We start from the raw sequence: 144179 nt of genomic DNA, 5'->3' as shown, positions 1-144179 counted from the left end.
GGTTTATTAAAAAATAAATTTAAAAATTTAAAAATGAAGTTAAAGTAACTTTTCAGATCAATGAAAGCTGACAAAATTCATTGCAAGTAAATGTGCACTATAAGAAAACTCTCTAGGCAGAAGAAAAATTATGAAAATGTGGATCTGTGCAAAGGAATGAAGAGTACCTGGAATGAGAAATCTTTGAGAAAGAAACATTAAATTTATTCCTCATATTTTAATCTCTTTAAAAGATAATTGTTTGTAGCAAAGCAGACAAGTAGAGAAAACTCACAATGCTAAAAGTTGCCTCTTTGAAAATATTAAAACAACTGATAAACCTGGCAAGAATAAGAATGAAAACTCAAATTATTAATATGAGAAATAAAAGAGGGGCTATCGACAGATTTTATGGATATAAAATCCATGAAAGAAAATCTTATGTGAATTAATGCCTGCATGAAATGGAAAAATTCCTTTAACTGACTCAAAAAATAGAAAATTTGAATAGCACTATAGCTATTAAATAAAATGAATTTATGATTTATAAATTTTAGGCAAAGAAAGTTTCAGAGCCAGATGACTTCACTGGTGAATTCTACCAAATATTTAATGGAAGAAATAATACCAATCCTACACATAGTTTTTCAGAGGATTAAGGACAAGGGAACATTTTCAATTCATTTTGTGTTATGTATTTTTATTTTTTATGTTTTTGAGTCAGAGTCTCACTCTGTCACCCAGGCTGCAGTGCAGTAGCATGATCACATCTCACTGTAGTCTTGACCTCCTGGGCTCATTTTCCTCTCACTTCAGCCTCCCAAGTAGCTGGGACTACAGGCATTTGCCACCACACCCAGCAAATTTTCTCTATTTTTTTGTTGAGATGGGATCACCCTATCTTGCCCAGGCTGGTCTCAAACACTTGGGCTCCAGGGTTCCTCCCACCCTGGCCTCCCAAAGTGCTGGGGTTACAGGTGTGAGCCACCAGGCCTGGCTGCAACTCATTTTATGATGCCAGCATTACCCTAAAAGCAAAATTAGGCAGAAATTACAAGAAAAAAAAAAAACCCTGCTGGTCAATATCCCTCATAACTCTAGACAAAAGAATGATTTTTTAAACTGGCAAATTAAGTCCAGTAATATATAAAAGGATGATACACTGTGATTAAGTGGAGTTTATCCCAGTAATCCAGAATAGATTTAACAACAACAATAACAAAAATCAAGGAATGCAACTCACTATACTAACAGAATAAAGGAGGAAAACAATATGATTATTTCAATAGATTCAGAAAAAAACAAAATTCAACACACACTCATGATTAAAACTCTCAGCAAGCTATGAATAGAAGGGACTTTTTCAATCTGTTAAAGAACATCTGTGAAAAACTACAGCTAATATGATAATGGTCAAAGAGTGAACATTTTCCCTTTAAGATCAGGAACAAAGCAAGGCTGTCTGCTCTCACTGCTTCTATTCAACATTATACTGAAGGTCCTAGATATTTTAATACACCAATAAGAAGAAATAAAAGGCAAAAAGATTGGAAAGAAGTAAAATTCTCTTTACTCATAGAAGATACGATAGTTAATGTAGGAAATCCTAAGGAATCTATAAAAAAGCTATTAGAACCACAAACTGAAGTTAGCAAGTCACGAAATATAAGTTTTGTTTTGTTTTGTTTTTTGAGACAGAGTCTGGTTCTCTTGCCCAGGCTGGATTGCAGTGGTGCGATCTCGGCTCACTGCACGCTCCGCCTCCCAGGTTCATGCCATTCTTCTGCCTCAGCCTCCCGAGTAGCTGGGATACAATATAAGATTTTTAATGTCAAAAAATAAGTTGTAGGCCGGGCATGGTGGCCCACGTCTGTAATCCTAGCACGTTGGGAGGCCGAGGCAGGCAGATTGCCTGAGCTCAGGAGTTCAAAACCAGCCTGGGCAACACGGTGAAACCCCAACTCTACTAAAAATATTTTTTAAAAAAATTAGCCGGGCATGGCAACTTGCACCTGTAGTCCCAGTTACTCGGGAGGCTGAGGCAGAAGAATCGCTTGAACCTGGGAGGCAGAGGTTGCGGTGAGCCGAGATCGCACCACTGCACTCCAGCCTGGGCGACGGAGCGAGATTCCGTCTCCAAAAAACAAAACGAAACAAAACAAAATCAGTTGTATTTCTTTATAATAGCAAAATTTGGAAATCAAAATTAGAAAACTCTGTCTCTCTCTTTTTTTTTTGAAACAAGTCTCGCTCTGTCACCCAGGCTGGAGTGCAGTGACACGATCTCGGCTCACTGTAATCTCTGCCTCCCAGGCTCAAGTGATCCTCCTGCCTCAGCCCCCGAGTAGCTAGGGCTACAGGTTCTCGCCAACATGCCAGACTAATTTTTGTACTTTTAGTAGAGACAGGGTTTTGCCATGTTGTCCAGGCTGCTCTCGAACTCCTGGGCTCAAGTGATTCTCCCACCTCGGCCTCCCAAAGTGCTGAGATTATAGGCAAGAACCACTGCACCCAGGCTCTTTTTTGTTTTTTATTTTCTTTCTTTTTTTTTTGAGATAGGATCTCACTATGTTGCCCAGGCTGGAGTGCAGTGGCACAGTCATAACTCACTGCAGCCTCAACCTCCCAAACTCAAGTGACCTTCCCACCTCAGCCTCCCAAGTAGTTGGGACCACAAGTGCATCCCACCATGCCCGGCTAATTTATTTTTTGTAGCGGTGGAGTTTCCCTATGTTGTCCAGGCTGGTCTATGTTGTTCTGGGCTCAACTGATTCTCCCACTTTGGCCTCCCAAAGTTCTGAAATTACAGGTGTGAGCTGCTGGCACAGGCCTCTCTCTCTTTCTCTCTCTCCATCTTTTTTTTTTGGAGAGATGGGGTCTGTCTTGTTGCCCAGGCTGGTCTCAAATTCCTGGCCTCAAGAGATCCTCCTGCCTCATCCTCCCAAAGTGCTGGGATTACAGGTGTGAGCTAGTGTGTCTGCCCACAATCTCATTTATAATAGCATCCAAAAAAAAATAAAATACGTAAGACACATTTAACAAAATATGAGCAAGATCTTTGTGGAGGCCAAAGCAACTCCATCTTGGATGCTAATCCACCATGTTGACTTCTGATTAACTCCTATTCTGGGAAGAGCTCTACGATTTCGAGTTTATCTATTGTTCCTTGTGTAAGAGCATGTACTTACTGTAAATCTTGCCCTTGGGTCAAAACAACCTTGATGTTGGAACGGAAAGGCTCCTTTGTCCCCCCTCACAGGGTGTGCAATGGGGGTTTGGCTCACTTCTTCAGTGCCCCGCTGTTCAGACCTCTAGGGGAGCATACAGACGGGCAGGCTATGGGGTTCCAACCCCATGGCAGTGTCTACCGGTGAATGTTCACAGCCAGAGCCCCTGTGGGCGTGTTTTACAGGGTGCTCTTTTAGTTTGCCATCTACAGGCAGCTTGTGTTAACCAGCTCAGTTATACCCTCTACTTTGTCGCAAAGACAGAGGGCTTTCCGTATCCTGGGTTCTTGCCTTGGTGCAGTGGAATAATAGGATCACACGTGAGCTTGGAGAATGAGTGCCAAGTTTTATTGAGTGGAAGTAGCTCTCCACCGATGGGGGAGCAAGAAGGGGGATGGTTTTCCCCTGGAGTTGGGCCGCTGAGCGGTCTGGCTCTTTTCCAAGTGCCTGGGCCAAACTCCACCTCGTCTCGTGGGTCAATGGCCTGCCGGCATGCCAGCCCTCATCCAGCCGCTTGTGTCTTCTTCCACAGATCTGCTCCTCTCCACCTCCAGCAGCTTGTGGGTGTGCCTGCTAGGGTCTCGGGTTTTTATAGCCACAGGATTGGAGGCATGGTGGGCCAAGATGGACTTGGGAAATGCAACATTTCGACTCCAAGGCAGGAGTGCCTGTCCTTAGCTAGGTCCATGGGGGTGGAGCCCTAGTCAGGGACCTTGCCCTACTCTACCCAGAACTTTCCTTCCTCCCTTCCTGCCTTCATCATTTAAAGTACCATGCTCTTCCCTTCCCAGCAATTCCATAACAATGTTATCATACTTCAGTTGTCCCACACATCCTTCTGAGTCACGCTTTTCCTATGGTATGTAAGTCCTGGGTCTTGAGAGTAATGGTGCCAGACACTGTCTTGTCTCCCTACCGCCCAAGACATGGACATGGCTTCTGTTCATAAGTCTTTATTAAATGTTTCTTTCTGAAAAACCGGATACATCAGCCTCTTTCTTTGGCCTCTTAGCTTCCTCTTGTTAGATATAAGTTCTAAATTTCTTTTCAAAGAATCAATATGTCAGTATGTTCAATTCTCTGCCTTCTACTTTTAAACGTAACTTCCTGATAAAGCAACATTTTTCAATTACCTGCTCCACCCTGACTCATTCCGATCACCTGCTCCACCCTGACTCATTCTGTCATAACCATTTTTCCCACCAAACCACTCACCCCGTCACTCTCTTTAAATTAGCCAATTGGAATTAGTTTAACCTGTGCGGTCTAACCCTAGCCAATAGGGGAACAACATAGCCGCAGGGGCCACGTGCGTCAGGGATAAGAAACCCTTCCCCTCCCTTGTCCAAGTGTGTGCTCACCATTCCTCCATCTGTAAGGGCGCACCCTGCTATAGAAGTACCTTGCCTTGCTGTGAATTACAAAGAAAATTTTACATTCGAGTGCAATTTCTTTTGTGGCACTGAAACTTTATTTATAACACTCTGACTTTGGGGATAGGTTTGCATAGACCTGTTCCACTTGGAACAACCTGTTCACTGAAAACTACTAGGTATTTCTGAGAGACAACAAAAACTTAAACAGTGAGATATACAATGTTTATGATTAAAAGACGAAATATTGTTAAGATGTCAATTATTTGAAAATTGCTACATAGATAAAACACAAAGTCAAAATTCCAGTAGATTTTGCCAACTGTATGTAGCATATTGTAGAAATTGGCCGATTTGGAATTTTGACCATTAAGGGGATTTTTTTGTTTTTTGTTTTTATTTTTGTCATCTATCATCTATCTATCTATAATCTGTCTGTCTGTCTATCTATCTATCTATCTATCTATCTATCTATCTATCTATCTATCTATCTATCTCTTTATTTGAGACAGAGTGTCACTCTGTCATCCAGGCTGGAGTGCATTGATGTGATCGCAGCTCACCAGTCTCAACCTCCTGAGCAAAAGCAATCTTCCCATGTCAGCCTCCCTAGTAGCTGGGACTACAGGCTGTGCCAGCATGCTCAGCTAATTTCTTATATATATTTTTTAGAGACTGAGTCTGTTGCCCAGGCTGGCCTCCCAAGGTGCTAGAATTACATGTGTGAGCCACCATCCCTGGCCTATTTTTGTTTCTTTAAATTCAAATATGTTTACCATTTCTTGCATGGTTTCAGAGTTTTCATTTGTAGTTAAGAAAGTCTCTCCCCTCCTAAATTGTAAATATAGTACTCTATTTTCTTGAAATATCTAGAAAAAAAAGTTCAGTCATATTCTATCTACAATTTATATTTGAATATGGTAAATAACTGGTTTAAATTTATTTTCTTCCAGATGGGCAACCAGTTGTGCCATGCCATTTAAAAAATAATCCACCCTCTCTCCAGTTAAACTATCATCTTTTTTATATATTTTTATTATTTTTTTTGAGACAGAGTTTCGCTCTGTCACCCACGCTGGAGTTCAGTGGTGCCATCTCAGCTCACTGCAACCTCCGCCTCCCAGGTTCAAGTGATTCTTCCGCCTCAGGCTCCTGAGTAGCTGGGATTACAGGCGCATACCACCACACCTGGCTAATTTTTGTATTTTTAGTAGAGACAGCGTTTTGCCATGTTGGCCAGGCTCGTCTCGAACTCCTGACCTCAAGTGATCTGCCCACCTCAGGCTCCCAAAGTGCTGGGATTACAGGCGTGAGCCACTGTGCCCAATCTTTTTTATATATTAAATTCATATATAGAGAGGGGGACATTCTCTGTATAGGTTGTTGACTTTTCTTGTGTTTTCCTACTGTAATATCATATTGATTTGATATAGTATTTGTATCAAGTGTTTAAAATATAATAAGGCAAATTCCACTTAATTTTTTTTTTTTTTTTTTGAGATGGAGTCTCACTCTGTTGCCCAGGCTGGAGTGCAGTGGCGCGATCTTAGCTCACTGCAACCTCCGCCTCCCAGGTTCAAGCAATTTTCCTGCCTCAGCCTCCTGAGTAGCTGGGGCTGCAGGCACCCGCCACCACGCTGGCTAATTTTTTTGTATTTTTAGTAGAGACGGGGTTTCACCATGTTAGCCAGGATGGTCTCAGTCTCCTGACCTCATGATCTCCCCACCTTGGCCTCCCAAAGTGCTGGGATTACAGGCATGAGCCACTGTGCCCGGCCCTCATTGTTCTTATTTCTTTTTTTTTTTTTTTTTTTTGAGACGGAGTCTCGCTCTGTCACCCAGGCTGGAGTGCAGTGGCGCGATCTTGGCTCACTGTAAGCTCCGCCTCCCGGGTTCACACCATTCTCCTGCCTCAGCCTCTCCGAGTAGCTGAGACTACAGGCGCCCGCCACCACGCCCGGCTAATTTTTTTGTATTTTTAGTAGAGACGGGGTTTCACCGTGGTCTCGATCTCCTGACCTCGTGATCCGCCCGCCTCGGCCTCCCAAAGTGCTGGGATTACAAGCGTGAGCCACCACGCCCGGCCCAATTGTTCTTATTTCTCATATTTTTTGGCTATTCTGTAGCATTTCACCTTTCATATAAATGTTACAGTTATTTTTATCCTTTTCTAAAATAAACATAACTGGATGACAACTATTAATATATTACTTTTGAAAAGACTGCCATTTTTGTTACGTTTTCTCATCGAAACATATAATTTATCATCCCCTTTCTCAGGTCTAATGTTCTTAAATTGTGGCTGTCAATAAAATTTTCTTTTTCTTTTCATAGTTTTTTTTAAAATTTATTCCGAAGCACTTTATATAGTTTTTCCATTATTATGAATGGAATATTTTTTCTCTAGAATATTTTATTTCTAGGTGCTTATTGCCAGAAAATTGAAAAACCTATTGAATTTAGTATATTGCTTTGATATGTAGCCACCTTACCAATTTATCTTGTTAACTCTACAAGTATTTTACTGGCTGTCTCAGGTTTTCTAGGTATATAATATCATCAGCAGAAAGAAATCATTTAAACTGTTTTTTTAAAATTTTTATGCCAGTTCTTTCATTTTCTCATCTTATTGTATTCATGAAAACTTCTAAGATGGTGTTAAATAAAGACGGTGCCAACATGATTCTATGCCTAGTTTCTGATTTGAACGTAAATTGTTTACTTGGCCTTCCATTCAAAAAACTATTTGCCACTGTAGTTTGCTAAATGGTCTTTGTTATATTTAGGTAGTTTCCTCCTATTTTTATTCACTTAGAATTTTTGTTAGAATGGTGATCTAGTTTGAATATATGTCCCCACCAAATCTCACGCTGAATTATAATCCCCCATGTTGGAGGTGGGGCCTGGGGGGAAATGTTTGGGTCATTGGGGGTGGTTATAATCCCCCATGTTGGAGGTGGGGCCTGGGGAGAAATGTTTGGATCATGGGGGCAGACCCCTCATGGCTTGGTGCTATCCTCGGGGATCGTGAGTTCTTGGGAGATCTGGTTGTTTGAGTGTGTGACACCTCCCCACCCACTCCCTCTCTTGCGCCTGTTTTCACCATGTGACATGCAAGCTCCTGCTTTGCCTTCCGCCATGAGTCAAAGCTTCCTGAAGGCTCCCCAGAAGCAAATGCCCACACTATGTGTCCTGTACAGTCTTCAGAACTGTGAGCCAATTAAACCTGTTTTTTTTATAGATTTCCCAGTCTCAGGATTTCTTTATAGCAGTGCAAGAATGGCTTAATACAGATAGCTAGTAATTTAGTCAAATAAATATTTTGGCATTTGTTGATCTCACCATATATTTTTCTCTCTTTTAATTGTTATAGTAACGGATTATGTTGGTAGATTTCCTGTTGTTCAAACACTATTGCATTCCTGAAACAAATCTTGCTTGAATTTTTTTTTTTTTTAATACCAGACTACAGTTTTTACTTTTATTTAGAAAATGGATTTTCAATTTATTCTGACATCCTAAAATAAATTGGGAAGTGTTACAATCTAAGTAATACCTTAAAAAAAAATTATCTATTCTTTAAAAGTTGTCAAAGGCTCTGGTACCAGATCCTCTTTCAAGTGGTAGATTTTTTTTTATCATCTTCACACTGGGCATGGTGGCTCATGCCTATAATCCCAGTACTTTGGAAGGCCAAGGTGGGAGGATTGCTTGAGCCCAGGAGTTCAAGACCATTATGTGCAATATAGGGAGACCATGTCTCTACAAAAAAATTAAAAGTTATCTAGGGGTGGTGGTGTGCACCTCTAGTCCCAGCTACTCAGGAGGCTGAGGTGGGAGGATGGCTTGAGCCTGGGAGGTCAAGGCTGCAGTAAGCTGTGACCACGTCACTGCACTCCAGCCTGGGTGACAGTGAGACTCTGTCTCCAAAATAATAATTTAGCCAGGCATGGTGGCATGTACCTGTAGTCCCAGCTACCTGGCAGGCTGAGGTGGCAGGATCACCTGAGCCCTGGCTTATAGATGGCCACCTTTTCACTGTGTCCTCACATAGTAGAGAGAGACAGCTCTGGTGTCTCTTCTTTTAATAAATCACCAGCCCTATTGGATTAGGTCTCTGCCCTTATTACCTCATTTAACCTTAATTACCTCCTTTTAGGCCCTGTCTCCAAATATAGTCACGTTAGGGGTTAGGGCTTCAACATACGGATTTTGGGGAAACAAATCAGTTCATAGCATTCCACCCCTAACACCCAACATTCATTCTCTTATTACATGCAGAATATGTTCAGTCCATTCCAACAGCTGCAAAGGTCTTAACTCACTCCAGCATGATTTCTAAAGTCTTAAAGTTCAGTCTCATCTAAACGTCATCTAAATCAGATATAAGTGAGATTTGAGGTATGATTCGTTCTGAGGCAAAATTCCTCTCCCACTGTAAACTTGTGAAACCAGACAAGTTTCCAAAATGCAATGATAGGCCAGGCACAGGATAGACATTCCCATTCCAAAAGACAGAAATTGGAAAGTAAGAATGGTAATAGGTCTCAAACAAGTCCAAAACCTAGCAAGGCAAATTCCATTAGACCTTAAGGCTAAAGAATTATACTCTAAATAAAATGTGGTACATATATACAATGGAAAACTGTGGAACCATGCAACCATAAAAAAGAATGAAATTATGTCCTTTGCAGCAACATGGATACAGCTAGAGGCCATTTTTCTGAGCTAATTAATGCAGAAACAGAAAAACAAATGTTGCATGCTATCACTTATAAATGGAAACTAAATATTGAGTACTCATGGACATAAAGATGGCAACAATACACATGGAAAACTAGACAAGGGAGGATAGGAGGGGACAAGGGTTGAAAAACTAACTGTTGGTTACTATGCTTACTACCTCAGTGATGGAAATAATCATATCCCCAAACTAAGCATCACACAATAAACCCATGTAACCTGCACATGTATCCCCCGAATCTAAAATAAAAGTTGAAATAATAAAAAAAAAGAATAATCCTCTTTTGTTTGATGCTCCATCTTCCAGATCCACTGAAGTGATGGTCCCATCTTCTGGACCCATGGGGTGACAGTGTCACCCCCATGGCTCTGTGGGGTGGTCATACTCCTTGGGGTCTCCCAGGGCCCTGCCCCTATGGCTTTCTGCCAGGGCCCCTTCCACGTGGCTCTCTGTAAGTACCCCACTTTCTGAAACCCAATAGGAAACATCCTTCCCTCCTGGACCTGTGGTGGGAGTGGCAGCCCTGGTGATCACTGAAATCACCTTTGGGTTATTCTCCCATTTTCTTGAAGAAGAGCAAGCATTTGCAGCCAAATGGCGCTATGATCTTGTCCTGTAGAATTCCAAAAATTTGGCAGCCTTTATTTTATCCCATCTCCATTCCCTTCAGTTCCAACTGGCAATGTTTCTGCTAATAGAATCCCATAAACTCTTTATCAAGCCACATCTTTGATGTTCCCTTTAGAACAAAGTTTGATTTTTTTTCAATATGGATGGTTGAGAATTTTTCAAATCTTTTTGTTTCTTTTATTTAAAAATTCCCTTTGTAATTCACCTCTTTCCTCTCGCATTTTACTATAGTACTCAGGAGGAAACAAGCCACATCTTCAAGACTTTACTTAGAAATCTCCTCAGCTAAAGATTCCAGTTTCATTGCTGGCAAGTTTTTCTTCCACAAAACAGTAGAACATAGTTTGGCCAAGTTCTTTGGCACTTCATAACAAGAATCACCTTTCCCCAGTTTCCAATAACATGTTCCTCATTTTCATCTGAGATCTCAACCAGAATGGCCTTTAACACCATATTTCTGCCAATATTCTGCTCATGATTATTTATATTTTATCTGAGAAAATGGAGGCCTTCTCTCCAGCTCTCCTCTTTTCTTCTCTGGAAGAGAATCTCCTTTGATGTTCATATTTCTATTGTGAAGCAGGTTCACTAATAACCAATCCCAAAGGGGGACTCCCACTGCAGAAAGGACAACAAAGATCATCACTATGCCAGCCACTAAGAATAGGATTCTAAACACTTCACCCCACTGCATCCCAGGCTGTGGTGTTACCAATTACCTGAGGCCAATGAGACAGAACACACTAACATGCAACAAGTTACATGAAGCAGATTTATTACTTACGGATAGGCAGAGGAAGACAAAAGAAGCCTAGAATCCATTGTGTTAGGATTGCCAGCATAGTTGACCACTAGCAGGACAAGGGAGTCACTCCGGTCAGTGACAGAGTAAGGTCCAGGATGGCAAATCCAACACTATGTCATAGTGTCCCCAGCTTGGGAAAACCTCACAAAGGTCCCAAGCTTCTAGGCCTCTGCTTCCATGATCCTATAGAAAGAACAAATTGACAGGTTAGTTCCCCTCTCTCCTTTCCTCAGCCTCAGATGTTCTCTGCCTATCAGACAGGGGTTGCACTGAGTTGGTGTAATGACTCAGTCTGTCTGTCCCTGTCCTGAGCCCACTACGTCTGCAGGCATCCATTGATTGACCTTGTTGTTTGACCCAGATCTTTCGGCCTCAGCCATCTAGTCCAGGAAAGTAAGTCACATTCTGTATAAACTTGACATTCCGATGTCACCCACCCCTGTGGGATCCCATAGAAGGGAGGATCCCAGGGAAAGCATTACTTCCCGATAAGAGTTAGAAAACTCTGTCTGGAGTACTATTGTGTGAACCATAAACCACCCCCAAGATGTGCACTTTAAAGGAAAAAAGAAAAATGAATGATCAGGAACACTAAGATTGGAATTTCACAGGTGCAGCCTAATTGGGCTGCTACCTGGTCCACCTCTACCCCAAACAAACTCAGTGTTTGCCAACATATGCTGCATTGCTGTGTTTCTCTTGTGATGGAGTGCAGTGTTTAGTGTCCATACTGCCCTAGTCAAATGGAAGTACCAACCCACTACAAGAGCTCCTTAATGCTCTTTCTTCAGTTGCTTTGTGAGTCAGCTGTTTCATTGTTGAACGGCTCCATTCATTTGCAGATGATGGGGTGCATGTAAAGTCCATCATATCCCACCAGAGTGTATTCATTGTCATATTGCTGGGGGAATGAAGGATGTTCTTTGATCAGAAAGAAGTCCCGTAGGGTATCCAAAAACATGACATAGTTTCTTTTCACGGGCAGCTATCGTAGTCCCAGTATCTACTCGAGTGACATACCTAACTAATGATGTTTTGAATTATGATTTTTCAACTTTACAATGGTGCAAAATAATACATATTCAGTAGAAACTATACTTTCAGTACTCATACAACCATTTTGTTTTTCACTTTCAGTAGAGTATTCAATAAATTTCACAAAATATTCAACATCTTATTATAACATGGTGAAACCCCGTCTCTACTAAAAATACAAAAAATTAGCTGGGCATGGTAGTGGGCATCTGTATTCCCAGCTACTCGGGAGTCCAAGGCAGGAGAATGGTGTGAACCCGGGAGGCAGAGCTCGCAGTGAGCCAAGATCGTGCCATTGCACTCCAGCCTGGGCGACAGAGTGAGACTCCGTCTCAAAATAAGAAATTAAATTAAATTTAAAATAAAATAAAATAAAATAAGCTTTATGTTAGATGATTTTGCCCAACTGCAGGCTAATGTAAGTGCTCTGAGCACATTTAAGGCAGGCCAGGCTAAACTATGATATTCCGTATGTTAGGGTGTGTTAAATGCATTTTCAACTTATGATCTTTTCAACTTACAATGGGTTTATTGGGCCATAACCACATTGTAAGTGGGGGAGCATCTGTATATTTGTCCCTTCCAGGTAGAAGGCTGTTGCCATAGTTCTTGTCCCCTGACAGTGGGTTCTTTAATATCCAGTCATTCAATTGCCATTCTCCTGACCAGATGGCTAGGCTGATAGCAACAGCCCATGAATCAGTGAAAATGTAGCAAGATATGATTGTAGGAGTGGCTTGCATGGCCATCACCACTACACCTAGTGCAGACCATTGGCAGAATGTTCATGTTTAGTCTCAGTGAAAAGATGGCCATACATTGGCCAGATGGTAGCCCCGGCCCAGTGGACCCAATCTGCTTGTTGTTTTGCAGAGTCATCAGTAAACCATGTCATACTGTCAGTAGGCACCCTCTGAGTCTTGGGCTTCAAGTGGCCACAGGAAGAGTCAAAGAACACCTTAAACATTCCTTGGTCCTTTCTGGTAAGCTGGCCATTTGTTCATAGAGCCTACTGGTCCCTTGGGGTTCCAGTTGGTCTCAATCTTGACTGTACCATTTCCATTTGATAATGGAAATTTGTTGAGCTGATCCAATTTTATTTTGGTGGTTTGTGAGCACCCTAGTAAGAATGGGAAGTTCAGGTTGGATTGTCACATGTGGCACCCCTGCCGTAAGTTGCTCAGTCTCCACCAGTGTCCAATAACAAGCAAGACATTGCCTTTCAAAAGATGTATATCTGGTGTCAGTCTCAGGTAACTTACATATCCAAAATCTCACAGGCTGGTATACCTCAGTGGCAGTTTTCTGTTGCCACAGACTCTAATCAACTTGCATGGAGGTTGCAAACATTTGTAATTTCATCGGGTTAGCAGGCTGTAAAGGTTTTCAAGGTAGTGCCTGAGCCATGGCTTGTTAAATGACTTCCAAGGTCTTCTGCTGCAAAGGACCCCATTCAGATTTAAGTTTGCTAGTCACTTTGACTAATGGAACCCAAAAAACACCCAAGTAGGGTACATGCTGTGTCTAGTGGTCAAAGTGGCCTACCAGCCATTGGGCTTCCTTTTTATGAGTGGGTACTGCCAAGGTTAAACATTTTTCCCTGACCATATCTGGGATACTCTTTTTTTTTTTTTTTGTCTTCCTGTCCAAGTGGCCTTGGCATTCAGCATATGACAGTCCATTGTTAATCTTCATACCTGGAAGATATTTTTGACCAGCCAAATTGGGCTGTTACATTGTAACAGGATGGGTTGTAACATTTTTGTCTATAGTAAATTTTGAATTAACTCAATAATATCCTGTTCTCTACTTAGTATGCAGCACTACTTTTGTTGAATAACCCATTGGAACTTAAGTCACTTGAGTGGCAGGCAGGAGTGGATATGCCCCGCTGCCAAGGCTTGAATTCTTAGCCGTCAGGAGGCATAACTCCTTAGGTGGTGGTGATGCTGTGTGTCACAAGCAGCCAAAATGTCAATGCCTATAATGTACTCAGCGGTTGTAACCATGGTCACTAGCACTGGAAATGGCCCAAAGTACCCCACCTGTAAGGAGATAAACTCTACCAGCAGATAAGCACCATGGATTACCACATTCGCCCAAAACTTCTTGATATAATGGGTTTATTTTTTCTGCTTTTATCTTGACAGAAGTATAGGGCCATTGGCCTCCAATGGGCATGTGGAGACCTGGCTCCCATCCCTACTTGTGCCATTTTTTTCAGGAGAGCAAAATGTTCTGTTCTCCTTGAACAATTATCTAAGATAGCCAAGATAATATGTCCTTTCTTGTTTTTTTTTTCCCCATATCTGTCCCTTAGATCATAAGTTTCCCTTCCTGTGAAGGCACACGTTGCACTTGTTTGTTCCCTCTTAGATGCCTCAGGGACCATCTGAGGACTTCATTCTTGTTCCCTGTGTCTCAGGGTCCATCTGAGTACCCAATTCCTGAGCTCTCCAGCTCCAGGAATGAGTGATTACATAAATGCCCAACAGCCGGGGGACTGAGCACATGCTTCCCTGTTTCCACATTTCTTCCTGTTGCTTCAGTCCGTACAGCCAGCTCCCTCACATCTGTGAGGCAAGGGGCAGGAGTTATGTAATCTACATTCCACCTGTTATTCTTTCTTCCTCGTAAATCATCCAGTTGCATGCTTAGGCCCCATATCCCTAGGCTGACGTCTCTATCCAGGGCTGAGTACTAAGGCTTATCACTCTTCCTGTTTCTCCAATAAAGTCATGGTTCTGTCAGACTGGACCCTGCTCACTGCACCAATTTTGTCAAGCAGTCTTACTAATAACCAGTCTCAAGGGAGGACTCCCACTATGTGGAGGACAGCAAAGATCCTCCATTATACCAACCAACAGGAATAGGAGTCTGAATACTTCCACCCACTGCATGCTGGGCTGCAGGATTACCTGAGTCCATAAGACAAAACACACTAACATGCAACAGGTTATATGAAACAGATTTACTACTTACAGATAGGCAGCAAGGGGCAAAAGAAGCCTAGGATCCATCATGAGCTTTCCCCCAAGGCTCAAAAAAATCTGCCTGGGATGGATGGAGTCTCAACGACATGTGCCTCACTTGCACCACAGCTGAAGGACATAGAAAGGTGGCCAACACTGGGTCATATACTTTCAGAGAAAAATACATCACTGGGCAAAGCTTTAAAGGACACCCTGATTCCAGAGGAGAAGGGAATAAAGCTCAGGCTCTCCTGGTCAGTCTCTCCCTAATTCAAGATGTTATATTTACTCAGAGGGATAGAAACAAGGCGTGGGCTGTTTGGGGAAGGTCCTCCCTATCTTAGGATACTGCATTCCCATCACATTCTATCATTATTCTGAGAACTCCAGGTAACAAGAAAAAAAGGGAGAAACTGGGTTGGCCATGGCTATCTAGGAAGCATTGAGCATCTACTAACAGTCTCTTCATGGCAATCCAGGCCTTTTCTATCATGCACCTCAAAGTTTCTCTAGCTTCTATCCATTACCCAGTTTCAAAGCCACTTCCACATTTTTAGATATTTGTACATCAGCACCCCACTTCTGCAACCAAAATCTGTCTTAGTCTGATTGGGCTATCATAACAAAATACTGCAGACTGGGTAGCTTGAACAACAAAAACGTATTTCTCAGAGTTCTGGAGACTGGAAAGTACTAGATCAAAGTGCCAGTTGGTTCAATTCCTGGTGAGGACTCTCATGTAGATGACTGTCTTCTCACTGTGTCCTCACATGGCAGAAAGCAAGAGAGAGAGCTCTGGTGACTCTTCCTTTTCTTTTTTACCTTTGTTCTTTTTTTTTTTTTGAGATGGAGTCTCACTCTGTTGCCAGGCTGGAGTGCAGTGGTGCGATCTGGGCTCACTGCAACCTCTGACTCCCAGGTTCAAGTGATTCTTCTGCCTCAGCCTCCCGAGTAGCTGGGATTACAGGGGTGCACCACTACGCCCAGCTAATTTTTGTAGTTTTAGTAGAGATAGGGTTTCACCATATTAGGCAGGATGGTCTGGATCTCTTGACCTTGTGATCCACCTGCCTCGGCCTTCTAAAGTGTTGGGATTACAGGCGTGAGCCACCGAGTCAAGCCCCCTTTTCTTATAAGGCATCAACCCTATCATATTAGGGTCCCACTCTTAATTCCCTCCTTATAGGCCCTATTTCCAAATATTGGGGATTAGGGCTTCAATATATGAATTTTTAGGGGACACAATTTAGTCCATAGCACTATCTCTTTTATAAAGATTGCAATTTTTTATAGAGTACCAATTTTTGGTAACATAGTTTACTAAAAAATTATTCATTTGCTTAAGGCTTTCAAATTTGTTGCTGTAAAATTGCTGGTAGTAAGACTTCAAAAGATTCATAAAAAATGCGTATTACAAAAAAAAAAACTATGCACAAATTCCAAAATTTGTTTGCACCAAAGCAAACTTGTACTAACTTGTTATAACATGTCTGAACAGGATCTAATTTGAGGCACTAAGAAAGATACAACATCAGGTTGAAAAGAGCCCCAATCAAAGCAACATGAATTCTGCTAAAATTGAAGCAAGAACAAACATCAAATTTATGGGGAAGCTTGAGTGGAAGAATGGTGAAATCATTGATGCTTTCCAAAAAGTATATGAGGATAATGCCCCAAAGAAATCAGCAGTTTACAAATGGATAGCTTCTTTTAAGATGGGAAGAAATGATATTGAAGATGAAGTCTGCGGTGGAAGATCATCCAATTTTTGAGGAAAATACTAATCATGTTTGTGCCCTAACTGAACAGTACTGATGAATAACAGCACAAACAATAGCCATTACCATAGACATCTCAATTGGTTCAGTTTACGCAATTCTGACTGAAAAGTTGAGCAAACTTCCCATTTCATGGGTGCCAAAACTGTCGCACCAGATCAGTTGCAGAAAAGAGCAGAGGTGCAAAAAAGAGCAGAGGTGCAAAAAAGAGCAGAGCTTTCAATGAAAATTTTAAACAAGTGGGATCAAGATTCTGACCCATAAGGTAATGTGCACAACTCTTAATTGTATAGCTTGATGTATCTTCAGGAAGCTAACACATTCATTGAGACAGCCATTTAGCAAATCAAATTATAGAGTATTTCAAAGATCGCAACAGCCTGCCTTGTAGGCCCTACCAATTTTCACTGTACCCAACCACTCTGTGGTAACGACTCTTCTCACTTCTGTTACCATAAAATAACTAAGTCTGTTTTTGAAATTTTTATAGATGTAATAGCACACTATGTTTTATGTCTAATTTCGTTTGCAGAATATTCTATTTATAAGATTTAGTACCATTGTTCCATGTAGTAGCCATTTGATCATTTTCATTTTATGCACTCTCACATTGCGTGACCACCACTAATGGTTTTATGACCACATCTAATTTACCCATTCCAAATTTGATGGAAATGTGAGATATTTTTGTTCATTAATAATTATTTTGCTTTGACTGTTTAATGGGTGAAGAGTTTTCTTTCGTGGTAATGAAATGCTTTTGAAGTAGATGGAAATGGTGATTATACAACATTAAGAATGTGTTGGATATCACTGAATTGCACCCTTTAATAAAAATAGTCAATTATATGTCATGTGATTTTGTCCTGAATAAAAACTATTGTGTTGCTTTGAAAAAAAAAATAGAATTTTTAAAACTAAAAACAGGAATGCAAAAGAGGTAATGAATTTTTTAAAATTTGAGTTTAAAAATGGAAAATTATATGGGATTAAGGTTTAGAAACAGAATTAAGGACTTGAAAAGAAAAGTGAATAATAGTAAAAAAATAAAAAAGGGAATGGAAGATTATTTTGAAACAATGAAAATAATATGTTAGAAAATTCGAAAAATGTGAAATAAAAAAGAAATTATACAAAATTAACATAGAAATAACATATTTGAAATGCTGTTAATAATAACCAACGTTTCTTGAGTGCTTTCTGTGGATGAATTAATGTTTCTATTTCTTCTTGTATATACTATAATTTCTACTCTCTGAATGTTGTTCTTAAGTAACATTTGGCTTATTACCTTTATTGTTTCCTCACTTATAGAACAGGGATAATAATGGTATCTCCTCATATGGCTCTTGTAAGACTCGAATGAGTTAATTCCTATACAGAGCTTAGAACACTGAGCAGCCCAGATTCAAGAGGAGGGAAAATATATTCTATCTCTTAATGGGGGAAGTGGCAAAGTCACATTGCAAAAGAGCAGGTGGGATGGCCATCTTTGGAAACACAATCTGCCACAGCAAGAACATATAAGAAATGTATAGCAGTGGTTACCAGCAGGAGTGGGTGAACAGAGTGTGAGATGGGAAAGAGGAAGATAGAGGAAGAAATATGTAACTTTTTTTATACTTAAAAACATTTTTTTTGAGCTAACCTAAAAAACCTGTTTTAAATAAGCCATTTTTTAAAAGTACAACAAATGCTGATTAAATGGGCACGTTTTTCCTTGAAAAAAAAAAAAAAGATTCCTTCTTCAAGGAATTGTAACTAGAGATGAAACATGGCTCTACCAGTACACTCCTGAAGACAAAGCACAATCAAAGCAGTGGCTACCAAGAGGTGGAAGTGGTCCAGTCAATGCAAAAGTGGACTAGTCAAGAGCAGAGGTCATGGCATCAGTTTTTCGAAATACTCATGGAATTTTGCTTGTTGGCTTTCCGGAGTGCCAAAGAACAATAACATCTGCTTATAACGATAGTGTTTTGAGAAAGTTAGCTAAAGTTTTGGCAGAAAAAACATCTGGAAAAGCTTTACCAAAGTCCTTCTCCACCACAATAATGCTCCTGCTCATTCCTTTCATCAAATAAGGGCAATTTTTGTGAAAGTTTTGATGGGAAATCATTAGGCATCCACCTTACAGTCCTGATGTGGCTCCTTCTTACTTATTTTTGTATCTTTATCTTAAAAAGTCTGTAAAGGACACTCATTTTCCTTAAGTAAATAATGTAAAAAAGACTGCATCAACATGGTTAAATTCCCAGGATCCTCAGAGTTCTTTAGGGATGGACTAAATAGCTGGTATTATTGCTTACAAAACTGTCTTGGACCTGATGGAACTCATGTTGAGAAATAAAGTTTGTAATTTTGATTTTTATCTTTATTCTTTTTGTAGAGACAAGGTTTCTCTTTGTTGCCTAAGCTGATCTCAAACTCCTGGCCTCAAGTGAGCCTCCTGCTTATTTTTATCTTTTAATCCATTTTTTTCCATAAACTTTTTGAAGTCCCCTTGTAGCCTCATAATTATTTTCCTCTTTGCTGAATATGTAGTATGTCTTCTTTTTCATGCCTAATTGTGTCTATATTTGCTGTATCCATTTTACTTTATCAGACTCGAGTTTATTTTGTTTTCAAAGAACCAGCTTATTTAATTATGCACACTTTCTATTCTTTTTGTTTGTTCTCTGTTTCACTGATCTTGGCTACTAGATTATTTTTTAAAATCCTCATGTCTCAGTATACTTTGTTAATTTTTAATTTTTAAGATAAAAATTAGTTCCTTTTTGTTTTTCTTATTTAATAATAAATTTATTTAATGGCAAACATTTCATTCTGGATTCAGCTTTCAAATGTCCTATAAGTTTTGGTATGCAGTCTTCTTTTCACTGCTTCCAAAATAGCTTATAACTTATCTTTGGTTTTCCCCTAATTTTTATTGTGTTATTATCTGAGAAGGTAGTCACTAGTATCTCTGCTTTTTAAAATTTGTTATTTTTTTAAAAAATATTCTTCATGAGAAAATACATGGTACATGTAAATGTTCTAAGGACATACAAAAAAAAGAGAATATTGTCTGTTAGAGTAATATAAGATTCTAAATGTAGCTATTAAAGCAAGGTAATTGTGTAGTTCCCCTAGAATTGATCAGTTCTAAGAGAAATATATTTATGTCTTCCACTAAATACTTCTCTATATTATGCATTTCTAATGTTTTTGCTTTACATAATTTACCAGCATGATGTTTGGTGTATAGAATTTAAAAATTCTACCTTTTTCAGGCCAGGTATGGTGGCTTATGTCTGTAATGCCAACACTTCAGGAGGCCAAGACAGAAGGATTGATTGAGGCCAGGAGTTCAAGACCAACCTGGTCAACATAGCAAGCTTCTGTCTCTACAAAGAAAAAAAAAAAAATTAAAAATTAGCTGGGCATGGTGTCACATGCCTGTAGTCTTAGCTACTTGGGAGGCTGGGGCAGGAGGATCACGGGTTTAAGAGTTCAAGGTTGCAAGAGCTATGATGATGCCAGTGCACACCAGCATGGGTGACAGAGTGAGTCTCTAGAAAAATAAATAAATAAAGTAAAATAAATAAAATAAGTACAATAAAATGATACCGTTTTCATAAATTGTACCTTTTATTTTTTATTTTATTTATTTATTTTTGAGACAGAGTCTCCCTCTGTCATCCAGGCTGGAGTGCATTGGTGCAATCTCGGCTCACTGTAACCTCTACCTCCTGGGTTCAAGCAATTCTCCTGCCTCAAGATCCTGAGTAGCTGGGATTAAAAGCACATGCCACAATGCCTGGCTAATTTTTGGATTTTTAGTAGAGACGGGATTTCACCATGTTGGCCAGGCTGGTCTCGAACTCCCAACCTCAAGTGATCTGCCTGCGTTGGCCTCCCAAAGTGCTGGGATTACAGGTATGAGCCACCGCGCCTGGCCATATTGTGCCTTTTAAAAAGTACATAATGTCAATCTTAATCCTGTTTAGTGCTTTTGATCTTAAATTCCACTTACTCTTATATTATTGGTGTCATTTCTGCTTTCTTGTTTGCATTTGCTTATTTTGCCTATTATCTTGTTAACTTTATCATTTTAATCTTTTGAACAGCTTTTATACTTACTTTTTTTTTTTTTTTTGAGACAGAATCTTGCCTTGTCACCCAGACCAGAGTGCAATGGCACCATCTCGGCTCACTGCAACCTCCGCCTCCTGGATTCAAGTGATTCTCCTGCCTCCCAAGTAGCTGGGATTATAGGTGCCCGTCACCACGCCTGGCTAATTTTTTTTGTATTTTTTAGTAAAGACAGGATTTCGGCAAGTTGGCCAGGCTAGTTTTGAACTCCTGACCTCAGGTGATCTGCCTGCCTTGGCCTCCCAAAGTGCTAGGATTACAGGTGTGAGCCACCGAGTCCGGCCTCAGGTAGTTCTTTATAGCAGTGTGAGAATAGACTAACACATCCAGTATATTCTTATTCATTTACATATAACTATGCACATACATGGCAGGGTGTATTTTTGCTCATTCTGTTTTTTCTCTCTTCTCACTATATTGAGGTGCTTGTACACCTCAAAATAAATTGTTGTCTTTTCCTTAATATCTTTCTCAGATGAGTCATGTGAGTGACCCTCTGAATTACTGCACATTCTCAAAGACCTTTTTTTCCTTTGACAGATTAATTACATCTGTCAACATAAAAACCATGAGATCTATAAATCTGGAAAGGAGAACTTTATTTCTTGAGTAAGGCTGCAACCTGTAGGCTGGGAAGCAGAGCCTCCAGCTAAGACCAAAAGCAGACACTTTGAGGGAGGTAGGGTGGGACAGGAGTTTTATGCTAAATGGGTTGGCTAAATACATATTTAACAGGCTAAAGGAGAAACTACAAATATTCATGAAGGGGGGTTGCGGTCATGCATGGTAAGCAAACATACATGTTACATATGTTTCATGTTCACTTTGGGGTGGAGACAATGTTAAAATGCAGTAAAATTAGGCTCTATACATCAAAATGTGAAACTTAGGACACAGAGGTGCTGTGTGGATAGCCTCTGTAAACCGGCCAGAAACAGCCCACGGTCAGTGGTTATTTATCAGGAAGGAACACTTCGTGAAACTGGCAAGCTGCCATGTCTCAACTGCAAAAGGGAGGGGAGTCTGGCCATAGTGTCAGGTGGTGGTTGAAGCTGAAGTCAGTGGAAGGGTTTTCCATTCTTTGTTTGCCAAGGCTGCTTTCTGTTTAACTCTTAAGAAAAGATCCAGGGCCAGGCGTGGTGGCTTACGCCTATAATCCCAGCACTTTGGAACGCCAAGATGGGTGGATCATGAGGTCAAGAGATAAAGACCATCCTGGCCAACATGGTGAAACCCCGTCTTTACTAAAAATACAAAAAAAAAAAATTAACTGGGCATGGTGGCGCACGTCTGTAGTCCCAGCTACCCAGCTACTTGGGAGGCTGAGGCAGGAGAATCACTTGAACCCGGGAGGCGGAGGTTGCAGTGAGCTGAGATCGCACCACTGTACTCCAGCATGGCGACAAAGTGAGACTCCATCTCAAAAAAAAAAAAAAAGAAAGAAAGAAAAGATCTGGTAACAGTTAATGAACAAAGGGGTATACTGAGGTGTGACTGACTTCCTGTCTTGTCATGGCCTAGAAATTTAATTTTTAGTTTTTCTGGGTTCTCCTTGGTCAAGAGGGGTCCATTCAGTCAGTCAGGGGGCTTAGGATTTACTTCACATAGCATAGCTAGGTAGAGAATCTTGCCTTTTCTCTAAAGATGATATTCCATTGCTTTCAAGTTTCCAACAAAGTACAATGCAAGTCTGATTCTTTTTCTTTTTTGACAACTTTTTCTTTCTAAATGGTAGCAAATAATATTTGCTTTTCAAAGTTCAGGAATGTTACCTGATTTTATATGTATCATTTTTCATCAGTTTAGTCTACCTTGGATTTCTGGGAGCTCTTTTAATTTATAAAATTAGGTATTTAGCCCTCCTGCAATGTTTCTTTTGTGTATCTAGAATGCTATATTTTATATATTAGACCTCTCGACTTTTTCCTCCAGTTGCTTATCTTTTCTCTCCTTATTTCCATATCATTTTTTTTTTGCTGTATGCCTTGGGAGAGTTCTTCTACTTTACCTTCTAGGCCACTACAGTGACCTACTTCTTTTTCAATTTACCTACCAATATATTTAATTGGGGATTAATATTTTTTATATTTCTAGTAATTTTTCTTTATAACACTTGAATTTCATTATGTGGTTTAAAAATATATAAATATAAAATTTCTTCCCTTTTGGTGGAGATTATTATTTTACGACTTTTTCCCGTTGGGCTTGGGTCTGGTTTTTGGAGGACCTGAATTACAAGAAGCAGTTCTCTTTCTCTGTGCTGGCAATGTAGAAAGCAGGCAGGTTGTCATCTTCATTTTGACTCCATAAATAGAGGTTTGGGAACAGTAGATGAAAAAGAGGACTTAGGAGCCATACTTCCTGCGTTCAAATGCCAGCTCTTCTGTTTATTAGTGATGAAGCCTTGGGCAAATTATTCAAATTCTGTATCTCAGTTTCCTTATCTATCCAATGGGGGAGATAAGATTAAAAAAATTTAATTGTATGTAAGAAAATTCTTGAGGGGTTGTCATGACAATTTAAAAAGTCTACCTTTTTGAAGCACTATTTGCCAGCACTGTGTAAAATAGATCTCCAGTCATTGTCAAGCTTCCAGCCTGGCCAAAATGTTAACTGCATCCTCATGAGGGACTTCAAGCCAGAACCACTCAACAAAGCTGCTCCTGAATTCATGACCTACAGAAACTATGTTCATGAGAGATATGGGTCTGCAGTTTTTCTTTCTTACAATTAGGCAATTAACATATTGCCTATTGTTAAAACTTGTTTCTGAAAATGAATGCATACATGGTAGAATACAAATTATTAAAACTGTGAGCATTCTAGCTTCCCTGCTAATGGTTCTCAACCGTGGCTCCACATATGAATCACTGAGAAGCATTTAGAAATCCTCCTACCTTATCTTAGACAAGTTAGATCAAGTCTCTAAAATTGGGGTTTCAAGGAAGTAGGAATTTTCAAAACTCCCCAGGTGATTCCACTTTGAGGCCAACATTGAGAACAACTGCTTTAATACCTGTGCCAAAAAAAAAAAAAAAGAAATCAATGTTTGCCTGTTGATCTACTCGCATATTAGTCATTGCAGAATTTCCCCAGACAGATTTTTTGGCTTTGCAGAATGCAGATCTTAAAGAGAATGAGGACTTCAGAATGTGGCTACATCTCAGATTCAAGGAGATTTGTAAAAGCTGTCAGTGATTTCCCATTGCCGTAAGATAGAGTCCTAAATTTTGACAAGGCAATGCTCATTGGTCTAGTCTCTTTCTGCCTGATGCTCCCACCTCGTCTCACTCCCACTATGGCTCACCAGGGTCCAGACAAAAGAGCCACTTTTCCCTTACTTTAACATGCCAAGCTCTTTCCTGCCTCAGGGCTTTTCTGCTGGTTGTGTCCTGTTCCACCCTTGACCTGGCCGTTGCCCATTATTACATAGACACAATCTACTAAAACTCACACAAAAAGAGATAGTCTGAACAGGGCTTTCTATTGTAAAAATTGAATCAATAATTAATAACCTTCCAAACAGAAATTACTAGGCCTAGATGGTTTCATTAGTGAAGTCTACCAAAGATTTAAGGAACAAAAGATACCAGTTCTTTACAAACTGTTACAGAAAACAGAAGCAGAGGGAACACTTTCTAACTCACTACTTTATAAGGTCAGCATTTCCCTAATGCCTAATTGTAAGAAAGAAAAACTGCAGACCCATATCTCTCATGAACATAGTTTCTGTAGGTCATGAATTCAGGAGCAGCTTTGTTGGGTGGTTCTGGCTTGAAGTCCCTCATGAGGATGCAGTTAACATTTTGGCCAGGCTGGAAGCTTGACAATGACTGGAGATCTATTTTACACAGTGCTGGTTGTTGGCAAGGGACCTCAGTTTCTCCCCATCTGGTCCTCTCTGCTGATTGCTTTAGTGTCCTCATGACATGGTGATTGGCCTTCCCCAAAATGAGCGATCCCAGGGAAAGCAGGTGGAAGCAGCAATGTCTTTTACGGCCTAGCCTCAGAGGTCACACACCGTCATTTCATCTATGTCCTATTGGTAACACAGACCAATATTTAGTCCCCTATTCATTATGGGAGGCGACTAAAAAGGAGGCATCCTGGAGGTTGTGGATGACATCATACAGTAGAATATGTTTCAGCAATGGGGAGCCATAAATTACTTATACATGCCACCATGCACAGAAAGCTTTGATATTATAGTGATAAAAGCCAGACACAACAGAGTACATCCTACATAATTCCATTTGTGTGTTGTTCTAGAACAGGCAAAACTATGGTCTTGCCTCTGAAAAGAGGAGGGATTGATAGGAAATGACACAAGGGAATTTCTGGGATGATGGAAATGTTCTATATCTTGACAAGGGAGTGCTTCACATAGGCATATCATTTGTCAAAGTTGTACAGTTAAAAATATGTGTGTATTTCAATGTAGAAACATTCACCTCAGAAAAATAGGGCCATAAAAAAAATCTAGCTGGGACTGGGAATGAGTGGTGGTCTAGATAAACAAGAACGGCAGCATGTCCATAATGGTTGAAGTTGGGTCATGGAATATATCAAGGTATATTATATTAATCTGTTTGTATGTGTTTAAACATTCCAAATGAAAAGTAAAAAAAACCCAAAACAAAACCTAAACTGTTTTGTGTAATAAGCTTCTTATTCCTTTGTGTAAGAGTGTATCTTCCCTTTTGTTTTACCATGCTAATTAAAAGAGCATTTATACCTTGTGAAGGCTGCATTATTAATTACACACCAACAGGGTCAAGTCACCTTAACAATCTTAATTATAATTGAGAAGCCAAAAGTGGCTTCTCAACCCACTTCTGATAGGTGGGTAGTGAAAAAACCCTCCAAAAGCCCAACCCTCCAAAATGTCATATTACTTATGTAAAAACTGGTGAAATCCATTCAGCTCTTAGGGAAAATGGGACAGCAATCATGGCACAAAGATGGCTCAGAGACCATGTGTCCTCTCAAGTCAGTTGACTTTTCCCCCTTTCTACCAGAGGGAAGCTGAGCAGGAAACACAGTGATCTAGACATTCAGAGAGGATGTCCTACTTTTTTGTAATACCTCCTGTTTCTTCCCTTAAGGGCTCTAGGGGCATTTGGAGGTCGGGGTGGAGGTGAAAATTAAATGAGAGGCAAGGAATTTGTAAATAATTGGCTCACAGGTTAGTTTACCATTCCTGAATCACTCCAGGATCTAATTCTAAATGCAGAAGTACATATACATTCTCACAGATGCCAGTGAACTTTCTGCCAGTACAGAACCAAGAGCCCTCTAAAAGGAATGTGCAGAACATTGTGGTGATATTAGAAAGCACAGAGTATATCCTGGAACTGGTAATAGTCCAGATGGCCTGAATATATGAGGCACGTTAGGAGAATAAACATTGAAAAGGCTAAAGAAGCATAGTGGGCCTTGTGCCTATTAGTATGCCTAATCTCATTAGCAGAAAAATGACCCCAAAAGTTTAAGAATGAGGTTTGGTTAATAAAGCTTGGTGTAAAAAAATTATCCTGCTTACTTTTTGCAAAATGAATTACACAAACACTTTATGCATATCAGATTGGGACTCATCTTTTTTCACAGAATAGTAACAATAATAAATATAAACGGAACAGAAGTACCTTGCAGTTGTATGACACTTTAGTCATGTTGAATAGTATAGTAATGGTAAAACATATTGGCTACTTAATGTCTACTAGAAACCGAACTAGGTACCTCAGGTGACTTAACTCCCTTGACCCTCCCAACTACTTTCATGAAGTACTATTAATAACCCCAATTATCATGGTCTCACGCCTGTAATCCCAGCACTTTGGGAGGCCAAGGTGGGTGGATCACCTGAGGTCAGGAGTTCAAGACCAGCCTGACCAACATGGTGAAACCCTGTCTCTGCTAAAAATACAAAAATTAGCTGGGCATGCTGGCGGGCTCCTATAATCCCAGCTACTCGGGAGGCTGAGGCAGGAGAATTGCTTGAACCTGGGAGGCAGAGGTTGCAGTGAGCCGAGATTGAGCCACTGTACTCCAGCCTGGATGACAGAGTGAGACTCCGTCTCATAAAACAACAACAACAACAAAAAACAGGCTGAACGCGGTGGCTCATGCCTGTAATCCCAGCACTTTGGGAGGCCAAGGTGGGCGGATCACAAGGTCAGGAGATTGAGAGCATCCTGGCCAACACGGTGAAACCCCATCTCTTCTAAAAATACAAAAATTAGCTGGGTGTGGTGGCTTGCACCTGTAATCTCAGCTACTCAGGAGGCTGAGGCAGGAGAATGGCTTGAATCCATGAGGCGGAGATTGCAGTGAGCCAAGATGGCACCACTGCACTCCAGCCTGGCGACAGAGTGAGACTCCATCACCGCCCCGCCCCCCCTGAAAAAAAAACAAAACAATTTATGGATGAGGAAACTGAGACACAGAGAGGTTAAGTAAACAGGTTCACAAAGCTAGAGAGTGGCAGAGCTAGCATTTGAACCCAAGCAGTTGAGCTCCAGAGCCTGTGCTTCATTACTCTGCCACTCAAAGCTGACATGGTGTATTAGTTTTCTGTGGCTGCTGTAACAAATTATCACAAATTTAGTGGCTGAAAACAACACAAATTTATTATCTTAGTGTTGTAGGTCAGAATTCCTAAAATCAAGGTGTTAGCAGCACTGTGATCCTTTCTGGAAGCTATAAGGAAGAACACATTTCTTGGCCTTTTCCAGCTTCTAGAGCCCACCCATGTACCTTGGTTCATAACCTCCTGCCTCAGTCTTCAAAACCAGCAACTCTCTCACTCCTCTGTTGTTGCATCACTTTCTTTGATCATAGTTAGGAAGAGTTCTCTTTTGTATTTACCTATTTTATTTGAATTGTGGTAAAAAACATAAAATTTACAATCTGAACCATTTTTAATTGTACAGTTCAATAGTGTTAAGTATATTCACATTCCTGTGAAATGGATCTCTAGAACTTTTTCACCCCTCAATCTGAAACTTTGTACCCATTAAACATCTGTTTTCCCCTTCCCCTTAATCTCCTGGTAACCACCATTGTACTTTCTGTTTCTATGAATTTTAGATACCTCATATAAGCAGAATCATATAGCATTTATCTTTTTGTGGCTGGCTTATTTCATTAAGCATAATGTCCTCAATGAAGCTTCATCCGTGTTGTAGAATGTGACAGAATTTCCTTCCTTTTTAAGGCTGAATAATATTTCACTATATGTATATAACACATTTTACTTATTCATTCATCCATGGAGGGACATTTGGGTTGCTTCCATCTCTTGAGGGTAGTGAATAGCAATACCATGAGCATGGGATTGAGACCCTGCTATCTCTTTGGGACCCTGCTTTCAATTCTTTTGGATATATATCCAGAAGTGGAATCACTAGATCATATGGTAGTTCTATTTTTAATTTTTTGAGGAACCTCTAAACTGTTTTCTATTGTGGTCACACTGTTCCACATCCCAACACAGTGCACAGATTTCATTTCTCCACATACTTGACCACACTTGTTATTTTGTTTTTTGTTTTTTTTTGAGTTGTCATCCTAATGGGTGTGGGTGACATCTTTCTGTGGTTTTGATTTGCATTTCTCTAATAATTAGTGATGCTGAGTGTCTTTTCATATGCTTATTTGTATATCATCTTTGGAGAAACATCTATTCAAGTTCTGTGCCTGTATTTTAATTGGATTTTTTAATTTTTCAGTTGTTGAGTTGTAGTTCTTTATATTCTAAATATTAGCTCCTTATCAGAGATATGATTTGCAATTATTTTCCCCTTTCTATAGGGTGTCTTTCACTCTGATTGTATTCTTTGATGCACAACAATTTTTAAATTTAATGTAGTCTCATTTGTCTATTTTTGCTTTTCTTGCCTGTGCTTTTGTTGTCATATCCAAAACATCACTGCAAAGTCAAATGTCATGAAGCTTTCTCCTGTGTTTTCTTCTAGGAGTTTTAAAGTTTTAGATTTTATGTTAATGGGTTTTTTCTTTTTTTTTTCAGATGGGGTCTTGCTGTGTCGCCCAGGCTGGAGTGCAGCCGGTGGCACAATCTTGGCTCACTGCAACCTCTGTTCCCAGACTCAAGAGATCCTTCCACCTCAGTCTCCTGAGGAGCTGGGACCACAGGTGCACGCCATCATGTCCAGCTAATTTTTTGTACTTTTTGTAAAGACAGGGTTTTGTAATGTTTCCCAGGCTGGTCTCAAACTCCTGGACTCAAGCAATCCACCCTTCTTGGCCTCCCAAAGTGCTGGGATTACAGGAGTGAGCCACTGCACCCAGCCAAGATCTTATGTTAATGTCTTTAACCCACTTTGAGTTAATTTTTGTATATAGCGTAAGGTAAGGATTCAATTTCATTCTTTTACATGCAGATACCCAGTATTCCAGTATCATTTGTTGAAGAAACTAGCCTTTGGCATTGTCTATTATTGGTAACTTTGTTGAACGTCATTTGCCCATATATAAGATAATTTATTTCTGGGCTCTCTGTTCTATTCCACTGGTCTTTTTGTCTCTTTTTGACAGAACACATCAGTTTGATTACTGTCTCATTGTAATAATTTTTGAAATAAGAAAATATGAGTCATCCAATTTTGTTACTCTTTTTCAAAATTGTTTTAGCCATTTAGGGTCCCTTGAGATTCCATATGAATTTTAGGATGAATTTTTCTATTTTGCAACAAATGTCATTGGAATTTTTTTCCTTTTTTTGAGATAGGATCTTGATGTGTTGCCCCAGCTTGAGTGTAGTGGTGGAATCATGGCTCACTGCAGCCTCAACCTCCCAGCCTCAATAGATCCTCCCAGCTTAGTCTCTTGAGTAGCTGGGGCTACAGGAGCATGCCACCACACCCAGCTAATTTTTGTATTTTTTTGTAGAAATGAGTTTCGCCATGTTGCCCATGTTGGTCTCAAACTCCCGGGCTCAAGTGATCCACCCACTTTGGCCTTCCAAAGAGCTGGGGTTACAGGCATGAGGCACTGTTTCTGGCCCCCACTGGAATTCTGATAGGGATTGTATTGAATCTGCAGATTGCTTTGGGCAGTATGAACATCTTAACAATATTGTCTTCCAATCCATGAACACAAGATGTCTTTTAATTTATTTGTGTCTTCTCTCATTTCTTTCAGCAATGTTTTATAATTTTCAGCATACAGGTGTTTTACCTCCTTGGTTAGGTTTATTCCTAAGTATTTTATTCTTTTTGATGCTATTGTAAATTGCATTTTTCTTAATTTCCTTTTCAGATTGTTTATTGATAGTGTACAGAAATGCAACTAATTTTTGTGTTGATTTTGTATCTTGCAACTTGGTGACTTCATTTATTAATTCTAATAGTTTTTTTTGTGAAATCTTTATAGTTTTCTACATATAAGATCAAGTTAACTGCCAACAGAGGTAGTTTTACTTCTTTCTTTCCAATCTGGATACTTTTATTTCTTTTTCTTGTCTAATGGCTCTGGCTAGAAATTCTAATACTATGTTGAATAGAAGTGGCCAGAGTGGGCATCTTGGCTTTCTTCCTGATTTTAGAGGAAAAGCTTTCAGTCTTTCACCATTGAGTATAATGTTAGCGGTAGACTTTGCATAAATTGCCTTTAATATGTTGAAGTAGTTTACTTCTATCCCTGGTTTGTTGAGTGTTTTATTATAAAAGGGTGTTGAATCTTGTCAAATGTGTTTTCTACATCCATTGAAACGATCCTGTGGCTTTTGCTCTTCATTTTGTAAATGTGGCATACTATACTGACTGATTTTCACCAGCTGAACCATCCTTGCAGTCCAGGAATATATCTTATTTGGTTGTGCTGTATAATCTGTTTTATGTGCTATTGAATTCTGTTTGCTAGTATTTTGTGGAAGATTTTTGCATCACTATTCATCAGGGATATTGGTGTGTAGTTTTCTTTTCTTGTAGTGTCTTTCACTGTGGTATCAGGGTAATGACAGCCTCATAGATTAAGCTTAGAAGTGTTTCCTCCTCTTCAATTTTTTAGAAGTTTGAGGAAAATAAATGTTAATTAGTCTTTAAATGTTTGGTAGAATTCTCCAGTGAAGTCATCTGGTCCTGGACTTTTCTTTGTTGGGAGGTTTTTGATTATTGCCTCAATCTTCTTATTTGTTATTGGTCTGCTCAGATTTTCTATTTCTTCATGATTCAATTTTGGTGGGTTGTATATTTCTAGGAATTCATCCATTCCTTCTAGATTATCCAATTTGTTGCTGTACAATTGTTCATAGTATTCACTTATACTACTCTCTTTTTATCTCTTTGGCATTAATTGTACTGTCTCTTCTTTCATTTATGAATTTAGTTATTTCAGTCTTCTCTCTTTTTTTAAGTTAATCTAGCTAAGGGTTATCAATTTTATTGATCCTTTCAAAAAGCTACTCTTAGTTTTGTTGATTTTTTTCTACTGTTTTTCTGTTCTCTATTTAGTTTCTCTCTGCTCTAATATTTATTATTTTCTTCTGCTAGCTTTGGATTTACTTTGTTCATCTTTTTCTAGTTTCTTAAGATGTAAAGTTAGGTTGTTGATTTGAGATCTTTTTTAATGTACACATTTATAGCTATAAACTTCTCTTAGTACTGCTTTTGTTGCATCTCATAAGTTTTGAAATATTGTTTCCCTTCTAATTTGTCTCAAGGTATTTTCCAATTTTCTTTGTGACTTCTTTGACTTCTTCTTTGGTCAAGAGTAGTATGTTGTTTAATTTCTACATATTTGTAGATTTTTCAGTATTCTTTGTGCTATTGCTTTCCAGTTTAATCCATTGTGATGTCAATTTTCTTGAATTTGTTAAGACTTGTTTTGTGGTCTAACACGTGGTTTATCTGGAGAATGTTTTATGCGCCCTAGAAAAAAATGTATATTCTACTGTTGTTAGGGTGGGGTGCTTTGTATATATCTTTTAGGTCCAACTGATCTATCGTGTTAATTTCTTTATTTCCTTATTGATCTTCTGCTGGTTGTTTTCTCCATTTTTTTTTAAAGTGAGGTATTGAAGTCTCCTACTATTACGTGGCTAATTCCATCTCCAATTCTGTCAAAGTTTACTTCTCATATTTACGTGCTCTGAGGCTTGGTGCATAAATATTAATAATTGTTATATTTTCTTACAGCATTGACTTTTCCATCACTATATAATGTCCTTCTTTTCCTATCCCTTTTGCTGGTACTCCCTTTTTGGTTTTTGTTTTGTTTTGTTTTGAGATGGAGTCTCGCCCTGTTGCCTAGGCTGGGGTGCAGTGGCACGATCTTGGCTCACTGCAACCTCTGCCTCCCGGGTTCAAGCAATTCTCATGCCTCAGCCTCCCAAGTAGCTGGGACTACAGGTACCTGCCACCATGCTTGGCTAATTTTTTTGTATTTTTAGTAAAGACCGGGTTTTGCCATGTTGGCCAGGCTGGTCTCGAATTCCTGACTTTAGGTGATCCGCCCACCTTGTTCTCCCAATGTGCTGGGGTTATAGGCGTGAACCACTGCACCCAGCCTCCTTCTTAGTTTTACAGTAACTTTGGTGCTGTAGCTTCTCAACTGACTTTTAGCATCCCCACAGAGGTATTCTGGTCGGTATACTGCTATTAACTTGGTGACTCTGTGGGAGAAGGAGGGCCTGTAGCTTCTTAGTCCACTATCTTGCTGACTGGTCCTCTGCTTTGAAGGACTCATGATTAGGTTGGGTCCACTTGGATAATCCAGGTTAATCTCCCCACTCAAAAGTTCTTAACCTTAATCATGTCTGCAAGTCCTCTTTGCCACGGAAGGCAAATATTTACCATTTCTGAGGACTGGAACATGGACATTTTTGGGGGACACTTACTGTCTACTATACATGGTTTCTCCAAAGGATTTTCACATATATTAATTCATTTAATATCAACAATGTGGTGGAACAGAAATTACAGTACTTTTCCATACAGGAAGACTAATAGATTTGTTTTTTGCCCCAGGGTTATACTAGTATTAGGGCCTTTACAAATGGATCTCATCATACCTCTCTAGCTTCATTTCACACAACTCCCTCCACCTAATTTCTAGTCACAGTCACCCCTCACACATGTCATGCCCCTTCACAATTCAGTCACCAAGCAGTCAGAGAGGTCTCACTGAACTTTGTCATATCCTCTATTATCATACATATACACTAGTGTATAGTGTTTTGCTACACATTAGCCACACATCATATGTGTACACTGCTAACAAATGGGGTTTCAGGATAGAAATGACTCTGATTGCCTAGTTTTGCTTGAGAAGTGGTATAATAGACAACAGGAAACTGAACTGAGGGTGAGATACACATCTCTCTATGTAGAACTTATAAAAAGAATGGTTTAGACACAAGTCTACAAGATGTTGCAGACTTACAGACTTACAGACTCCTTAGCCAGGTAAAGATCATAAAATGGAATCTGAGAGGAAAAAGCTTTTGTAAGAGTAGGGAAGAGTTTCTTTAGAGGGAGTGGTAGTCAGGCTGTAAATCTCCAACCTGGGGAGGAGTGGGAGATTGCCGTCTTCCAACATCAGGCCTAGTGAGGGGGCATTAAGCGTACCTTTGAAGAGTGTTTCCTTTAGTTGGAGAGAGAGATGACTGGTGCCTGAGTCATGCCTGAGAAAATTAAACGGACTGTTTCCCTGGGGGCTGACTCATGGCCAGAGATTCCAGAAAACACAAAAATGCCTGCCTGTCTGATGGTGAACCAGAAAGGTACTGCTACACTGAGATTGACTAGCACTCTCAGGGACTGTCAAAGCAAGGGATTTTTCCCATGGAGCATGTGGATGACCTGGTGAAACCCTATCATGAGATTGTCTTAAATCTTGGCCAAGATCACTGCTGGAGAGGTGAGACTGCCTAGCAGAAAGAGGGTAGATACCCAGGGGCTGAGAAAGCAACAACGTGATATAGTGTTAGAATAACAACCCCCAATGCATCACACCTCTCTGCCACATTTCCCCTCTGCATCTAATTTTGCTACTGCTTCCATCAAGAGATGGAATATATTTTCTTATACCTTGAGTCTTACTGGCCTTGTGGCTTTTATGATCAATAACTGCAGCAAAAATGACATTGTGAAAACTGAGGAAGAGAACTGGTATGGGTATTTCTTTTGAGAATATGCCCTCGGCATGAGATCAGTGGGTCAAAGTGTATGTGTTCAACTTTAGCAGATACTGCTAAACACTTTTACAAAGTGGTTGTACTAAACATATTCCTTGTAGCAGTACAAGAGTTCTATTTGAACTGCATCTCCTCCAACAATTTAGTATTTTCTATTGTTTTTCACCTTAGCTATTCTGGTAGGTGGGTATCCAGTGTGGTTTTAATTTGCATTTCCCTGATGACTAAAGATGTTAAGCACCTTTTCAGATGTTTATTGGCCATTTGGACATCCTCTTTTACGGAATGACTGTTTAAGTGTTTTGCTCATTTTTCTATTGAGTTGATGGGTCTTTTCTTACTAATTTGCAGGTGTTTGTTTTATACTCTGCATATGAATCCCTTGTTGGACATATATGCTGCAGATATCTTCTACTACTCTGGAAGTAACTTTTTCACTCTTAATAGAGCCTTGCTTTAGAAAAACAAAAACTGGCTGGGCATAGTGGCTCACACTTGTAATCCCAGCACTTTGGGAGGCCCAGGCGGGCGGATCACGAGGTCAGGAGATCGAGACCACGGTGAAACCCCATCTCTACTAAAAATATAAAAAATTAGCCAGGCGTGGTGGCGGGTGCCTGTAATCCCAGCTACTCGGAGAGGCTGAGGCAGGAGAATGGCGTGAACTCGGGAGGCGGAGCTTGCGGTGAGCTGAGATCGCGCCACCGCACTCCAGCACTCCAGCCTGGGTGACAGAGCAAGACTCCGTCTCAAAAAAAGAAAAAACAAAAACTTCAGTCAGAGGGCAATTAGAGGGGTTGCTGAATGGGAATAGTTCAATTATCTCAATTCTCTCAATTCTCCTGTTCCATTAGCACAATTACCTGCTGGATTTTTTTTCTTCTTTTGTAAAACTCAGTGCTGGTTGAATAAGCTATAGCTTTGCTATTACAACACAAATAATAATTCCCTAACTGCTCAGTATTTTCTTCTATCTTTAGTTAATCTGAGTGTCTATCACCCATGCTTTCTTACTTAACCTTTTTGAGCTCAGTTTTGTTATTGGTACAAAAATGAATAATGTACCTACCTCATATGGTTGTTCTGAGAGAGAATTAAGTAAGTTAATGTACGAAAATTGTTTAAAACAGTACCCGGCACAGAGTAAACTACTACTATTATTATTCCAAAATGCTTTTCCTTTGGAAGACTACACAGACGGTGTAGTTTTCTACGTCCTCCTTCAAGATTCATTGCTTATAAATTAAAAACAGGACACCATTTTTTAATCTAAATGGCAAAGATTAAGGAAGCAATAATATTCAGTGCTGCTGAAGCTGCAGTATGCTCATACACTGAGTTATTAGAAACTGCTGAAATCTTTCCAAAGAGCAATTAAGTAATGCTTAACAATAGCCTTTGATGCAATAATTCCACAAGGTAGTCCAAGACTTTTCCATAAACCAGTCATCACTATGCTATTTATTATAACACATATAGAATAAAAAACTAAATGCCTTCAAATAACGAAAGTATGGTGATCTCTAAGCTGGATTGCCCAGCCATTAGAAATATGTTCAAATAATTTTTAATGGAAAGAGAAAATTCTTACACTCTGAAAAAGCTTCTCGGAGGATGTGTTATTGAGCTGGTTTTTGAAGGATCAATAAGGGAGTAGAAAAGAATTCCAGCCATAATGGATGGGTATATAAAGGACAGGAAGCATTCAAGAGTTGGATAAGATTATACTCACCCATATGAGACAGTATATGTATTTTTTAGCTTCAAGTCTGAGCAATGAGGTAAAAAGGTTCCTTAAGGTTCTTTATTCTAGAATTCTATGACAATGTGTTGAGAATCTTGTCATGCAATAAGGTGTTTGCCAAGTATTATTCCAAATGCAAATAGCTAAGCAAGATCAGAAGAATTTGAAAAATCTGCCAAAACCCCAGTCTCATACCAGATTCGCTACATGGGCAAGAAGATATGTGATACTTACATTAATTTCTACAAGAATCTGAAAGTGAAGGTGATACAAACAGGAAGCAGGGAAATACTAGGTAGAAAAGGGTGTGGTCCCTGGTGAGGGCTCCAACCTCAAGCCTGGACCCATGGCCCTAAATGAAAACTGCACATCCCCGTTTTCCCACCCAAATGTTGACTTTTCCAAAACCACCCTGGCCCGCCCCACCCCCTGCCCTGTACCCATAAAACCCCCAAGCTCCACCGGCAGGAGAGCAGAGCGGAGCGGCAGAGGAGGAGAGAAGAGAAGAAGCAGTTGGAGAAAAGCAGCTTGACTTCAGAGGGATGGCTTGATGGCAGGACTTCAGAGAAGAGTTTGGCCAGGCATGGCCAAACTCCAGGGGAAGATTATCTGCTCACTCCATCCCTCTCCAGCTCCCCTTCCCACTGAAAGCCACTTCCATCGCTCAATAAAATTATCCGCATACACCACCCTTCAACTGGTTCGTGTGACCTGATTCTTCCTGGATGCCAGACAAGAACTTGAGTACTAAGAGGAAAGAGTATAAAAGGCTGTGACCCTCACCCTCCACTGAGGTGGTGAACACTTAGCCATCTGCGGACAGCAAACGTTAAAAGAGCACTGATTGTAACACATGCCCTCTGGGGCTCTGGGGGTCACAGACACCCCCTCCCGGAAGGCAGAGCTAAAAGAGCATTGTAACACGCTTGGACGCTGCCACGGGACCTGCTCAAAGCTTGATCCTACCGGAGAGGAGTGACGAGATGGTTCCAGCATTTGTTCGCCCCAGCTCCTGCACCTGCTCACCTGTGTGCTCCCCCTTCTTGAGGGGTTCAGAGCTTTGGGCTGAGTAAACGAGCTACCCCTTCACAAGTCCTGTGAAGAGGTCAAGGGAAATATCCCATCTTAAAGGTATCAAAAAATTCCCTTGAGTATCCACTGTTACTTTTATGTTACACTAAAATTCTATTTTACTCTTTCAGTTCACTGTTAATAAAGTAGTTTATAAAGAGAAGAAATACTATTTGAAATAATGAGGAGGGGGTGGAAGGGAAAGAAGGGTAATTCCCAGAGATTATTTTGTTTACTTTGTTTACTTTTGATTCATAGAAAAAAAAATTTGATTATAGACTTTATAAAAAAGTACTTAAAATTAGTTTTGTATGTGTATTTTTAATAGCATTAAATACATCTGTAATTATCTCAGATAACAAGAATATTTTGGTGTACATCCTTCTAATCTTTCTTCCTAGATTTTTATTTTATTTCTGAGACAGAGTCTCTCTGTTGCCCAGACTGGAGTATAGTGGTGCAATCTCAACTCACTGCAAACTTTGCCTCCTGGGTTCAAGTGATTCTCGTGCCTCAGCCACCAGAGTAGCTGGGACTACAGGCATGTACCACTACACTCGGCTAATTTTTGTATTTTTTAGTAGAGAAGGGGTTTCACCATGTTGGCCAGGCTGGTCTCAAACTCTTGACCTCAAGTGATCTGCCCGCCCTGGCCTTCCAAAGTGCTAGGATTACAGGCATGAACCACCATGCCCGGCCTTCTTCCTAGATTTTTCTAGGATGTAAGCACCTGACTTGAAGCAGCAAGAAGACAATACTAATTATAACAATTTCATTGAGTTTAAAATGTGTTAAAACACACTTAAACAAATTATGTACAAAATATTGCAAATTTATTTATTTTTATTTTTTAAAGATAGGGTCTTACTCTGCTGCCCAGATTGAAGTGCAGGGGTACAATCATAGCTCACTGCTGCCTTCAACTACTGGGCTTAAGCAATCCTCTTGCCTTAGCCTCCCGGGTAGCTGGGACTACAGGTGCACACCACTACACCTGGCTAATTTTTAAATTTTTTTGTAGCGATGGGGGTCTTACTATGTTGACCAGGCTGGTCTCAAACTACTGGCCTCATGCAATCCTCCTGCTTCAACCACCTAAAGTGCTGGAATTATAGGCATGAGCCACTGTGCCTGGCCCATATCCCAAATTTATATCAGTAATTCGCTTGGGGAAGATAGGAGGAGCTCAGAGTTGCTGAGGGGATAGTGGGGGCAAAAGAATACTGGGCGTGGTGGTGTGCGCCCGTAGTCCCAGCTACTCAGGAGGCTGAGGCAGGGGAATCACTTGAATCCAGGAGGCAGAGGTTGCGGTGAGCCAAAGTTGTACCACTGCACCCCAGTCAGGCCACAGAGCGAGATTCCTTCTAAAAAAAAAAAAATTTTTAGCTTTATGTCTAATGTTGTAATTTTTATTTATTTTTATTATTACTTTTTAAATTGAGAGAGTTTGTGTCACCCAGGTTGGAGTGCAGTGGCACAATTATGGCTCCCTGTAGCCTCCAACTCCCATGCTCAAACAATCCTCCCACCTTAGCTTCCTGAGTGGCTGGGACTACAGGTGTACACCACCATATTTGGCGAATTTTTTATTTTTTGTAGAGACGGGGTCTTGCTATGTTGCCCAGGCTGGTCTCAAACTCCTGGCCTTAGGTGATTCTCCCACCTTGGCTTCCCAAAGTGCTGGGATCATAAGCATGAGCTACCACATCTGGCCTAATGTTGTAATTTTTAAAAAGGAATAGTCAGTGTATTATTTAATGTTAATAAAAATTAAAAAATCCAAACTTAAAAAAAGAGTTGCCATATTTATAAAATAAATTTTTGGCTGGGTGTGGTGGCTTGCACCTGTAATCCCACACTTTGGGAGGCTGACGTGAGAAGACCACTTGAGCTCAGGAGTTCAAACCCATTATGGACAACATAGGACATAGTCTGGATTCATCTCTGCAAAAAATTAAACAACAACAACAAAAAGTAGCCGGGTATAGTAGTGCAAGTCTGTAGTTCCAGCTATTTGGGGGCTGAGGCGGGAGGATGACTTGAGCTGAGGAAGTTGAAGCTGCAGTGAGCTATGATCGTGCCACTGCACTCCAGCCTGGGCAATAGGGTAAGACCCTGTCTCAAAAAAATAAAAAATAAATAAAAATAAATCTTGTCTGGATTCACGATTAGATCTACAAAAAAAAAATTTTTTTTTGAAGAGGGTAGTTATGATAAATGGAGAGTTAAGTCTTGTCAGGGAAAATAATTTCAAGCCTCGCCCTGCCACTCCTTCACTTCTTCAATAATTTCCTGACTCATTAGTTTCAAAACCATTAATATTGTTTTGCACGATTGAAAAATGCTGGAAACATTCCAGTTCTCAGAAATTCAGGTAGCCAAACTGATTTTTCATTTTGTATTTTCCTCCAGGAATATGGTGCTGATTATCACCTTCCAGTCATTCTTAAAAGAAACAATGATTAGAGTCAAACAACTTAATTCAATGAATACATATTGAATGCTTAAGTATTTTAAAAATATCAAGAACCACTTGGAGTTATAAAAACAGATACTCCATAAAGGAGATAAATAATTAAGCCACATAATTGTGTTTTCCTTTTTTTTCGAGATGGAGTCTCGCTCTGTCACCCAGGCTGGAGTGCGGTGGCATGCTCTCTGCTCACTGCAACCTCTGCCTCCTGGGTTCAAGTGATTCTCATGCCTCAGCCTCCTGAATAGCTGGGACTACAGGCATGCGCCACCATGCCCGGCTAAGAGATGGGGTTTCACTATGTTGGCCAGGCTGGTCTTGAACTCCTGACCTCGTGATCTGCCCGCCTTGGCCTCCCAAAGTGTTAGGATTACAGGCATGAGCCCCCTCGTCCGGCTGTGTTTTCATTTTTAAAGCACACCACAATTCACCTGAGATCTGGTGGCTAGTATAGATCATTCTCATTGTGATAGCACAGGAAACATTAGATAAAACATCAGGAAGATCAGATGATTGGGCCCTAGTATACCCACTGTGCCTAACAGGCAGCAGCTGTTCATATCACAGGTATGCGGCAAAGTTTAAAACATCATTTCACATGCTTTTTCTCTATACTAGTCCTTTATCTAATTGGGGTGGGGCTGGTATTTCTGCAGGCAGCATCCTATGTGTACAGCAGCTAGAAACAGGAAAGATATATATGAGAAACAGATAACTCAAGTAATGAGAAAAGCTAATAATAGAATGACCTGCTGTATCAATTCTTTGGTTTCTTGGTGGCTCCATTTAATGAGTTTTCAACATGCTACTCCTGGAAGTCTTCTTCAGGAGCTGCCCCAAGCCACATACATCTGCTCTCTTCTATCATGGAACAGTATGATAAGATAAGAAATAGCACACCTTTATGCCGCTAGGTAGGCAGTTTTATTATATTGTTACATAGAGCTCTTTCCATGAAAAGTGTTTTTAACATGAACTGCCCATTCTGCAAAGAGGAAAAATATGCTGAATTAGTTAAATATCCAATTCAAAAGATGTTACAGTAAAATACATGTAAGACTTAACAACAACAACAAAAAGGACAGATACTATTTCTTATCCTCAATTCTCATCTCCAAAAAGCTATGAAAAACTATGTAAGTTTATTTACAAAGTTTGGTGACAAAACCTGACCAAACTTGATCCGAGGCTCTTTATGATCTTTAGTTATACTTAGTGGGGCTGTTCATAAATCACCACAAAAATAGGAGTATATTTGATAATGAGCTGCCATCCCAGACTTTTTTTTAGTAGTTTTGAGTGAAATATTTTATACAGATCCTATTAGTTCTTGAATATCTCAAAAATTTTGATTGCAAAACACAACTAGATCTAAGTTTTCAAATAAAGGATTGCAAAGCAGTATTTCCCCAAACTGTTAATGATACAGTGATTCTACTAAATTCAAAGATAGTCCCAATAAATATTTTTGTCCCCTCGTATGTCATGAGGATAAATCTCCAGGGAAAAAAAAGGGCATGTCAGAACGATGTGCAGGCTGTGTGAAAACTGACACATGATTTTATAAGTGATGTAGCTGTAAGACACTGTGTCATTACCAGAAGTTATTCATCCATAAAAATAACATAGTGTGGTTGCTAATAGTTATCTCCCTAAAACTGAAAAGTCCCATTCTTTTCAAGTGCTTAGATACAGTGCTTTAGGATATTCTTACTATGTAGTTCTAGTGCTTAGAATATTCTTTTTTTTTTTTTTGAGATGGAGTCTCGCTCTGTTGCTCAGGCTGGAGTACAGTGGTGTAATCTTGACTCACTGCAACCTCCACCTCCCAGGTTCCAGCAATTCTCCCGCCTCAGCCTCCTGAGTGGCTGGGAATACAGGCATGCACCACCACGCCTGACTAATTTTTTGTATTTTTAGTAGAGATGGTGTTTCACCATGTTGGCCAGGCTGGTCTCGAACTCCTGACCTCAAGTGATCCGCCCGCCTCGGCCTTCCAAAGTGCTGGGATTACAGGCATGAGCCACTGCGCCCGGCCCAGGATATTCTTATTCAGTGCTTCTCAACTTGGTTAATTATTAGAATCTCCCAGAGAGCTTTCTAAAAATACCCATGCATGGGCCTCATTGTCCAACATTCTGACTGACTTGGTCTAGAAAGGGGCCCTGGCAACAATGTTTTAAAAACTCCTTACATGATGATTCAATGTACAGTCAGAGCTTTAAAAAGTCTCAATATCCAGGCTGTACCTTAGATCAGATAAATCAGAATTTTGCAGTGTGAAACCCAGACATCAGTACTTTTTTAAAAACATGCCCTGGTGGCTGGGCACAGTGGCTCACATCTGTAATAGCTCTTTGGGAGGCTGAGGTGGGCAGATCACTTGAGATCAGAAGTTCGAGACCAGCCTGGCCAATGTGGCGAAACCCTGTCTCTACTAAAAATACAAAAATTAGCCGGGTGTGATGGTGCATGCCTGTGATCCCAGCTACTTGGGAGGCTGAGGCATGAGAATCACGTGAACCCGGGAGGCGGAGCTGACATCATGCCACTGTGCTGGAGTCCAGCCTGGGCCACAGTGTGAGACTCTGTCTCAAAAAACAAACACATAAACAAAAAAAGCAAACATGCCCTGGTGCTTCCAATGCACACCCAAAGTTTAACCCAGTTGTTGCAACCCCCTGATCTGACTGGCTTAAAGATTAAGGGTGTGATTGTTTTTTCTTCTGTCCTGAAGTAAGTCAGTTCTAGAACATCACCATAGTAGGGCCACCAATAAAGAATTCTAAGCATTATCCACTCTGGTGGTGGTGTATTCATAAATCCTTCCCCAATTTCTTTAAAAAAGCAAAAGGGGCAGGAGGAAGAAGGTACAGAAATCACATGAGAAACATTTAAAAATACTTTAGGCCGGGCGCGGTGGCTCACGCTTGTAATCCCAGCACTTTGGGAGGCCGAGGCGGGTGGATCACAAGGTCAGGAGATCGAGACCACGGTGAAATCCCGTCTCTACTAAAAACACAAAAAATTAGCCGGGCGTGGTGGCAGGCGCCTGTAGTCCCAGCTACTCGGAGAGGCTGAGGCAGGAGAATGGCGTGAACTCGGGAGGCGGAGCTTGCAGCGAGCCAAGATCGCGCCACTGCACTCCAGCCTGGGTGAGAGAGCGAGACTCCGTCTCAAAAAACAAAACAAAACAAAACAAAACATACTTTTAGCAAAATACTCTGTACCATGTCAAAACTCCTTTGGCACACAGTAAATCATAGTGAAGAACAAACATAGCAGAATTTGCCTTAGTTGAGGCTACAGTGTAAGAGAGAATACAACTTAGAAGGTAATAATAGAAAATCATAGCATTTTCCAGCAATTGATAGGATAGTAAATTTATAAAGAAATACAATAATTTCCCAGTGACTCTTAACTGTTCAGGATGCCAATGCTAAACCAGGTTGCCATACATAATTCAAAGAAAGCTAGAACACACATTCCGCATATTAAATTGAAGATAATTTTTGTTCAGAGAGCAACTGAAACATATAGTAAGGTATACATTTTTTAGATATAAGACAAAGTTCTTTTGCTTTTAGTTAAAATGATTTTTTTCATAAATTCTAATGGACATATGAAAAAGATATTTACTTTTTTTCATCACTAACCCTGAGGAAGGAAGAACAAATGTGGAGTAGGCCACAAAACTCACTAGGAAGCAATCTCCTCACTTTTCCCAATTGTGAATAGCAATTAATGGGAGAAGTTCAGGATACTACACTTAGTTAGGCTCCCATACACATCAGCTTAAACTATTTAAAATAGACACAACATTTGGGCAACTAGCACAGTGGCATTTCTCTGCTTCAGCTGAGAACTATTTTAAATATCATCACTTTTATTTCCCACACTGGTTTAAACAAACAAAACAAAATTAGACAAAACGTGACATTGATTATGTAAGAACTTTCAGTTCAATATATAGTAATATGTAGGGACAATATAGCTTCATTGCTCAAGACTTCCATTCAGCAGGAAAAAAAATGCATAAGTTCTAGGAATTCTTCTCTTTCACTAGAAAGATGCTAGCTGTTACAAGGGAGTTGATGAGAGGAAAATGTGAAATCCCATTACAATGGAATATAGGAGGAACTGGCATTTCTGCTTTGCCATTACAGTTATCATTCTTAGGATGAAAGTTGGAATTGTCGAACTAGAAATACCATTTGACCCAGCCATCCCATTACTGGGTATATACCCAAAGGACTATAAATCATGCTGCTATAAATACACATGCACACGTATGTTTATTGCGGCACTATTCACAATAGCAAAGAGTTGGAACCAACCCAAATGTCCAACAACGATAGACTGGATTAAGAAAATGTGGCACATATACACCATGGAATACTATGCAGCCATAAAAAATGATGAGTTCGTGTCCTTTGTAGGGACATGGATGAAACTGGAAAACATCATTCTCAGTAAACTATTGCAAGGACAAAAAACCAAACACCGCATGTTCTCACTCATAGGTGGGAATTGAACAATGAGAACTCATGGACACAGGAAGGGGAACATCACACTCCGGGGACTGTTGTGGGGTGGGGGGAGGGGGGAGGGACAGCATTAGGAGATACACCTAATGCTAAATGACGAGTTAATGGGTGCAGGAAATCAACATGACACATGGATACATATGTAACAAACCTGCACATTGTGCACATGTACCCTAAAACCCTAAAGTATAATAAAAAAAAAAAAGAAAAAAAAAAAAAAAAGAAAGTTGGAATTGCAAATTTAGCTGGACTCACCAGTTTCAACCTGTGGAAATGAAATAAAGTTCACCCCCTGGGCCAAAAACCCCAAGCAGCAGTTGGGAGCAAGAGGGCAATAAGAACAGAAGAAAACAGATTCACTGCGTTGTTATCAAGAATGGGTTTCCCTGCTATGTGCTTTGCCTCATTTGTTGGGCTGTTGACCACCATGCCAGTGCTTTCATCCAACCCTGGAATGGAAAAAGCAGCAAGTGAGATAGAAAACCCAAATGACTTGATTTTTTTTCTTTTCTTTTTTTTTTTTTTATTATACTTTAAGTTCTAGGGTACATGTACTTGATTTAAAAAAAAGAATAAAATAGGCTTTTTCCTCCAAAGGAGACAATCTTTGAAAGGTTCTAAGTGACTTGCTAAATGACTTTAATGGATCATTTATATGATGAGAGACATGGGACCCTTGATTACAAATGGCCTCTTTGAATAAATGGGTTCTCAGTAATTTTCTGTCAATACCTCTGGAATTGCTTCAGAAGCGGAAGAGAGAACATGAAAAGCAGAGAGGGCATGAAACTGGCAGGTTGGGCCTGCCTTCCTAGTGGTTCCCCTCCAAGACTGATCTATGAGGTCCTTGGGAGTAGGCATCATGTCTATGGCCACAGTACTGTAAATGCAGGGTTGAGCATGGGGCTGGCACAAATGAGGCAAACGAAGATTTACAAAATCTCCCCTACTGCATGCATTTCTTTTCAACCCACTCAATGCAATCAGAAACTTCCCCAGTTAGAACCCAATTTAGAATAAAACCTACACTCTTTAAAAAACATGTTTACTGTCTGTGTGTGTGTAGAGTTATTGACCCTTTAGTGAGAATTAAGATCGGATAGCTTCGTCCTTAAAATCTAAATGAGACTAACAAAATGGAGAACAAATATTCTGACTGATGGGGAGAGGGGAGGAAGGGCACATAGATTTTCTGAGGCATGAAGAGTGCTGGGAGGACTGTACTGAGAGAACCCTTCTCTAGCCTTCCAACCTCTTCCTGATGTCAGTCAAAGGAGAAACATGGTTGATGAGAGTGTGGAGCAAATACACACCTAACGGAATATGTGAGTACACTGATAGGATGGGAGAGTCCTAGAAACAAAGCACAGAAAATTTTGAGAAAAATATACTCTACCACTCTATCATATATCTTTTTTTTTTTTTTGTTGAAGATGGGGTTTCACCATGTTGGCCAGGCTAGTCTCGAACTCCTGACCTCAAGTGATCCGCCCCCCTTGGCCTCCCAAAGTGCTGGGATTATAGATACGAGCCACCATGCCCAGACATCTACCATATATCTTGAGTGAAGCAAAAAACTCAGGGGCAAGAATAGCAAGCATGATACCACAGTAAGAAAGTAGGTCGTGTGTATAGTCAGATTAGTACAATTACTCCTTAAATGGAATAGGAAAATGAATGGAAGGAATTGTATTAAAATTATCTGATCCCAAATGTCTTGCTTTTCTGGGATTAGGTAATGGCCCACACAAATCGTCTGTTCTCTGCACTATTGTATCTTCCTCACACAGCTTCTAATCATTGCTGTGCGGGACTAATTCTCTTTCAATTAATTTAATACAAAAGAATAAGAAAACCAAAATTGTGAAAGAGACTTTGCCCTATCATTTCTAGTCCCTCAACACCCTGTGTCTTTGGATTTGTTTTCATTGTTGACATTTTTTCTTTCTTTTCCCTATTTCTTTAACACACCAATAAGTTGCAAGAATGAAGGAATGTTCTTACCAGTATACTGCATTGTAGCCCCTAAGTATGAGTCCACAATTGATCCTAGTAATCCAGCTAAACCACCAAATGCAATAATTGGCCACTGGGGGGCAGAAATGTCTAAATCATTCACAAAAATCAGCTGTGTGAGGAAGTATGCAATGCCCACAAAGCTACCACCAAGGAGACTGGAGACAAGGCCCACCACTGTAACTCCTCCATTGGTACCTGAAGAAGAGACATGCAGAAAATCATCTGGTTAATAATCAGCAAATACATAAAGGCAAGGACAGCAAGGTATCTGTCTAATCAAGACTAATTTAAAGAAAGTATTCTCTTTAATGCAATCTAAAGACTGTAGCTATTTAGAAAATAGTATTTTCTCCTCAGTAACTCTTGACATTTTAAGAAATGAAGCAGAATGGTTCAATGAAGCCAGACTGCCTGGTTTCAGCTTGGTTCTCCTTCTCTCTCTCTCTCTCTCTTTTCAGAGACAAGGTTTTGCTCTATCAACCAGGCTAGAGTACAATGGTGTGATCACAGCCTACCGCAGCCTCCAACTCCAGGCTCAAGTGATCTTCCCACCTCAGCCTCTCTAGTAGCTGGGATGACAGGCGTGAGCCACCTTGCCAGGCCCAATTCTGCTACTCTTAAGCCATGTGACTGTAGTTAATTTATCTAACTTCTTTGTGCTTTAGTTTCTTTATAAGATAGAAATAATAAAAGAACCAATTTATATGATTATTAGGAGTACTAAGTGGCAATCTGTGTAAAGCAGTTAGAATAGTGCTCTGTAGTAGTATCTAACATATGCTAGCTGTTATAATGATGATGAAGAAGAGGGGAAAAAAAAGGAGGAGAAGGTGATGATGGGGGATAGGATGGGGTAGAAAGAAAAGAAGTAGACAAAGAGGAAGAGAAGCATCAGAGGGCAAAAAGAAGAAGCAGTATAGGTTGAGTATTCTCTTTACCCGAATTGCTTGGGACCAGAAGTGTTTTGGATTTCAAATTTTTTCAGAGTTTGGAATATTTGCATTATATAGCCTTAACAGTTGAACATCCCAAATCTGAAAATCGTAAATCCGAAATGTTCCAATGAACATTTCCTGTGAGCATCATGTCAGTGTTCAAAAAGTTTAAGATTTTGGAGCATTTTGGATTTTGGATTTTCAGATTTGAGATGCTCAACCTATGTAGTTGTTGATAATGTTGATAATGGAGAATTGAGATATATGTTAAAGCACTGATATCATAACAGGCCCTCAATAAATATTCTATTGTACCCTTTCTTTTCCTTCCCTATTGATATGTTTGCAAATCAATCTTTATGTTCCTGTATTGCTTATCTAGGTCTTGCTAACATTTCCTGCAAATATTATTTATTATTACCAATTTAATAGTTGATAGAAATTTTCCAATTATTATTTAAAGAGACTAAATAAAGTTCTTAAAAGGCTCTAAAATACATTAAATCAAGAGGTTTTTTGGTTTTTTTAAAGACTCTCAAATCAAGACTCACCAACTGTGTCTACCAATAGGTCAAAAAGAAGAAAAAACTCACCAACTGGAACTTTCTCCCAGGTTGTTATCAGTCTTGGAGGACTTTTACTCAGAACTGGGCCAACTTCTGAAGCCCATGTATCTCCAGCAGAGCAGGCCAGTGCAGCCAAGAGAGACAAACACATCCAGGAAGCGGAGTACTGCTTGGAAAAATCGACTGGGATTTCCCCGGGGCCATTTTCTATCATGTATAGCAGGGCCAGTTCTGTGGGTACAGCTCCATTACAGAACACCTGAACCCAATTCCTTTGCCCACCTGGAAACAAACAGATGAAAAGGACAAACAAATGCTTCCTCCTTAGAAGAAAAACCATGCAGTTATAGGTGTTTATGTTTTAAAGTTTAAGAAAAGAAAAACGACGAAAAAATATTTAAAAACAGTAAAAGTGTTATGGTACATTTGCCCAGATTCTATACCATTATTAACAAATCTGGAAAAATTATGATAGACTGTAGTGCTTCTAAAATTCTGCTGTTATTTCCTATTGTTGTGAAATAAATTATAAACTCAATTTGGCTACTAAAGGAATTCTCATATAAAATTGATGTGTTTTGACAGTCTAAACAAATTCTGATTAAAAGCTTACGTTGGCCGGGCACAGTGGCTCATGCTTGTAATCCCAGCACTTTGGGAGGCTGAGGTGGGCGGATCACGAGGTCAGGAGATCGAGACTATCCTGGCTAATACGGTGAAACCCCGTCTCTACTAAAAATACAAAAAAATTAGCCAGGCATGGTTGCAGGCGCCTGTAGTCCCAGCTACTCGGGAGGCTGAGCCGGGAGAATGGCGTGAACCTGGGAGGCGGAGCTTGCAGTGAGCCGAGATTGCGCCACTGCACTCCAGCCTGGGCGACAGAGCGAGACTGCATCTCAAAAAAAAAAAAAAAAAAGCTTATGTTAGGTGTTAGGATTAAATGAAGTTTACTATTTGGAATAATATCAAACATAATTTTACCTTCCTTATATTCTGAATCTAGACGCTTCTTGATTTCTCCCTTCCATTTAGTGAGTTTCGAAGAAGACAAGAAAAACATCAGCAAAGAGGTAAAAAAGCTGAAATTTGCAATGGTTAGGATAAATCCAACCACCAGCCCTGAAAGAAACATATATAAACACAGAATTATATTCAATTCATACATCAATGCTGTGAAAAAAGAATGGTTTTTTTCATTATTTTTATATTATAACCTGAAATGTACATTTCTAACAATTTGCATTTTACCAATTAAGTTCTTAGCAAGCAGTAAACTGAATGCCATTTTGAGTACACATTTTTTACCATATTTTAATCTCCTTTCAAACAATGCCTTATGAATGTAAGATAGTATTTTAGATAATATTTTAAAAATTATCTTAATTTAAAAAAATTAGAAATAGAGATGGGGTCTCACTATATTGCCCAGGCTGGTCTCAAACTCCTGGGCTCAAGCAATCTGCCCAGCATTGGCCTCCTAAAGTTCTGGGATTGCAGGAGTGAGCCACAGCACCTGGCCTTCTTCTTCTATAATAACCCTTTCCATTGCTTAGCTCAAAGTTCAGATATCACAACCAATGAGATAGTTACTCATTGACTCTTCCAGAGATACTCAATTACTGGTATTTAACTTTGGTACCTTTTAATCGAGAGTACAAGAAACAGGGTAACTTGATATAAAGTATTAATAATAATAAAGTGCTTCAGCTCTGGAGTTGAACAGTCTAGAGTTCAAACTTTGGCTCCTTCACTTACCTCTTCAAGATTAGGATAAGTTACCTAACCTCCTTAAGTCTCAATTTTGCATTTGTGAAATGACAATAATCAGAATTCTGACTTCATCGGCTTGCTGTAAAAAGTCAGGGATAATTTTTGTAATATGCTTATTATATTATCCAGGATGTAAGAGGTCCTTAATAAGTGTTACCTAATGTCATGGATACTAATAACAGCAACAGTTCCAGTGGCTAAAGCTCAACAATAATAATGATAAATATTTTAATATTGGTATCCAACCTTTAAGTTTTTTCAACTGATTTTTAAAACATTACAAAAGTTGTATGCAACTACTGAAGGGGTAAGTCAAAACACATGGAAGTATACAAACTGAAAGTCAAAGTGTCTCCCCTCCTCCTCTTCATGAATATTCACTGTTAACAATTTGTTCCACCGTCTCTAAACAAACCCAAAGTAGAAGAGCCCTACACAACCAACACCGAGATGTTATAAATGGCATCTATATCCTTTTTACTTCAACCACCTTAAAATACCACATGAAGCAATCATGTTCATATTGGTGACAGCTTCAGATTGAGGAAATGAACAAGACAAGCTTTGAGGGAATGGTTTCTTTCATGTAGTCTAAAGATAGCTTGGAACTTCTGGCAACTCCCACCTATGTCTACATTTTAGATTAGTAACTGCTATCTCCTGTTCATATCTCTTCCACCTCTCCATCCTGCAGATCTCTAAATATCATTGATAAGGGGTTCATATATATGACAATAGGGTACTCCCAAATAATTTGAAGACTTGAGGACTGTGGTTGCCTTCTGAGCCTAAAACAGGTAAATTCTGTACCTAACAGATAGCATCGGGGGAGTACAATGACACTGTCTATAAATTTCTGACAATGGGAGTAGAGTTATACCCCAAATTCCAACCAGGGTGACCTGGGTAATCTCCAGGAGGCATAAAAGAGAAAGGCAGGACTGGAATTTCATAGTAATTTAATAAACTCAAAGCTCATCTATTGCTTCATACATATTCTATAATAATTTACTTGGCTGGTCCAGAATGTAGAAAGTGAAGGCCAAAAGAACCAGAGGTTGGCGGACTTCTTGAACCATGTCCAAGGGAGGGGAACCTTTGATTTGTGGATTTGCATAACTGTTTCTCAGACTTTGTACTCACCAAAGCAGCCTTCTCATTATAATCTGACTTCTCAAGTGGCCTGACTACAAGAATAGGGCATGCCTGAACAGTGATGTTTGTGTTCTTCTGCCTGGTAGTTCTTCTATCTGATTAATAAAGTGGCATTCTGGCTCATATAGCAATCCTTTATAACAATGAGCAACATTCAACCAGTTTTCTAGGCTCTAATCAACTCTGGGTACACGACAGAGTGAAGTTTCTACTTCAGAAAGACTGAAACCAGACCCAAAGTATAGTGACCAAAAAGAGGTCAGGCCACCCTTGTGAAACCACACAGAGCACCACCAGTGGCCTTTCCTGACAATACCCCCTCTTGCTGTGCCCTTCCACAAACACTTTGCCACAAATCCCCCTCATGTGACCCTCTCCTTATTCTGGCAATGCTCGCTCTCTCTCCAAAAGACCAGAGCCCTCCACTTCAGTGTGCAGCTTAGAGACTGAGTGTGACTGAACTCCTGCCCAATCCTCTCAACACTGAGGTATATGTTTCTGTCATGAATGGTTCTAAATACCCAGATCCTGAGGAAGTTCTGTAACTCTTACTTCTAAATCCTAGACACACTAAAGTCATGATGTAGCGAAGTAAAATTTCTTATAACTGTGTGTATTAGTCTGTTGTCACACTGCTAATAAAGACAAACCTGAAACTGGGTAATTTATAAAGAAAAGAGGTTCAACTGACTCACAGTTCCACATGGCTGGGGAGGCCTCACAATCATGGCCAAAGGCAAATGAGGAGCAAAGTCACATCTTACATAGCGGCAGGCAAGGGGGCTTGTGTAGAGGAACTCCCCTTTACAAAATCATCAGCTCTCATGAGACTTATTCACTATCATGAGAACAGCACGGGAAAGACCTGTCCCATGATTCAATTACCTCCTACCAGGTCCCTCCCTTGACATGTGGGAATTATGGGAGCTACAATTCAAGATGAGATTTGGGTAGAGGCATGGTCAAACTATATCACTGTGAATAGCAGTAGTGGAAGGAAAACAGTAATAATAACTAACATCTATAAAATATTTGTATGCCAAGTACTGTGCTAAGCATTTTACATGGATAACACTTCATGATGATTCATTGCTATACATACCATTATTCCTTCACATTTTATAGACAGGACAAGTACAACACAGAGTTTAAGTGACTTGCAGTCATACTCTAGGATAATATTCCCAACTACTATGATATACTCTAAATCAGCATTAGATTTTTTTTTATCCTTAAGGAAACAAAAAGTTCCAAACAGTAACAAAAGCTGGGTGTGGCAGTGTGTGCCTGTAGTTGCTACTACCCAGGAGGCTGAGGCAGGCAGACTGCTTGAGCCCAGGAATTCAAGGCTGCACTAAGCTACAGTAGCATCACCGCACTACAGCCGGGGTGATAGAGCAAGACCCTGCCTCTAAAAAAAATTTTTTTTGGGGACAAGTTCTCACTCTGTCACCCAGGCTTGAGTGCAGCAGCATGATCTCGGCTCACTGCAGTCTCTGCCTCCTGGGTTCAAGCGATTCTCCTGCTTCAGCCTCCCAAGTACCTGGGATTACAGGCACCTGCCACCATGCCTGGCTAATTTTTGTATTTTTAGTAGAGACGAGGTTTCACCATGTTGCCTAGGCTGGTCTCAAACTCCTGGGCTCAAGTGATCTGCCTGCCTTGGCCTCCCTAAGTGCTGCGATTACAGGTGTGAGCCACCATACCTGGCCATAATTTTTTTTTTTAACTAAAAAAAAAGAAAAGATTAACATTTCATAGAATGAAATGATTAGGAAAAAAGCAAAGGTTTTTAAAAATCAGACTACATCTATTCCTAATCATCTATTATGTATCTAGCACTATTCAAAGAAACATGGGACACAGAAGCATAAGATACTCTTTGTCCTCAAGGAGTTTATAATCTAGCAAATTTCCTTTATGCTCAAGCAGATGAAGTGGCATGTTATAGCACCGGGATAATTTTTAGAAACATGCATATTATATTTTTGCTACCTGACTTTAGAACTATCAGTTACTACTGAAAGTAAGTTAATGACATGCTTCCATCTACTACTACATTTGATCATTTCCAACTCTAAGGGCTGGCAGCAAATGAATTTATTAGATTTGAATCCTATTCAATAAGAATACTTCATTAAGCACTAAGAAGCCTAGAACCAGAAACTTTCTAAGTGGGAATACTTCATTTAATTTTACTCTGCAAGTGTTAAGTTTCAGTTTTCTGCAGTTTTCATTGTTTTCTGCCCAGAACTGTCTCTTCATCCTTCAAACCTCTCTATATACTTCTCTATTAATGCAGATGATAATAATAATCAGCATATATAATGAGGTAGGAGAGAGGTCAGAGGGGGAGAAGTAACGTGAGCAGAGGTATGGAGAAAGAAAGAAATGTTTGTGGCAATGCCAATTTAATAGTCATTCACGTATAAAAATATGGTTGAAAGCACATAATCACTAACAATGAACATTTTTGTATAGTTTACAAAGATGTGTTGCCTCACCATGATACCCTGTTTGAGCTTTACCAATAAGCCCGTAAGATATTACTATTGGAGGTATTTCATAAGAGATTAAGAAAGTGAGTCTCCTAGGAGTTACGCAGCGTGCCCAAGTTTGCACTGATAACAGGTGGCAGTGTTAGGTTTCATATCTTTTAATTCTAATCGACATAGCAGAGGAGTAGATGCCCAAGGGCTACAAGGCAGCCCTTCTAGCAGCAGGAAGGAAACAACAGTAGAGATCATAAAAGTCAGAGAAGCAGGACAATATACAGCACAGAAGCCCAAGGAAGACAGAATTTCAAGAAGGACTTGACCTTTTTTTCTATAAAAATAATAAATTCCAAGGCAAGAATGTCTGAGAGCTTTTTTTTTTTCTTTTTGACACAGGGTCTCACTGTGTTGCCCACGCTGACTGAAGTGGCACGATCAGCCTCCTGTGTAGTTGGGACTACAGGTGTGCACCACCACGCCAGGCTAATTTTTTTTTTTTTTTTTTTTTTTTTTTGTAGAGGCGAAGTCTCATTATATTGTCCAGGCTGGTCTCAAACTCCTGGACTCAAGTGATCCTTCTGCCTTGGCTTCCCAAAGTGCTGGGATTACAGGTGTGAGCCACCGCAACCAGCCCAGAAAGAACTTTTTTTTAGCAAAGCATAACTCCATGTTATTATATTTAAGCAGGGATTGTTCAAATTATGTTATAAATGAGTTAATACTATCAAAGTGCTAACAGCAGTGCCTGGTACATAGAAAGTGTAACATAAGCATTTGTTAAATAGATAAAACATAACCATTCCTAATACTTATTGATTATATGGTAAAATAAAATTCATATAAAAATATCAGTATGTCTAGTTAACTTTAATTCTCAATTACCCCACAAAAGGAAAAGAAATCTCACAATATAACTTAAACAATATTTCTTAATTATGAAGAGAATTGGCATGATTTTGAAGAACTCTGCCTAATAATAATAGTTATAAGCACTGAATAAATGTTGGCTATGTGTCCAGGCAATGAGGTAAGGACTTTAAATTATCGCATTTAATTCTCTCTATGCCCTAAAAATGAAATAAGGGGGAGATCCAGGCCTTGTGGAGCCCAAAGCTTATATAATTTGGGGTTCCCTCTTTAAGAAAACGAGTACAAAAGTTTTGACCTTTGCAAAATTGACAAAACCATAGGACCATGAGAGCCCATTGCTAGAGTTTATTTATTCAATTTTATGTCTCACTTCTTTTCCTATCGTTACTATTTTCTAGTCAAACGAACCTTATTATTCTTACTCTCAAATAAGCCTCTAAAATATCTGGACTTTTGCACTTGTTATTCTGTCAGCCTGGAACATGATTCTGTCAGATCTCATTGCTGGCTTCTTCAGATACCAGTGCAAAATGACCTCCTTAGAGAAAAGCACCTGACACCATTTACAGAAGAATGCACCACATCTTCCAACATACACACTTAACACTTAATTATCTTTTCATTTTTCTCATAAACTTCATCATTACCTGAACAGTTTTATATATTTTATTATCTATCTGCCCTGAAGAATGTAAGTTCCATGAGAACTGACACCATGTTCTTTTTGTTTACAAATATATCCCAAGTTTTTAGAACAGTAGTACATACTAGTAAGTGTTCAATAAAAATTTGCTAAAAGAGGGGTCAGGTATGGTGGCTCACACCTGTAATCCCAGCACTCTGGGAGGCCCAGGCAGGTGATCACTTGAGGCCAGGAGCTTGAGACCAGCCTGGTCAACATGGCGAAACCCTGTATCTAATAAAAATACCAGAAAAAATTAGCCGGGCATGGTGGCACACGTCTGTAGTCTCAACTACTCAGAGGCTGAGGCACAAGAATTGCTTGAATCCAGGAGGAGGAGGTTGCAGTGAGCCCACCATGCCACTGCACTCCAGCCTGGGCAACAGAGCAAGACTGTCTCGGGAAAAAAAAAAAAAATTGCTAAAGAATGAATACATAGCCTGTTCTCAACTCAGTTTTGGAAAATTAATCCAGAACACTAAGTTTGGACTGTTCTGTTTGAGATTACTAACAGGAATTTCCAAAAGTTATTCCCTCCAAATGTTCTATTTTACATCTAGGAGGAGTGCTCCAGTGTTTCTGCTGGTAGAAGACTAATTAATCAAACTAAAGGAGCAGAATAGTCAAGGTTCATCTATCCTATTAATCTACTTTGTATCAATCACAGAGTTTAATTTGTATGTTACACTAAAAGTGTACATCAGTTTCTGAAATTTTGACAATAGGAATGCTGAGCAAGATGTAACTTTATCATTGTCTAAAATATATAACTATGATTTGTAGTCAGTCTCATATATTCAGAATTTAGAAAACATAAATTTAAATTATATAAGCAAGCCCTTATTAGTTACTGTAAACATTCAAAATAAAAACATACCTCCTAGAGCCCCACTGTGATCTAGGCTTTTCTTTTTAAGGCCATTAGAGACGATCAGAACAGGAACAACAACAGAAAACAGCCAACGCCACGGAGAAATAGGCCGTAAGTTACCTGAAAAATTATAAAGGTGGAGCACAAATTGTGTGAAGTCTGCACAGGTTAGTTTTGGCAGTAAACTTCCGTTACTGCTTTTGGACTAAAATACTGTCATAAGTACAAACACCAAGATGAAGTCACCAAAGAAATATATAGTCACGCATCACTTAAAAATAGGTATATGTTCTGAGAAATGCATCCTTAGGTGATTTCACGGTTATGCAAACGTCAGACTGTACTTACATACACCTAGATGGTAGAGCCTACTACACACTTAAGCTATATGCTATAGCCTATTGGTCCTAGGCTACAAACCTGTACAGCATGTTACTGTACTGAATACTACAGGCAATTATAACAATGTATTTGTGTATCTAAACATAGAAAAAGTAGAGTAAAAATATGGTATTATAATCTTATGGGAACACATTGTATGTGTGGTCTGTCATTGACCAAAACAATGTTAGGTGGAGCACAACTGTATTTATGTTGAGACATGCATGCATATTTTCAGAGAAGCAGTCTTACTGGAGAATGGCCAAATAGGTTATGTCCAAGTTTTGAAAACCTTTTACTGCTATTTATGATAATAATGGATATCTAGATATTTAAAATGAATCTCTGGTACATTTTTTTTTAAGGGGGGCACATATTAAATTTCAAGGACTACCTAGAACGAACTCTTTTTGTAACAGGATCTTACTCCTCTCTGCCTTTCAGGGGACACCTCATTCAATGCTTAGAAATTGATTATTCCAGATGCTGCATCCAGCTCACAGATGTTTGGCTAGCAGAATGTTTTCAAGTAATTTTAGTCAATATTTAAAGATTAGGAGATATCATATAAAAATCCAGATTCTTGGCTTCTGTTTTAAAATTGGGAAGTTCTGGCCAACATGGCAGAATTGACTGAAGGTAAAGAGAGGTGCTCTCCTTTAAACAGGCCATAGCTTTCCCCTTTAAAGTTCCCAGCACTCCTGATAGGCTCCCAAACGCCAAAGAGAAGTGATTTCCTTATGGTAAAGAAAACTGTGAACCACTGCTTGTATCTATGTTTCTATCAAAAATAAGAAAATGGGCCAGGCGCGGTGGCTCATGCCTGTAATCCCAGCACTTTGGGAGGCCAAGGCAGGAGGATCCCGAGGTCAGGAGTTCGAGACCAGCCTGGCCAACATGATGAAACCCTGTCTCTACTACAAATACAAAAATTAGCCAGGCATGGTGGCAGGCACCTGTAATCCCAGCTACTTGGGAGGCTGAGGCAGGAGAAACCAGAAGGCAGAGGTTGCAGTGAGCTGAGATCGTGCCACAGTACTCTAGCCTGGGCAAAAAGAGCGAAACTCCGTCTCGGAAAAATAAAGGGGAAATGAAAGACAAAGAGGCCCCAAGCATTGAACAAAAGATGAGAAATATCCTATTTCTGGAAGTGAAAACTATTACCACAGGTCTAATACACAAAAACTTACACAGATTCATTTGCATTAGGTGACTGGCCCCAGAGGGATATTTCAGTTTACAAATCCTGATTTATTCTATTTAGTTCAAGTCATAGTAAATACTGTCACTAACAAGAATCTTCTCTTATACCCCTCCCCTAAAACTATGATGCCCCACTGTGAATCATTATGAATGAACAGCACTGAGAGCTTCTGTACCCTGGAGAACCCTTTCCAACTATTCACATGTCTCTTTGCAAAAAGCCTACAGTCTGAAATGGCAATCCCTTACGATATAACCATTCTCATTCTCCTTTTCATTTTTTCCCTTGTTATAAACTGACCAGTACTTTGTTTTCATAGGAGAAGGAAGTTTGTGTAAATGGAGGCTTATGCTCTAAAGCACCTTTAAAACTCTGAAGATCTGAGTCTAGAGTACCTTATATTTAAGCAATGTAGCTTTAGGCTTTAAAACGAGTCTATTCTTTTGAAGCAACCAAATGGCAGATAAGTCCTTCAGCTCTCCAAATGTAAATAGTATGTCGTCTTTAATTCTTATTATTTTTACAGAACATGTGAAACTGATAAACTACATTACTATTTTTTTTTTTTTTTTTTTTTTGAGACGGATTCTCGCTCTGTGGCCCAGGCTGGAATGCAGTGGCTCGATCTTGGTTCACTGCAACCTCTGCCTCCAGGGTTCAAGTGATTCTCCTGCCTCAATCTCCTGAGTAGCTGGGATTACAGCTTTTTTCTAGTTTTAGTAGAGCTGGGGTTTCACCATGTTGGCCAGGCTGGTCTTGAACTCCCAACCTCAGGTGATTTGCCCGCCTCAGCCTCCCAAAGTGCTGGGATAACAGGCATGAGCCACCGTGCCTGGCCCATTACTAATATTCTTATTCAAAATTGAAAGCATCACTGTAATTGCTTCACAAAGCTATATTCACCTCACTTATCTTTCACCAAGACAGACGGAATAGTTACATAAAATATAAAGACATTTTGAAATAGGTATAACTAGGCCAGAAGTGGTGGCCTGTATTGTCAGCACTTTGGGAGACACAGGTGGGAGGGTCACTTGAGCCTAGGGGTTTGAGACCAGCCTAGCAACACAGAGGGACCCCTATCTTATAAAAAATAAAAATTAAAAAAAAAGAAATAGGTATAACTCGAATTATCACAACAAGCATTTATTAAAGGCACTGTTTATACTATCATGTTAGTAAGTTAAATCAGGCTATGGAAGTTAAGTGAACACAACCATTCACAACCATTCAGAGGATATGAGTTTTGGATTTCACAATGGTATGGTTTTAAATTCCACTGATTAGATTACAGAGAAACAACTTAGAACACTCAGACTTACCATAATAGGTGCTTGCAGTCATTGACATAATCCAGAAAGCTAACGAAATGCAAATGATCAGGCTCAATATAACTATATTAGTTATCATCTTTATATATCTTTTGCATATACTGTCGTTAAGATCTATCATGGAAAATAAGGATATGAGCTCCTGCGGGAGAGAATATTTAGCGTTTCGGAGAGAAAGTCATTTACGATGTGAGCAAAACACTTGTTCAGAGGCAAACATAAATCCCAACATATTCCACCGACCAAACAAGCAAAAAAATCACAAAAATTCAAACTCCTTCCGGAAATTCCTGCTGGCGGAGAGCTCCAATTCACATGGGCGTGGTCAACGCCTCACCGCAAAAGCAAAGCGCAACCCGGCAGACGGTGAGGGCGGCCTCCCGGCTGCCGGCAGCTTCAGCGCCTCACGCCGGAGCTCACGGGGAAAAGAGGAAGCCGAGGCAGCCAATCCGCGGTCCCGGCGCTGGCGAGCTCCACCCACCTCCCGTCGCAACCTTCTCACGCGCGGGCGGGGTAGGCCAGCGGCTGCAAAGGGGCAGCTAGGGCACCCGAGCTTGGGCAAGTCTGGGAAGCACGCCCGACGCGGCTGAACGTAGTCACGTCCCGACAGCTGCGCAAGCCGCCCTAGGGTCAGGTCCAGCTGGCCAACGCCGAGAACCCAGGAGCAAAGCCCCGCGCCTCACGGCGCCCGCCCGCGCCTCTAACGTCTCCCCTGCTGTGGGCATGCGCCGCAGCCGCTTAAGAGGACGTCGCCTAGCTCACGTGGGCAGGCACTGCTGGCATCGTGGCCGGCTGTGTTTGCACTGCTTCTCGGAAACCACATTATAGGTACTAAACAATGTTGTTTAGTACCTATAATGTGCTAGACTCCTGGCTGCTAGCGAGGTAAAGTTAAACATAGTTTCTATTACTGAGCTCTCGTAATTATTGTCATAACAGCACTTAGATTGTGGAAATATCTGTCCTCACACTCCTTATATTTAAAGTGTGTGCATTTATAAAGCCTTGTTAGCATTAAAAATCCGAATCGTGGCGGATTTCTTTTCTTTTTTTTTTTGTGGCAGTGCCTCTCTCTGTTGCCTAGGCTGGAGTGCAGTGGCACGATCTCTGCTCACTGCAACCACCGCCTCCCAGGTTCTAAGCTATTCTCCTGCTCCAGCCTCCGGAGTAGCTGGGATTACAGGCGCCACAACCACGCCCGGCTAATTTTTATATTTTTAGTAGAGACGGGGTTTTGCCATGTTGGCCCGGCTGGTCTCGAACTCCTGACCTCAGGGGATCCACCCACCTCGGCCTCCCAAAGTGCTGGGTTTAATGGCGTGAGCTACCGCGCCCGGCCTGATTTCATGTTTTATGTGAAATTAACTTGTTTGCCTGGGTTAACAGTAGTTAACTGATAATTACATAATATTTATCAATTTTTTCAGTTAATTACTGACAGTGTAAGAAGAGGAGCCAAATCCATTTCAGACACCGTATGCAATTGTGTTTTAAGCCCCAAGAGTAGTTACTTAAAAAAAGCTCACATTATTTTAAATTTCAAAATACATGCCAAGACAGCTTGTAATTTTCTTTGGTAAGGCATCTAATTAAGTAGTTAACTAAGAATCAAATCTGTGAAGTAGGACTAAATAGTAGTGGGCTTCCTGTACTAGATAATATACATATATGGTCTTTATGCTGAAATTTATTATGTGCCTACTTTATTTTTGTCTTAGTCTGTTCTGCATAGGTAAATGTTTGGATTATCTTACCAACCTGACTGGCCAATATCAATGTTACCAGACTACTGGGTAAAATTATTAATAATAAAAGCTAATGTTTTGTGGTTTGCACAGTCGCATTGTTTTTGTCTCTGCTTAGACAAAATTATAAACTGGTCTTTTTTTTTTTTTTTTTTGCCTTGCTTCACCACAGTCACAGAGTGACCCTGTCTGATTAGTTGGTGTTCGATAGGAAAATCATAGCCTAGTTGTGAATGTCAAGCTATCTCCCAACACTGGGGTGTAGCTGTGTCAGGTCAGTCCCTGGATGTCAGGGATGATTTTCTCATGACTATTAAATCTGGCTAAAAATGCATATTAAATAGTAGTGTCAGTGAAGTGACCCTTCAGATGAATATTTTCCCTTCTATTTTTTTCAGTGACCAATTATTGATGTTTTTCTCCATAAAAGTTATTCTAGCTTAAGACCAAAATAATTTAGAGGAGTTAATATAATTAAAATACAGTAGTTCTTCCTTATATGCAATAGGCAGTTTCAGTTACCAAGGGTTAAACATGATCTTGAGGCAGGAGAATAGGGTCTGGAGGCAGGGAACCTAAGGCCGATTCATGCTGGCTTCCTAGAGCTAAATCAAAAGGAAAACCCCAACTTCCCACACCTAAGTAACAAAAGGACCCGAAGCTACTCCCTTTGCAAACCCCTCTTTTTTTTCTGCGTGGCAGATAGAAAATTGAAAGTATCTCTGCTTGGTAGCTTTCTGCAACCAATCAGACATTTGTGTAGGAGTGTAACTTTGTAACTTCGCTTCAGCCTCTAATTGGTTGTTTTTCACAACCAATCAGACTGATTGTGGGCTAGTACTTCATTTACATAAGGTGTACACCAAGTAACCAATGGGAAACCTCTAGAGGGTATTTAAACCCTAGAAAATTCTGTAAGGAGGCTCTTGAGCCCCTATGCTAAGGTGGTTCCCACCCTGTGGCATGTACTTTTGTTTTCAGTAAATCTCTGCTTTTGTTGCTTCATTCTTTCCTTGCTTTGTGTGTTTTGTCCAGTTCTTTGTTCAAAACACCAAGAACCTGGATACCTTCCACTGGTAACAATCTGAAAATATTAAAAAGAAAATTCCAGAAATATTCATGTTTTAAATTGCATGCCAAAGTAGCATGATGAAATCTCATGCCATCCAGCTCCATCCCACCTGGGACGTGACTCCTCCATTTATCTAGCATATCCATGCAATAGACATTACTCTCTTGTTAGTCACTTAGGAGCCATCACAGTTATCAGATGGACTGTTGCAGTATCACAGTGCCCTTATTTTAGTTCTATTACAATATATTGTTATAATTGTTCTATTTTATTATTAGGTATTCCTCCTAATCTCTTACTGTGCCTAGTTTATAAATTAAGCTTTATCATAGGTATATAGGAATTGAAAAATAATAGTATATATAGGATTTGGTATTTTCCAGGGTTTCAAGCATCCACTGAGGGTGTTGGAATGTATCTCCAAGGATAAAGGGAGTGGGGGGGGCTCTTGTATACTTTTAAAAAATCACGATTTTACTGTTAACAATTTTTATAGACTATCAATCTTAAAAATTTCAACAAAGTCTTTGTTTTTCTATTTACTTTAGAAGCCATTTTCTGGCAATGGAAAATTTCTGGTTAGGCATTTCCTAAACTATATTTTTTAACTTAATAGTAGTTATTCTTTGTTATTAGTAGGCATCTCTGCCACTCAAAAGATACCTGTGATCAAATTTAAGGTTGAGAAATGTTGTCTCTACATGGGATAGTTAGAGTGCATTATTAATGACTCTAAGAAGTTAAGAAAAAAACACATTTGTTTAAATGGTTCCAACAGTTAATTGTCTTCATCAGATTTATTTCCTGTAGAAAACATGCAGTTTGAGACTTACTATAGCAATCATAGAATAAACTGAAAGTTCATTGTTGCTCTGATCTTTAAATTTCACAATATAAATACCCATTTATGGTTAAGTGCTCTTTGATATAAAGTTTGGATTTTTCTGTGATAGACATTTATATTCAATACCAATCACAAAAATTATCCTAATGTCAAAAAGCACTTACTGTGTGATAGGAAATTATCAGATTTTATTTACAATCCCTTTGAATCTAATTCAAAGGGATTGGTTTAGATTTTCTGAAATGTGTGAATATTTCAGTGATTTGAGTGCCAACACACATACACCACATATGTATGTGTGGTGAAGGAGCATAACAGATGAAAATGGACATGTAGACAATTACATTATAAAAAGATGATGACTTTATCCAAGTCATATATAAACAGGACTCAAGGAGAAAAGCACTTATGTCACTTTGGTATGTTTAGGGATGGTGTCACACAAGAGAGGGGAGCATCCAAGGTAAGAATTGAAAGATGACAGTGTTTGCTCAGTGACTAAGCTAAACAAGGGCAATTTGTAAAGGTTTGTTTGGTGGTTAAAAAGAACATGAAAACGGGAAGTTCAAGAGAATGGAGAAGAGTTAGAAATAACACATTTTGGAGTGTTTGCTAAATAATTTATTAAACTGAAAATTCATCTGAGAAATAGACACCTCTTTTAAAAATTTTTTAATATAAAAATAGAGGTGAGGTCTCACTGTGTTGTCCAGACTGGTCCCAAACTCCTGGCTATAAGTGATCCTCTTGCCTTGACCTCCCAAAGTGTTGAGATTACAGGTGTGAGCCACTGCATCCAACCAATATGTGCCTTCTTGACATTAAACCCGAATATTTTGTTTTTTAAATGTAGTATAGATTTTAAAAGACTAGGGAGCAATTTGAAGATAGATGTGTTATATTAGATTGAGCTCATTCTAAAAGGGCCTTAGGGAGAGAGTGGGGAGCAATGAGGGCAGGAATAAACAAATGGAATGTTGTTTTCCAGTAACCTTGAGGACGGACACCATGTCTGTCTGGCACATCCTAGTTTGATCAGTGTCTCTTAGTGAGTGTTAAGATAGTATTTTTGGGGCTGGGAACGGTGGCTCACACCTGTAATCCCAGCACTTTGGGAGGGCAAGGCAGGCAGATCACCTGAGGTTGGGAGTTCCAGACCAGCCTGACCAACATGGAGAAACCATGTCTCTACTAAAAATACAAAATTAGCTGGGCATGGTAGCACATGCCTGTGATCCCAGCTACTCGGGAGGCTGAGGCAGGAGAATCACTTGAACCCAGGAGGTGGAGGTTATGTCGAGCCGAGATTGCACCATTGCACCCCAGCCTGGGCAACCAGAGTGAAAATCTATCTCAAAAAAAAAAAAAAAAGATAGCATTTTTTGAATTACAGTATTCGAAACAATTTTTTTGTTGTTGTTTTTTTAGACAGTCTCACACTATTGCCTGGGCTGGAGTGCAATGGCACAATCTTGGCTCACTGCAACCTCTGCCTCCCTGGTTCAAGCGATTCTCCTGCCTCAGCCTCCCGAGTAGTTGGGATTACAGGCACCCACCACCACGCCTGGCTTATTTATTTTTTTTTTTTTAGCAGAGACAGAGTTTCACTATGTTGGCCAGGCTGGTCTGGAACTCTTGACCTCGTGATCTGCCCACCTCGACCTCCCAAAGTGCTGGGATTACAGGTGTGAGCCACCGCGCCCGGCCCAAAACAATATTTTAATCAGAAAAAATTAATAAAATATCACAATCTTTCCCTTTTGTTAGTAAGATAGTGCTTTGATAATGTCTGCTTTTTTTTTTTTTTTTTAAGAGACAAGGTTGCACTCTGTTGCCCAGGATGAAGTGCAGTGGTGCGATCATAGTTCACTGCAGCCTTGAACTCCTGGGCTCAAGCAGTCTTTCTGCCTCAGCCTCCTCAGTAGCTAGGGGACTACAGTCACATGCCTCTGTGCCTGGCTAATTTTTATTTCATTATTTTTGTAGAGATGGGTGTCTCACTAAGTTGCCGAGGCTGGTCTTAAACTCCTGGCCTTAAGTGATCCACCCACCTTAGCCCCACAACATGCTGGGATTACAGGCATGAACCCCTGTACCTAGCCTGCAAATAAATTTTTGTGTGAGCCTCAAATTATGGTCAGGATAGAGATAGACTGTTACCATTTTCATGGCCCTTCATATATCTTGTCTAGATTGCCTATTATCTGAAACAGTGCAAATAAACTGTAATGTATATTTAGATATAACGTGAGCAACAAAAATGAAAATAATTTCTCTTCAAGGCTTTACATTATCTTTGTTCTACCATTTGCTTCAGTTTAGGGAGAAGGACTTCACAGAAGTCTTTCAGGGGGTCAATGTAAAAGAACTTTCACAGAAATATTTATGTACATTTTTTAGAAATAACAGGCATGACAGTAATTTCCTTGGGGAAAAATGTTTAATATCACCATACTCAGAATACATTTTTTTGAATATGCAATTATTTAGTATACACTACAAAATCCTCAGTTTTAGAAAGTTTCCAACTGTCTAAATATCAGAAGAATCCAATATTTTGGTACAAAGATGAACCATTTCCTATATTATAGCAAAATTAAAATCTACCTGTATTCTAATATTGAGAAATGAGATAAAACACAATATTATGAAGTCTACTTAGAAAAGATCAAGTGACCCCAAAGACTTTACTATTTTCATATTTTAAGACACATGATTTATCCTATTTTAGCAACCTGGTTCATATGTTAAACAAAGGATAATGTGAACAGCAGAGAGGATTTGTTGGCAGAAGATGTATGTTCAATCTAGAACTATCTAGATCACAGACATTTCTATTCCTTGTGCAGGTTGGCACATAGTAAATGCCCAAATGAATAAATAAATTGCATTAACAAAGATGTCTTCATGTGTAAATCAGACATAATACCACCTACCACACAGAATGTAAGGGAAAAGAGAACAAATAAGTACCAAAGTGCTTTATACGATTCTGAGTTAAAAATCTGTGTTAATAGGTTTGTTATTTTACACAAAATATCAAATTTCAAATGAACTCCAGTACTGGATTTCAATGTAGTATTTTATTTATAGCTATGTTTTCCTTTTAACAAAGATACCATTAACAACACATTTGTTCAGTGTTCATTTTAAAGGGTAAAAATGTTGTCTTATAGCTCATTCAATAAAACACCATAATTCAGGTCAAATGCCAATGTCCTTGTACCTCCTTTGCTAAGTCAGTATAAGGAGGAATCTGTTTTGTTTCAAAACAAAAGCATTTGATTATAAAAAGGTCTACAGTTTATAGTTCTTACTGAATTCCAATTCAACAGCATTTACCAAAGGACTTTACAGCTATTTCTTTTGTAGCATTTACCATATTATATTATAAATATTACTTGTTTCTCTCAGGAGATAGAGCAACTTGAGGGCAGAAAACAATCATATTCCTTTTTATATCAAGTACCTAGCCTTTGGCTGGTTCTTTGTAGAGGTTAGTGCCCGGTAGACAGAGAACAAATGAACAGAAGATCTGTGTTGGACCAGGAGAGGAAAAAAAAAACTATTATAATTTCAGTTAGTTTTATGGTCAGAGTGATAAAAAAAAAACCTATCAAACTGAATGCAGCATTTTAATAGACTCCTTTTAGGTTTTTCTCTGTGAATAAAGCTAGTTTTAAGGTAGACAAATGTATGTTAATAAAACAATTTGATGCAAAGAGTTTGGAGCATGTTGTCAGGACAGTAAAATGAAAATGACAGAGAAAACACAGAAAAGTTTACTCTAAAATTATTGAGTAGTAGTTTAATACTGTCAAGTAATAATGAATGAAGATGAAGTAACCTTGTCAAAAAGTTGTTGTATTTTACAATATTTTATTTTTATGATTTTTAAAATTTATTGAGGTTTCAAGGTATTATTATAGATGGGAACTGGGCTACATAAATAAGTGTTTTGTATCTGGGGTGAAGGGTGAACCACATGAGAGTGGTTATACTTTGAAAAAATAGTTTTTATTAAAATGATTATTTGTCCAACTTATTTTGAGTTATAAAGTAGATATGGTCAGTGAATGTTTGATGATGATTATATGTTGGCGAAAAGTTATTTGAAACCATACTAGAAAAAAATAAATATGTAATGACAATTCCAAGGAACTACATCTAATACTTAAGATAAAGATAAAATAACTAGCAAGATTTATAACATTCACAAAAAGATTTTCATAAATACCTGTTTTAAATACCTCATGGGCATTCCAAGAGACTTTTCCTACCTTTGCATTTCCTTGGGAGGCATTCTTTAGTAAAGAGAGTGCTAATACTGTAAAAGAATTGTTACTGGGAGCCAAGCAAATGCAATCCTAAATAGCTAGCAAAAAAATGGAATTTTTAAAAAAATCATAAAGTAGCTATTACTTTACAGGAAAGATTTACAGCAATTTATGATTTGGTTTATGCTACCTTTGTATGTTAGTATCACAAGCTTGAATTAAATAAGTTGAGTTAAATAACTTGATTCTCTTAACAAATTTTTACACGATTTCAACAAAGCTGTTTGAAGCAAAGGGTTCCTATTAAACATTAGTGAAATAAAGCAAACCCTTTAATTGTTCAAGTGGCAATGATAAGAATAGTTCTGAACTTTTATTTTGTAAAATAATTAGCATTTTCATACCACTATCACAGACATACACATATTTCTATAGGGAACATTTAATTTCCCTTATGCACTATGGTTGCTTTATTTGTTCTTGTTGTTGCTGTTTTAGAGACAGGAGTCTCACTCCATCGCCCAGGCTGGAGTGCAGTGGTGCAATCACAGCTCACTGTAGCCTCAACCTCCTAAGTTCAATTGATCTTCCCACCTTAGCCTCCCAAGTAGCTGGGAACACAGGCATGCTGGTTGCTCTATTTCACTCACTAAAAAAGGAGATAAAAAGCAAGCTGATGTCTAAGATAAACTGATGCCATTTTAAGTTATTAATACAAAGTGTGAAGATATAAGTAGTTTCCTGTGATTAAATTTTACTGTGGGTTTATGAAGAGGAAAAAAAAAAGCCCACTATATTAATATACTATTTCTGAGGTATAGCATGCATTTGGAAAGTAGTTAAAAAGAAAACAAAAAACCTTAGGAGTTTTGGTTATCAACAAATATGGAAGCACCAATTTTGAAGTTGGAAATGTAAGATTTTTATTATGAGAAAAAGAGTAGTATACATTTATCTAAGCTAGGTCCTGAACTCTGAATTATTTTGCAACACTTACTTAGGTGAATATTATCGGCTACTAGATTTTACTAGTTTAAAGTACTTGAGGCCTTACCTAGTTTGGATGACTCAATGGTACTTCACATTCAAATATTTTCAAAATATTTTACAACCTATTTTAAAATCTAATATTCTTATGAGAGAGGCCATGATAAGCTCACTTTTACTGGTAAAACAAAATATAGAAAGTTTTAATTTAAAAACTTGCCCTGTACCTTTTTTTCTATAAATTTTTCAAATCACAGTGCCAATTATAATCTAATTAATACAAAACCCAGCAGTTTTAAGGTCATGTTAAATGTTGGTTAACTCTTATTTAGCATCTTATTTAGAATGCAATATGCCAACTTTGGTACAGGAAAAAATTCTTCTCTAATGTAAGTTAAACATATTACTTATCATAAGCTGTTCTTTTAACAGTAGTTTAAAAAGACAAAAACAAAAAACACCTTTCAAACATACAATTTATTAGCAAAATTTTTAAGTCCATAATTCTAATGTAAGGCACTTCCTCATTTTCAAATAAAATTTCCATAGAAAGTTTTTTATTCTTTTGTAATCAAGTCTTCACAAATTATGCAGTAATGTTACTTCAAGTAAAACTTTATTAAATAATGAATTTTGGCATAAGTGCCATAATTATCTTTACTTCTGAAAAGAATGAAGGATAGGCATCAAGCTCTGCGCAAGCTAAATTTAAATGAAGGTACTGTTGGTCTGTTTTAGATTTAGACTTGGCATTGTTTTATCTTGTTGATCTTGTTCAAGGATCTTAAAATCTTCCAAAGGAAGACTGCTTAAGGCAGTTGGTAACATGTGTTCTGATGTACCTTTAGGTAACACACTATTTGCTTCTAAATTCTTTACCAAACACGTGGCTTTGATCCATCTTCGAGTTGCTCTGCGTTCCTTTTGTAGGCAAGTTTTCATTTTTCTTCTTAAGCTTGCTATTTCTTTTTCCAGTTTAATGATCCTCTTTTTTGCCTCCATAGGATTCCTAAAGGCATAGCTGTGTTCAAGTAGTACTTGCTGACTACTAATGTTTGATTTTAAATTAGATGGTCCAGCTGGGGAACAACTGTTGTTTTTCTTCAAAAGATTCCTTGACTTGAGTTTCTGAGCCAAATAAAATTAGAGGGTTGAACATAAATTATGAAATATCACAAATAAGCACATGGTGTCCAGTTTTGGATAACAGAGTATTTAAACTGCTCTTTTAAAAGTCAATTTTAAAACTTTAATAGGAAACAGCAGCAGCCATCTCATGTAATCCAAGATTAAGTTTTTTAACTGGTTGAATTAACTCTAGTCACCTATTTCTTTTTGTCCCATACCCAGAGAGATTCAAACACTGATTTGGAAATAGACAATGGATGTCCAAGGTTTCTTCCAAATTATTGACTATCATTCTATAGAGACTTTAAAGATCCTTTGCAATTTACTAAGGTCAATTTAGAATATATGTAGATATTATTTATGATATTAATTTGATCCCCTTTTAATTAAATACCCTTTTCTCAATTTGATGAATATTTTAGACCCAGGGTCCTACTAAATGAAAACTGAAGGATCTGTAGAAATATATTCTTAAGTACCAAGCTTCTAAACAGATTTACGTATTAATTTTTGATGGTTACATCTTCAAGGATTTAAAATCTGGCTAGGAACATTTGTCAAAATCAGGAGACTTTTTTTGCTTTTATCTCTTTCATTCAAATGGTCATCAAGTCCTATTAATTCTACCCACTAAATATTCCTACCATGAATCCTCTCCTCTCCATCATTTCTTTTTTTTTCCTTTCTCTGTTCCACAATAAGGCTGAACACTGTCATTCTTAATGTCACTACTTACACTGGGCCCGTATCATATCTGTTCTGTCTATATTATTCTTTATTGATCTCTCCACTTCATTTTGATCCTCATTAATCCACATTCTGCCATGAGAATAATTTTTCTAGAATATTTGACTTTTCTATTCTGGCCAAATTATTCTTTGCCTATCTATTATCTAAAGGAAAAATAAATCTTTACATGGCATACTATACAATTTAGGATCTCATCCCATTCTGCAGTTTACCACCTTGATTTATACTCCAGCGATACTAAGCCACTGAGAATTTCCAGATTATACAATATCCTCATAAGTCTGTGTCCTTAATTCATTAAACATTTATTGAAACACATACTGTGCATTCCTGGGGAGACAACACTGAACAAATAAGACAATATGGTTCCTATCCTCACGAAACCTACAGTTAGTCCCTCTGCCTAGGGAATTGACAGGCACTCTTTTTTGATCTTTGTATCTCTAGCACTGAGCTTAGATTCTGGCATAATGGAAAGTTTAGTTGTATTTATTAAATAAATTATCAAAATGTCAAAAATAAGTTACATTTCAAATTCTGTAACTATTTGAGTATATACTATGTCCCAGGCACTGTTTGAGGTGCTGAGGATTCACATGTGAAAAAGACTAAGTTCTTGTCCTCCTGGAGCTTTCCTAACATCAGTGGTAATTAGCTTACCACAACCTTGTCTCCCATTCAGATAATAACTCATATACATTTAAAAGGTTAACTGTTACAAACAAGGGAAACAGTTTTTCCTCAGAGGAAAACATGTTTGTCCTCCCTTTCAAAGCTAAACTATTTGTGTTCATTTTGCCCTTTCTTACTCTTGGTGACCCTGTCTTTCCCAGCTAGGTTTTCCTCTCTGGTCAGATCTTCCCTAACTAGATAAAACATTGTTTTAAATCATTTATGTTATACCTTAATTCTTTCGTTTTTTTTTTATTTTACTTTTTTTGCTTCATTTTTTCTTCATTCTTTCCTTTTAAATATCACTTGCTAACATTTCCTACTCACCCCTCAACCCACTTGTTTTTGTTCTCATTATGCAACTGTAATTATTCTGTGCAAAGCCAAGACTCCTTTCCTCTATTTTAAACTCCCAAGGCTTCAAAAGCCCCCACCCTGAATGCCCAAGCTCTCTGAAGATTTCTGTCATGCCTGCCTCCCTCTGAACTTACATTCTTTGGTGTAATTCTGGCTGTGTGCTCTTAAAGTACTTTGCACATGTTATTTGTATGTCATTTTAAAATCAGAGCACAGTGATGCTGGAGGTTTCATTACTCATATGATTTTTCAGTTTTACTAATGGTGCAATTATTAATAATAATTGGTAATAATGTAAAATTCCAATATAGTAAAACAGTTTGGATTGGGGAAAGAATACTGGAGTCAGGAGACCCAAACTCTAATTCTAGCATGTACCTTAACTGTACAAGAGAAAGGTATGCAACTTTTTTGAGGCATATCACTATAAATGAATTTCAGTTAATAACTGCATAAACAAAAAGGAATGGGTTCTAAAAATGGTTTTAACAAAAGGAGAGTAACATTACCTACCACAGACTTTATATGGGTACAAAAATCAAAAATGGTTGGAACAGCATCCATTTTAAGTCGTCGAGTTTGTCCTGTTAGGTCAAAACAGGAGGCTTCAAAGTGCTTTGAACAAAGAAAAGTGTGTTTTCCTGGCACAAAATTTTTGCGCCTAACCAGGCGAACCCATTCTTTTCTTCTTTTAGGATCCAAAGGAAACCTTAAAAAAAAAAAAAAATGCAACTCAAATTCCAACTATCATAATTCTGGCTGCACCTAAATGATTAAAAGAAATTTCGAAGATGATTAAAAGTGTGTCCCATTTACATAAAAAATTTTAAACTCACAATATCCAGACACTGGAACAGAAACCAATTCATGGTAATGTTTTATAAGTTTGAAAAACTTAGTAAAAAACTGACTTGAGTCGTTTTATTTTTCAGGGCTTTTAGAAAGAGACATTTCTTCCCAATTAACCCTTAATCTGGGCATAAATAAAACATGACTAAACTGATTTAGATCAAGTTTAAGTAGAAGCATTATAAGCGGGAGTAATTTCACCACGCTTTTAATCTGCTGCTGATATATGTAGTCAAGAAAAATCAGATATCTAAAGATTAAATTTTGTCAAGGAAAGCCTAGGCAGATTCTGGTACTCCTTCCTCTATGTCCCATCATTATGACACCACATTGTTTTGTAATTTTTCCATTTTAATTTCCAGTGACATAAAGGTTATAAATTTCTTGAGGACAGGGATCATTATATCTTGTCATGTATTTATCTTTGACACTTAGCACAATGCTTTGCAAACAGTAGAGATTCAACAAAATTTGCTAAATTAATACAAATACAGAGTAATAATATACTGTATGTAGTTAAACAGCAAATATTTTTAAAAAGTCAGCTCTTTAATTAGGTAGTGCAGCAGAAAGTAAACTTACAAAAACGTAAAATGCTTTGTAGCAATGTTTTTCCTTTCATATTTCAAATATAAAATACAGTTGACTCTTTAACAACATAGGTTTGAACTACACAGGTCCAATTATATGTGTATTTTTTTCAATAAATATATTTGAATTTGAAACAATTGGAAAAAACTTGCAGACAAACCATGTAGCCTGGAAACATTGAAAAAATTAAGAAAAAGATATGTCATTAATACATAAAATATATGTAGGTACCAGTCTATTTTATCATTTACTACCATGAAATATACACATACTAGTCTATTTTGTCATTTACTACTGTGAAATTTACACAGATTTTTAAAAGTTAAAATTATCAAAATTTACAGAGACTGTACATGGCATCATTCAGTCCAGAAAAATGTAAACAAATGCAAAGATGCAGTATAAAATAATAACTGCATAAAACCAACTATAGTACATACTGTACTACTGTAATGATTTCATAGCCATCTTCTATTGTGGTGAGCTCAGTAAGTGCTGTGAGTACCCACCTACAGTGCCATGTGATGCTAATTATCTCTGTCTAAGCAATTTGTCTCTCCAGTAAGTTGTGTATCATGGCAGAAAGTGATCTCTCGCAGTTCTTGCATATTTTTCATTGTATTTAGTGCAATACCATAAACCTTAAATAATACCATGATACCCATATGAAGTGCCATTAGTGATGATGGATGTGCTCTAAGAAGCAGTCATGACAATACAAGAAAAAGTTGAATTGTTTGAGATATATATATATATATATATATATATATATATATATATATATATGCCCCATAGATTTAGGTCTGCAGCTGTTGTTGCCTGCCATTTCAAAATAAATAAATCCAGGACCATTGTAAAAAAAACAAAAAAAAATCATCAAGCTGTTGCTACAGCTGTGCCAGCAGGTACAAAAACCTTGCACTTTTTGTGAAATATCTTTCTATTCTGTATTGGAAATGCAGCTTTTATGTGAGTACACAATTGCTGTAAGAAAGCCATACCTATATTCCAGGACTAGAGGTAGTTTTTTTTTTAGAAAGAAAATTTTTTTAGAAAAATCATATTAGAGTTTATATAAAACTCTGGAGAAAAAGTGAGGTTGTTATATGATAAAACAAAAGGAAGGTGAATGATCTGAAGCTGCAAATTTAATGCCATCAGAGGATGTTTGATAATTTTAGAAAGAGGTTTGGCTTAAAAAATGTCAAGATAACAGAGAAACAGCTTCTGCTGACGAAGAGGCTGCAGATGTTCCCAGATGCCATTAAGATCATTCAAGAGAAAGGCTATCTGTCTGAACAGGTTTTTGATGCAGGCAAAAGTGCCCTTTCTTGAAAAAAATGCCACAAAGGATATGTATTAGTAAGGAAGAGAAGCAAACATCAGGACTTAAGGCAAGAAGGGATAGGCTAACACTGTTTTGTACAAATGCAGTTGAGTTTCTATCAGTTCTGCCCTTATCTACAAACCTGCTAAACCCTGAACATTGAAAAGGAAAGATAAACACCAGCTGCCAGTCTTTTTGTTGTAAAATGAGAAGGCTGGGACAATGAGAACCCTTTTTCTGGATTGGTTCCAATGAATTTAGGAAGTACGCTGCCAGTAAGGTACTGCCTTTCAAAGTTCTTTCCATTTTGGACAATGCCCCTGGCCACCTAGATCCAGTCCAACACAGAAGGTGTCAAAGTGGTCTATTTGTCCTCAATGTCTTTAAATTCAACTTCTAGATCAGAGGGTCACAAGTTTTAAGGATCATCACACATGGTACTCTATAGAAAGGATTGCCAATGCTATGGAAGAAAACCCCAACAAAGATAGAAAACATCATGAAAGTATACAAGGACTGCACCATTGAAAATTATTACAGAAAAAGTGGTGAAAGACACCAAGCCCAAAACAATAAATTCCTTCTAAAGAAAAGTGTGTGTGTATGTTGTGCTTGACCTCACAGTCTTTATGACAGAGCTGATAAGGGAAATCATGAAAGAGATTGTTGATATGGCAAAAAAGGTGGGCAGTGACAGGTTTCAAGATACGGATCTTAAAGAAATTCAAGAGCTGATTTAAGACACCACGCCAGAGGAATTAACAGAAGACAGCTTGATGGAGTTGAGTGCTTCTGAACCACTGCCAGATGATGAGGAAGAAGTTGTAGAAGAAGCAATGCCAGAAAAATTGACATTAGAAAATCTGGCAGAAGGGTTCTGATTATTCAAGACCGCTTTTGACTTCTTTTATGACATGGACCCTTCTATAATAGGGTCACTGAAACTAAAGCAAACAGGGAGGAAGGATTGGTACAATATAGAACCATTTTTAGAGAAATGAAAAAGGGTAAGACAGAAATTATGATGTATTTCCATAAAGTTAGACCGAACGTGCCTGCCTTTCCTGCCTCCCCTTCCACCTCTTTCACCTTTGCCGTGCCTGAGGGAGCAAAACCAACCCCCTTCTTCCTCCTCCTCAGCCTACTCAATGTGAAGATGACAAGGATGAAGACTTTTATAGTGATCCACTTCCACTTAATCAATAGTAAATATATTTTCTCTTAATTTTTTTTTTTTTTTTGAGACAGTTTTGCTCTTGTTGCCCAGGCTGGAGTGAATGGTGCCATCTCGGCTCCCTGCAACCTCCACCTCCCAGGTTCAAGTGATTCTCCTGCCTCGGCCTCTTGAGTAGCTGGGATTACAGGCGCCTGCCACCATGCCTGCTTAATTTTTGTATTTTTAATAGAGATGGGGTTTCACTATGTTGGCCAGGCTGGTCTTGAACTCCTGACCTCAGGTGACCCACCTGCTTTGGCCTCCCAAAATGTTGGGATTACAGGGATGAGCCACCATGCCCGGCAGGATTTTCTTAATAACATTTTATTTTCTCTGGCTTACTTTATTGTAAGAATACTGTATAGAACACATACAACATAAAAAATATGTGTTGATTGTTTATGTTATTGGTTAAGGCTATTAGTTCAATTTTTGGGGAATCAAAAGTCATACACCGATTTTCGACTGTGTGGTGAGGGAGCCTCTGCACCCCTAAACCCTGCCTTGTTCAAGGGTCAACTGTATACTGATATGCATCCAGTGTGTACCTATTAAGGAAAAGACAAATATAAGGCGCTGTCTCTAAAAATTCTACTGGTAACTTGGAAATATAAGAATCAACATTCACATGTAGTAAGTTTGTGTAAAACTCTTTGACTACATTATCCTTTAAATATTAATTATGAAATGACTAGTGTTTAAAAAGAACCACGAAATCCAAGTTAGAAGATTATGTGGTTCAGAAGCCCCAAATGCAGCCTCATTAGGTAACAGCTTTGGGTATGTCGCATATACTAGGTTTGCTAACACTACCAGCAATGAGGGGCACAGAGAAACGAATGTCTGGATTTACAGTCAACACTCTCCCATCTTTTGTCTGTCCCCATCCCCCTCAACCCTATACGTACCCTGATCTGAAGATACTAACATCTGTATATCACTCCACAATTCACATATGCATTTTTTCTATTTTACAAGAAAATAGAGTTTTGTGGGTTTTTTTGTTTGTTTTTGTTTTTTGAGATGGAGTTTTGCTCTTGTTGCTGAGGCTGGAGTGCAGTGGCAGGATCTCGGCTCACTGCGACCTCTGCCTCCCAGGTTCAAGGGATTCTCCTGCCTCAGCCTCCCAAGTAGCTAGGATTACAGGCACCCGCCACACCTAACTAATTTTTTTTCTGTGTTTTTAGTAGAGATGGTGTTTCCCATGTTGGCCAGGCTGGTCTCGAACTCTTGACCTCAGGTGATCCACCTGCCTCGGCCTCCCGAAGTGCTAGGATTACAGGCATGAGCCACCGCACCTGGCTGAATAATTTTCTGATAACTTATTTACTCTGCCTAGCCTCACCTCTTAATGACAATCTAGTCTCATTTCAAAGATCTCTGTCCCAGTATTTGATGGTTTGGAAATATTTACTAAAGGCTAAGCTAAAAATCAGGCTTTAAACACATTTCTTCTTGTCGGGGCCTCGATAAAGACTCAGAATAAATAAGTACTATCATTGTATTATTATTTGTATAAGACTCTTCCACTATAAGACTGTCTTTCAGATATTATTTTTCAGTTCCTTAATTCTCTTTTAAAGCTCTTTTTAAAACTAGCTCCTTAATTAGGAAATCAATGTCTTGAATCAAATCTTAAGTTGACCAAATTCTACTTAAGACTGTTTAGGAATCCTATCTTATTAAGGAAGTTTTCCATGATCAGAGGACTGGGTTAGATGTTGCTATAGCACTGATATCCCAGTTTTTTGTTTACTTTTCTATCTTTCCCACTGGACTGTAAGTTTCTGTAGGGTAGGAGCTATATTTTTCACTGCTTTGTCCCCGGGTCTGGCATAGTATCTAGCATAGTACCTGTTAAGCACTCAATGAACTTTTCTGAATCAATGAATGAATGAACTAATGGGGTTAATTTGGCACTACTAGTCTTTAGATTTTCTGTGCTGAAACAGAATATGAATAATCAATGATTTTATATTTAATTTTGGTGTAATGTTTTTGTACAGCACTAACCTTGATCATATTTTGGATGTGTTGTTTGGATTTTTCTCAGCACAAAGGGTGGGAGATATAGCCCATAAGCTAAATTTAAGTTCACCTTAATTTAATAATAAATCTTCACATAAATACAATAAAATTAATACGATGGTAACAGGATATATTCTTATCTAGACAGTAATAGAACCAGGCTCTTATAAATATTTGATGTTTTGGAAAATCACTCAGTAGTTTAAACAGTGCTATTCTGTGTGCATCTTCAATAATTAGTTGAATGCCTCATACATTCCAAGCACTGTCCTAGGCACTGAAGACACAGTAGGAAACAAAATAGACATAGGACTTCTCCTCCATGAGTGTATACTGTAATGGGGAATGTAGGGAATCAAATAGCTGGATGCAATAGAATAGAGTGGCCACTGTCTCTGGACTCAAACCAGGGCACCAATCCTGGCTCCTTTGCATAATATCTGGGTGACTTTAGGCAAGTTAACCTTTTTAGGTCTCCTTTTTATCATATATAAAGTGGGGATAAGAATGGCATCTACTGTGGTCATAAGGATTAAATGAAAAAATGTCAGTATATGCTTAGCCCAGTGCACAGTACATGCTAAATACTAAATAAATGCTATTTATTATTATACTAAAAGTAACTACAAGTGTCGATGAATCTTATAAAAGGGTAAGTATAGGGTTGTATGGAATCATAAAACAGGAAGAGCTAGTCTAGTCAGGAGGCCTTAAAAATTACAGGAATCAGCTAGAGAAGTTAGGGTGGGACAGTAGAGTGTTAAGAATATCTTGGGGACAGAGAATAGTGCTATGAAACAATGCTGGAGGGCCTTCTAAGTCAAAGAGTAATTTTGAACCTTATCCACCTTATCCAAAATGGCAATGGTAAGCCATTAAAAGGCTGAATTGTGAGAGCTGATTGTTAACAGAAAATCTGTGAGCTAGTAGTTAAACACAGCCATTATTAAAATTAAATTAATATAAAGTTGCAATAAATTAAAATGAAAGGTAATAAATACCAAAACCCCCAAATTTCCTGGTGATTTTACTGTTACCTTTACTTTTAAGGTTGTCTGTTGTATCTGTATGGTGGAAATACTATAGAATAGTGTGAGACTGCACATCTCTTCCCACCTCCATGATCAGTGATGTTATATTGATAGCTTGAAACTAGACTTGGTAGTATTATTTACATCATAGAAGATGGGGAAACACTACAAATCAGGGCTTTTCCCCCTCCCTAGAGAACATTTATTAAATATTTAGCAACATACTATTGATTATAGAAGAGTGGCTAGGAGTGCATGGATGGAAGCAGTGAGCCAGTTAAGAGCCTACTGTAATAATCTAATCAAGGGGTAATAGTGAGAAGTCAAGGGAGGAAGACTTCCAAGTTTCCAGATGGGTAGTATCTTCATTTACTGAGAAACAGAGTACAAGAAGTGGGGGTAAGTTTGGGGAAGGGCAGTTTATCAATATAGATAATGAATCTAGGTAACTAAAAGGAGACCAGAGAAATACTGAGTAGACACTTGGCCTATAGGTCTGGAACTCATTAGACAGAGATGGACTGGAGATACTGATTTGGGAGGCATCAACAAGTAGATGCTGAGACCACAGAACAGCTGAAATTATTCTGATATGAATGTGAAGACCTGGCTTAAGGAGTAGAGAGAAGAGTAGCAACAGATTGAAGACAGGCCAAAAAAGTCAGAAGATAATCATAAAATTAGTGTCAATTAATTCAAAAGTAGTATTTCAAGGAGGAAATGATCACACACCATGAAAAATGAATGTAGACGGACATAAAGGTCATGTTAGCAAGAGCAATTTCAGAAGATTACTGGGGAGACTTAAGACTAGAGTTGGCTAAGAGGTAAGAAAGAGACAGTAAATTTAGGCAAAATAACTTGCACACAGAGATACAGAAATCTACTAATGGCCAGGCGCGGTGGCTTACGCCTGTAATCCCAACACTTTGGGAGGCCGAGGCAGGTGGATCACAAGGTCAGGAGTTCGAGACCAGCCTGGCCAATATGGTGAAACCCCATCTCTTCTAAAAAATATAAAAATTAGCCAGGCATGTGGGCATGCCTGTAGTCCCAGCTATTGGGAGGCTGAGGCAGGAGAATTGCTGGAACCCGCGAGGTGGAGGTTGCAGTGAGCCAAGATCGCGCCATTGCACTCCAGCCTGGGTGACAGAATGAGACTCTGTCTCAAAAAGAAAAAGAAAAAGAAAAAGAAAAAGAAAAAAAAAGTCTACTAATGTCCCAGTAGAAAAGGAGTGAATCAATTAAACCTGGCTTAATTGATTTGTACTTACAAACCTGGTTTGTATTTACAAAATAGGAATGTATTTTTATTATAATGAATACTATTTTAAGACCTAAATTTCTGAGGTTACACATGAAAATGTTAAATTCACAGTAGGCAAATTTTATGCATGTTATTGTACCACCATCTATCTCTTTTGTTTTGTTTTGTTTTTTCTTGAGACAGGGTCTCACTGTATTGCCCAGGCTGGAGTACAGTGGCATGATCACGGCTCAGTGCAGCCTTAACTTCCCCAGTTCAGGTAGTCCTCCCACCTCAGCCTCTGGAGTAGCTGGGACTACAGGCATGCATCACCACGGCCAGCTAATTTTTTGTATTTTTTTGTAGAGACGAGGTTTCACCATGTTGCCTAGGCTGGTCTCAAACTCCTGGGCTCAAGTGATCAGCCTGCCCTGGTCTCTCGAAGTGCTGGGATTACAGGTGTGAGCCACCATACTGGGTTAAACATTGTTATTGGTGTCTGGACTCCCCGCTCTCATCTATCCAATCAAATTACTAAATTCAGTAGTTTCTCCTTGAACATTTCTCAAATCTGTCCCCTCCTCTCATTTCTACTCTAATATCACCCTAGTCTAGAAAATTGGGTGGACTTTCCTTGTTTTATTTACTACAGCTTCCTAACTAGTTTTTCTCTGTCAGCTCACACATTCCCTAATCCAGTGCTGATTGTGCCAGCAACTGAGTAAAGGGTTTAGTTTGGTTGACATTGTAGCAAGATTTCCCTGTGAAGGAAAAAAATAGGTAAATTAATATTCTGTAATAAGTTCCTTTCTCATCAAGTTCATTCCCGATGATGCTTGACCAGCACTTTCAGTAACACTAAGATTCTCTACACTGCAGCCAGAGGACTTTTTAATATGCAAATCTAATCGTGCCATTCTTTTTTAAACCCTCCATGGCTTCTCAAGTACTCTTAGGATAAAATAGAAAATACTTAAGTAGCATACAGGACCCAATCTGTCATCCTTTGGTCTCATTTGAAATGTCACATCCTTTGAAAAAGTGTTCTTTGACTTTCCAAGACTAAGTTAGGTCTCTGAATGTTTCTTCTGTGGCACTTAATTATTTATGTCTTTCTCCACCATTAAATTCTAAACTCCAGGAGGGTTAGAACTTTCTGGATCCTTAGCACAATGTCAGGTAATTAGGAACTCCGTACATATTTGATGGATAAATGAACAAAGCACTACATATGCATGAACTAGTTTAAAAACAGAAACATCACAAGATTTTTTTTAAGTGGCAGCTTTTAATAAAAGTACAGTTCATAATAGTGAGGTAGGGAGAAAGGTCAAGGATATAATTTCTACATACTAACATCACATACGTTGTTAGGTATGTAAAATATATAAAATCAGGACTGGTGTCACTTAATTTTTTAATGTGTCTTTTCTTCGGGCACGTGGCAGGCACTTGCAGAGAAGGTAAACATTTACAGAGTACCTGTTATTTTCCAGGCATTGTTCAAAGTGCTTTCAAGAGTTCTGGTTTGACAGAACTAAAGAATTTTGATTTTTCTTCCAGCAAACAAAAGAAAACCTAGGTTCTTTTTATTACTCTATTCTAGTAAGAACAGAAAGGTTATCTTTTGCACTTTAATTAACATCGCTTAATTCCATGGCTATCAAAGATGACTCAATTCCTCCGCAGAATTACTATGTGACTATTAGAAATCTAAATGCCTCCCATGTCAATTCATCTAGTGAGAATTTCCTAATTTTAACGGGAACACAGCAGGCTTTTACGGTGATTGCTGATTGAATGGGAAGATCTCTTTCTCCCTTACGGCGTCATTCATGTCAAGACCCGGTCTAACAGAGGAATAAAACAGTAGAAAATTAAGATATCCTCCTGTTACTTTTTTTACTAAAGGGTAATGACCAAACAGTACTTGGATTTCTTTTAGAAAATGAGTAAAGCTTCCCCGAAAGCAGGGTAAAATTGGGCAGATTTGAGAAACACAATGGACATATGATGCTTCCCTGCTACCAGCTGGGAAAGTTATTAGAATTAGCAGAATCCTCCTGTTCCTTCCACACAAGCGATAGCCAGAATAGGAACTCCAGTTTCCGTCACCCCCACTCCCTGCCCAGGTTACCTGTGGAAGCTGATGTTAATGTGCTTGTTGTAGGTAGTGGCACAGCCCGCCGCGGCGCAATTGGTCGGCATTTCCCTTTCCCACTCATTCAGCGCCCTTAGGTCTCTACTGAGGCGCTGGCTGCTAAGCTTTCTTCTGGCAGAGGCTGGACAATCGAGGCAGGCGTGCCTTAATCGTGAGAGCTTAGTCGTGAGAGCGGAGTGGGAAGAAGGGGTGTGTATGTGGGGGCGGAGGCGAGGGACGGTCAGCCTTCCCTTTCTCTTTATTAATATGGCCGACTAGAGCCGACAGAACTGGCCCTCCTGGAGCTCTAGTCGCCTTCGCTTGACTTCACCAACATGGCGGACACAACCCGTTCTTTCTCCCCGCCCCCAAGAGGGAGCGGATCTACTGCGTTTCTTTGGCAGCAGTCCTCAGAGCAATTAAAAGGAAGAGGTGTTTTCCCTCCGATTACTGTAAATTACAACAGTTTTACAATAAAACTCTCTCAAGGCTGCAACTAACAGCAGCTCCGCCTACTTCTGCATGCACCCAGCTGTGCCAAGCCAGATCCTGCGGTGGGTGTGACCCTAGACCGGAAGAGTAAACCCGAAGAAAGACGAAAGACTACAAATCCTAGTGAGTATCGAGTTGGTCTTATTATCGCGTGAACTAGGAGCCTTTGTTTCCTGCGTGTCGCAGGAAGTGACGTCTCGGGTACAGCCGCTACCAGAGTCCCTTTCTCGCGAGGCGGAAGAACCCCGATCGCTGAGGAGCAAGGGGGCGCTAGGAAAGGGAACTGGGTTGCGACGGTCCGGCGAGAGAGAGCTGGGGTGCGGGGAAGTTGGGGAGCAGAGGCCGCTAGGTGTCCGAGTAGGGTAAGACCGCACCGACCCGGTCCGTTAGGAAAGAAGGGAAACGAGGCAATTGTCGGGCGGATCCCCGGACGGAGGGCTAAGGTTGTGTGGAAGGCGCTGCTCCCCGGATGGCGACCGCAGATACTCCGGCCCCGGCCTCCAGTGGCCTCTCGCCGAAGGAAGAAGGGGAGCTTGAAGATGGGGAAATCAGTGACGACGATAATAACAGCCAGATACGGAGCCGGAGCAGCAGCAGCAGCAGCGGCGGCGGGCTGTTACCCTATCCGCGGCGACGGCCTCCTCACTCGGCCCGGGGCGGTGGATCTGGCGGAGGCGGTGGCTCTTCCTCGTCATCTTCCTCTTCACAGCAGCAGCTGAGGAATTTCTCACGCTCGCGGCACGCGTCTGAAAGGGGCCACCTCAGGGGACCCAGCAGCTACCGACCCAAAGAACCGTTCCGGTCTCATCCGCCCTCTGTACGGATGCCTTCGAGCTCACTGTCAGAAAGCAGTCCCCGGCCGTCTTTCTGGGAGCGGAGCCACCTCGCCTTGGACCGTTTCCGCTTTCGGGGCAGGCCTTACCGGGGTGGGAGTCGCTGGAGTCGGGGGCGAGGAGTGGGTGAGCGAGGAGGCAAGCCGGGGTGCAGACCTCCTCTGGGAGGAGGAGCAGGATCCGGGTTCAGCAGCAGTCAGAGCTGGCGAGAGCCCTCTCCACCTCGGAAGAGCTGTATCCTTAACGTGGCGGTCGGCGCTGGGTGTGTCACTAAAGTTCCATTTAGCGTCATTACTAGGTCTGTGAGACGAGTGTAACTTTGAACCATCAGAACCGCTTATTTCTCCCTGTGTCAGTATACTTAAAGTAAGTTGTTCTTTAGTAATTCCCCATGTGTCACACTATAGCGTTATTCTTAAGACTGCTTTATTGGGTATATTAACGTGCTATGGATTGGGTTAAACTTATGAAATCTAAGACAGTTAAGTCTGATTTGTAATAATACCTTAGAAGCCCAAGTTTCATTAGCATTTGTATTTTTGCTGGTACAGAAACTTTGTATTTTATGTGAAGTTGACTTAGATTGTTAGATAGAGAAAAAATATTCATAAACAGTTTAGGTAATACTGTTGCTTTATCATATTGCAGTTTGACATTGAAGTTGTAAAGTTTCAGTCTGCACAGTCCTGCACTATTTTTGTGATTCTGTTTTTATCTTGATTTATTCCGGTTGCTGCCTTTTAAAGTGGGGGGGGGGGGGGGTAAAAAAAAACTCTGGTGTCTTTACCAAGTCTGTTTCAGAGCTTTTTGATTCATTTGATCTTTTTGGAACACTTTACCTCTTTTACGTTTCTGTGTTCACTTTTGCACATTGTGTAACTTCGTGCTGACTAAATGAGGGCCAGAGAGAGAAAGATAAACTTATCAGCATTTTTATTTTAATACGTTAGAGTGGAGGAATGTGTATGCGAGGGTGGAGATTACGGATAAATTGAGAAAGGAAATAGTAACATTCCAGATTTTTGCTACTTCTAACCTTATTCTCAGTTTTAAACATTACTGAGTTTACTCAGCATTTATACAGAAGAATCAGTCATCCGAAGGTTTCCTGTTTTATAATGGGTTTGTAAAACACTATCTTGACTTATTCTGTGATCATTGCAAAAATTGTTTGAAGACTTTCATTACTGGTTGTAATTCCCATAGTGTGATGATTTTTAATTTCGTCATTATATATGAAACTTAAAAGTAATGACAGTTATTTGGAAGACAATCAATTACTTTTATAGAACACTTAGGTCTAGAATAGGTCTTTCTCAAACGTCATGATGTAAAAGGGGCAAGGAATGTATATGTAGGTGAGAAACAGCAGCTTCTGATGCTAATCCCCTGAAAAAACTTACTTCTGCAACCAAAAGTTGGGTTAGGAGCATTTCAGGATTGTTTCGGAGAAAATCATGTAGGCGCTGGGCGTGGTGGCTCACGCCTGTAATCCCAACACTTTGAGAGGCCGAGGCGGCGGATCACCTGAGATCAGGAGTTCCAGACCAGCCTGGCCAACATGGTGAAACCTTTGTCTCTACTAAAAATAAAAAAGTTAGCCAGGCGTGGTGTTGGGTGCCTGTATTTCCAGCTACCCGGGAGGCTGAGGCAGGAGAATCGCTTGAGCTCGGGAGGCAGAGTTGTAGTGAGCAGAGATTGCACCACTGCACTCCATCCTGGGCGGTAAAGCGAGACTCCATTTCAAAAAAAAAAAAAAAAGGAAAATTATATAGATATTTAACTTTTTAAAAGCCAGCAAATTGTTCTTCCAAGAAGGTTAGAAAACTCTGCCCACGGTGTTTCTTAATCCATGGATTTGTGGTCTATTTTGAATCCAAAAGCCAGAAAGGCTATTTAAGCATACATATATGTATGGTATTTATTTATTTATTTATTTATTTTTTATTTTTTTTTTTTTTGAGACGGAGTCTCGCTCTGTCGCCCAGGCTGGAGTGCAGTGGTGTGATCTCGGCTCACTGCAAGCTCTGCCTCTTGGGTTGATCTCGGCTCACTGCAAGCTCCGCCTCCTGGGTTCACGCCATTCTCCTGCCTCAGCCTCCTGAGTAGCTGGGACTACAGGCGCCCGCCACCATGCCCGGCTAATTTTTTGTATTTTTAGTAGAGACAGGGTTTCATCATGTTAGCCACAATGGTCTGGATCTCCTGACTCCGTGATCCACCCGCCTCGGCCTCCCAAAGTGCTGGGATTACAGGCATGAGTCACCGTGCCCGGCCAATGTGGATGGTTTTTAAATTTTTTTAATTAAATAAAATTTTTATTAAATTTATTTAAAAATTTTTTTTTCTGCAGAGACGAGGTCTTGCTATGTTGCCCAGGCTGATCTTGAACTTGTAGCTTCAAGAGATCCTCCTTCCTTAGACTCCCAAAGTGCTGGGATTTATAGGCGAGAGCCACCAGTTTATATGTGTTTTTTAAAGGTACAAAGATGAAACCTCTAGTTTGTATTAGGGAAACAAATGAAAATAAGTAGTTGCAGTTTAGTATAAAAAGTTGAAACTGAAGTATGTATATAAAAAAGTACTATGGGAGCTCAAAGGTTTTTCTTAAAAACTTTGTATTAGAAAACCTTTGTATTCTGTATTAGAAAAGGGGGAGGTGAGTGGGCTTTCTGCTTTTGTCCTCTTTCTGCGTGTTTATTCAATACTCTTTTGGGCCTCTACCATAGACCTTTATTAATTGGTAAGCTTGTATGTTTTTATTAGTAAACTGGCATATGATGTTGCAAAAAAAAGAGTACCAGAAAATATCCAGTCTGCTTGTGTGACTTTGATTTCCGTAGTAACTTGTCATAAATAAGTTATCTTGCTGTTTTTCTTTTCACAGATGCTGCACTTAAAAGGATGCTTGTTTTGATCCTCTGCTCATTGTTTTCCTCATGAAGTATCAGTAATCCATCCTAGAGGTGGTGTTCTTTTTAAGAATTTGAGAAGGAAAACGTAGTTCCCAGCTACTTTTATATAATGTGAGCAAACAAAATATTTGTTACAACACTTCATTCGTATTTATTTAATATCAAGGTTGTACTCAGTTTAATTCATATTTCCACTGTGTGATTATAATACCTTTTTTATTTTACAAATACTGTATAAAGAAAGAATGCAGGTTACTCTGCGGCATATTTCTGCAATTTAGAAGTAAAGTAGCCTGAGTATAGGGTTTATTTATTTCTATTTTTGCCGTAACTCCTTTCACTGTAATAACTAAGGTATGCTAGTTGCAGCTTTAAAGAAATAGGATAAACTAGATTCAATCGCAGTTCTTATTTTCACCCTTAATTTTTCTTAATGATAGACATTTTGTCAGTACATCTTAGCATGTCTCCCTTGAATGACTACTCTTTTAAACTTTCAAATCTGAGGAGAGCTAACATAATTAGGCCAGTGTCTCTCATCAGTAAAAAGTCATTCCATTTTCAGCTGCAGCTGAAAAGGTTGAATAGCACTTCCTTTTGTCTAAACCAAGGTTCAGTTAGAAATTGTATCTTGACAAGCTTAAAATTAAGTGTGATATGTGTTGGTTTGATCTTAGCTATTCTGTATAGATAGGGATAGATTTTCTTTAGCCTCAAAGGAGATTAGTCAGTTATAGTTGTAACTCAATTGCTTTTCCTTGTTTTTCTATTTAGCATTTTTGTTAGTATATTTAATCATTTCCCTCTTTTTTTTTTTTTTAACTGCAGTTGTGCCTTTAAATGGCTTCAGTGAAAAGTAAGATGTAAATGCAGATAATTACAGAACTTACATACAAAGAGTGCATAAGAGGGGAAGGGGGAGTGAGAAACCCGGGCTTCACAGAGGTGACACTTGAATTGGGGTTAAGTTGAAGAACAGACAAACTTAGACACAAAGCTATGCAAAAATTGTGATGAACAAGGAAAAAGTAAGTATGGAAAGGAAAGCACAGGTTAGATTATATTTATTCTCAGGATTTTGGCCTTTTTTATTAAGGAAATTTAAACAAGGGGAATGATCTTATATTTGTATTCTAGAAAGATTACTGTGGCAGCAGCAGTATGAAGGATGGCTTGTAGGAGATAGAGAAATATCTTATCACCAGGGTAAACTCTCCTGTGGTAGATAAAACTGTGGAGGTGCATTAGAATGCTCAAAATAAAAAGAGAAAGAGGCTAAGTAGTGCTCCCTGAAGAGCACCATTATTTCACAAGTTGGAGAGAAAAGACTCAATGGAGACTTAAAAGAAAAACACAAATAGGGAAACAGGGAGATGCGGAGTTATGGAAGCCAAGAGAGAGGTGGTTTATGGTGTCAGATTCTCAGAGGGGTCAGGTAAAAAAAAAAAAAGGTTTGAAAACATTGATAGGGAAACTTAGCCACAGCAGTCTCTCTAGATTAATGGGACAGAAACCAGATTCCATTTGGTAAGAAGGGTACAGAGAAACTAGTTTTCTTTCAAGAAACTTGGCTTTGAAGAGATCAGAGAACCAGAGATTTACTAGAACAGTTTTGCTGTAGAACTGTTAAGATTATCAGATGTACTTATTGCTTATTTTTGTTTCTCAGATGATGGTAATTCTCATTTTTAGAACTGGTCATCAGGAGAGTTTAAAAACCTTTTCTGCTGCTTGTCCTGCGAGGAATTTAAACAGAAGAACCATATTTGGGGTACTGTATTTTACATCCTAGCCAACTGAAAATAATCTATAGGCTGGGTGCAGTGGCTCACACCTGTAATCCCGGCACTTTGGGAGGCCAAGGCGGGCGGATCACCTGAGGTCAGGAGTTTGAGACCAGCCTTGCCAACATGGTGAAACTCCGTCTCTACTAAAAATACAAAAATTAGCCGGGCATGGTGGCACGCACCTGTAATCTAAGCTACTCAGGAGGCTGAGACAGGCGAATTGCTTGAGCCTGGGAGACGGAGGTTGCAGTGAGCCGAGATCGCACCACTGCACTCCAGCCTGGCTGACAGAGCGAGACTCTGTCTCAAAAAAAAAAAAAAAAATTTATAAATGATATATTAAAACCACAGTAGGTACTATCTTTTCTCTTGCTAATATCTGGTCTGGAAAAATGAGGTATAACAATTCTCGTGTATGAATTGTTTAGAATAAAAATTGTAGTTTGAAATTTTGTAGCTGTTTCTAAGGAAGAAGTTACCTTTCGTGTATCACTGTTTTAGAGAAGAAAGTAAGAACAGTTGCTTCAGATTATTTTCATAACATTTTCCCTTGTCTGTAGGACAAAAATAGATATATTTTGAGTACTATTTTAAAGTGTGTTTTTTTTTTTCTTTTTTTTTGAAATGAAGTCTCCCTCTGTTGCCCAGGCTGGAGTGCAGTGGTGTGATCTCGGCTCCCTGCGACCTCCGCCTCCTGAGTTCAAGCAATTCTCTTGCCTCAGCGTCTCAAGTACCTGGGACTACAGGCCTGCACCACCATGCCTGGCTAATTTTTTTATTTTTAGTAGAGATGGGGTTTCACCATGTTGGCCAGGCTGGTCTTGAACTTCTGACCTCAAGTGATGCTCCTGCCTCAGCCTCCCAAAGTGCTGGGATTACAGGTGTGAGCCACCGTGCCTGGCCCCCTGAAATGTAAATTATCCACATCTGTGACAAAGCATTCAGTTACTCCCCTCTTCCTTCAGAAAATAATCTCTAACGTAAAGCTAATTATGGACTTTCCTGGCACTTACAGAAGGAAGGATGCTATAACCTAACTAGGTGGACTGTCTGTGGATACTACTGGTAATTATGACACTAGTGATTTTTAAGTGGACTATTTATATGGTACTTATTAAATTCAAATATGGGCACATAATGAAAGTGGGCATTAGCTGCACATACATTAAATGGAATTTAGTAATTTAAAAATATCGATTCATTTTCTTGAAAAATTAAAAAAGGAGAAAATTCATCTATAATCTATGTTTTTTTGTTAAATTTAACTGTGGAAAATTTTTGGAAACTGGTTTCCTTAATATGCTGTTCAGCCAAAAGTTTTGGAAGGTCTCCATCAAGAAAACAAAATTATTCATCAAAAAATGAAAACTGTGTGGAAGAAACCTTTGAAGATTTGCTTTTAAAGTATAAGCAAATACAGTTGGAACTAGAATGCATCAATAAGGATGAAAAACTAGCGTTGAGTAGCAAAGAAGAGAATGTGCAGGAAGATCCTAAAACATTGAACTTTGAGGACCAAACTAGCACTGATAATGTCAGTATTACAAAGGATTCAAGTAAAGAAGTAGCTCCTGAGGAGAAAACACAAGTCAAAACTTTTCAGGCATTTGAATTAAAACCACTCAGGCAAAAATTGACTTTACCAGGAGATAAGAACCGTTTGAAAAAAGGTAAAGATGGAGCAAAACCACTTTCCCTGAAATCCGACACTACTGATTCTAGTCAAGGTAATGGAATTAAATATTTCAGTTAGTAATGACTCTTCTTCCTCTAAAGGAGTAACTACATGTTTTGGCAGTGTACTTCATTGAAATAATTGTAATTATCTGTAAATTCTTTTGTATTTTGTATGTAGGCATTCATATCATTGAATAATTATTAATTTTGTTTACTTTTAGTCTTTATTTCTTGATTTTTTTTTTTTTGCCTGACATGCTGGCCTCTATAATAGAATGTTATACATAAGTGATAATAGTGGACACCTTTGTTTCCTAATTTAAAGAAAATGGTTTTGACATTTACCATTAAATATGATGTTAATTTTTTTGTAGGTATCCCTTATTGAGTAAAGTAGGGTTTTACTCCTATTCCTGGTTTGAAATTTTCAGCGTGAATGGATGTTGAAGTTTACAAAATCTTTTTTCTTCATTATTGGGATGAGCATCTAATTTATTTTAATTTGTTAGTGTAATGAATTATATGATTTATTTCTAGTATTAAACCACTTGTATGCTTGTGTTTAATACAGTTTATGATATACCATTTTTAAATCATGGATTTGGCTTGTTTTTTCTTTTCCTCTTTAAGATATAATTTATATACAGTAAAATTTACCTTTTAGCATTATAAATGTATAAGTGTGTAGTTCTTCAGGTTTTGACAAATGTAGACAGTGGGTAACCATCACCAGCCACCATTAAGATACAGAATTCTTTCATCAACCTCAGTTTCTCTAAGTGTCTTTGTAGTTATCCCCTCCCTCAGCCCTTAATTCACTTGGTAACCACTGATCTGTCCCTATAGTTTTGCCTTTTCCAGAATGTCACACTAATGGAATCATATAGTATATTGCCTTTGATTATAGCTTCTTTCATTGAGCATAATGTGTTTGAAATTCATTTATGTAATTGTATATGTCAGTTGTTTGTATCCCATCATACTGTAGTTTATCCATTTCCCAATTATGTTTGAGTTTTTCCAACTTTCGGCAATTACAAATGAAGGTTTGCTAGTGTTTTGTTGAGAATTTTTAATGTGTTCAGAGCCTGTAATTTTCCCCCCTCTTTTTCCTTGACAGTTTTTAGTGTAACGTTATGATACTCAAATTAGTTGGGGCTGTTTTCATCTTTATTCTCTGTAATAGTTTAAGTTTGGAAACATTCTGAGATACTTGGTAGATCTTGCTGATAAAAGTGTCTGGGCCTGAGTGGAGTTTTTTTCTGAGAAAGTTTTAATCTGACTTTGTGTTTTCTATTTCTGTTAAGGCAGTTTATGTAAACCATATATTTTTCGTAATGTGTCTATTTCTTATAAGTTATAGAAGTTATAAAAATTGTTCTTAATAATCCTTTACTTTTTTATCTGTAGTATTTATAAGTTGTATCTTTTTTTTCCCTGCTCTCTTCTTTAATTTCCCCTGAAATAAGTACATAGGTTTTTAAACTCAGTTTTCAGCCTCTCTCCTGTTAAGATCATTTTAGGCCATAAAATTTGACTTCAGTTCTGTCTCAAGTTGGGTTATTTAACTTTTTTCATTCATTCTGAATATTTTCTAATTTTTATTTTTCATTGACTTGTAGGCTGCTTGGAAGTATGTTTCTTCTAAACATGTAGGTTGTCTAGCAGTATTTTTTATTGATATCTAAGTCAGTCATACTGTCAGAAAATAAGATTGCTATGATAACCAATCTTTTGAAATACTTGGAGACTTCTTTATTGTCTAGTATGTAATCAATTTCTTGTAAGAGTTCTACGTATGTTTGAAATGAATTTATAGATTACTTGAGCTTTTTGTGTTGTTTTTTGTTTTGTTTTTTGATATGCTTGATCAGTTACTAAGAGGAATTTGTTAAATTTTGCCAGTATGATGATGGATTTGTGATTTTTACTTTGTGCTTTAAATACTTTGAAGCTGGGTAATTGAGTCATTATGTAGCGACTTTATCTCTGATGTTTTTGCCTAAAAGACGATTTTGTCTTATATTAATAGCCACATCACCTTTCTCTTTATATAATTTCCCACTCTTTCAGTCTTTCTGTATCCTCATGTCTCAGATATTACTTGTACATAGTATAGAGCTGGTTTTAATTTATAATTCACTATGACAATATTTGTCCTTTAGCTTGAACATATAGTCTACTCACATTTTTTATGATTATTGACATTTGGTTTTATTTCTTCTTTTTTTTTTTCTTTTTAGGCTCTTATTTTTCTTCGCACAATTTTTTTTTATTTGCTAGTTTGGAAGTTGAATACTAAATTTCTGGTCTTATATTCCGACCAGTGTTTAAAGTTAATCAAGAACCTTACTCTTTCCCTGAAATACAAAGAATGATGTTTGCTTAGCCTTGCCTATATATTTAGCACTTTCTTGGCTCACTCTTTGTATCATGTCTGGAATTATATATGTATAAATATATTCTCTGTGTGTGTGTGTTTTAGATAAGATCTCACTGTGTTGCCCAGGCTGGAGTGCAGGAGTGTGATCATGACTCAGTGCAGCCTTGACCTCCTGGGCTCAGGTGATCCTCCCACCTCAGCCTCCTGAGTTGCTGGGACTACAGGCATGTACTACCATGCTTGGCTATGTTTTAAAAATTTCTGTAGAGACGGGGTCTCAGTATGTTGTCTAGGCTGGTCTCAAACTCCTGGGCTCAAGTGATCCTCTTGCCTTGGCCTCCTAAAATACTGGGATTACAGGTGTGAGCCACCATGGTCTGTGCTTAAATACATTCTTTAGACTTTTTTTTTTTTAATGTGTTTTTGCTGGGTGGAAAACGATTTCTGTTTACTCTTTTTAAAAGATATTTTCCCGGGTTTAGAATTCTAGGTTGTTTAATTATATGCTTTTTGTTTGTTTGTTTGTTTTTGAGACAAAGTCTTGCCCTATCATCCAGGCTGGAGTGCAGTAGCACTATCTGGGCTCACTGCAACCTCCGCCTCCTGGGTTCAAGTGATTCTCATGCCTCAGCTTCCTGAGTAGCTGGGACTATGGTGTGTGCCATTGTGCCTGGCTAATTTTTGTATTTAGTAGAGATGGGGTTTTGCCATGTTGGCCAGTCTGGTCTCAAACTCCTGGCCTGAAGTGATCCGCCCACCTTGGCCTTCCAAAGTGCTGGGATTACAGGCATGAGCCACCACGCCCAGCCCCTAATTATATTCTTACTGACAATATTTTCTGGCTTCCATTGTTGATTTTCAAAACTCATCTGTCCATCTTAATGGTTTCCAATTTGAAGATAATCTTTTTTCTTTGGTTGTTTTAAAGATCCTTTTTGTCTTTGATATTCTGTAGTTGAACTGCGTGATGTGCTGATTGTAGATTTCTTTTTATGTATCCAGCTTGGAATTTGTTGTTTCTTGAATCTGGATTGGATCTTGCATTGGTTCTGAAAAAATGATCATTATCTCTTAGAATATTATCCCATTCCCTCTCTTTTTTGGAACTCTGTATAGATGTATGTTATGTTAAGTCATCATACTTTATCTTTCATGTCTCTCATGTTTCTGTCACTTTATAATTGACAAATTCTGGAAAATTTCCTCTGCTACATCTTTCATTTTACTGATTCTCTCTTCAGCTGTATTCGATTTGCCTTAAGCCCACTTACTGAGTTCTAAATTTCAATTACAGTTTTTATTTTACTATTTCATTTTTGTTTTGTTTTCAAATCACTTTGATCATTCTTTCCACTTTTCTTCTCCCTGCTTATGTTTTCAGCTTTATCTTTGTTTCTTTAAACAAATTAACCATAGGTCTGTTTTGTTTTATCTCCTATCCCTGCTAATTTTCAGTATCTCAGGTCTTTGGGGGTTTGATTTCTGATGTTTGTTTTGTTATTACTCATTTTTGGTACTTTCTTTTCTTGAACATTTAGTGATTTTGTTTTGTTTTGTTGTGTTTTAATATGAGGTGGTCATTTTTTTTTGAATTTTAGTGGTGGGAAGCTTTTGAGACCTGGGACAAAGATGCATTCCCCAGAGAGAATTTGCTAGACTTCATCCTTGGAATCAGTTCAACCCTCACTGGCTGTTCATATGGTGTGAATTTGGTTGCAAACCTAAGTGACGATTATTTTGGGTTGCACATTCTCAGAGAGATGCCTTTCCTTCCCCTCTTCAATTTAGTACTATGATTCTACACAAGCAGTTTTGAGAAGTATAACACAGAGGGATAGAAAAGACACAAATTTCTATCATGGAGTATAATATGAGTTATGTGTGAAAGCCTGGAGTAACACAGGAAGGATTAAATATCCTCACCTGGATTTAGAAAGGTTTCATAGAGATGTAAATGTTTGATATACATCTGGAAAAATGAATCTTTTCCACTGGGGAAGTCAGAAGGAACCAAATGAGTAGACAGGCACAGAGGGCTTTTTAAGGGCATTGAGATTAATCAAATATGTATGCAGTGTGAGAGATAACGGTATTTTTTTGGTGAGTGGTTGGACATAAAATTATAAAAGGACAGGTTAGTGTTGGATTGGGAAGGCCTTTAATATTTTGCTAAAGAATTTGAATTTTGTCCTTTAAACATTGGGGGGGCTGTTAAAATATTTTTAAGCAAGAAAATGATGTGATCAGATGTATGTTTTAGAAAAATAACTGGCATCAGTATGGAAGAGTGATTGGAGGAAAATCAAAGAAGCTAAAATGTCATCTGAATCAGTAAATGATATATATGTTTCTATATGTATATTTCCCCACCAATCCTCAGCAAGACTCTACTATCAAACTTACGTTATCGGTGAGCCTTTTTTCCATATCTCGTGACAACTCTTCTATACCTTCATAAGTTTTTCAGGCCTTTTACTCAACCTTTGTTATTGTCAGTGTACAAGCTTGCCTCTTATTGGAGGTGATCACACTCAATTCCAGCTTTTCACTTCCTGACCATAAACTTGTTTGTAATCCATATCAATTTTCGCTTCAGTTCTTTCACCGTGAGGGTAATGACTGTCTCGTTCATGGCCATTTTGTTTTAACTTGTTTTCCTGGCTCTAACTTCTTCTGCCTTCTCTGGGACCTTGCTTTATTTATTCTGCTTTATCTTGAACCATTGTCTCCTTAGGGTGTTCTTAATATATTTGACTTTTCCATCCAAAAATGGAAATCCTCTTCCACCTCATCCTACATTCTCTCTTAAATTATGTCAAGTATTCTTCCTCTTTTCAATAAGACTTCTGAGACGTCTAGTCTGTACCAGCTTTTCACTTTATTTCTCATTTCCTTATTAGCCCAATACAGTTTGCTTTTCTACCCCCATCACAATACTGAAACTACTCATGGTAGTTTTCTGTGACCTAATTGCAAATTTTAGTGGATGTTTTTTATTTCATTCTTCCATTCATTCAAAAATTAGTTGAGCACTTTATTCCAGGCTCTTGGAAATAAATTGGTGAACAAAATAGTCACTTATGTTTTCATGGGCTTGCATTTTAGAAGGTGAAACAGTAAACATGATGAGTAAATTAACTGTTGTGAAAGAGAAAAAGTATAGCAGGGTAAAAGTAGGAAAGGGATATTGAGGACACAGGTTGCAGCACTAATAGAGTGGTCAGCATGGTGTCTATTTGAAGGTGAGATTTAAAGAAAGACTTTGAAGACAGTAAAGGAATAGCCAAATGGATATCTGGTGGAAGAGGCTTCTATGCAAAAGGAATAACTAGAGCAGTGATTTTCTTTTTTTTTTTTTTTTATTATACTTTAGGTTTTAGGGTACATGTGCACAATGTGCAGGTTTGTTACATATGTATCCATGTGCCATGTTGATTTCCTGCACCCATTAGCTCGTCATTTAGCATTAGGTATATCTCCTAATGCTGTCCCCACCCCCCCCACCCCCCACCCCACAACAGTACCCGGAATGTGATGTTCCCCTTCCTGTGTCCATGAGTTCTCATTGTTCAATTCCCACCTATGAGTGAGAACATGCGGTGTTTGGTTTTTTGCCCTTGCGATAGTTTACTGAGAATGATGTTTTCCAGTTTCATCCATGTCCCTACAAAGGACACAAACTCATCATTTTTTATGGCTGCATAGTATTCCATGGTGTATATGTGCCACATTTTCTTAATCCAGTCTATTGTTGTTGGACATTTGGGTTGGTTCCAAGTCTTTGCTATTGTGAATAGTGCTGCAATAAACATACGTGTGCATGTGTCTTTATAGCAGTATGATTTATAGTCCTTTGGGTATATACCCAGTAATGGGATGGCTGGGTCAAATGGTATTTCTAGTTCTAGATCCCTGAGGAATCGCCACACTGACTTCCACAATGGTTGAACTAGTTTACAGTCCCACCAACAGTGTAAAAGTGTTCCTATTTCTCCACATCCTCTCCAGCACCTGTTGTTTCCTGATTTTTTAATGATGGCCGTTCTAACTGGTGTGAGATGGTATCTCACTGTGGTTTTGATTTGCATTTCTCTGATGGCCAGTGATGATGAGCATTTCTTCATGTGTTTTCTGGCTGCATAAATGTCTTCTTTTGTGAAGTGTCTGTTCATGTCCTCTGCCCACTTTTTGATGGGGTTGTTTGTTTTTTTCTTGTAAATTTGTTTGAGTTCATTGTAGATTCTGGATATTAGCCCTTTGTCAGATGAGTAGGTTGCAAAAATTTTCTCCCATTCTGTAGGTTGCCTGTTCACTCTGATGGTAGTTTCTTTTGCTGTGCAGAAGCTCTTTAGTTTAATGAGATCCCATTTGTCAATTTTGGCTTTTGTTGCCATTGCTTTTGGTGTTTTAGACATGAAGTCCTTGCCCACGCCTATGTCCTGAATGGTATTGCCTAGGTTTTCTTGTAGGATTTTAATGGTTTTAGGTCTAACATTTAAGTCTTTAATCCATCTTGAATTAATTTTTGTATAAGGTGTAAGGAAGGGATCCAGTTTCAGCTTTCTACATATGGCTAGCCAGTTTTCCCAGCACCATTTATTAAATAGGGAATCCTTTCCCCATTTCTTGTTTTTGTCAGGTTTGTCAAAGATCAGATAGTTGTAGATATGCGGCATCATTTCTGAGGGCTCTGTTCTGTTCCATTGATCTATATCTCTGTTGTGGTACCAGTACCATGCTGTTTTGGTTACTGTAGCCTTGTAGTATAGTTTGAAGTCAGGTAGCGTGATGCCTCCAGCTTTGTTCTTTTGGCTTAGGATTGACTTGGCAATGCAGGCTCTTTTTTGGTTCCATATGAACTTTAAAGTAGTTTTTTCCAATTCTGTGAAGAAAGTCATTGGTAGCTTGATGGGGATGGCATTGAATCTATAAATTACCTTGGGCAGTATGGCCATTTTCACGATATTGATTCTTCCAACCCATGAGCATGGAATGTTCTTCCATTTGTTTGTATCCTCTTTGATTTCATTGAGCAGTGGTTTGTAGTTCTCCTTGAAGAGGTCCTTCACATCCCTTGTAAGTTGGATTCCTAGGTATTTTATTCTCTTTGAAGCAATTGTGAATGGGAGTTCACTCATGATTTGGCTCTCTGTTTGTCTGTGATTGGTGTAGAAGAATGCTTGTGATTTTTGTACATTGATTTTGTATCCTGAGACTTTGCTGAAGTTGCTAATCAGCTTAAGGAGATTTTGGGCTGAGACAATGGGATTTTCTAGATATACAATCATGTCATCTACAAACAGGGACAGTTTGACTTCCTCTTTTCCTAATTGAATACCCTTTATTTCCTTCTCCTGCCTGATTGCTCTGGCCAGAACTTCCAGCACTATGTTGAATAGGAGTGGTGAGAGAGGGCATCCCTGTCTTGTGCCAGTTTTCAGAGGGAATGCTTCCAGTTTTTGCCCATTCAGTATGATATTGGCTGTGGGTTTGTCATATATAGCTCTTATTATTTTGAGATACGTCTCATCAATACCTAATTTATTGAGAGTTTTTAGCATGAAGGGTTGTTGAATTTTGTCAAAAGCCTTTTCTGCATCTATTGAGATAATCATGTGGTTTTTGTCTTTGGTTCTGTTTATATGCTGGATTACATTTATTGATTTGTGTATGTTGAACCAGCCTTGCATCCCAGGGATGAAGCCCACTTGATCATGGTGTATAAGCTTTTTGATGTGCTGCTGGATTCGGTTTGCCAGTATTTTATTGAGGATTTTTGCATCAATGTTCATCAAGGATATTGGTCTAAAATTCTCTTTTTTGGTTGTGTCTCTGCCTGGCTTTGGTATCAGGATGATGCTGGCTTCATAAAATGTGTTAGGGAGGATTCCCTCTTTTTCTATCGATTGGAATAGTTTCAGAAGGAATGGTACCAGTTCCTCCTTGTACCTCTGGTAGAATTCAGCTGTGAATCCATCAGGTCCTGGACTCTTTTTGGTTGGTAAGCTATTGATTATTGCCACAATTTCAGAACCTGTTATTGGTCTATTCAGAGATTCGACTTCTTCCTGATTTAGTCTTGGGAGGGTGTATTTGTCGAGGAATTTATCCATTTCTTCTAGATTTTCTAGTTTATTTGCATAGAGGTGTTTGTAGTATTCTCTGATGGTAGATTGTATTTCTGTGGGATCGGTGGTGATATCCCCTTTTTCATTTTTTATTGCATCTATTTGATTCTTCTCTCTTTTCTTCTTTATTAGTCTTGCTAGCGGTCTATCAATTTTGTTGATCTTCTCAAAAAACCAGCTCCTGGATTCATTAATTTTTTGAAGGGTTTTTTGTGTCTCTATTTCCTTCAGTTCTGCTCTGATTTTAGTTATTTCTAGCCTTCTGCTAGCTTTTGAATGTGTTTGCTCTTGCTTTTCTAGTTCTTTTAATTGTGATGTTAGGGTGTCAATTTTGGATCTTTCCTGTTTTCTCTTGTGGGCATTTAGTGCTGTAAATTTCCCTCTACACACTGCTTTGAATGTGTCCCAGAGATTCTGGTATGTTGTGTCTTTGTTCTCGTTGGTTTCAAAGAACATCTTTATTTCTGCTTTCATTTCATTATGTACCCAATAGTCATTCAGGAGCAGGTTGTTCAGTTTCCATGTAGTTGAGCGGTTTTGAGTGAGTTTCTTAATCCTGAGTTCTAGTTTGATTGCACTGTGGTCTGAGAGACAGTTTGTTATAATTTCTGTTCTTTTACATTTGCTGAGGAGAGCTTTACTTCCAACTATGTGGTCAATTTTGGAATAGGTGTGGTGTGGTGCTGAAAAAAATGTATATTCTGTTGACTTGGGGTGGAGAGTTCTGTAGATGTCTATTAGGTCCACTTTATGTAGAGCTGAGTTCAATTCCTGGATATCCTTGTTAACTTTCTGTCTCGTTGATCTGTCTAATGTTGACAGTGGGGTGTTAAAATCTCCCATTATTATTGTGTGGGAGTTTAAGTCCCTTTGTAGGTCACTCAGGACTTGCTTTATGAATCTGGGTGCTCCTGGGTTGGGTGCATATATATTTAGGATAGTTAGCTCTTCTTGTTGAATTGATCCCTTTACCATTATGTAATGGCCTTCTTTGTCTCTTTTGATCTTTGTTGGTTTAAAGTCTATTTTGTCAGAGACTAGGATTGCAACCCCTGCCTTTTTTTGTTTTCCATTTGCTTGATAGATCTTCCTCCATCCCTTTATTTTGAGTCTATGTGTGTCTCTGCACGTGAGATGGGTTTCCTGAATACAGCACACTGATGGGTCCTGACTCCTTATCCAGTTTGCCAGTCTGTGTCTTTTAATTGGAGCATTTAGCCCATTTACATTTAACGTTAATATTGTTATGTGTGAATCTGATCCTGTCATTATGATGTTAGTTGGTTATTTTGCTCATTAGTTGATGCAGTTTCTTCCTAGCCTTGATGGTCTTTACAATTTGGCATGTTTTTGCAGTGGCTGGTACCGGTTGTTCCTTTCCATGTTTACTGCTTCCTTCAGGAGCTCTTTTAGGGCAGGCCTGGTGGTGACAAAATCACTCAGCGTTTGCTTGTCTGTAAAGTATTTTATTTCTCCTTCACTTATGAAGCTTAGTTTGGCTGGATAGGAAATTCTGGGTTGAAAATTCTTTTCTTTAAGAATGTTGAATATCGGCCCCCACTCTCTTCTGGCTTGTAGAGTTTCTGCCGAGAGATCAGCTGTTAGCCTGATGGGCTTCCCTTTGTGGGTAACCCGACCTTTCTCTCTGGCTGCCCTTAACATTTTTTCCTTCATTTCAACTTTGGTGAATCTGACAATTATGTGTCTTGGAGTTGCTCTTCTTGAGGAGTATCTTTGTGGCGTTCTCTGTATTTCCTGAATCTGAATGTTGGCCTGCCTTGCTAGATTGGGGAAGTTCTCCTGGATAATATCTTGCAGAGTGTTTTCCAACTTGGTTCCATTCTCCCCGTCATTTTCAGGTACACCAATCAGACGTAGGTTTGGTCGTTTCAAAGTGTGGTTCCTGGGGACTGCATTATCTGGGATCTTGATAGAACACAAATTCTCAGTCTCTACCTTAGATCTATTGAACTGGGAGCTCTGCAAATGGGGCCTAGCAATCTGTATTTAACCAGCCCTTCTGTTGATTCTGCTACATGCTGAAGTTTGGGCATCGCTGAACTAGAGAAATGACCATAATACAGAAGGATGCCTGACATGTTTGGGGAAGAACAAGGAGTCCTGTGCTAATACAGAAGAGAGAGTGAGGGGAATGCATAATGGGAGAGAAGGGATTGGAGATGGCAGGAGGGGGCAGATCTCATAGACAGAGCCTTGTAAGAACTTTGTTTTTTTATTCCTAATGAAATGGGGAGCTCTTACAGGGTTTTGAGCAAAGGACTTACATAATCTGTTTTATATTTTTAAGGTATCACTCTGGCTGCATTGCTGAGAATATTCTATTGGGGGTAGACATCTCTACTATATTCAGTGATATTTTTCTTCCCTTGAAATTTTGGGATTTCTGCAATGGATTTTAAAAATAACTTTCTGATTTTCATTTTCTGTCTTTTGTTTGTTTTAAATAATTACTTTTCCTGTGTAATTTCTTAATTTGTCATGTCCTCAGTGTCCCATTTTCTAGGGATGTTCTCATTATTATGGTTTTAACTACTGCCTATGTGCTGGTGACTTTAGCTCACATTAGACTTTCAGTTGGTAATATTTTAAATACTGTGTGACAAGAACAGTGTCCCTTTTAAAGGTTTTGAGTAAAACTTGAGATAATTTTATTGTACAGACCTATGACAGTGGTAGAACAATGTCTAGCTACCGATTTGATCAGTTTAAACCTGCATTTATAATCTTTGTGTAAAGTTATATTTATTGTCTGAAATTTGTATTTATTGAATTTATTGTATTTATTAATTTTTTTTTTTGAGACAGACTCGCTCTGTTGCCCAGGCTGGAGTGCAGTGGTGTGATCTCAGGTCACTGCAAGCTCCACCTCCCAGGTTCACACCATTCTCCTGACTCTTGCTCTGTTGCCCAGGCTGGAGTGCAGTGGCCTGATCTCGGCTCACGGCAGGCTCCACCTCCCAGGTTCACACCATTCTCCTGCCTCGGCCTCCCGAGTAGCTGGGACTACAGGTGCCTGCCACCACGCCCGGCTAATTTTTTGTATTTTTAGTAGAGATGGGATTTCACCATGTTAGCCAGGATGGTCTTGATCTCCTGACCTCGTGATCTGCCCGCCTTGGCCTCCCAAAGTGCTGGGATTACAGGCATGAACCACCACACCCAGCCTATTGTATTTATTTTTAAGGTAGCAGTGTAGTCATAAGGTACCTGCTATGTTAATAGATACTTGCCTCTATGCTACATTAAAGGGAGGTGTTGCCATTTTGTATAGACAAGTGAGATCCTAATCAACCAGTAGATTTCTCATGACCTAATGAAACTCATAAGTTTCTCATGTAGGAGAATAATTTAGTGTTTAATGTTTCCCTGTTTATTTTTGTCTAACAGTTATTACTAAATTACCACACTGCAAAATTATGCAATAAAAACAATAGGGTGTGTGGAGAAAATGGGGTTAGAGGAACAACACTCAAAAACTTTGTCCGTGGCATATAAAAAAAAGATAGGAATAAATGAAAAATGATAGCACAGCTTTGCATGTGAAATGGAGAAAAAAAGTGTGAAATATTAAAGTAAACATGTCAGCATTCCATAAAATAGACCTGAAGTACACCTGTGGAAGTGGAATATTTGCTACTTATGAGTTATTATGGAGTAAAACAAGTGTTACCTGAAATCAGACAGTAAATTGTAACACCAGATGTGGATGGATGTGGCTTATAACACACGCAATGAACTTGGGTATTTGATAGATGTTTGAAGTATATGTTGTTTGTGTATTCCTACATGGCTCAGATCACTTGGGTGCAGTTTTCTGCATTCTTAGTGTTTCTCTGAGACAAATCACACATAAGTAAATATAAATTTGTGTTATGCTCAAATTCTTTTCCTTTCTTTTCTTTTCTTTTTTTTTTGAGACAGAGTCTTGCTCTGTTGCCCAGGATGGAGTACAGTGGTACTATCTCGGCTCACTGCAAACTCCACCTCCCAGGTCCAAGCGATTCTCCTGCCTCAGCCTTCCGAGTAGCTGGGACTACAGGCGTGCACCACCATGCCTGGCTAATTTTTTGTATTTTCAGTAGAGACGGAGTTTTGCCATGTTGCCCAGGGTGGTCTTGAACTCCTGACCTCAGGTGATCCACCCGCCTCTGCCTCCCAAAGCACTGGGATTACAGGCATAAGCCACTGTGCCTGGCTGCTCAAATTATTTTCAAATGTGTCAGTCATGTTGCAACAAATTCACATTTATAGACTAAGCCTTTCAACAGAACTCATTTGTCTTGAAATTTGGTCATTGCCTTCTATTTACATTGATTGAGGTGCTAGATTAGTCATTTCTTTATTTATTGAATAAGTCGCACATTCTTTGGTTCACTTGAGCAGTCAAATTAGGATGTTTGGAACATTGACGGGTGTGGTGTTATGGTAAAAACACTAGGCCTAAAATTAAGATCTAGTTTAAATCCTAGCTTTGCAACTTCAGTTTTGTCATCTTAAGGAAAGATTTCTGAATTTTTAACATAATCTGTTTTAGCTACAAAAGTATCTCAACAGGATTGTAGATATTCTGTAACTTTATTATGTAATGTTTAAAGCTGTTGCAGATTAGGTAATATATAAATGTAAGATTTTATACATTGTTTCATCAGTCATCTGGGCCCAAGGCTAGATATCTGGAAAAAATGTATGGATGGACTTAATTTTATTGATACTTAAGCTGCCTCTACTGATGCTTTTCTAGGTAAATAAAAGACCAATTCTCTAATGCACAAATCCAATACAGTCTGTAAACATTGCATTCATTCCAATTTAGAGGACTGGATTTAGTCATCATTATATTTTATCAGTGTAGATAATCCACTTGGTAATTAAGTGTTGCTGCTTGTTTCTATGCTTTATAAATTCTGTTCTTATTTGAAATGACTATTTCTAGTTCAGAAGTCATTTTATTAAAAGTGTGGTTTTATTTTAATATTTTGAATCATTTTGCCTTATAACTTTCGGGAATGAGACTGATAAGAGTTTGTTCAGATTTTCATTCTCTTTAATGATATTTCGTTTTGGTTGAGAGATTGAGAAAATGAGACCCTTTAATGATATCTTTTAAAATAATTACCAGATATTATGTAGGATTATTTTATTTTAGATTGTGGCTATCTTTTGGATTATTCAAAAGATATTATTTTATTTTAAAGGATTACAAGATAAAGAACAAAATTTAACCAGAAGAATTAGTACCTCAGATATTCTGTCTGAAAAGGTAAGATACTGCTTTGTGAGACTGTATCATCTCTGTAAGACCCATTTTTGCATTGCTTTATTTTGTTCTTTTGTAAGGGAAATTCTGTCTTACTTTCACTCATTTTCTTTCATCATTCCTATAACTCCATTTGGACATAAGCCTTAAAGAAATTCTGGAACAACATCTTGCAGTCTCTTTTCCCTGGGTTCTGCAAATTATGTTTAATTAAAGTGTTATATATATTCTTACAGGATCTTTTTTTAATCATTTGTTTTTTGAAACCTTTAATTTTGATCCAGATATTTTCTCCATTTTTTGTGGGTTATCTTGTATGGGTAAGCTTTTGGAGTAGGGTAGACCTTCACCTGGTATCAAATTCTACCTCCACTTCTTATTAGCTGAGTGACTTTGTATAAACTATTTAGCCCTTGCTTGCTTCTATATTCTTTTCTACAAACTGAACTTAATGTATTCTGTTATCTGGGTTGTTGTGAGGCTTCAGTAGAATGAAATACAGAGGCATCAAGCACTGTGTTTGATGTATAACAGGCACTCAATAACCCAAGACTTTTCAATTTGTTGAATTAGAGATCTGAAATATCTGTAGTTTTTTTCTTTTGAGATTTCAGTTTGTTTTTTTGCATAAATTGAAATGATTTAAATAGTCTAGGAGCTTTAGGAAAAAGATGGCCCTGAATTTAGAAATGATAATATAACATACACATACACATTTTTTAATACCCTCACAGTAACCCTATGAATCAAGTTGACATTATATACATTTCGTAGATGAAGTAAGAGTCATTGCAGTAGATTAAGTGACTTGCCTAAAGTTACATAGGAATTAAGTGTCAGAGCAAGTAATTTAATGAGCTTGTCTGACTAATGGGAACTAACGAGCTTAGCTCTGTGCTCTTGCTGTTCAAGTAGCTACCTCACGTAGCATATAGGTGGGTGACAGAATCAGTGGTTTCTTTAATTCCAAAGAGAGTAGTTGCAAAAAGTAATCAAAAGTCTCACTGGGCATGGTGGCTTATTCTTGTAATCCCAGCACTCTGGAAGGCTGAGGTGGTGGATTGATCACTTTAGCTCAGGAGTTTGAGACCAGCCTGGGCAACATAGTGAGATCCCAACTTGAAAAAAATTAAATAATTTAAAACAGAAGAAAACAAAAAGACTGTCTCAATGGAACAGTGAGGATAGCTTTATTAAACTTTCTACATGAGTACTCTTTAATAGAATTTTCTACAATAATGGAAATGTTTTATAGCTGAATTCTCCAATATGGTAGCTGTTAGCTACATGTGGCTATGAAGAACTTGAAAAGTGATTAGTGTGGCTTAGGTACAAATTTTTAAATTCAGTTTTGGTTGATTTAAATTCAGATAGCCACATGTGGCTCATTGGTACCATATTGAACAGCACAGCTCTAGAATTTCAGTACTAGGCAATAGAATTTGACACATTTAAGTGACGTAGAATTTAAAAAAGAACCATAATAATTTAAAAATTATTGCTTACATGTACTTACCAACAGTGGAAAGGGTAACTGTCCTGGTTTGGTTAAACTGAAGTACTGAAGTATATGACAGTAGTTTAGGACTTATAGTAGTTCATATTCAGGTGAAATCATTAGTTAGTATCCACTATTTTCTTTAACAATAGAAAGAATTTAATTGGATTTTAGGAGAAAATATAATTACAATTTACCTATAAGAAAAAGTTATTAGATAAGTGGGCCTTAATATTATGGAATCTTTTTTGACTCTTCCTTTCCCTTCCATGCACATACATAAAGAAAAAACAGAGTTTGTGTTTAACTTCAGGGATAGGGAAGCCAAACCTATCCTCCCACCCCTTATTAAAATCCATGGACTCTAATTAAGAACCTCTAGGGAGCCTGACATTTTTCAGTTCTATTTTTGCTATAATGGGGAGAGTAGATTAATTTTTTAAACTATTTCAAAAGTGAAATGCAAAAGTTATTTCAATTGGAAAAAAGTTCTCAGACATCTGCTTTGAACATTATTGTCCTGTTTTAGCTTTCCTGAAGAAAAGTCTTGTGGGTTCAAAATATATAAAATATTCAGATAATGTTTCGTTATGTGTTATGTGTTCAGCCTTAGAACACATAACAGTCAGCTGTAAGCAAATCTCTATAGATTTTTCCCTTCAATAGTAATTTAAAGAATTAAAAAGTATACACATAAAAGAACATTTCTAAGTTTGAATCTTGACATTCAGTGTGTCTGTTGTTCTCTATTACTGGTGAGGCCAGCAAATCACGTGATCAGGGAACCACTTCCTTCTTCTTTCCTTACCTCTCCTGAGTCTTGATTTCTTCATTGCATTTGCTGCCATCAGACTTTTACTCTTTCCGGTTTGGGAAGCCCTTTTAAATGTTAGCTACTAACTCTTTTCTTTTTTGCATTATCCTGTTCTATCAGTCGTACCGCCTCACCAACCCTACATTACATATATACACATACCTTCTGCAGACTCATCTTCTATTCGTATTTTAGGAATTACATTAGAGTCTCAGGCTGTGGGAAGTAAATTAGTTTACTTATTTTATCTGTATTTGCCTTGTCATATTTGCCTTCAAACTTTAAATTTTTATCTTATAAAGGATTTGACTTGATGAAATGTAGAAGCTAAATAATAGAATTAAAAAATTTTAGCTCTTTTTTTTTGCTTTAAAGAAACTTGGTGAAGATGAAGAGGAACTATCTGAATTACAGCTTCGCCTTTTGGCTCTTCAGTCAGCCAGTAAAAAATGGCAACAAAAAGAACAACAGGTGATGAAAGAAAGCAAAGAAAAGTTGACTAAGACGAAAACTGTACAGCAAAAAGTTAAAACAAGTACAAAAACACATTCAGCCAAAAAAGTTAGCACTACAGGTGATCATTTTTATTAAATTCTTGTGTTTTTGTTTTGTTTTGTTTTCTTTTGTTTTTTGAGATGGAATTTTGCTCTTGTCACGCCACTGGAGTACAGTGGCATGATCTCTGCTCACTGCAACCTCCACCTCCCAGGTTCAGGCGATTCTCCTGCCTCAGCCTCCCAAGTAGCTGGGATTACAGGTGCCCACCACCACACCCGGCTAATTTTTTGTATTTTTAGTAGAAATGGGGTTTCGCCATGTTGGGCAAGCTGGTCTCAAACTCCTGACCTCAGGTGATCCACTCGCCTCAGCCTCCCAAAATGCTGGGATTACAGGCGTGAGCCACTGCCTGTTAAATTCTTTTAGTTGAATTCATGTATAAGTATAGTTTTGAGATTTTAATTCAGAGTTTTGAGTTTGGGGAATTATAGAGCCCTAAAATGGAAGACAATCTTATATAAACAACTTAAGAGGAGCATCATCATTGATTAATCGATAATGAAAATATTTTTTAAGACTCTTATTTTTCTTTTATCTCCTAACAGATGCTAATGTTTATGTATTTTTTATTTAAAGCTAAACAAGCATTGAGGAAGCAGCAAACAAAGGCATGGAAGAAACTACAACAACAAAAAGAACAGGAAAGACAGAAAGAAGAGGATCAGCGGAAACAAGCTGAAGAAGAAGAGAGAAGGAAAAGAGAGGAAGAAATCAGAAAAATTCGAGATCTCTCAAATCAGGAAGAACAGTACAATCGATTCATGAAATTGGTTGGTGGCAAGAGGAGATCGAGAAGTAAAGTAAGAAATGCAAAAATATAAAATCAAAACGTTACTCTAAGTTTCCTTAAAGTCTTATTTCATAGATTCTGTCAAATAAAAAAGTTTATTTTATAAATAACTCTTGGAAAAAAGGAAGGTAGGTTATAATTGGGAAAGCATCTTTTATAGTTGTAGGTATGGGAAGAAGAAATGAAGGCTAAAATTATTATTAGCAGAGACTGCTTTTAGGTTTTTTACGATTTTCTGTTTAGATGAAAGTAGGATTACTAAATTGTGATGAAAACTTATTCTGAAAATGGCTGTTTCTTAAGTACAGGGGTAGAATTTCATTAGTTTTTCATTGTTTAGTAATGTAGTTTGAGAAGTGTGTCATGACTAGTATGGACTATTTTAATAAATGTTAAATCATGATATAGTAATAATCTTAGTGCATGTGGCTATTTTGTATTTAGTGGTCAAACATTTGTTGAACATTTACTATTTATATGAATATACTTGTCGTGTTCTCTTTTTCTCTCTCCTTCCCTTCTTTTACCCTCTCCACCCAAAAAGAAGAAAAAAGCCCAAAAAGAGTACACTTGAGAATGTATTAATGATGAGTAGAGGGATATTAAAGAGTAAATTCATTTATTGGAGTTAGGTTTGCTTAAGCAAGTAATATTGTAAATATTTATACTTTGAACTTTTTTTTTTTTTTTTTTTTGAGACCGAGTCTTACTCTTGTTGCCCAGGCTGGAGTGCAATGGCATGTTTCGGCTCACTGCAACCTCCACCTCCCAGGTTCAAGCAATTCTCCTGCCCCAGCCTCCCGAGTAGCTGGGATTACAGGTGCCCGCCACCATGCCTGGCTAATTTTTTTGTATTTTTAGTAGAGACAGGGTTTCACCATGTTGGCCAGGCTGGTCTTGAACTCCCGACCGCATGAGCCACTGCGCCAGGCCAATAGAATCTTTTTCTAGAGATAAATATGGTATTATTTGCACATTATTCTTTACCTCCTTCTCGAGAGGTTTTGCGAGTTTTCAGTTTATTATAAACTGTCTCTGAGTGAAACATTGTAAGAAGTAGACAAGAAAACAACATACGATAGATAAACACATTTACCCAGAATTTATAGCTTTTAGGTATCATTAATTTATTCATAATTAAAATGTTTTTGAATTTTTGGGGAAATATTCTCTATGTAGTCATGATGACATAAAACTTGCTTGTATTCTTCTAGTTTCTTAATTATACAGAAGTCATAAGTGTACAAGAGTTCGGTGTCATTTTATACAGGAAGAGCTAATTATTTAGTGGCTCAGCTAACAATGGGGGATTTCGTCTGTATAGCTAGTACTTTGGAAATTCCATTTGCTATCTGATTATACAGTTATAATATACCAGTGTAGCTATCATTTAAATTGAATTTCCCAAAGATGTGATAGGCACATCTAACTGAATCACCATGATTTTTGATACTCTTCCCTAGAAGATAACTATCAGTTCTTTTGTGATTTGTAACCCAAGACAAAATGCTTTGAAACTAAAAAAAGTGTTGTATACTTAGTCTTCAGATCCTGACCTGAGGCGATCCTTAGATAAGCAACCTACTGATAGTGGAGGAGGCATTTATCAGTATGATAACTATGAAGAAGTTGCTATGGATACAGATAGTGAAACCAGTTCTCCAGGTATGAGCCAAAACTTGAAACCTTTGTGTATTTACATGTGTTAAATAGAGAATAGTCATTATGGTACTCAAAACCTTGAAAGAAATGTGTAGTGAAAGTGAGATTTGCTGATGAACTGTATGACGATAGACATTATTTGTTGTTGTAAATACTTAGCAAACCTCAAATAAGTAATATTAACCTTTATTTCCGAGTGTTTCTAGATAGCCTTTAAATTAAAAAATAAATAAATAAGGCATTGTTTAAACTCTGTTAACTGTTTCCTCTAGAAAGTGAAGATTGGGCCGGGTGCAGTGGCTCACGCCTGTAATCCCAGTACTTTGGGATAACGAGGCGGGCAGATTGCTTGAGGCCAGGAGTTGGAGACCAGCCGAAACTCCATCTCTACTAAAAATACAAAAATTCGCTGGGTGTGGTGGCATGTGCCTTTAATCCCAGCTTCTTGGGAGGCTAAGGCATGAGAATTGCTTGAACCTGGAAGGTGGAGGTTGCAGTGAGCTGACGTCATACCACTGCACTCCCGCCTGAGTGACAGAGCAAGATTCTGTCTCAAAAAATAAAAAGTGAAGAATGGGAAAGATGAGAACACTACTCTTTAAAAAAACAAACTCTTGATCTTTATATCCAAGATTCTTTCTGCTTTAGTTAAAGAACAAAATTCCTTTTTTGCTATTTGGCTTCCTGTCTCTTTCTAGTATGATCATTTATAGAAATTTTGAGACGGAAAGTGATACTAGTGGCATCTCAGGAAAGGCTGGTTAGAACTGGTCAGGGCTGTGACTCTCCTTTAGGTTGCATAGTCTAGAATCTGACTTATCTTTGAGGGCCAGAGACTTGATTTTGTTGATGTTCAGGGGTGATTGGCTGTGAGAGACCTATTCCTTCACAAATAATTTAAAACACATAAGACTGAGGCAGATAACAATGCAATTGGCATTCCAGGAACTGGAGAATTTGGGAGAACACACGATCAGTGTATTTCTCCCTGTAGTCACATGGTGAGACCAAATCAAAACTGGAATCCTACTTTGGTGTATCTAGACTAGAGACAAAACAAAATATGTATTATTTGGCTAGTGTTTACCAAAATGCTCATTTTTCAGGTTGTTATTTTAAACTGGTGTTTGATAGTCTTACATTATATTATGTTTTGATAACATAATTTAACTTGCTTTGGTCAATCTTTAATTTTCTTATTTTCAGATTCTTGGAGATGATTCATTATAATTCCCAAGTATTGACAATATTATTAATACTTTATTTCTATAAAATAACTTTATGATCTATGCTTTTTAAATGATTTTGTGAAACATATAGAGAACATACACTCTACGCAGCTTTGTCAAATTTTAATTTTTTGCCACATTAACTGCGGATATTTATATATATGTATTTTCTTCCATTCAAGATCAAATTTTTTCTCAAATTTTGCCAACACAGACATATTATATTTGAAGAAATGTGCATTAAAAACATCTTTTGATTCACTTTATCTTGTATTAAAAAAGAATGTTTTCCATATAGAGTTTTTCCCTTGGCGGGGGGAAAAAAACCAAGATAATTCAAATACAGTAAAAAACTAGTTTAGGATCTGAGGTTTCAGGCAGTTCAAAAATTGCCAGAAGGTTATTATTATTATTTTTTTTAACTAGGATACCACAATGGCAGAACAACTTAGAAATCAGAATACTAAAATGATGGGGTGGTCCTGGCAGCTGCCCCTGGCCAGCTGGAGCACACAGTGCCACCAAGGTAGAGAGGCCAGGGCCAGAGGCAGTGGGCATCCCAATGCCAGCCTGTCCATTCCCTGTAATGAAAGTGGAGCAGGAACTGCAGCTGCATGGCCTTGGGGGTGGGTGGACTTGTGGACAGCCAAGCTCTGAGGCTGCAAATACCTTGAGCAACACTGGTGGTCCCAGAGCAGGTGGAGCCTGTATCTGCACCTGTGTTCCAACCAGCCTCCTGGCACAGGGCAAGGCCCACATCCTGGCCTCTGCATCTTGATCCGGGCTGGGGCTGGTCCACCTGGTCTTTCTGGCCAGTGCTCACACTGTAAGCCAATCACAAGTTATGTCAACTTCTTTCCTGTGTTAAAAAACAAGAATGGCTGGGCACAGTGGCTCACACCTGTAATCCCAGAACTTTTGGGAGGCTGAGGCGGGAGGATCACCTGAGGTCAACAGTTCGAAACCAGCCTGGCCAACATGGTGAAACCTCACCACTACTAAAAATACAAAAATTAGCCAGTAGTGGTGGCTCGCCCCTGTAGTCCCAGCTGCTCAGGAGCCTGAGGCAGGAGAATCACTGGAACCTGGGAGGTGGAGGTTGTAGTGAGCTGAGATCGTGCCACTGCACTCTAGCCTGGGCACTGAGCGATACTCTGTCTCAAAAATAAATATGTAAATAACAAGAAAGCTTGACACAGAATCAAGAGCACAATAAAACTGCACTCTAGCCTGGGCACTGAGTGAGACTCTGTCTCAAATAACAAGAAAGCTTGACACAGAATCAAGAGCGTAGTAAAAGTGGCTACTGTTAATACTATTAACTGAATCAAACACCAGCAAACACTTTCCTAGTTCTTTGTCCTCCTGGATGATCCTGACATGGTGGGTAGCATGAACCAGCACATAATGGACTTCATCTTTCCTACCACTAGTTTCTAAAATTCATGAATGAAGGCTACCCTTGCTGAGGGCACCCTCTACCTTCCTACTGTCCTTTCAGACCCCCTAGTGGCCGGCCCAACACAAAGGTCAGAAAGTCCTCAGAAGCCTCTCCTGGCACCTGGCAGTGAGTCAGGGCTGGTTAAATCTGGATGAGGACAGTGCAGCCTGGAGGGCTTTCCTCGGAGATCACTGCACTCACTAGGTTCACCCTCTCTCCCAGATACTAGGAAGGGAAAACGTGCCAAGTCCATAAAACAAGAGCACCATCAAGTGTCAGACTATTAAACATTCAAATGTTCATGGGGCAGAACACTGAGCATAGACATAGCCTTTCTTCTCTCTGCCACCTAGTAACACAAATGTGACACAGCAGCCACATCTGCAGCGCTATGTAAAATGTTCCAAAGATTAGTGTATGTTCAGATTATCTCATTTGGGACTCAAGTCAACCCCATATAAGGCATGTGGATAATAATATATTGACTTGTGAGACAACTGGGATAAAGAAGAAATGTTAGATTTTCTCTGATTATATAGTTAGTGGGTAGGATAGTAAGAGTAGTAGTCTTTGAAACTGCTATATTTCAGTGAGCCTAACAAATCATTGAAGATAAAATACACAATTATTTTTATCTGCTACCAAGGAAGAAAAATGCTGAGATGCATCAATTGTAATTATTTCAAAATTAAAATGTGAAAAAATGTGCACCTTATTGACTAAATACACTAAGTAATTCTTCTCATTCCTAGTTTTATTTGCTTTCAGCACAGCTTATATAGTCCATGTCCTCAACTTTCTTTTGTTCCACAAGAAGGGAATAATGAAGTCACCACATCATTGTTTTCCTTTGGCTAGGGCACTTTGGCAGGATTCAAGGGAATTTTTTGTTTCATTATTTCTTAAAAGGTATGCTTGTGTTTTTTTTGTTTATTTGTTTTTTTTAAAGTATGTTTCTATCCTTTCCTGCTCTATTCCCTGCTCTCATCATTAGGTTAAAAGTGGAACAAAGTGAGAGTTTTGAGGGACTAATTATTAGTTTGAAGAGAATGGCTGACTTTGTGATGATATGACAATTTTAAATGGCTGGAGATGGACTCATGAGGGGGTTAAAGATTTTATCAGATGTTGATAAAATCTAATTTACACTCCACCTAGATGTATTTCTTCAAACATAACGTAAACTTAATATATTCCTGATGAAGTATTTCTGTTACTAAACTCTTAACAAAAAATTTTTTTACAGCTCCTTCACCAGTGCAACCGCCATTTTTCTCTGAATGTTCATTGGGGTATTTTTCTCCAGCACCATCTCTTTCTTTGCCTCCACCACCTCAGGTTTCTGTAAGTCAGAATTGTTTTCTAAGAAAATTATTTTGTCTTGTCTTTTCTAATTTGTTTTTAAAAACAAATGAATGGTTAGGTTTGAAAAGGGCTTAAAAAATCATGCTTACCAGAATTAATAGCAATGAAATATGTAGAATAAACAGTTGATTATACTAGCAAGCTATCCATTTGGTAGATTTTTTTCATAGCTAATTTTTAATTTCATGTTGACTTTTCGGTACCTATCATATTTCTTTCTTCTCTTAACTCTCAGATAGTAGCTACTCAGAAAATTTATTCAAAAACAGAAGTTATCTACTGTTTTGGACTGTCTCTTTTTTAGGGAATTGGAATTTAGTGCATTAGGATGCTTCTAAAAATTCTCTCCTTTCTCCTCTTTTCATAAAAATGGTTATTTTTAACTTGAAAATCCAGCAAAAGAAAAGCATTTTCTATGAAGTTAATTTCTTTTCCCCCCATCTCCAGTCCTCCCACTAAAAATAAAAAAACTAAAACAATAAAAGGAAAAGGAAAGAAAGGAATTAGAGGAATCACACATTAAAAGTTTTGACATTATTTTTAGATTGAGAGGGCCTAGAGATCAAATTGAGTATCTCTCAGTAGGTGTAAGAGGGAACCTTTCCATTTCAGGAAAGACATCTAGTGTCTTTCTAGAACATATATGGCGAGGGGAATATTAGAGCCAATAGTGAGAGAGAAAACAGCAGTTTCTTTGTTGTAATGTTTTCTTTTTGGGAATGAATAAATGAACTAAATGCCGAGAGAAATACTGGAAGATCTTTGATGCAAATACATACCCAAATTCAGGGATTTGTGTAAAATTAGTTTCCTTTATAGATATTCTCTAAGAAGCCATTTTAAGAGAGTAGTGGTGATTCTTGATAATTAATGATTAAAGTACTCTGGACTATTATTCACAGAATCCCTTGGTTTCTAATTTTTATTTTTTACTGAAATATTGTCTTGGGTTTCAGTATCTCTACTTGCTTTCAGGTAGTCATCTAGAAGAAAGGAACCTGTATAGTTTGATATCTATATCTTCTAGAATGCTAAATGGATATAAGAATGGGATCAGAGAAGTTTCCATAATTTTCCTTGAAGTTAATAAATGTTTCAAATATTGTTGATTTTTTTTGAAATTGTAAAAATAACTCTTTCGTGGTTGGCTATTGATTTCTGGGTTTGTTTTGAGGTTAACATATACTTAGCTTACTATATTTACAGCTAAAATAATAATATAAAGTTTATTTTTTTCTAGTTTAATATTGCTGCAGAGATAAGCATTTGAGTTGATAAAATTTGCATTGTAATTCTTTCTTTTTTTAAAAAATAGTCTCTGCCACCTTTGAGCCAGCCTTATGTGGAAGGCTTGTGTGTTTCTCTTGAACCTCTACCTCCTCTACCACCATTACCACCTCTCCCACCTGAAGATCCAGAACAGCCTCCAAAACCACCTTTTGCAGATGAGGAAGAGGAGGAAGAAATGCTGCTTCGAGAAGAACTACTTAAATCTCTAGCAAATAAAAGAGCTTTTAAGACAGAGGTAATTTAGGTACCTGAACCTCTAGATGGTGCTCTTGAGCTTAGCTTTACGGTAGTCCTACTTTTTTCTGGTTACTTGGGCTTCATTGGGCATTTCAGCAAAGTGGGGATAATTCTAACATGCTCAAGATTTTTAAAGGTGGCAGAAATTTATTTTTATTTAGGAATGTTTCATATCTTTCTCTTCCTTATATAGGAAACATCCAGTAATAGTGACCCACCTTCACCTCCAGTTCTGAACAATTCACATCCTGTGCCAAGAAGCAATCTATCAATAGTCAGTATTAACACAGTGTCTCAGCCTAGGATACAGAATCCAAAGTTTCACAGAGGACCCCGTCTTCCACGAACTGTGATCTCGGTAAAAACAAAAATTTAATGCTACTTTTATTCAAACAGTTGTGAGAAATTTCTATGAAGTTTAGCTGTCCTGTTTTCTGCCCCTTGGTTTATTTATATACACACATATATTCACATATAAATACAAATTTTTAAAATTTATTTTTAATTTATTAGTGATAAAATGAGAGCAACACCTTTGCTTGAAAACTGGTAGAGCTTGGTGATAGTGTGTTGGGGGAGGTATTGTTTTCATCAGAGTGGTGTACTTTCCTCTGTCGTTTCTTCAGCTTTTTGTCTATAGAAATTGGCTCATTCAGATTTTCTATCTTTTTGGAGTCAAAATTTTAACAAATTGCATGTTTTTTATTTCTCCCATCTCTTTGTATACTTTGCGTATGTTTTCCAACCAATGACTACACTATGATGGAAGAAATTATTTATGATGTTTATTAAGGAGGTTGAAATGATAGTTTGTTTCTACCTTGTTTTCTAATGGTTTCAAAGTAAAATAAATAGAACAAAGACAGGTTGAAATCTTGCCTCTGTTAGGTAAGTCTCTATATGTAACCACAAAGTACAGAATTTTGATAATTATTATGTAAAATTAACAAAATAATTTTTCTTTGGTTTTAAAAGAGTTAATTTAAATTACATTGTGGTTCTTTATAATAGAAAGTTAGCAAAAATAAAATTTTAATGAGAGTAATTATAGTATAGAAAGACTTAAAGAATATACAACATTTTATGTCTCAGGCATATAAGCAGTATTGGTTGACACAGTGGATTATGTAATACAACCCTGGAAGCAGCCATAGACTGTCTACTTGGAGCCCATTATTTTTGTGGATTGAAATTGAACGAGGTTAAATGACATCCTTTTGTTATCACGAGTAATAAATATATTGTCTTTGCAGCTTCCAAAGCATAAATCGGTGGTTGTAACACTAAATGATTCAGATGATAGTGAATCTGATGGAGAAGCTTCCAAGTCAACAAATAGTGTTTTTGGTGGATTAGAGTCCATGATTAAAGAAGCAAGACGAACTGCTGAGGTAAGTGCAATAATTAAAGGTGGAAAGAAAGATGACCTTTTGACAATCAGTAAAGTTTATTTTTTCCTGAAAATTAAACCATAAAGTTATAGATTTTTAATAACATTGATTTGTGGAAATATTTTAAGTATTTGTGCTATTAGGACTTTATATAATGAAGCATGTATCAATGTAGATTGATTTTACTATTAAAAGTTTCCATTATTTGTGTTTCCTATTAAGTATTTCCTTTTTCAAAATAGTAAAATTGGTTGGATAATTGTTCTGTGTAGTAAGGAGACTGTTGTTTTAGAATTGCGTTGTGTTACCAGAAAACAGTTTTTATTAAAATGTATTCTCTAAGTACAACTTTTATCCTTTTTTCCCTATTTCAGTAGTTGTTTAGCTGTGATTTAATTCAGTGATTTTCAGACTGTAGATCTTCACTACTTGGTGGCGTATACAATTTAGTAGTTATCAACCAACATTGTTTTAGAAAAAAAATAGAAAATGATGAAGACATTCAGGTATTTCTAAATAAATTCAGTGTAAACTGGGTTGCAATGTAAAATATAAATCTTAGTATGGAATTTTGGAAAGCTGATGATCTAGTTGACTTCAAATGTTTTTTTTTTTTTTTAGCAAGCTTCAAAACCGAAAGTACCTCCAAAATCTGAAAAAGAAAATGATCCTTTGCGAACACCGGAGGCTTTGCCTGAAGAAAAGAAGATTGAATATAGATTGTTAAAGGAAGAGATTGCCAAGTAAGTGTAATTTTATGTAATTAACATTAAAAGTATATGATGTTTTCAAAACTTCTCTTACAGAGTTTATTGGCACTGGGAAATGAGTGATGATAGTTTTATTCAAGATACAGAGTTAATGTTTTATAACTCACACAGAAGAGGGTGCTGGATGGTCATACATACACTTGAATAGAGTGATGTGCTAAGACATAGCCAGCTTAGAAAAAAAGATGAAAACACTCAAAGAGAAGGACTCCACTATCAACTTTGAATGCTAACTTGGGTCATGCATATTGGTCATCATCTTTATTGTTAGTCGGTGTGATTAATATTGTTACTGCGTGAAATAGAATACATTTTAAAAACAGTTTAAGTTTATTCTTGGGTGTAATGCATATATCCTTTTTGATAATTTTAGCCGTGAGAAACAGCGTTTGATTAAATCAGATCAGCTGAAGACAAGTTCATCATCCCCAGCAAACTCTGATGTGGAAATTGATGGTATTGGCAGGATAGCAATGGTTACTAAGCAGGTTACAGATGCAGAATCAAAACTGAAAAAACATAGGTGAGCCTTGTTATCTTCATATATGTAATTGTTCCTGTGGTAGAGAAATACATTTTTGTGGTGTATGTTATTAATAAGCATACTGTAGGATTATACATTTTCTCACTTAAACTTTGTAGAATGTAGAAGTCTATCATTTTGTTGAATGATACTACATTTACATAAAGTAATGAAAATAATGTTTAAATAAAAATACCGGACAGGCGCGGTGGCTCACGCCTATAATCATAGCACTTTGGGAGACCGAGGTGGGTGGATCACTTGAGATCAGGAGTTTGAGACCAGCCTGGCCAACATGGTGAAACCCTGTCTCTACTAAAAATACAAAAATATTAGCTGGGCATGGTGGTGCATGCCTGTAATCCCAGCTACTTGGGAGGCTGAGGTGGGAGAATTGCTTGAACTGAGGAAATGCATTCCCACTGCGCCTGGCCCAACATTGAATATTTACTATAAGTTTTCAACAGTAATTCACGTTACCTCAGGCTTAAATTTTTTTTTTTTAAAGATCAGTCTCATAGTTACTATTATCAGTGTAGCATTGTTAATTTAAATACCTGTGTGATGAATATAAAAATATTCATCCGTTTAAATTTTTATCTGTGTCTCGTAGATGCATTTTTAAAAATTGTGTTACTACTTTGAAAATTTTTTTATTCTGACAGTCTGCTCTCGTAGGGAAACATTAACAAGAATTTTGTTATTTCTCATTTAGGATTCTCTTGATGAAAGATGAATCTGTTTTAAAGAATTTAGTGCAGCAAGAAGCTAAGAAGAAAGAATCTGTTAGAAATGCTGAAGCAAAGGTTACAAAACTTACAGAACAGCTTCAAGCAACTGAAAAAATTCTTAATGTTAACAGAATGTTTTTGAAGAAGCTTCAGGAACAAGTAATTATTTTGAAATACTGTAGTCTCCCGTTACTACACATTTTTATAGGCCAAATTTTCTGTAAGACAAACCACCGTATACTAAAGCCAGCAAAATATGCGTAACCTATAGTTTCTCGTTGAGAAATAATATTGGAATATTTTTATTTTCAGTTGAATGCTCTAAAGCTGCAGTGTTTGAGAAGAAGAAATTTCCTGTTTTAAGGTTTTCATTTACATTTTCAGGATTATTCTATATTTTTCAGATTCACAGAGTTCAACAGCGTGTTACAATTAAGAAAGCTTTGACTCTAAAATATGGAGAAGAGCTTGCTCGGGCAAAGGCAGTGGCTAGTAAAGAAATAGGAAAACGTAAACTGGAACAAGATCGCTTTGGGGTGAGGTTTTTATAGAAATATTTTACTTTTGGAAAGCAGAAAGTTTTTATGATAGTTTTAAGGGTAAGATGTATATATAAAGTAACTCTTTGCTGTAAATTCCAAGAGATTAAAGCTTTGTTTTTAAATGACATCCACATTTTTGGATGCCTACTTATTATTTTGTCTTGACTTTGTTCTTTTCGTAAGTCATAGATTAACTAGCAAAACTTTTGGCTACTTATGTTGAACTCTGTTTTATTCTCCATATTGATTTAGTTTTATAATGTTCGCATTGTATGGTGGGGATAGCACAATTATCTTACCAAAAATTGTTTATAAAATCACAGTAATGTAAAATATGTGTATTGTTTTTCTGCCTTAGCCAAACAAAATGATGAGACTGGGGAGTTCTCCAGTATCAAGTCCAAGAAAGCATTCAGCAGAACTAATTGCTATGGAGAAAAGACGGTTACAAAAGCTGGAATATGAATATGCCCTGAAAATTCAAAAATTAAAAGAAGCCCGTGCCCTTAAAGCAAAGGAACAACAAAATATCTCTCCAGTTGTGGAAGAGGAACCCGAATTTTCTTTACCTCAACCCTCACTTCATGATCTGACACAAGATAAATTAACCCTGGACACTGAAGAAAATGATGTTGATGATGAAATTTTGTCTGGTTCAAGCAGAGAGCGAAGAAGATCTTTTTTAGAATCCAATTATTTTACTAAACCTAACCTTAAGCACACTGATACCGCTAACAAAGAATGCATAAACAAACTTAATAAAAATGCTGTAGAAAAACCAGAACTTTTTCTAGGGTTAAAAATTGGTGAATTGCAAAAATTATATTCAAAAGCTGACAGCCTAAAACAGCTGATTTTAAAAACCACCACAGGCATTTCAGAGAAGGTTTTGCATGGTCAGGTAGTTGGACATTTCATATTTTCTCTAAAATCTGGAATTCACCCCAGCCTTATTTGCCTTACAGAATTATTATTTTCTTTTGCAGGAGATTTCTGTAGATGTGGATTTTGTCACAGCACAAAGTAAAACAATGGAAGTGAAGCCATGTCCTTTTAGACCCTACCATAGTCCTCTTCTAGTTTTTAAGTCCTACAGGTATAAAAGAAAGATTCAATAAGCTTGAATTTCAGGATTTCTGTTTGGTTTTTAATATTTTATCTTGAATATTTGATGATAATGAAAAAGCAATTGAATCATTGCTATCGATAACTAGACTTACCCTTTTAAAGAACATAAAAATTAAGTGTCCTGCCATTGGGCTCAAACCACACTCTTGGATTTATCAGTTCATATCAAATTCCAGTTTCTGGCTATTGGTAGAAATGTGGAGAATTTTGGATTTCTGTTTGTTAGGGATTTTAGGAAAAATAATTGGAATCTTAGAGGTTTTTTTTAATTTTTGGTTTTTAATTTTACTATTATTCAGTCTAAGAAGTGCATTGGCCAGCCTTCATAAAATTTATTTAGACATTTTCATATGATTAACTTTGTGGGTCCCCCAAAGTTTTTAGACTTTTAAAAGTTGTGAGAATGTTAAAGGGTTGCATGTTTTTCTCTTAAAATTGTAAAGCACCTTCCAGGTAGTATAGACTTTTTCCAGATTTTCTTGTCTTGGCTGGTAATGTGTGTAAGAAATAACAGTATTATATAGTATTTTATCACGTGGTGAGAAACTACTTTTAGAATACAAGGTTTTTTTTCTAATTTCAACTATTTTATGTTCTTGGTATAAAAGTGGCTTGTTTCTATCACTTGATATTCTGGGTGTTTTCTCAAATTAATTTTGGCATTAATTTAATTAGATAAATAGCTCATAAATAGTAAGTATGGAAATTTTAACTTGAGAAAGAAAAACTAAAGTTTTCTTAGTTTTCTGAGGGATGTTTGTTGGGCATAATATGCCTGTTCACTCTTTCGCCTTAGATTTAGTCCATACTATCGAACCAAGGAAAAACTTCCCCTGAGCTCAGTATCATACAGTAATATGATTGAACCGGATCAGTGTTTCTGCCGTTTTGATTTAACAGGAACGTGTAATGATGATGATTGTCAATGGTGAGTAGTTTTTGTGAACATTTTGTAATTTGAAAAATGGTCTTGTTTGCTTAACTTTGATATGCACATGCTTATCTTTTCTGTGTTTTTTTTTTATCTTAGGCAGCATATACAAGACTATACACTTAGCCGAAAACAATTATTCCAGGACATTCTGTCATATAATCTGTCTTTGATTGGTTGTGCAGAGACAAGTACTAATGAAGAAATTACTGCTTCAGCAGGTTTTTAAAGACTTCTTATTCTCTCCAAAATGAAAATTGAATTTAGGCAACTTAAAAATTCTATATTAGTTGTTGACATTGTAAAATACTTACTATAATTCAGTATATTTACCCATAATACTTTATCTAGATTTGCTGTATCCAGTATAATTAAGGTAAAAATTTACTTCCTCTGTTACACTAGCCACATTTCAAGTACCCAATGGCCACATGTGGCAAGTGCATGCCAGTAGGACAGCACAGATTTAAGACATTTCCAACATTTCAGAAAGTTCTTTGGACAGAGCTCATTTAAACATATAGTTCCATTTATTTAAAAGAAAATATTAAGCTATTTGTATAGAAACTTTACTATTGCTTTTAACATAGGACCCTATTGTTACTTATTGTTTTCAAAAAATAGAGGAAGGCTGGAAATTACGATGGCTGTTGTTTCCAATTCTATAATGAAATAAGACTTCATACACTTGTGAGCAAATATTATTAAGCTTTTTCTCAGATTTGGTGCCAAGTGATAAACCTTAAGCTACAAATCTTTTGGAAGTAAAGAAAATAATAATTACTAAATTTGGTGTTATCACAGCCCAGAGTGACTGTAATGTCACTGAATCTATTTTATCGCTCCCAATTTGGGACTTTAACTTAATTACTTAGTTCATTTTAGGAACTACTTTTTTTTTTTTTTTTTTAATCCCAAATCGGGTATATGATGTGGTAGGATTTGCCATAGTAGTTAAGATAATACAGGCTTTGCCCTTTCAAATGCCATAGGTGTTATTGACTAGTACCATATAATCGCCTTTAATTCTTAAACTAGTTCGCATCATACATTTTAATTATCCTAGTCTCTGTAATTGATATTTATCATGAAGATTGCATTGCTCTTATTTCAGAAAAATATGTTGAGAAACTTTTTGGAGTAAACAAAGATCGAATGTCAATGGACCAGATGGCTGTTCTCCTTGTTAGCAATATCAATGAAAGTAAAGGTCATAGTAAGTACATATATAAGTGTGTGTGTGTGTGTGTGTGTGTGTGTGTGTGTGTGTGTGTGTACATGTACTGTATCTCTTTCTGAAAAGGACTTTTTAGTTTCTGTATGACAGAAATTTTGTTGGTATTATGTTCTTAATATAAAATACATATCATTTCAGGCTGGGTGTGGTGGCTCACACCTGTAATCCCAGCACTTTGGGAGGCTGAGGTGGGCTGATCACTTGAAGTTAGGAGTTCGAGACCAGCCTGGCCAGCATGGCGAAACCCCGTCTCTACTAAAAATACAAAAATTAGCCAGGTGGTGGTGGCGTGTGCCTGCAGCCTCAGCTACTCGGAGGCTGAGGCAGGAGAAGCACTTGAACCCGAGAGGCGGAGGTTGCAGTGAGCTGAGATCGTGCCACTGCACTCCACTGCACTCCAGCCTGGGTGACAAAGTGAGACTTCCATCTCAAAAAAAAAAAAAAAAAAAATATCATTTCTAAGATGGAATGAATGTAGTTCTTTTCAAATATTGTTTGAGTATCCTTCAAAATGTTAAAAAAAAAAACACTGATTATATCAATTAACAATCTTCTCCTATCTACTTTAGCTCCTCCATTTACAACCTACAAAGATAAAAGAAAGTGGAAGCCAAAGTTTTGGAGAAAACCTATTTCAGATAATAGCTTCAGTAGTGATGAGGAACAGTCTACAGGACCAATTAAGTATGGTAAGAAGTTATGTAATTTAAGATCCAGAATGGTGTTCCATCTTTATTTAACACTTTGCTAATCCTTTGGTGTATCAGCCTGCCTGGTTAAAAAAAAATTTTTTTTTTTTTAAACCGATGCCATTGGGTTTTTAGACAATACAGTTAATTCACTGTGCAGGATTGCCTCTGAAATTGCGGGATATTTGTGTTCATGGCTCCCCTCCAGTAAATGCAAGGAGCACTGCTTAGTTAATAATTATGACTGCTTCAGATATTTCCAAACATACGTTAGTTGGCAGGGAAGGTAGTTCCCGTTTGAGAACCACTGCCTAGCCTGTGTCCTCCTTAAGGGCAGGTGTTCTGTTTTACTTCATCTTTGAATATGTTTTCTGACATGCAGAAGGCTCAAAAAATGAGAATGAACAAATGATGAATGAACTAATGAACAAAATAATGTATGAATGAGTGCCTGTAAGGCACAGTTTACTTTCTAATTTCAAGTTTGCATTATTTGTGAATTAGCAAGTATCCAAGAGATGTATACTATTATGTACTTATTTACACTAATGTAACACTGTTTTTCTAGTTTAGATATAGTAGAATAATTTTTATAAATTATGACTTTTAATTTCTTAATTATAAATTGCAGTTTAACAAATGTGAATTCATTTGATAATAATGAAAAAGCAGTTGAATCATAGTTACTGATAAGTGGACTGAAAAGGTAATGTCACTTAGCCTTAAAATAGCAGAGTCCTAATTACTCCTTGTCTTCTGGTGTAATTTTCAGTAGCACCTCTTTCCACTCAGAAGGGTCCTGTTTGGGTGATAAATTATGTCATAGCTCTACCTTAAAGCTATGAGCTAGTACATATCATTAGAATCTTTAGGTTTTTAAGTTATTTTAAAGATGAGACCAGTTGTTTTCTTTTTCTTGCATCTGTGGACTAAAGAAAATGTGAAGCTAATAATACTTTTTTTCAAATAGCTTTCCAGCCAGAGAACCAAATAAATGTTCCAGCTCTGGATACAGTTGTCACTCCAGATGATGTCAGATACTTTACAAATGAGACTGATGACATCGCTAATTTAGAAGCAAGTGTGCTTGAAAATCCTTCTCATGTACAACTTTGGCTCAAGCTTGCGTACAAGTACTTGAATCAAAATGAGGGGTAGGTCAGCTTCAAATCTTTGTGTAAACAGTTGCACATTTATGTTTTTATGTTTGAGGTTTTTTTACCTATGGTAATCAGTCAGGTTTCTTTCCTAGTATCAATGGAGTCTTTGTTTTTTGACAAAGCCAAAAGCATTTTATTGTTTAAAAGCTATTAGACAAGTTTAAGATTAGATCTTGAGTTTGTGTGCATGGCTCAGTGTATGGGTAATAAATTATACTAAAGTTTTTTACTCCAGTAGGCTCTTATTTCAAAGTAGGATTAGTTAAAACATTTCAAAGTAGGATTAGTTAAAACAGTAAATTCTGGCTAGCGGAATGACTAATTATTGTTTTTTAAAAAAATCATAGTAGTCATAGTTTGTTAATAAAATTATAATAAAATAATGGTGGAACAGGTTAAATTTTGTTAATTTGTAATGGATATTTAAAGCTTATCTGAGAACCTCCAAATTAATGGTGAATTTTCTTTTTGTCTCTGTGTCATATTAAATTATATGTATTTAAATAAGGTAAATAGTAATAACTTATACAACCAATAGTTTGTATTGCAAATGGCATCTTCTAACTTCTTGGTAGTAGAAATAAGCCAAGAATAATCTTTTCATAATTATGACTTTATAGTTACAATAATTCAAGGGTTTTTTTTTTTTTTTACACATTTCTTTGAAATATTTGACTATCTTAAAAGCTTTTAAATAAGGCAGTGCTGCAGAGTGCTAATAAACCCACACATGCCTGGATGTGTTGCTTATTTAACTTTCCTGTGTGTCATTTCCATGTTAATGGGATAAGTTACAGTGTTTTCTTTTCTGACTCATTTACTGAGTGAAGGCCAAAAGAACCGTACATTATTTTATGAATAGGATCATGAGAAAGAATTATCTTCTCCAAGAGATAGCAAGCCCTTGACCGTTGAAAAGAACTATTATACTGAAAGCTTTGATATTTTGTACTTGCAGTAGCTGGCCTTGAGAGAGAGTTGTTTAACTTTTCGCATTCCTGAACAGTGTAAATCATAAAAGGTATTGTTGAATATGGACATAAAGCACATTTGAAGTTGATAATCTTAGTGGTTTTATAACACTGTACTTTTATCTGTGGTAAATGCTTACTGAACATTCACTTAAAAAAATTGTTGGGTCTGTGGAAAATCAGAAACTTTTAGGTATGTGATTTAAAATCTTAATCTAGTACCCCTTTTCATAAGTGATCCTGACTTCTTGGTAAATTCTAATAGAAAATGGAATTTTAAAATTGACTCATTGGATTAGCCCTATTTAAATTTTCAAGCAGGTTCTAAAAAGCACTTCCACCTTTTCTTTTATATACACAGGGAGTGCTCAGAATCCTTGGATTCTGCTTTAAATGTTCTGGCGCGAGCATTGGAAAATAACAAAGACAATCCAGAAATTTGGTGCCATTACCTCAGATTGTTCTCAAAGAGAGGAACCAAGGACGAAGTGCAGGAAATGTGTGAAACAGCTGTTGAATATGCTCCAGATTATCAAAGCTTTTGGACTGTGAGTAGAAAAGATAACGTACGTGTGTGTGTGTGTGTGTGTGTGTGTGTGTGTATAATCATTTGGATCATCTTAAATATTGATATGTAGCTTAATAGAGCATATGCCTTATCTGAATATAGACATAATAACCTTACTTTCAGTTTCTAGCAACCGCAAAGCCACTTCTGGATCAGAATTTAGACTAAGCAAGAAGAAAATATTTAGTAAAGAGGTGATTTTTTTGTTGTTGTTGTTAACTTTATTGGTAAAGAAAAAATGTAAAATTATTAAACATTTCACACTTAACCTATTTCTACACAGTTTTAGTTTGGGCAAAGTTAAGTGTAGCTTTTGCAAAACACCTGAAAAAATTGTTTATTTTAAATTTTTCTTAAATTGCCTCTATAAAATTATAATGACTGCCAGGAAAATTTTTGTCTTTTTATTATCTGTTTCCATTGCTTATAGAAATAATCCCAATCTGTAATTCACACTAATATCTAAACTTGCTAAGCTAAAAACATTTGTTTGAGAAAAAATGGCCTCTTCCTCTTTCTGCTAGAGAATGAGATGGTTTTTTTGGCTGTCAGTTTTTGAGACAAGGTCTCACTATGTCACCCAGGCTGGAGTGCAGTAGTGCAGTCATGACTCACTGCAGCCTCCACCTCCTGGACCCAAGTCCTCCTGGACTCAGCCTCCTGAATAGCTGGGGCCACACATGTGTGCTACCATGCCTGGATAGTTTTTAGATTTTTTATAGAGATGGGTTTTTGCTCTGTTGCCCAGGCTGGTCTTGAACTCTTGGGCTCATGCAATCCTCCTGCCTGGGCCTCCCAAAGTGCTGGGACTGTAGATGTGAGCCACCATGCCCAGCCAAGAATGGGATGTTTTTTACTCAGACTTAAAATTATAATTGATCCACTTGAGAAATAAAATAAATATTCACCTAAACTTCTATCACCTGAACTTGGGAGCCATTAGTTTCAGATACATTTTTATATAAATCTATTGCTGTCAGATCTGTCATTTACTTACCAACTGAAGTTGTGAATCTATTTGTGAACCAAATAGATTTGGATAACATGATACCCCTTGATAAACTTGCTACTCTATTTCTTAATCTTTGAACTCAGGTAGTGAACAGATTTGGATAGTAAAGGATGCTTGATTTTTTTTTTTTTTAACCTAGAGCATTGTACCAAAGTGAATGCAGTTATCACTACAAGATTTTATAGGGTGTGGAATATTCAAAAGATGTAATATTTTTCTTTGAAGTTGTTTGGTCTTTAATGTGTTTTGTCATGCATTTCCTTTCTTTTTTTTTTTTAATCTTTTTTGAGACGGAGTCTCGCTCTGTCACCCAGGCTGGAGTGCAATGGTGCGATGTTGGCTCACTGCAACCTCCGTCTCCCGGGTTGAAGTGGTCCTACTGCCTCAGCCTCCCAAGTAGCTGGGACTACAGGCATGCACCACCGTGCCCGGCTAAGTTTTGTATTTTTAGTATAGATGGGGTTTCACCATATTGGCCAGGCTGGTCTCAAACTCACGTGATCCACCCACCTTGGCCTCCCTAAGTGCTGGGATTACAGGCATGAGCCACCGCGTCCAGCACATTTCTAATATAAATCTATTCTCAAAACTTTTATACAGTCACACACCTAAGCAACACAAATTGTGTGTAATAATAAATGTGTACTTTTGGATATTTATCATGATCTGGCTGCGATTTACCTTTTAAATCAGGGAAAAGAGAAATATAATTGCTTCAGTGATGTCTCTAAGAGTATATCTGTATTGTTTTAGTTTTCATCTGATTCCACTTTTTGATATGTGATAAAAGAGGGAGTCTAGGTTGTAGTACTAGAAGATGGATTTATACATTTTTACAATTATCCTTTTTGCAGAAGTTGAAGATTTACTATGAGATGGTTTCTTAATGAAATGTGAAAAGTCTGTAGTTTTGGTTTATTCCTGAAAGGCAAGATTAATAATATAAAGGCCCTTTGGGCAGTTTCTACACCTAGAAAGCACCTTTGAAGAAAAGGATTACGTATGTGAGAGAATGTTGGAGTTCCTGATGGGAGCAGCCAAGCAGGAAACATCCAATATTTTGTCCTTTCAGCTTTTAGAGGCTCTTTTGTTTAGAGTTCAGCTGCACATATTTACTGGAAGATGCCAAAGTGCACTGGCAATTTTACAGGTAAGCACTTATTACAGCATTTAATTGCATTTTGTAGAAAGATTTTAAAAGGTCTACACCGTTATCCATAGCATTATTTAATGGTTGAAAGCACAAGATTTGGATTTGAATCCTTGTTTTTCCACTTACTAGTAAGTCATGCGACATTGGGTAAGTTTATGACTTTATTTCCTCATTTGCCTGATGGGTGTAATATCTTTAGAGTTTTTATAAGGTTTCAATGAAAATATTTTATGTTAAGTATCCACAGATAAACTTCAAGATTCAAGCCATAAGGGAAAATAGTCTGATGAAAATAATCTATATGGGTGTGGTTTAAAAAATTTTTTCTTTTTACTGTTTCGTCTTTGTCTTATTAGATTTTAAGTATCAGGACACTTAAAATGTACGAATAAATGTGACCTTTTTATTATTTCATAAACTTTAGCATAGTAAAAATTATGTTAATCTGGTATTGACATCTCTAGATAATTTTTTTATCAAAAAATTTTAAATTTTACCTAGAATGCATTGAAATCTGCTAATGATGGGATAGTAGCTGAATACCTTAAAACCAGTGATCGATGTTTGGCATGGTTGGCCTACATACATCTTATTGAATTCAACATTCTCCCTTCAAAATTTTATGATCCATCTAATGATAATCCTTCAAGAATTGTTAACACTGAATCATTTGTAATGCCATGGCAAGCAGTTCAAGATGTAAAGACTAATCCTGACATGTTGTTAGCAGTTTTTGAAGGTAAGTATAAAGTTTATAAATTGTAATATCAACTGTTATAACATCAGTGTTTAGAACATTAACTGCCCATTATTGTGATTCTCCATAATTAAGTGGAACAAATTTATATCTCTATATTGCAAGTTTTAGTTTCACAATTTATTAGGCAAATTAAGTATTGAATCAGAGAAGATGGACACTGACATCTTTGAAAACCAATAGCTGCACGATATTACATTGTTTATCTTTCTGATTGTGGCAAAGGATATCTGTTAAATGCGTAGAGAAAATAAATTATGTAAGTTTGATGAATTGATTAAATCAGAGAACTAGGTACTTTTTCTTTTTAGCAGTCCATTAAGGTGGAAGTTTAAAGATTTATATCTTTTCAACCAATTAATATTTTCTCCATCAGTCAATGAGTTTGGTTGCTTCTCTATATTAAATGATACGACTATTGTGGAACACATTACAAGATATAAAGCCTCTTCCTGAAAGAAGTATATAGCCTAGTCAGAAGGTAAAATCTATAACTTTGTCATAATTATTAAACATACAAGGCCGTATAACTGTGTGTTAGTATATAGTCTAAATTGTATGCTACGTAAAAGAGACTAGGGCCGGGCACAGTGGCTCACGCCTGTAATCCCAGCCAAGGAGGCCAAGGTGGGCGTATCACCTGAGGTCAGGAGTTCGAGACCAGTCTGGCCAACATGATGAATACCCATCTCTACTAAAAATACAAAATTTAGCCGGGCGTGGTGATTCACGCCTGTATTCCCAGCTACTCGGGAGGCTGAGGCTTGAGAATCGCTTGAACCCGGGAGGCGAAGGTTGCAGTGAGCTGAGATCACGCCATTGTACTCCAGCCTGGATAACAGAGTGAGACTCAGTCTCAAAAAAAGAAAAAAAAGAGACTAGGATCTGTGATTTATAGAATTATTTGATACAGGCCATGAACCCAAAGGGAAGAGATTATTATAGATTGGGATGATCAAGGAATTCTTCATAGAAGAATGGGGACCTGGAGCTAGATGTTGAAGCATGGCTGTCAATATGACAAAGTGGGTCTCATCAGAGATGGGGGTGGACCCTTGTCTTATTTATCATTTTACTCCTAAGGGCCTGTAAGGATGTCTGGCAAATTGTTAAGTGCTTATTATATATCCAGTGAAGGAAGGAAAGAAAAGAAAGGACATTACTGTTAGGGGAGTTGAGTAAACAAAAAGCAACAGGTAGAAGGGAATTTATGCAATGGATTTGAAGTGTGATTGGGAAAAGGGTTAGGTCTTACCAGACTGAGAATTCTGTGCTGGACAATAGTAGTGATTAAGCTTGATAAGTAGAATGATGCTTGATTTTCAAGAATCTTGAAAATGTGGTAGACTTGATGGCAGTAGAGGTTCTTTAAGAAAGAGAATGTGCTTGAAGAGAAGTTATACCAATGGTAGAAAAACCAACCAGAAGCTGATGGCAGTAACTGAAGTACAAGAAAAGTATTCTGAGAAGCAGGGTATTAGAGATATTTTAAGTTATCACATAGAAATACGTGGGGGTGAGGCAGGGGGTTGCAGATTAAATGTCAGGGAAGAGGAGAAGGAGTAAACAAAGATTTCAGGGTTTTGAGACTGGGAAAAGGAAAGTGTCATTAATAGAAAACTGGTAAGTTGGGAAGACTGATTTTGATGGTAGGAGTAGTATTTGTGATTGTAATTGGTCATTCAAGTGGAAATGATTGTTGGCGGTAGGAAATAAGGAAGTGGACCTTGGCCGTGCATGGTGCCTCACATCTGTAATCCCAGCACTTAGATAATCTGCTGAGGCAGGTGGATCACTTGAGGTCAGGAGTTTGAGACCAGCCTGGCCAACATGGTGAAACCCCGTCCCTACTAAAAATACAAAAACTAGTTGGGCATGGTGGTGTGTGCCTGTAATCCCAACTAGTCGGGAGGCTGAGGCAGGATAATTGCCTGAACCCAGGAGGTAGAGGTTGCAGTGAGCCGAGATCGTGCCACTGTACTCCAGCCTGGGCAACAGAGCAAGACTCCGTTTCAAAAAAAAAAAAAAAAAAAGGAAGTGGACCTTAATTGGACAATTATCAATCAATACATAAGTGGATTTGAGTGTTATTCAGTTATTCACATAGAAGTTACTGTGTTACAGGGTGCTTTACAGTTTTTCTAATGTGTTTTTGAAGTAAATTATGCAGTAGTTGAGGCTATGAGATATTTTTTCTGAGGAAATGAGATTTAAGAGCATAACAGTAAGGAGTAAAAGGGAGAGTAGAGTCATTAAAATGGGACTAAGAAGAAATTTAAACAATCTATTGGAAGCAGAGGCAAGAAGAAATTAAAAAGAAGGGGAAGAACACTGTCAAATGTTAAAATGAAGGTAGAGATGAGCTTTTATGTTTGGTAAGATTTGAGTCCTTATGAGTGAACTTCAAGAGCACAGTTTCAAAGTGATTGCATTCACTTTTAAACTCCACAGATCTGGGAAGTTGTGGTACCATGGGTAAGGAGGAAATGGTCACAGCCGTGCAAAGTAAAACATTGTACCATTTAATAAGTAGCAACAAGCCGGGCGCGGTGGCTCACGCCTGTAATCCCAGCACTTTGGGAGGCCGAGGCGGGTGGATCACAAGGTCAGGAGATCGAGACCATCCTGGCTAACACGGTGAAACCCCGTCTCTACTAAAAATACAAAAAAAAAAAATTAGCCGGGCGAGGTGGCGGGCGCCTGTAGTCCCAGCTACGCAGGAGGCTGAGGCAGGAGAACGGTGTGAACCCCAGGGGGCAGAGCCTGCAGTGAGCCGAGATCGCGCCACTGCACTCCAGCCTGGGTGAAAGAGCGAGACTCCGTCTCAAAAAAAAAAAAAAAATAAGTAGCAACAAGATCAAGAAAGAACTCTTTACAAGGGTAAAAGTGTGTTTTGATGGAGTAAGGAAAGGATCTAGTTTGGAGAGACATTCAAATGGCTGTGGGGCAGCAGAGCAAGACCTCCTTTGCAGTGGTCAGGGAAAGATGAAAAGACAATTTATTCTGTAATTTTTTTTTTTTTGAGATGGGTTTTAAAGAATTTAGGATAATTGCAGAGATACTTGTTTAAATGAAAACACTGATAGATGCAGAAGCTCATATGGGATGGCTTTATTCTTACCAGGAAAGTTGAGGGTAAGGAATTGAATTTTAGGATTTTGGAGATTACTTGAATTACTTCCTTTGAGTAAAAGCCAGAAGCTCAGTAAAGGTGAATAAGATGATGGATGGGTAATCAAAGGGAGGGGTCGTCTTTTCCCATTGGTCTCTCAGAATTCAAGTAACGCAGTCAAATATTTCATTTTTTGATTGACGTGATTCGTGTTGTTGTGATGTTTTTGGGTAGATGCGGTGAAAGCTTGCACAGATGAGAGCCTTACTGTTGAGGAAAGAATAGAGGCCTGCCTTCCACTTTACACAAACATGATTGCTCTGCACCAACTCCTGGAGAGGTACAACTTAACTGCCAAGCAGCTAACCTTATATTAAAAAGTGATCTTTTCATGTCTTTAGCCTTTTTTTTTCTTTTTTGTTAAGGTATGAGGCTGCAATGGAGCTTTGTAAATCTTTATTGGAGTCATGTCCCATTAACTGCCAGTTGCTGGAAGCCCTCGTTGCATTATATTTGCAAACAAATCAGCATGACAAAGCCAGAGCAGTGTGGCTTACTGCATTTGAAAAAAATCCTCAGAATGCAGAGGTTTTTTATCATATGTGCAAATTCTTCATCTTACAGGTAAAAAAAAGATGCATAATTCTTAAATATGATGCTTTTATGTTTCAAGTTTCGCTATTGGCCTCACCAGGAAGTGTTTCTGGTCCTTTTACCCTTTGCAAGCTGTGTTAGGTGTTCCTTCTCTCTCTGCCATAGCACTTACTACAGTGCTTTGTAATTTTATTCCTAGCTTCTTTAATATATACTATACTAAACTTCTTGAAGGCAAGGAACATGTTTACTCATATTTGCAGCCCAACGCCTACCACAGTGCTAGATGGCTAATACATAATTGGTGGATGAAATGTGAGCCTGTGGTAATACTAGATGTTAAGCTGTTTAATCGTTAGTTGAACTTAATTCAGAGAGTAAAATATAATAAAAGTTTTCTGAGTATGTCTCAAACTTATCCCTTCCGCCCCTTACCCACCCAAGAAACTTAATCTAATGAGTACTTTTTTAAGGCTTTTTTTCCTCCCTTGTGACATTTTAATTAAACATTGTAAGCCTGATATATATCCCCCTCCCTCTTTTTAAAATAGAATCGAGGCGATAATCTTCTTCCATTTTTGCGGAAATTTATTGCATCCTTCTTTAAACCGGGGTTTGAGAAGTATAATAACTTGGATCTGTTTCGGTAAGTTGTAGAATTCTTAGTTTGTAGAGGAATGAAAGATAGCACAGTTCAGTAGAAAGATTACAGTTTTTTCCTTATATGATTACATTTTAGACTGACTTTTTAGTACTTGAATACCCACTTAGAATACTCGAAACAGAATAAATAGAACAATAAAAATGGAGGCAAAATGGAAAATTCTTTAACACTCTTTGGATTAAACACACTATACAAAGTAAGGCATATATTAACACCATAGTAACTCATTCTTTTACTTTATCATTATTGTTGTTAATTTTAGTACTTAATATTATAGCACTTAATTATCCCAAGGCAATCTCAGTAATTTTTTACAAAATATATTTTCATTTATTTGATAGGTCATCAAAGTGAATATAAATAATACGCCTTTTTCTTTTTTTAATTCTGAAGAGAACTGCTCTAGCCTCTGAAATGTTATGGAGTAAGAAGTTTCAGAGGATTCTTTTCTCAACCATTAATTTCTTAATAGCTCATATAGAGCTGTGGTTACTGTCTTTCCTGAGAGTTCCTGTTCCAACAGTAAGAGTTCATGGCAGATTTTGAATAATGATTTTTTGGGGAGAGGCTCTTAAAATTATCTTTCCTTTGTCCTCCTCATCTCTTTATGGGGTTAGCAAACTTTTTTCTTAAGAGCCAGAAAGTAAATATTTTAGGTTAGCAGGCCATGTAGTCTATTACCACTACTCTACTATGTTGCTTTATTGAGAAACCAGCCATAGATGAAATGTAAATGAATGGTTATGACTGTGTTCCAGTACAACTGTTTACAAAAATAGGCATGGTTTGCCGATCCTAAGTAAAACAGCATCAAAAGGAAAATATTTTATCATGACATACTCTATTATTTTGTATTAGGAAGAACAAGAGAAGAAAGACCTAAGCTGAATATCTCCCCAAAAAATTTCTTGTAGAAAATACAGAGTGAAAATAGAATCTTAAAGCCCAAATTTTGTTAAGTAAGTGATCTATCCAACCTAGAATTTGTTTTTTGTTTTGTTTTGTTTTTTTAAATTTTATTTTAAGAGACGGAATCTCGCTCTGTCTCCCAGGCTGGAGTGCGGTGGTGTGGTCTTGCCTCATTGCAACCTCTGTCTCCCAGGTTCAAGCAATTCTCCTGCCTCAGCCTCCCGAGTAGCTGGGATTACAGGCGCACACCCCCACGCCCGGCTAATTTTTTATGTTTTAGTAGAGACAGGTTTCACCGTGTTACCCAGGATGGTCTCAAACTCCTGAGCTCAGGCAATCCGCCTGCCTTGGCCTCCCAAAGTGCTAGGATTACAGATGTGAGCCACTGCGCCCGGCCCACCCTAGAACTTGTTGTGAACGTCACAGTTTTATTTAAGATCTGGGGACACTATTCCCTCCCAGACTTGAGTCTTTATATATGTCCTCTTATGGTAGCCAGTTTATTGCCATAGCGATTTTAGTGCCCTTCCCAAAGGGCCCTTCTTTCTGCTCTGTTACATCCAGATTAATATTTGCAAATAATTACAAATGAAATAATTTTAAATGCAAATTAATAGAAAATAATTAAACTTCCATAAGGGATTTAGAGATTTTTCAGCTTCTCCATACTCAGTTTCTTCCTCATTTAAATTAGTTTGCTTTAACATCTCAAGCTCAGGCAAAGGACTAATTCAAGACTGAACCAAACTCTAGAGACTTCTGGTTCTGGTCTTCCCTTGGGCACAGAGATAATTGGTTTAGTTTAAAAGAAAATGCTACCAATTTCTGCCTTAGTAACTAATCAAAGATCTTCAGATCTTCTTGATGCCAGCTTAATTAGGCAGAATAAATAAGCATCAGTAAAAATTTGAAAATGAATTGTCTCCAAATATATTCTTATTACTAAGTCATCTTTATTAAATTCTTTTGTGGAAATAGTCATAATTCACTGAGAATTAAGAGAAAAAGGTATCCTGTTTATAGCTTATTTAGACAATAGTGAAACCCTTGGTTACACAAAGATTGTGCATTTCTGTTAATTTAGAAAGTCTTTTTCATCAGATATTAGGAGAATGACGATAGATGAGACAATTTTTGGCATTGCCATACTTATTGTATATTGATAATAAGTTTTTTAAATTCATAAATTGTCAATGTTTATTAATAGGAGAAATCTGCTCTTAATTGGTTCAAAATACTTTTAAAATTTCATGAGTAGAAATTGTTAAGCAAAATACGTAGCACTATAATTTTTACCTGGAGTTGAATTCTGTCAACTCTGTATGTGACATTTAGTATAAAGATGGCAGGCAGAAAGAACTAGATAGGATAATTTTCATATGTTTCAAGTCAATTTGAAGATTAAGTAGATAGCCAGAAAAATTAATTTGGGGATTTCATTTACTTTACTAAAGTTAAACTAGGGATTATAGTCTTAAGTAGATTAGATATGAAGTCATCTCTTCTGACCATCTCAGTTTTCAGTGAGGAAGTTAAGGGATTAATTCATGGTATTGTAGCTTGTCTTGGCAAAGTCAGGATGATAACTTAACTTCTAGATGTTCTATTTCTTCTCTTTCTTGTGTTTGCCCCCCATACAGCCCATCTAATTCATTAAGACTTGTTCCCTTGCAGTTATTTAAAAATTTAAGACAAATAGTTATACTACATTGTCATTTTTGCGATCAATGTATTTCCTTTAAAAACATTGTTCTTAAAGATGGTGGTAAGTATCATACAGATTAAAATACATTAGAAGGAAAATGGACTTAGTCAAGTAGAATTCTTTACTGATTGACTTCTTAGAGTCACTGGGATTGACTTACAATCCTAGTAAGTATTGTGGCTTTTCAAGAAGGGGCTATAATTTGTAGTATTTCCCAACCTTATTTGATCATAGATCTTTTGACAGGTACCTTACGGGCTAATGCGTTATAGAATACACTTTGATATCATGTCTAAAATTAAACTTAAATGGGCTGTATGTGTGTATGGCTGTATGTGAGAGAGATTACTTTGAGATATAAGGTTTAGTAAATCTTTTTTTTAAGAAAGGATCTCACTTTATAACATGGGCTGGAGCACAGTAGTGTGATCTCAGCTCACTGCAACCTCTGCCTCCTGAGTTCAAGCTATTCTCCCACCTCAGCCCAGGAGTAGCTGGGACTACAGGTGTGCATCACCATGCCTGACTAATTTTTGTATTTTTTTGTAGAGATCGTGGGGTTTCACCTAAGTTGTTAGCCAGGCTGATCTTGAACTCCTGACCTTAAGTGAACCACCCGCCTCAGCTTCCCAAAGTGCTGGGATTACAGGTGTGAGCCACAGCCCCAGGCCTTGTAAATCTTTTTTTAACAAGAAAGTACAGATTTCATTGGAAAATTTCAGATACTTGGTAGACTCATTTGTTCTTTTTAAACTGGGTTTAATTAGAGGATTATGGTGTTTTGTTTAATCTTGGGGATAGAATAAAAAATTCATTTTAGGAGGAGAGTTTTTCACATAGGTATAAAATAATAAAATTGTGGCCAGGTGCAGCGGCTCATGCCTGTAATCCCAGCACTTTGGGAGGTTGAGGAAGGAGAATTACTTGAGTCCAGGAGTTCAAGACCAGCCTGGCCAACATGGTGAAACACCATCTCTATTACAAATACAAAAATTAGCTGGGCGTGGTGGTGCATGCCTGTAGTTCCAGCTACTCGGGAAGCTGAGACATGAGAATCACTTGAACCTGGGAGGTGGAGGTTGCAATGAGCTGAGATCATGCCACTGCACTCCATCCTGGATGACAGAGCAAGACTCTGTCTCAAAAACAAACAAAGCATTTTGAGTAATGTGTAATCCTAGAGGTGTGACCAAAGAGGTGTGGTATGCATATAAAAAGAAAGTCTCATTGCTTTCTAAAAAATATTTCAATGAAATTTAAGTGAAACTAACGATTTTAAAAAATGTGTGTAATTCATGTGTGTGTAGGTATAATTTAAACCAATATTTGGATTTTTTTTTTTCAGGTATCTCTTAAATATTCCAGGACCAATTGACATTCCATCTCGTTTATGTAAAGGAAATTTTGATGATGATGTGTTTAACCACCAAGTTCCTTATTTGTGGCTGATTTACTGGTGAGACATCCACTGTGGAGAGATATTGCATACTAGGCCTGCATTTGCTATTTATTACTGAATTACACTGTGTTTGTTATAATTAACTTGATGTTAAAGTCATTGAAGCACAATTGAAGAGATGCTAAGGTTTGATGTATACTAGAGAAGAAAGGATTCTGTTGTAATAACATCCGTAATGTTTAAAATACTTTGTTGTTCCTTGACCTGATGGAATTGAATGATAGGCATATGTTTTCCTTCATTTTTTAAACAGCCTTTGTCATCCTCTTCAATCAAGTATTAAAGAGACAGTGGAGGCATATGAGGCAGCATTAGGGGTGGCCATGAGATGTGATATAGTACAGAAGATATGGATGGAGTAAGTTTAGTTTTTCTTGATAAGAATGGGATTTGGGGATAAAGGGGTATGATTGGGAAAGGGGTGGCCAGCTTTCTTGGTGAGAGAACTACTGTCTTAGTTATTCTAAATTATAATATTTGTCTTTTGGCAGTTATCTTGTCTTTGCGAATAATAGAGCTGCTGGATCCAGAAACAAAGTTCAAGAATTCAAGTTTTTTACTGATTTAGTGAATAGATGTTTGGTTACAGTCCCTGCCCGATACCCCATTCCTTTTAGCAGTGCTGATTACTGGTCCAACTATGAATTTCATAATAGGGTAAGAACTCAAAACTTTTTTCTTCAGTTGTTTGTGTAAAACAAAGAGACTTTAATAATGATAGCAAAACTCCTATTTTATATCAAGAGAGCTTTTCCTAGGACTACTTTCTTAACATTCACTATTATTCTTGACTATGTTTCTTATTTATCTATTCAGAGTCTAGCAATAGAGCCCTTTAAGGCTCAACTAAAATGTGCATTAATTATTATGTTATGGTTATGAAAATTTAACATTTGAAGCAAAATTGAAGGGATATTAAGGTATAATACATATTAATGAAAAAACACATCAAATGAAAGATTCTGTTGTAATACCTGTAATGTTTTGCTTGAGTAGTTGAAAATTCTACTGAATGAAAAATTTAGTAACTTCAAAATAAATAAGAATGGACTTATACATTGTAGCTGCTCTTTTCGTTAATATTTTGTCAAGCAAATATAGCTATACACAAGGCATAAGAAAGCTTAAAATTAGGAGCTGCTTCTAATTCTAAAAGAATCTAATTAATGATATAGTTATATGATTATCATTTTAAAAAATTTTTTTCAGACACCACTTTTATTCAGGCATTATAGGCTAAAAAGCTCCTTGCTAAAGCTCATTGTAGACTAAAACATATATATGTTTTATTTATTTATTTTTGGTGGGGTGTTTTTGTTGCTAATCAGGATAACCAATTATTATGCTTTGTACTTCTATGCCATTCTTTATCCCAGGATCTCAAACCACTTTATGGACATTAAGTCATTTACACACGGGCATTCCATGAGCAAGATGTGGCAGGTATTATTAGCCCTATGACTTGCCGAGCTATACAGCAAGTAAAGGTAGACTCAGGAATGAAAACCCGGACTCCTGGCTTCTTGTCAGTGTTCTGCCCATGGCTCTCATCACTAGACCATATTTCCTAATTCATATTTGGAAAGTCACTAATAAAATTAATGGTAGGAACTGTAACTCACAACATCATACATTATTATAATTTATACATTCATATCTTAAAGACCATTTTGGTTTTCATGTTAAAACACATAGGTAATTGGATTTCACATTTTGGTTGCATTCATTTTTCACCCCCCTCAACCTTTACAGGTTATTTTCTTTTATTTGAGCTGTGTTCCAAAGACCCAGCATTCCAAAACCTTGGAACGGTTTTATTCAATTATGCCAGCTAATTCTGGACTTGCATTGAGGTAAGAAAAAGTAACATTGTTTTGGTCCTCTACCTAATGGAATAGGCTCTTTATATAAGATTATTCTTGAAAACTTGATAAAAATAGTCTGTTGTTCCACTGTGTCCTCATGAATATATACTACTTAATTTCAGAGTTGTTAAGCCAATATTTAGCTATTCATTCAAAAATCAGTGTAAAAATTCTGGTTGCTTCAAAAAACTTCAGGTTACAAAGGGGCAAATAATTCCATTCAAGTAAAGTTCATCTGTGTTCCCTAAATACACACCATCTGTCCTTAGCATGTGCATTATAAGCAATAAGGTTGTTTTCCGTGGGAAGGGAATATTATTTAAGAGGTTTTCATATTTTCATCTAGGTCAGTTGCTCTCAAATATTGGCAAACATTAGAATCTCCTGGGATGCTCATTTAAAATGTAGATTCCTGACCCTGAGCCCTCACACCACATATTTGAAGCACTGATTAGGGATTTCATATATTCAATCAGAACGAGATTTCTCAGCCTTTCTTTGTAGTTTCTCTGCTGTGATACAGCAAACCCACTTTCATCCACAAGAATTATGCTTTTTAATTCAAAAAGGTACCCTGCATGCTAATGCATTGGCTTCCACTTGTGCAGTCATTCCCACTGCATCAGTTGTATCTTAACGTTTTATGGATCATAAGATGCCTAAAATATTTATGAAATGTTCCTTTATGTTTTAAAGGATTTACATTTCATTTAGCATGTATGTGGGGAAAATCGTATAAAAGTTTAAAAACTAAAGTTGAGACAAACATAATGGTAGTATTTTACAGTTTTCTTAGCAAGCCTGCCAATCTGTAGAAGCTCATTGCAGAAATGTTAATTATGAAACACCTTTGATAAAACGTGAAATAGAAAATGTGGCCATATTTTGACATAATTTTCTATTGTGATAGGCATTTTAGAATATAGGTAGTTTACTTGTTTGTTTTGTTGGTAAATCCCTACCTCTGTGTTTTGATACTTATTTCCTCTGGTCATCCCTGTTCTTTTTTTCCAGGAGAATAGAGAACTTTAATAGTTACTATACATGCATTTTAGTTCAAGAAACATTCAAGATTGATCATACTCTAAGAAAGAAAAATACCAGGAAATTGCATTAGTATCAAGCCATTACTTTAAAAAAAAATTGGAGTGGGAAACAGGGACCGTTATTTGGAGGGAATGCTTTCATGTCCTATAGAAATACATGGACCTTAGTGTAGTTTGGTAAGATGAGCATAGATCTTGACTTGACCTCTTCGTAGTTTGCACATTCCTGTCCCAGGGTAATTTTTGTAAGAGGCATTCTAAAATATTTGCTGGGTAGTCTTGATGGAATTTAACTAATCAAAATTTATACTTCATCATTGTGCTCATAGAGCACATTTGGGGTTCGCTACCCTTGCAATGCTTTGTTCATTTTCCTGAATGTACTTTACAGGTTACTTCAACATGAATGGGAAGAAAGCAATGTTCAGATTCTGAAACTTCAAGCCAAGATGTTTACATATAATATCCCAACATGCCTGGCCACCTGGAAAATGTAATGCAACAATCATGTACATGTTTTTGTAGCTATTGCTTTTATTATAAGGTTTGCTCCAGACAGGTAAATCTGAAATGACATCTATATATATATATATATATATTTTTTTTTCTTTTTTTCCCGGACAGATTGCTACTCTTAATTTAGATTTGTTTTTAGCATTTACTGAGGTTTAATGAGAGTGAGTACTCATTAAGAATTGCCTCTAAAAGCAAAAAGCGTAGACTTTTAATTTTCTTTGAAGGAGAACATTTAGGTAACAGTACTGTTATCAAGCAAATCTGCTACAGACATTTTAAGACCGCCTCTTTTGAAATGGTGGTGTGTCTACCCTGTTGTAGTCTGATTTCTTCTTTCTTTTAAAGGTGTTAGTGCTAGGTATTTTTGACTAGTAATTATGAGGTGTTTTTTTTTTGTTGTTGTTGTTGTTGTTTTTTTCTCCCATGAACGTTATTTATGTTCAAAACACTGGTCTGCTTTTTTCTTGTAAAGTTGATAAAAATTGTTGAATTTTTCTTTTCACTATAGGTTTTCCTTGGAAGTTTAGCCTGTTAACTTTCAGGAAGTTTTGTACTCAGGTTCCCACAGTCAGTGTTCTGCCAGTGGTGGTGTTTCATTTTGTTCAAAGATATATAAATTTTTCTTTTCTTTTTTCTATATTCCTTTTTTTTTTTTTTTTTTCTCTTAGAGCCATTGCTGCTGAGATTGTTCTAAAGGGACAAAGAGAGGTAAGCCATGGTTGAATCTCAGATGGGTCACTTTTAAAAAGTTTTTCTGCCCCTTTTGTTGACTTCTGAATTTAAAAGAATTAAAGCACAGAAGTTAACATTTCATGCACACTAAGAACCAGGTGGGGAAACAAAAGTAGTTAACATTTTAAGAGCACCAAATATTCGGAAACTCCAAAACTCAGCATAACCATTTTGTCTCATGTTATTGTGAATTACCATTCTTTAAACAAATGGAATTATGAAGGTGTTTTTCATTATATTTTCTGATGGAATTGTGTGTATATCTATCTTACAGGTCCACCGTTTATATCAGAGAGCCTTACAGAAGTTACCTCTTTGTGCATCACTGTGGAAAGATGTAATGCTTTTTATCTTTTATTTTATCTCGATGTTTTCCTGTAAATTTTCTGCATGTGCCATATCCATTGATGTGGTAATGCTCAAACTCTAGCTAAGTCTTACTTCTATGCTTCCCTGTCTTTTACAGCAACTCTTGTTTGAAGCATCAGAAGGAGGTAAAACTGATAACCTGAGAAAACTAGTTTCCAAGTGCCAAGAGATTGGAGTCAGCCTAAATGAGCTCTTAAATTTAAACAGTAACAAAACAGAAAGCAAGAATCACTGAACACTGGGTGCAGTCAGTTCTAAGTCCTTATAATAATTGCCAAAATTATTTGAATGATTCTTCAAGATTAGGCTGATCCCTGGCTAAGGTCTGTGTAAGGCAGACAAGCATTATTGATTATATCAAGTTCCCTACAATATCCTGTCCTCAAAACCGGAAGCAATGAACATGATCCTCTTCGGTTGGATAAATGAACTTCCTGTTTGGCCTGCTTCTAGGCCCTGCCAGATTCTCATAACATCATATACGTAAGTATAGTTCCTCAAAGTGACTGACATTTATTTTAATTTTGCTTTGTTTTTTTTATTTTCTCCCCCCTTCTTTTATTTTGTGTTATTCCTGATTCACTTGACACTCTCTGATGCCTGAGAGATTCCTGTTTGGGATTTAATATCCAGGGCTGTGTTTACAGTAAAAAAGCAGGCAGTCCCTTTTAGTTTTTCCTTTTTAAATTTTTTTGAGATTCTTCATTTCAGGATTTAAAACTATAGCAGTCCACCTTAAGGAAAGTGTAACTGCCATGGCCACAAGTCTGCTAGTTGCACTTGAATGCTCTATCAGGGTTGTTTATTACCCTTTCTACGTTCTGGACTCCTTGCCGAGACTGTTTAACTTGAAGATTAAAGAAACTATTGCAAATGCCAGTGCATCAGAACCTAAGAGTGGTCAAATATTATGTGCAATTTTTTTGTAAAGAAATTTTAATTTATAATAAAGTTTAACAGTTTAAAGAACAGTTAATATTTGAACTGCTTTGTACTGAAATACTACTTTGTAGTATTAAAATTGTTTATATACTTTTTTAATATAAGTTAACTTTCTAAAAACTCTTGCTGTCTTTATTCACTTTTCACACTGGTGGGAAAGGGTTGAAGTCGGAGATACAGATATTCACCGTAACTTATAGCAATACTTTTTTATCTTAAAACTGCTTTCCCATTAAAAAAAAAATTAATGACTTTTTAATTCAGGAGAAGATGGATACTGTTGTGAGGACAGTGAACAGAGAGTTTTGCACTACCATTAAATTCCTTGTTCTCAAATTCTCAGTGTTTAGAAAGTGCCTCCCAACTGTAGTTTGAATGATTTGCCTAGTGACATGCCATCTTATGTTGAATATCAGTGTGATTGAATGCAAAGGAGACCTTGCTTTTTATTTTGTTTTCAGTTTATATTTGGTTGTTTTAACCTTGGCAGGAAAAATGTTAATGACACACGCACACTGCCACAAATCTGGTCTTACAACTACATGTGCTGGAACTGTTAGAGGCAGAGCAGCAACCTCATAAAATACTAGGAAACTTGTACATGTTTACATTTGTATAATGCTCACTAAAAATAGAACCATATTTTGAGTCCCTATTCTGTGCCTACTAGACAGGGCGATTTGGCTGTAAGTGCTGTTTGATGGGGTCAAGAATGGAATCCATTTGTCTAGTGTCTTTCATTTAATCAAAAAGAAAGCTGCAGGCTTACTGGTTTTTCCCTAAAACCAAAAAAATGTGGGTGGAAGATAGTAATCCCAGAGGAATAGATATCTACTGACTGTATGCATTTAACTTTATATAACTTTGAAAGCTTTTCCTCCTCTGATTTTTTGAAAACAGTTGTTAGGTACTTAGTAAAATATTTCCAATGTGTGCCTCCATATACATAGTGTAACAGTTTTTATGTTAACTGAAATGTCTCAGTAGTTTTTAGGAGACAGTGCTAAGCTTGAACTTTTGTTGCATTAACAGTTCCATCAGCAGTAACTATTTTGTCTCTCTTTTTTTTAGTGAGTTCTTTGCATTGGTGTATGTAGAACTCCACTTAGTGCATGCAGTCACAGGGTCCATCCATGGAGGCTGTACACTAACAACTCTAGGGATGGCCATTCACATGTTCCGCACAGTCATGTAGAAATAGGCTCTGTTTCCTCTTTGATCCATTGTCATATTGCTATTTAAAGGTATCTTATACAAATGATATTGCCTTAAAGATAAATTCTCATATCTTTTCCTGTCAGTTTATAAACTCAACTTTAACCTTCACATTAAAAAAAAATCATACACACTGCTTAAAGGTGAGATATATGTTCCTGTCATCCTTCCATTATCAGTTCTACTTTTTAATGAAGTGCTTTCAGTACATGATAATTAAAGTATTAAACAAATTTGGGTTAAAGTTTTTATGATTATTGTAGAAACATGAATATAAAAAGATTTCACATACTGTGTGACTAAAGTCTTTCTTTTGGACAGAGAAAAGACTAGTCATTGAGAACTGCAGTACCTTGTATCCGCCACCCCTGCTGGGGGACAAAACATGCACACAAAAGAGGCCTTTTTAGGCTGTGGGATTTTATCTCTGATAAAGGAAATGGAATGGTAGATTATTATGTATTTTTATGTGTTTTTGTTCATTTTAGAGAACAGCCTAATATTTCTATTTGCCTTTTAACGGAAAGTGGACCTTGTAACATTGTTTTTCACTCGATTATCTAAGGCGGTTTGCTTTCAATTAAAGGGTGTATAAACCTACATCATAAAGTAAGCAAGAATCTCCAGGTGCAACATCTAAGAGCTAAAGGCACTAAGCAGACAAGAAAAAAGTGATTAAGACTGACAACAAATGTAGAGGGACTTTATTGAAGATTGTAGTTCAAATATTTATTTTTCAAGGTTGTTGAAAAAGTAGAAACATGTGGCTAGAATACAAGGCAGGGCCAATATTCTTGGTTAAAGCTGTCATGTGTTCACAGATAAGTCCTAATTTCCTCAAGTCTGCTTTCATGTCTGTATGTTAACATTAATATGAGGGAAGAATGGGGAAATACAATTTTAGTGACCTTTCAGGTTTGAGGATTATACCTGCAGGTGTATCATTGTCCTTCAGTGCATATTAACAGTAATTATTATACAGAACATTTTGAACAAGAGCTGGTCAAGAAAAGGCAAGCTTCTGATGAACATTTCTGATATTGTTTCTTCTTCGTTCAAAATTAGGACTGTATCTTTCCAAGCTGTGATGCTTCTTAATGCAGGTGGTAGAGTCAAGCTGAAAAAGAGCTTTTTCTTTCTTTCATCTTTTTGGGGGGTAGAGGGGTTTATTCCATATGCCACCAGAATGCTCCCTTTCTACAGGTGTTCCATCTTTCTACATGCTGTTCCATCCTGTCCTCATTCCCATCTTCCACCATCATTCACATAACCTTCCTCACTACTTTTTCAGTACTACTTGATTTAGATTATGATAAATGTGAAAAGATTTTTCAATTTTTTCTGACATCTTTGAGGTAGATAATGGAAACTTGCCTCTGTCTTCCACAAATGGTAAAATGGATATAAAGTTTGTCTCCACTTCTCATTTGGTGACCTTCACAAGAGGGACCCCACAACATGTTTTTCAGAGGCCTCATGAAGAGAATCAGGCATTTTTTCATTTCAGAATCCATTTGAGCTCTGTGCTAGGCAATCTCAATACAGAGAAGAGTAAAGGGATCCCCTTTTACATTCTAACAGAAGAGGAATGTATGCCAAGGAAGCATCTCCTAAGGGTATCTATCCTAACGAGTTAGAAGTTGGGAAAGGCTTCCTGAATGGAAGTGAATCATTGGGCTAAGGGATAAAATGGAAGAAAAGTTGAGATCAATAATATTTTCAAAAATTGTGTCGCTTCTATATGTACATTTGGAAACCTGTGCATTTTTTAAAAACGTTCTGAGAAGCTTTAACTTTCCAAATTCATTCACGACTGAAAATTCATTAAACATGGTAACAGATACGTAAAACTCCATAGCAGCCTAACTGTTTAGAAGACAGTGCCTTTGGGGGCACCCTGTACTTCAAAATCCACGTGAGCATGACTGACTAGGAGTAATCCTATTAGAAGACCCAGTTTAAACAGCCTTGATATCCAAAGTCTGATTGTAATTGCAGCTGCTGCTGCCAGCTTTCACTTTTTTCTCTCTCTTTCTCTAACTTCTTGGGTAATGCATGAATAAAATGTTACTTTCAACATTTATTATCTACAACTTGCAGAGCACTATTTCAATTCCAGTCTACGTGGTTTTCCATTACTTTTTTTTAAGCTTTCCTGTGGTGTTGATCCATTATGTTTTAAGAGTCATGGTTATTTTTCTGTTTATACAGAACTACCCAAAGATGGCCCAAAGTGGGCCAGGGGCATTGGCTCACACCTGTAATCCCAGCACTTTGGGAGGCCAAGGCGGGCGGATCATGAGGTCAGGAGATAGAGACCATCCTGCCTAACACGGTGAAACCCCGTCTCTATTAAAAATACAACAAATTAGCCGGGCGTGGGGGTGGGCACCTGTAGTCCCAGCTACTCGGGAGGCCGAGGCAAGAGAATGGCATGAACCCGGGAGGGGGAGCTTGCAGTGAGCTGAGATGGTGCCACTGCACTCCAGCCTGGGCAACAGAGCAAGACTCTGTCTCAAAAAAAAAGATGGCCCAAAGTGTCTTCACTGCTTTAAACTGATTTTTCTATTTGACCCAATGTAAAGCTAATTAAAGCCCAGGAATAAAATGATTCTGTTGAGGAACAACAATAACAAAAAAGTTTTAAGCTTAGAGGAATGTGTGCTTCCTAGTTTGATCAAGAACACAGAGGTTCCAGAATATCTGAAGCCAATATGACTCTTAAGTGGTGGGTGCTGTGGTGGATCTGAATTTTCCCTCCAGTTTAAGAACAAAACAATACAAAACAGTGAATAGAATGTTAAGAATTTGTGAGTTAATTGTATTTCAATTACCATAGAATAACATGACTTTTATGCAAGACTAATAAATTTTGAAGACTATTCAATCTATAAACAAATACGACTT

At 37.8% G+C, this 144179-nt stretch overlaps 3 protein-coding genes and 1 non-coding gene across 6 annotated transcripts; 1 reads left to right on the top strand and 3 right to left on the bottom strand.

The window, feature by feature from the left end:
* Nucleotides 1–39538: 39538 nt before the first annotated feature.
* TMEM19 (transmembrane protein 19) lies at nt 39539–58643 on the bottom strand. Of its 3 annotated transcripts, XM_032170746.2 has the most exons (7): nt 57936–58643; nt 55035–55148; nt 48167–48304; nt 47213–47467; nt 45670–45879; nt 43921–44114; nt 39539–40103 (listed from the first exon to the last, which is right to left on the bottom strand). In XM_032170746.2, the coding sequence occupies exons 1-6, from the start codon at nt 58063–58065 to the stop codon at nt 43951–43953; spliced, it is 1011 nt and encodes a 336-aa protein (XP_032026637.1). In that variant the 5' UTR covers nt 58066–58643; the 3' UTR covers nt 39539–40103; nt 43921–43950. The 3 variants fall into 3 exon arrangements, with proteins under 3 accessions (XP_032026637.1, XP_058282020.1, XP_058282021.1); XM_058426037.1 differs by having other exon boundaries at nt 39539–44114; XM_058426038.1 differs by lacking the exon at nt 55035–55148 and having other exon boundaries at nt 39539–44114.
* Nucleotides 58644–64002: 5359 nt separating this feature from the next.
* On the bottom strand, nt 64003–80939 carry THAP2 (THAP domain containing 2). Its single transcript, XM_032170745.2, has 3 exons — nt 80202–80939; nt 70290–70485; nt 64003–67997 (listed from the first exon to the last, which is right to left on the bottom strand). Exons 1-3 carry the CDS (start codon nt 80270–80272, stop codon nt 67578–67580), a joined length of 687 nt encoding a protein of 228 aa, XP_032026636.1. The 5' UTR covers nt 80273–80939; the 3' UTR covers nt 64003–67577.
* A 15-nt stretch (nt 80940–80954) lies between these two features.
* Nucleotides 80955–140177, top strand: ZFC3H1 (zinc finger C3H1-type containing). Its single transcript, XM_032170744.2, has 35 exons — nt 80955–81763; nt 87542–87958; nt 101636–101700; nt 104385–104583; nt 105144–105367; nt 106899–107022; nt 110936–111033; nt 112370–112579; nt 112775–112939; nt 113835–113972; nt 114594–114715; nt 115116–115265; nt 115981–116155; nt 116401–116532; nt 116897–117439; nt 117525–117634; nt 118463–118594; nt 118697–118818; nt 119712–119813; nt 120404–120523; nt 121494–121677; nt 123016–123202; nt 125196–125384; nt 125889–126126; nt 129491–129596; nt 129682–129880; nt 130402–130496; nt 134474–134584; nt 134841–134945; nt 135079–135244; nt 136340–136440; nt 137890–137991; nt 138683–138722; nt 139021–139083; nt 139213–140177. The coding sequence occupies exons 1-35, from the start codon at nt 81166–81168 to the stop codon at nt 139348–139350; spliced, it is 5970 nt and encodes a 1989-aa protein (XP_032026635.1). The 5' UTR covers nt 80955–81165; the 3' UTR covers nt 139351–140177.
* On the bottom strand, nt 109961–110089 carry LOC116479791 (small nucleolar RNA SNORA17). The gene has a single exon (XR_004251097.1). It is a non-coding gene; the product is annotated as a small nucleolar RNA SNORA17 (small nucleolar RNA).
* Nucleotides 140178–144179: the final 4002 nt, after the last annotated feature.

This window comes from Hylobates moloch, unplaced genomic scaffold (assembly GCF_009828535.3).
Source record: "Hylobates moloch isolate HMO894 unplaced genomic scaffold, HMol_V3 SCAFFOLD_12, whole genome shotgun sequence".
Lineage (NCBI taxonomy): Eukaryota > Metazoa > Chordata > Mammalia > Primates > Hylobatidae > Hylobates > Hylobates moloch.
This window is presented reverse-complemented; position numbering and strand designations above follow the sequence as displayed.

Bases quoted from the DNA above. Each gene is read 5' to 3' on its own strand.
- TMEM19 (XM_058426037.1), bottom strand. From the start codon at position 58,065: ATGATAGATCTTAACGACAGTATATGCAAAAGATATATAAAGATGATA. The intron at 48,305-55,034 runs GTATGTTTTTAT...TGTTTCTTTCAG, and splicing joins TCACAGTGGGGCTCTAGGAG to GGCTGGTGGTTGGATTTATC. The intron at 47,468-48,166 runs GTAAAATTATGT...GTTTGTTTCCAG, and splicing joins AGATTCAGAATATAAGGAAG to GTGGGCAAAGGAATTGGGTT.
- THAP2 (XM_032170745.2), bottom strand. From the start codon at position 80,272: ATGCCGACCAATTGCGCCGCGGCGGGCTGTGCCACTACCTACAACAAG. The intron at 70,486-80,201 runs GTAACCTGGGCA...TTTTTTTTTAAG, and splicing joins ATTAACATCAGCTTCCACAG to GTTTCCTTTGGATCCTAAAA. The intron at 67,998-70,289 runs GTAGGTAATGTT...TATTTGGCTCAG, and splicing joins GTACCCATATAAAGTCTGTG to AAACTCAAGTCAAGGAATCT.
- ZFC3H1 (XM_032170744.2), top strand. From the start codon at position 81,166: ATGGCGACCGCAGATACTCCGGCCCCGGCCTCCAGTGGCCTCTCGCCG. The intron at 129,881-130,401 runs GTAAAAAAAAGA...TTTTTAAAATAG, and splicing joins GCAAATTCTTCATCTTACAG to AATCGAGGCGATAATCTTCT. The intron at 135,245-136,339 runs GTAAGAACTCAA...CAACCTTTACAG, and splicing joins ACTATGAATTTCATAATAGG to GTTATTTTCTTTTATTTGAG.